The 113,736-nt window shown below is 41.2% G+C and overlaps 3 protein-coding genes, 1 long non-coding RNA gene and 1 other non-coding gene across 7 annotated transcripts; 2 read left to right on the plus strand and 3 right to left on the minus strand.

The window, feature by feature from the left end:
* Nucleotides 1–3,609: 3,609 nt before the first annotated feature.
* Wtip (WT1 interacting protein) lies at nucleotides 3,610–28,889 on the minus strand. Its single transcript, XM_003467311.4, has 8 exons — nucleotides 27,981–28,889; nucleotides 20,524–20,625; nucleotides 8,674–8,741; nucleotides 8,465–8,527; nucleotides 8,222–8,352; nucleotides 7,432–7,483; nucleotides 6,771–6,839; nucleotides 3,610–4,469 (listed from the first exon to the last, which is right to left on the minus strand). Exons 1-8 carry the CDS (start codon nucleotides 28,630–28,632, stop codon nucleotides 4,329–4,331), a joined length of 1,278 nt encoding a protein of 425 aa, XP_003467359.2. The 5' UTR covers nucleotides 28,633–28,889; the 3' UTR covers nucleotides 3,610–4,328.
* A 24-nt stretch (nucleotides 28,890–28,913) lies between these two features.
* LOC134476839 (uncharacterized) lies at nucleotides 28,914–40,223 on the plus strand. Its single transcript, XR_010048603.1, has 2 exons — nucleotides 28,914–30,053; nucleotides 39,533–40,223. It is a non-coding gene; the product is annotated as an uncharacterized LOC134476839 (long non-coding RNA).
* On the minus strand, nucleotides 38,349–79,585 carry Uba2 (ubiquitin like modifier activating enzyme 2). Its single transcript, XM_003467195.5, has 17 exons — nucleotides 79,376–79,585; nucleotides 75,655–75,738; nucleotides 73,971–74,041; nucleotides 72,536–72,600; nucleotides 68,586–68,686; nucleotides 66,167–66,288; nucleotides 61,888–61,955; nucleotides 61,150–61,271; nucleotides 57,862–57,961; nucleotides 56,121–56,287; nucleotides 53,246–53,339; nucleotides 53,040–53,152; nucleotides 51,871–52,026; nucleotides 47,507–47,603; nucleotides 43,559–43,664; nucleotides 41,112–41,248; nucleotides 38,349–39,190 (listed from the first exon to the last, which is right to left on the minus strand). Exons 1-17 carry the CDS (start codon nucleotides 79,511–79,513, stop codon nucleotides 39,009–39,011), a joined length of 1,923 nt encoding a protein of 640 aa, XP_003467243.1. The 5' UTR covers nucleotides 79,514–79,585; the 3' UTR covers nucleotides 38,349–39,008.
* On the plus strand, nucleotides 53,769–53,875 carry LOC111756013 (U6 spliceosomal RNA). The gene has a single exon (XR_002790517.2). It is a non-coding gene; the product is annotated as a U6 spliceosomal RNA (small nuclear RNA).
* Nucleotides 79,586–86,022: 6,437 nt separating the features above from the next.
* Nucleotides 86,023–111,664, minus strand: Pdcd2l (programmed cell death 2 like). Of its 3 annotated transcripts, XM_063252563.1 has the most exons (8): nucleotides 111,505–111,664; nucleotides 111,216–111,382; nucleotides 111,035–111,095; nucleotides 108,564–108,937; nucleotides 106,843–106,953; nucleotides 99,698–99,846; nucleotides 97,188–97,236; nucleotides 86,023–86,199 (listed from the first exon to the last, which is right to left on the minus strand). In XM_063252563.1, exons 1-7 carry the CDS (start codon nucleotides 111,610–111,612, stop codon nucleotides 97,193–97,195), a joined length of 1,014 nt encoding a protein of 337 aa, XP_063108633.1. In that variant the 5' UTR covers nucleotides 111,613–111,664; the 3' UTR covers nucleotides 86,023–86,199; nucleotides 97,188–97,192. The 3 variants fall into 3 exon arrangements, with proteins under 3 accessions (XP_063108633.1, XP_003467244.1, XP_013005241.1); XM_003467196.4 differs by lacking the exon at nucleotides 97,188–97,236; XM_013149787.3 differs by lacking the exons at nucleotides 97,188–97,236; nucleotides 106,843–106,953.
* Nucleotides 111,665–113,736: the final 2,072 nt, after the last annotated feature.

Raw genomic sequence — 113,736 nt, forward strand, 5'->3', positions numbered from 1 at the left:
TGCCCGAGACTGATGAGCTCCAACCCAGGATTTCTCTTAGAAGTCCCTTATGGTCTCCCAGCAGCATGTGCATACACAGGAGTCAAGGCCAGCCAGGCCCCTCCACGCTCTCTGAGGGGCCTATAGACCTCATGCCCTCACACCATGGAGGCAGATCCTCCAAAGCTGCACTGGGTCCAGGCCACCTATGACACTTTGATGTTTCCCCACTTCCAGGTGCATACTCAGCTCCCAATCTATTTCCCAGAGCCCCATAAAGCCCCTCTTCCCCAATGGGCACCATAAGCCCCTGCTTGCCTTCTGAGTAACTGGTAGCTGCTGCTTAAGAGACCTACCTCCATGGTGTGAGGGCATGAGGTCTGTAGGCCCCTCAGAGAGCATGGAGGAGCCTGGCTGGCATTGATTCCTGTGTGTGCACATGCTGTTGGAAGACCATAAGGGACTTCTTTTTTTTTCGTTTTTGTTTTTTTATTGGTACCAGAGATCGAATTCATGACTGCCTGCTTGTAAGGCAGGCACTTATGCCGCTGAGCTAAATCCCCAGCCCCCATAAGGGACTTCTAAGAGAAATCCTGGGTTGGAGCTCACCAGTCTCAGGTACCAGCAACTTCCTGTCATGAGCTCACTGGGAGCCAGAGCTGGAGACCAACCTCTGGGTGTGGGTTGGTGACCACAGCCTAGCACATTCCCTACTCACCCTGCCAGCCACTGGGACAGGTGATCCCTACACCGTCCCTCCAGGTCCCATATTGCTCTCAGCCTCTGCTGTGATGGATTTTGTACCCAGCCACTCCAGCTCCCGTAAACCATTACCCAACTGCCAGTCCCTTCTTGGCCTTCCACAGCAAACCACAAGAGGAACAGTTTACTTACCGTTCAGAGAGGGCCAGGAAGCACTGACCAGGGAAGATCAGGTCAGCACTATGCTCTCCCACACTGGGACTGTGAGGTCACCTATGCCAAGACCCTGGACACTCCAAGAACTCACCCTGGTGGCACAGCTGACACACATACACACTGTGGGCTCTGGTCACTCACAGGAGGAGCTTTCCCATTTGTGGGCCAAGCCACCATACAGGGGAAGAACCCATTCAGGTGCCACCTGGCTCTGGAGCACTGGCTTTCAGAAGAGGAAAAAGCCAAAGGCTCTGCCTGCCTCATTCCAGGTTTTCTCCTGCTTACTCTCTCAAACTTTTTTTTTTTTTTTTTTTTTTGCAGTGCTGAGATCAAACCCTGGGCCCCACTAGGCACATGTTCTGCACCAGCCGCATCCCCAGTGCTCCGCTCCTCGTACAGTCTCCCTGCTCCTCCCCTTTAAACCTCATCGTTTCGCAGTCTCTCCTTGGCTCTTTCTCCCTTTCCTCCTCTCCTAACATCTTCCTCAGCGCCTCATATTCATCCTCATTCTCTCACCAGCACCCTCTGTCCACTGGGGCTGCATGCTGAACTGAGGCCCCATGTGAATGCACGTCTGTGTACTCCATGTGGCACACACGCATGTCTGGCATGTACCATGTGTGCAGTGTCTGTGTAACTCCAGGTCTTTGGCCCTTGTGTCCCACTATGGCACCCTCATCAGACAGCTCAGGCTGAACGTGGATATGCCGGTCGAATAGGGGGGACTTCACAGCCATAGCAGGGTCAAGCTCTTGCTGCAACACCAACCATATGCCAGGTACTAAGTAAGCAAGACACAAAACCCAGCCCAGACAACTCACCATGTAGTGGGAAGGACATCAAGAGCAGTTACTCAGATACATGAGAGGGTAACATTCACCATAGCACAGCTGGCGGTGACACTAGATGTCCTATCAGGAGGGAATATCCTAGGGTCTGGCAGGGCTTAAGAGCCCTGGTCATCTTTCTGGCTTGGAGTTTGGTTCTGTTTCTTCAGTCCCAACTCCTAATGTTGCTTAGGGGAGATGTTGCTTCAGGGACACAAGCTTGAAGAGCAAGGACCAAAAATTCTGAGTATTCAGTGAAGTGTAATAGTTGGGAGCATGACCTTGCCTCTGATATCTGAAGGATTTGCTGAAGTCTGACAGCACAGAATGCAGCCTCAGGCAGCGGGAACAGCCTGTGCAAAGGCCTTGTGGCAGGACAGCCAACAGTCCTGACATAAGGCAATACAGCCCAATAGCTTGGGAAAAAAAGGGCAAAGTACGGCCTGAAATGAACTGACTACCCCAAAGGTTCATGACATTTGTGATCTTTCATGAAATACGAGGGCTCCAAGCTGTGATGACTCAGTCTAGCTGACTGGGAGGAGTCTAACACACAGAACAAGTGTGGAGAGCCATGATGACACTCATAGCTGGATGAACAGGGACCACTTCCACAGCAGACACAGAGGAACAGGAAAAAGCTGGATGAAATTTGCAGTAAGGAACCACTAGCTAGACATGGTGGCACACACCTGTAACCCCAGTACTCAGGAGGCTAAGCAGGAGGATCACTACAAGTTCAAGACCATCCAGAGTTACACAGTAAGTTCAAGGTCAGTTTAAACTACATATTAAGACTCTGTCACAAAAGAGAAAAAGGGGAAGGGAGAGAAGAAAAAAGAATTGAGGAGAATAAACTACAGTCAAAGCAGGTACAACACTGGAATCAAAAAAGGAAGCAATCAGAAGGCTGCAAGCTGTGCAATTAATTGGTGAAGATGGCAAAGCAGCCTGGCTCAAAAGGAACCAAAATTCACTGAGTCTCTCATGCCTAAAATTTATCCACCTGGTCCCACTGGGAACACTTCCTCCAAGAATTCACCCTGATCTTGAAGTCTCTTCTCCAGAGACTCTTCCCCCACCTCGGTGCTTACTATAGTGAAGTACCTAGTACTGCAGGCATCACCAAACTCCGCAGTGCCTCAGCTCACCAGGGGACCTCCCCCCTCCAGGTTCAGCTAAGCAGGACCATCCTCTCTGCGTGGCCCATCTGTTCTGGTTTCCAGAGCCTCACTCCCACAAGAATGATTTTACAAGCAAAGAGATCTCCATTCTACTAGTAGGAAAGGGCAAAAATAGTGGCCGGGAAGAGGTGGTCCACAGGAACGCATTTCAGTCAAAACAGTCCTTGAAAACCAGCTACAGTTTATGGTGACTAGGTCCACCCCAAGTACAATTCTAACATAACCCATCAGTGCAAAGCCTGTCCCCTCAATGCTTATGAGACCTTTTCTCCTGGCACCAAGAGCTGAACCCAGTGCTTTCACACTAAGCTACAACCCTGGTGTTTTGTTTTGAATCTTGAGACAAGAGTCGCTGTCACTACAACGCCTAAGCTGCATCAAACTCCACACCCTCTTGCCTCAACCTCCTAGAGTCCTAGGATTCTAGGCATTCGACATCACACCCATCACACACATTTTCCAAAGAAAAACTTAACCTATATCCCCTATAACTGTAATCTATGAGGCCAGTTGCCATGACCCTGACCCACAAAACCTCACACTATTCTAAACTCTAAAGGCAAACACACAGTGAGATTTTAAGCAAATTTATACAAAAATAAACTACAATGTCCTTACCATCTGAAATCCAACCAAGTGATACACAAATCGGACATTTGCGACTCCGGTGTAATTTTAAGAAATAAAACCTTGGTCCAAGCTCTTATAATAAAACTATATTCTTTTAAAGAAAATGAAAATATCCTCAAAGGAAAAACTTAATTTAAGTCAAATCATTTCTTTTGTCATGGAGTCTGATGCACAGCGCACAGGTCACTTCCCGGCAAGGCGGGCAGGGCGCCCCCTCGCGGTCCCTCTTCAGCGACACCTGCAGCTTGGCATTCTGCGCAAGGCGGTCTCTTCCACCGGCTGAGGATGGCAGGAAAGGCAATCCCCAAACCAAGAGCAGGGAACGGGAAACGTGGCTGGAAACACCCTTCAAAGTCGCCACGGCCACACTCCGCAGTGTCCCCCGAGGGTGTCATCTCTCACCCGCTCTGTGGCCCCACGCAAACAAGGCGCCCTTCATACCCACCAGCGGGCAAGGCACTGGTTCTGCTGAAACACCCACACCCAAGGCACCCTCCACCAAGCCGCCCCGCTTTCCTGCCACACCCTGTCTGGGAAGGGCAAGGGCCTTGGAGGGTCTCGGGACTGAACCAAAAGCCAGTGAAGGGGCTGATGGGGGGCAGTAGGCTGGGGCGGGATGGCTTGAGGCACAGAGGTAAATAAATAGAAATAGCTTCAACGCGGGGATCCGGCCCGGCAGACAGGACGTGACAGCAGCTCGGTGGGAAGTGTGCGAGGGGCGGGGGTAGAGCTGACAAAACCTTACACACCTGGCCCTCTCCCCACTCCCCTGTCCCCCACCCAACGCTGCTCAGAGCTCAGTGACTCGCACAGCAGGCGAGGGAAGCGGGCCTGGCCCAAGGCGCCGCAGGTGGCAGCAGCGGCACAGCAGGTGGCCCTCCAGGGGGTAGCAGCGGCTTCCGTCTTCCCCGCTCAGCTGCAGCCCACAGTCCTAGGGGAAGAACACAGGGGAGCACAGTCAGCAAAGGGACAGGGCCTCTTCAGACACCCAGATGTCAAGGGGCGGCCTCAGATCTGCAGGCTGGGACTCTACTGCAGGACACTGCGAGGACAGGGGCTCTAGGACACCCAAGAGTAAACAGCTGGATACAAATTTGGCATCTGGGTGCACGGCCTGGGCAGTAATGTGGGCATCAATTTGACCTGAGAATTTTTGTGTATGTGATACTAGGAGTTGAGTCCAAGACCTACACAATGAACCACATTCCCAGCCTTGTTAATTTCTTTATTTTGAGGCAGTGTCTAGCTAAATTGCCTCAGCTGGGCTCAAACTCGTGATCCTCCTGTCTCAGCCTCCAACACTGGTATCATTACAGGCATGTGCCACCTTTAGTGTGGGAGGGGTTGTTTGCTTTTGTTTTTTGTCTTTTTGAGACAGGGTCTCACTATGCAGTTCAGGCTCACTTTGTAGCCAAGGCTGGTCTTGAAATTGCAAGGATCCTCCTGCCTCAGTCTCAGGAATGCACCACCATGCCCAGCTTTAGTGTGGTTTTTAAAAACAATATAACAAGGTTACTCTCCCAGGGAGTGTAGAACAATGAAACCAGAACAGTGAAGAGGAAAAAGAGCTCAGCCTTGGAGACTGCAGAGAGGTGGCAGAGAAAGTGATGGAAGGAAAATATACAAGTGAGGAAAAACCAAATACAGAGCAAAGTGAGGTCCCGGGGGTGGGGGAGGGCAGGGTCAGCTTGTGCAAAGCTGTTGCCTGCAGAAAGTCCTCCTGAGTCTACCTACATCATGGGGAACACAATGCCAGGCCCAAGGGGCCTTAAGAGAATGCTTGCCTAGAACACAGGAGGTCCTGGGTGACAGGGCAGGAGGAAGAGACAGAGAATGTAAAAACACTGAATAAGGAGCTGGCTCTGTGCCCTCGCAGTAGCCAGCACTAAAATGCCTGGCAGCTTTTACCCTTGGAATTCAAAGCCCCTACAACTAGCTCCTGACTCACTTCATAGGTAATGGAGCGGGGCTGCTGTTCTGCAGTCACACCTCAGGTCTCCTCCCTGTCCAGCCATACACCTCACTTCTCCTGGCCTAGGCCCTGCTATTACTCCTGGGCACCCAAGTGAGAAGGAAGGGCCAGGACAGCCAAGTACCGTTCTACTCTCAGCCTCTAAGAAATAGCAGCATCCTCATGCCCCTCACAACCTACCAAAGAGCAGCTCGCTCCTGGGCTAAGGCCTGTGCTCAGTGACACCAAGGAGACACCACAGCCCACAAGACAGACAACTGGGACACTGTCTAAGCACTAAGGGCTGTACTCTTTTAAATTCATCACTTCAGGTATTGATATAATGATAGAAGCTAACACACTCACTCTCTGTTGAGGTCCCTTTCAACCCTTCCCACGCCCCAAATTCCTGCATTCAGTCACCTGCCAAACTCAGGCCCTTCTCCTGCTCTATGATCACACTACTCAACCACTTCCTGGACCCAAAACCACACCCTGGCTGCACCAGCCCCTTCAGAACCTCCGATTCCATCTCCATTCCTGCTTCCTCCAGTTCTGTACAGCTGTGGCTTCTAAAATCCAAACATGAGCCAGAGGTTTAGCTCAGTGGTACAAGCGCCTGCCTGGCAAGTATGAGGTCATGAGTCCGATCCCTGGAACCAAAAATAAAATAAAATAAAATCCAAACACAACTTTGCTGTGTCTTTTTGTCTCCAAGGTAAGTCCACATTCATTACTTCACATGGCCTTTTGTCCCTAGCATGTGATAAGCCAGCTTATCCAGCTACACAGTCACACACACACACACACACACACACACACACACTCCTTATGCACCCAAAGGTATTCTGCTTCCACTGCCTGGAAATATGCTTATCACTGCCTTTTTACCTCATATTCACCCTTTCAATTTTAGTTTGGGCATCACCTCCTCCAGAAAGCCTCCCTTGATTTTCTAAGGCTTCCTATGTGCTCTCCTCAGTAATAATCACTTTGTGTAGACACTACAACAACACATGTCTCCCAAGACAGTAGGGATGACTATATTCTGTTCAATTGCAGCACTCCACACTGTAAATGTCGGACTGAATGAGATGTAAATGTCGGAATAAATGAGAAATGGCCTAAAAGAGAACACACCTTGAGAAGGAAAGAGATCGCTGGGAGAAGACAGATGGCTCATAAGTCATAGAAGAGGAGATGGACCACAGAATACCTAGGCAGGACACCTGTGTGGGAGGGGACTAGCCCAGTGCCAACCTGGTGGAGGGCCCAGCTCACCTCACAGTGGTAACACTCCACGTGGTAGTCTCTGTCCATGGACACCACACGGATGGTCATCTCACAGCCCTACAGGAAGAGACAGGGTTCACACACAATAAGCTCCCTGCGACTCCAGGCAAGTTATGCACCAAAGCACACATCTGCACAAACTGCCCTTGTCATAATGGAGATACACTCAGCCCCTGTGAACACAGACATGGTGCTTCACTGAAGCAAATCAGGCAACAGCAGGTGACACTGATGGATGCATGTGTACTTTGGCTACTCTAGCCGTGTTCCCAGGCAGCAGGCTGGGACAGACCCAACTCATATAAGAGACCCAAGGTGGGACCTCTAGAGAATCCTCATCCTCCCCGCAGCCCAGCCAACCTCCACCAGCACAACTTGACAACCCAGGGAGCAGCGTTTCACCCATGGAGAACGGAGCTCAGGGTAGCAGTGGGAAGGCCCAGCAAGAGGCCAAGCAAGCCTCTTTCGTATAACTCATGCCAGGGGCAACCACATGGGCATACCACTCGTCCCTCAGCTTGGAGAGATGTGGAGCAGGGGCATCTGTTCAACCCTCCCACTGAGGCCCAGGATGTGAAGTGGACCAAACAAGAGAGGCAGGAGCCAGCAGGGCCAGGTACCTAATTGTCTGCAGGTGAGTGGTTCCTACCTGTGCAGGGAGGATAGGACGAGCACAAGAGGCACATTTTGGTGCAAACACCCTGAAAGAATAAAGGAAACCAAAAGTGACCAGCTGAGCAACCAGGGGCTAAGGGCACAAGGGGAGGTATACCCTCAGTACCCCCATGACATGGGCCTCTGTTCCTGGACACCTGGAAGGGGAAGCATGGCAGTGGCACATCATCTGGCTCCCCAGTTCACCTCCCCCTACCACCTCCTGCAGGACAGCATCAGGTTCTGTCCTGCCACCTCCACCTCCCCCCTGCTTTCTGTGAGTTCCCTGCCCCTTAAGATCCACATTTAGGCAACCATGTGCCAAGATCCCAGAGGGCTGCCTGACACTAATCCCAAGACTATCAGCAGCATAGGAACCTGGAGCAAGAGAAATGGAACAGCAGCCTACAGGCAAGGGAAAAGGCATCAGACAGGTAAGGGAACCGGAATGTGTGGCACTAAGCCCATGCCCAGGTGGAAGATGCCTGGCTCTAGGGGCAAAGGTCTAGATGGAGAATAGGGTAGCCAGGAAAGACCCCACTACTAGGAAGAGACTCCAATAGCATGAAGAGGGGTACATGAGGCCAGACAGGCAGACACAGGGGATGGCTGAACCACTGAGAGATGACCACCTATGCCCTAGCCCCACTGCTGAGTGCCCAGGAGGAGGGCAGAGGGGAGAAGACTAAACACAGAAAGCAGAGAAAAGCAGGACAGAAAGCTCTCCTAAGAGTGGCTGGGGAAGCAGTGTGGGTCACATCTGCTCTGCCTCACTATCAACTCACGTGTGGTAGTCTCGGACACAGTAGATGTTGTTCTCCACGTCCACCGTGAAGGGCACCCCATCCAGGCACTCATTGCACACGGAGCACCGGAAGCAGCCCGGGTGGTAGGATTTGCCCAGAGCCTGAAGGATCTGAGGGTGGGAGGCACTGAAGGATCAGTGGAGGGGGGGGGGGTGTCTCAGCAGCGCCCCCTACAGGGGCTCAGAATCTCAGAGGGGCTCAGGGATTTGAAAAGACTCTCACCATCTCCATGATGAGGTGTCCACACACACTGCACTTGTCAGCCGTCTGCTGGAACCCGGAGTACTGGGAGAGGACACAGGATCCAGGACGTCGTGTGACAAAGGGGCAAGCCCTGCCCAGCCAGCTCCTGCCTCTTGGCCACAGGTCTCCAAGCGAGTCAGAAAGAGGGTCCCGCCCCAGCTCCCACCCTTGGTTCGGCCTGGACTCACCAGGAAGTCCTCCTGGCAGTACACTTTCTCGCCCACGTTATAGAAGGCCTTCCCACGGAGCCGTCTCCCTGTAAGGACCAGGGCTTACAGTGGGTCCCTATGATGCTGGAACCATGGACGGAGCTGACTAGCATCTCTCAGATGATACAGTGGGTTATGGATACATGTTTGAATTTCCCTTCAATGTTTTGTTATTATTACAATAATAAATACTTCCCCCAATTTAGAATACAGTGCCATGAGAACTCTGCAAGACGCTGTGAATTCGAATATACGACTATTCTGTGCTGGCTCAAATTCCAGCACTCAAGAGACTGAGGCAGGAGGATCAGTTCAAGCCTAGCATGCACAATTCAGCAACTTAGAAAAAAATCTTGTCTCAAAATAAATAATTTATAAAAAGAACTGGACATACGCTGAACTGGTTCATTGCAAAGATCTGAGTTCAATCCCCTATGGTGGAACCAAAAAAAGATTAGAAAGGAATTCAGGGCCAGGGATATAGCTCAGCAGTACAGTGGCTGCCTGGCAAGTGCCAGGTAGTGAGTTCGATTCCCATACAAAAAAAAAAAAAAAAGGAAGTCAGACTATCTTTAATTACACATGACATGGTTGTGTTGTATACAAAATTATAAACAATTTATAAGAAACCACTAGGATAATCAAGTTTTGCAAGACTGTAAAAGAACAATATAAAAGCCAAATGTATTTTATATACTAACAACAAATGATTGGAAAATAAACTTGAAATTTTAAATTACATTTATAATGGCATCAGATATATAGAAGAAATACTAAAGGATTAATTTAAGATTTTAAATATCTCATGTTTTTTCCTTATAGGAGATCCAAAATACAATAATGTAATCAGCAAAATAAAAGATAAGACAGAAGGATATAGAAAGCTAGGTCTTTTGCACTTGGGTAGAAAACCAAGAGACGGAGGAAGGAGGGCAGAGAAGAGGAAGTAAAAAGAATTAAGATGTCTTACATATTTATACCAACTCCACACAAAGAATGTACTGGAAATATGTACTAATAAAAATCAAAATAATTAAGGGAAGATGGGTACATTGTGATACCAAACTCTGCTGAGTTTACTTTAAAAAGAAAAAAGAATAAAAATGAAGATACAGAATTTCAAAGCAAAATAACAGGTGATAAACAATGGCTAAAACATTATATATTGCTACCTTCAAAGTAGTTGCTCATATTACAAAATAAGCATAAAAAATTGATCAAAAATGAAAGCACAAATCATTCTTTTTGATGAACTAATACAGATTAGCAGTATAATTATCTATCTTGTATATACTGAGAGATTTTAAAAGATCTACATATAGTAGCCCAGCGTGGTGGCTCACGCCTGTAATCCCAGTACTCGGGAGGCTGAGCTAGGAGGATCGTTATGAGTTCAAGACCAGCCTGGACTACAAAGCGAGCTCAAAGCCAGCCTGAACTACATAGTGGGACCCGGCCTCAAAAAAGGCAAAAAAAAATCTACATACAAAAAAATAAAATAAAGGGAGGGCTGGGGAATGAGCTCAATGGCATAAGCGCCTGCCCAATGGCAAGTGCAAGGTCATAAGTTTGATCCTCAGTACCAAAAAAAAAAAAATCTACATATATAGAAATATATGCCATTGCAGAGATAGTTCTCCACCTGTTCTCTCAAATTTCTGAACAACTCAAAAAGAAAATACTAAGAGCTCTCATTCTGGATACTCTTTTTGAGAATGTCTGTAGAGCAGATTCCTTAGAAGACAGGTCACTTCTCTTAGGAGCAGAGGGCACATTTGCCTGCTGCCCAGTATAATGCTGGCAGCATATTATAAAAATGGGCACATGGCACATACCTGTGGTCCACTACTCATGAGACTGAGATGGAGCACTTGAGCCCAGGAGTTCGAGATCAGCCTGGACAATACACGGAGACCCCAACTCAAAAAGTAACACTGGAGTTCCCTAAACTCAAAGTTCTTCATCCCTGACATGCACTATCTGCACAGCTTCTTCCTAGCCACACCATGTCACTCCTGCGGGACCCCAAGAGCAAGCACACTGAACTGAACATGAAAATTCATGATGTTAGTCTCAGATCCACGACTTCAAGTCATCTGTGAACATCAAAAAGTGGCAAGTTCATCCTCCAGCCTCAAGGAGAGTAAAACCTAAGCCCTTTACAGTTCACAACCAGGGCCATGGCTTCAAATGTTATAACAATGCTGAGTACAAAGTTGGCACATTCGTATAATCTCAGCACTCTGGGAGCCTGAGGCAGGAGGATCACAAGTTCAAGCCCAACCTGGGCAATTTAGCAAGATCCTGTCTCAAATTTAAAAAAAAAGACCCTGAGTTCAATTCCCAGTACAGGGAAGAAAAGAAAAAAAAATCACACATACACACACATTTTGTTTCATTTTTGTTTTGTTTTTGAGATGAGGTCTTGCTATGTAGTTCAGGCTGGCCTTGAACTCACTGTGTATCCCAGACTGGCCTCGAATTCATAGCAATTTCTTGACTCAGTCTACAGAGTGCTGAGATTCCAAGTATTTAGCACTAGTTTCAGCTAAAAATATTTTTAAAAGCCAGTCATGGTGGCATAAGCTTGTGATCTAGCCCTCTGGAGGCTGACAGGAAGATCACAAGTCTGAGGTTCCATGGGCTACAAAAGAAAATAACCACATTAGGTAGGTTTGGGATTGGCAGGGAGATACAGCACTGGCCTTAGCATGCCCAAAGCCCAGAATTCCCCACCACTGAAAGAGAAAAAGAAATCACACTAGGTGAAAACACACAAAACATCTGACTGACAAATAACTTCAACTCAGAATAAATAAATATATATTCCTGAACTCAATAACTTAAGTCACTATTAAAATAAATAACTCAAATATTTAATTATTTAAATTTTTGTTAATTAAATTAAAATAATTAAAAGACAATTCCCAATGTTTAAAGAATGGGGGAAAAAAACCTTGAACAGATTTTGCAAAAGACCTATTTATGGCCAAGAAGCAAACAGTAAGATATTTGCCCCCATTAGACAATCAGGGAAATGCAAATTAAAACTACAATGAGCTACCACTCATCAGAATGGATAAAATGAAAGACAAAAATACCAACTGTTGGCAAAGACATAAAATAAACCAACTCCCTTACATTTTTAGTGGGAGTATAGAGTGGCACAGCTCCTTTGGAAAACACTCTGGCAGTTTCTTACAAAGTTAAACATACACTTACCCTATCACCCAGAAATTCCAATCCTTGGAATTTACTCAAGAGAAATGAAAGCATATGTCCTCAAAGTGAACTCTACAGGAACATTTACAGAGCCATGTAGTATCTACCAACAGTTAGGTGGATAAACAAACTGCGGGATAGTCATCCAGTGGATTTCTATTCAGCAATAAAGAGGCAGAAGCTGGGTGAAAGAGAACTAATGAGGGGCTGAGGTCCCACATAGTGGTTCACCACTTGTCTAGCACTGGCGGGGGACAGTGTTCCATCCCTAATGTGCGCACATGCACATCCAGACTATACCACAATACATTTCATGAGTAAAAACCCTTGAGTGTGGGCAACCTGCTCAGGACCCCTTCTCTCTCTCTTCAGACAAAAGCTTTCTTTCTCTCAATAAATACATTCTACTCTTACCTCCGTTGCTCCTAAAATTCATTCTTCAATTTTAGAGAACACGAATTCACAGACACAATAGGTTGGGCGTTTCAGTCCCCTATATCATTTGGAGGTCTTCCACCAAGATCACTGGATGGAGAAACAGGCAAAACAATGCCAAAGCCCCTAACTCCTTTGGAATGCATTCCATAGCACTGGAAGATGTTTGATCCTTCCATGTTGAAAAAGAGACAATTGGTATTTCTCTGCAGGAGTGTGCGGCCTACTCCTAGAGCCAAAGTGGAATACAGAGACTTAAAAGCTGTGTGCATACCCAAGATGAAAATGCCTGGTGTCTATCAAGGGCCTCTAGACAGGATCTCTACAGATGTACCTCTGACTGCTGTTCAAAAACTGCGACCCTGTTCAGCCTAAAGCAGCTAGATCTGTCTTCTGTTCTTTCCCCTCAAGGCAATTCAGGTTACTTCTTCAGAGGGGGTATTGTTGCAGGCGCTGTACTAGTTAGAAACATTATAGGCAGTGAGATAGGGCTAGGTCCTCAATACAGCCAGTGCAGACACCTGGCAGCTGCCTGGGAAGCTGACGCATCCTGCTGTGGACCAAGTCTCAAGACAAAAGACCATACAAATGCACCCATATCCTGGGATTGATACCCTAAATAGTTCCCATCCCTCTAGGAAGAGTCACTGCTAAGAATGCCTGCTTCCTACGTGACTCGCTTCCCCATTTGTTCCTAATGTAATCAATTTTACCTGAACTATTGATCTTATTGGCTAACTACAGTTATGTCTCACCTTATGCCCATCTGCCTTGTGAGTTCCCAGTCTTCCCCCTCCCTGAACCCATGATTTTACTCTATAAAAGACCCTGGAAAAGACAAAGTCCTTGCCAACTCGCTCTGGACCCTTTCTGTCTCTCTTCAGACAGAAGCTTCCTTGTTTTAAAAAAAATATATTCTACTCTTTAAAAAAATCCTTGAGTGTGTAAGAGTACTCATAAAAGAAAATATTGACTTCACTCAATTTTTTTTAGTGTTTTCAATTTTTATGAAGAAAACATTCCAGGGGTCTAGGTATTTGGCTCAGTGGCATAAGCACCTGCCTTGCAAGCACGCAGTCGTGAGTTCAATCCCTAGTACCGATAAAAAAAAAAAAAAAAGAAAAGAAAACATTCCTTCAAACAATTTTTATATTCCCTAAGGAAATGCTCCCTCTCAACCCAGACCTCAACAAATTCCCACAGACAGACTTCCATAAACAAAAACTATAAAACACATAGGGAACAAGTTATCATGGCCAAGAATGAGGACAAACCACAAACAGTAGAAGCAAGACTTCAAAAGACATTTGACGTTGGAATTGTTAGAGAATACAGAATAGGTATGTTTAATATGCTTACAAAATAAAAACAGATGTCTAAAACATAAGATTACAAAGATTTCTAGGTCATTTTAAAAAGCAGTAATTGTAAGCAGACAAAAATGAACTGGAATTTATGAAGAATTTCTTTTCACCGCATATGGCAGTACATGCCTATAATCGCACTATTCAGGAGGCAGAGACAGGAAAGCTGCACGTTTGAGAACAGTCTGGGCAATTTAGCAAGATGATGTCTTGAAACAAAGTAAAATTAAAAAAGGACTGGGCATGTAGCTAATGGTGCTTGCCTAGCATGTACAAGGCCTTAGGTTCAATATTCAGTACTGGGAAGGATTAGACAGTCTGGATCTAAGCAAGGGAGGAGGATGGATTTTTTTTTAATCAAAGATATTATTAAGCCAGGCATGATGGTGTACTCTCAAGGCTTCAACTGGAGGATGCTTTTGAGGCCAAGGCCAACCTGGCCTACATACTGAGTTGAAGTCCAAAGTGAATTACATACGTAGTGAGACCCTTCCTCAAAAAACAAACAACAAAAGACATCATTAACAAAGCGACGAGGCAACTACAGATTGAGAAAAGATATCAACAGTATACATATATATATATCTGTATAATGAACTTCTTCTATGATATACAAAGTACTCCCACAAATCAGTAAGAAAAAGTCTGTAAATAAACCAAAAAATAAATAAATAAATAAAAATAATAAATAAAATGTGAGTCAGTTGTACTGATGCATGCCTACAGTCCCATAATTCTAAAAGGCTGAGGCAGGAGGAGTTCAAACCTGAGCCTAGTCTGGGCAACTTAGCAATTTAGTGACACCCTGCCTCAAAAAATAAAAAAGGCAGCTGGGTATATGGCGGTATAGCCTGTAATTCCAATACTCAGAAGGCTGAGGCAGAAGGATTGGCATAAGTTCAAGGCCAGCTTGTGCTACACAGTTCAAGGCCAGCCTGAACTATGTAGTGAAACTGTCTCTAAATAAATAAATAAAGCTAGGGATGAAGCTCAGTGTCCACATCCCGGGTTCAGTGCTTAACACATGGTCAGCAAATATATTTGCTTATAAATAAATATGTAAAATGATCAACAAACTCATGAAAGATTCAAGAGTCATTACTCATCAGAGAAATTCAAATTAAAGTCACATTAAGACACTACTTCTTAACCAGAACGGCTGAAAGATGGACAATGCTCAGTGCTGGTAGGAACCAGGAAAACTGGAACTCCCATATACTGCCATATCCCAATAACCTGCTGTGAAGTTCTGTACCAATTTCACTGTATGATCTTAGTTGGCTTTCCAGGACCTTCCAGAGTATTTATTCTTACTTATTAAATAGAAAATAAGGCAGACTGCGGCCCTTTCAGGAGGAGAACCAGCAGCAGCTCCTGAGATCCGCGCCATGTTGGAACTTAGGACCCTGAGAAGCCAAGCAAGTACCTCCCTGGTAATCGGTGGCAGTGTGGCAGACTACAGCCCTTCCAGGGGGAGAACCAGCAGCAGCTCCTGAGATCCACACCATGTTGGAACTTAAGACTCTGTGAACAACCATCCTGCCTCCCTGCTAAACAATAGTGAACCTACTGATGCACAGCCTAGAGTCAAATATCCCACTTCCCCTCCTCCCTTTCTCCCCCGCCCCCCACCGCCCATTAGCAAATGGGAACCAGAAATCTGAGCGTCTCCTGGGAGGTTGACCATAGCAAATAAGGGGGACTTCCTTCTACCATCTCTTTGAAGGCAAATTATTTTTACTACTGTTTTGCTCTTTTCTGATTAATGGTACTGCTCTATTTAATATTCTGTTTTTTTTTTTTTTTTTTTTTTTTTGTCTTTTTCCTTTTTTATCGGTACCAGGGATCGAACTCACGACTGCCTGCTTGCAAGGCGGGAGCTTATGCCGCTGAGCTAAATCCCCAGCCCCTAATATTCTGTTTTGATAAGTTCTATAGTGTTCTATATTTCATCTCATTTTGATATACGTGATTGAAAGAACTATTATAAAGATAACAAAATATACTATGATACCTATTACTGTTATCCCAATAACCTGCTGTGAAGTTCTGTACCAATTTCACTGTATGATCTTAGTTGGCTTTATTCTGGTCTTGTTCTGTTGTATACTTTCAAAATAAAATTAAAAAAAAAAAGAAAATAAATGCAGAACACTCTGCATTCCTTTATAGTTTGCCTCTGATACATATAGGTGTGAGTTTCCTTAATTGTCTTTATTCCTGCTTGGGACTACTTGCAACTCTACTCCTTGACTCAGCAACTCCAATACTAGAGATGAGAAAAATGTCCATTAACAGTCACTCATGCCAAATTCTGCAAAGCACTTAAAAATCTATTCCCAGAGTACAGTTCAGTGGTCCCCAGCATGATGAAAAAAGGACGAATAAAGAGTTCATTAACACTTGACTGTCAAGAGGAGAAATCCAGAATGACAAAAATGTTCTATCACTTACTGATCTGGGTGGTGACAACTGAGGCCCAGTTACACATGAAAATGCATCTAGCTATAATACACTCTAAGATCAGTTTACATGACACCTTATATAATTTAATTCTTGATAATAAAACAAACAGACTATCAAAAATCTTGAGGCAGATTTCAAAACAAAACAAAAACAAATGGAATATACCAGGCTAATATTTCACATTTGAATTCCAGAAGGAAATAACAAGAATGAGAGACAAACAATTTTGGAAAATAAAATAGCTCTGATTGTCCCTAAATCAATAAAAGACCAAAATTCTCAAATTGAGAAATCTCAAGGAGTCTCAAGGAATAAAAACAATTTATTGGCAGTATATGATTTGTTTTGCCATTTTCTTCAAGGCAAAATTTAATGGAGTTTTAAAATTCTAATGTAGCCAAATTTATTAATCTCTGATTTTATTGTCAGTGATGGACAATAAAATGCCTATCAGTATATCAGTAAATATGTACTTCTATACTTACTCCTGAAAGTGTCTAGTTTTGCTTTACACATTTAAACCTTTAACCCACTCAAATTTAATTTCATATTTTAAGTAAGGGCAGCCAATTTTTCCAGAACCAATTGCAATGCCACCTGTCTCACTAATCAAGTATCCATGTGGCCATGGTCTGCTCCTGAACCCTCTGCTCTATTACACTTGTCTGTCCTTGTTACCAGTAATTAATGTGACAATATGTATTGGTGCCTAGTAGTGGATGGTGCCCAAACCTGGAATGTTTAAAGACCATATTGACAATTCTTAGCCACTCAACCATTTAAATTTTAGAATCAGCTTACAAACTCATAAAAATCAGCTTAACTGGAATTCTAATGGATTTAATGGTAAACTGTGGAAAAACTAACATCTCTATACTATTGAATACAGCTGTTGGCATATTGATCTTTGTTCATCTGCAATGACTATGATCTCTCAACAATGCCAGATAGAAGAAATTATCAAAAGCATCGTGTTTTTCCTATTAAAAGGTACATTTTTATTCCAGGGGACTGAGCTGGAAGATTGACTGGAAGATTGGGGAAGTTCAACCCCAGCCAGGGCAACTTAGCAAGACACTCTCTCAACATGTTGGGGACCTGGGAGTGGTGGCACACATGTGTAATCTCAGCACTTGGGAGGCAGAGGCCGGAGGATTGCCAGGAGTTCAAAGCCAACCTGAGCTAAAGTCCAGCCAAAACTACAAAGAAATACTTTGTCTAAAAAAAAAAAAAGGAAAACACAAAGAAAGCAAAACAGAGATTGGGGATGTGGCTCACTGTAAAGGCCCTGGGTTCCCTAGTACTTAAAAAAAAGTACATATATTTCACTAATAAGTATGATGCTTGCATAGATTCATGGTTATCAATCTTAATTACAGTTAGAAAGTTCCATTTTATTTCTAGCTTGCTATTAGTTCTCTGAAAAGTGAATGTTGAACTGGGCATGGCAGCACATACTTGAAATCCCAGCTGTTGGGAAGCTGAAGCAGGAAGCTGTAAGTTTGAGGCCAACCTAAACTATATGGTGAGCTCAAGACCAGCCTAAACAATATAGCAAGACCCTGTCTCAAAATCCAAACGAAAGAATAAATATTGAATTTTACTGGCTACTTTTTCTATACCTATTGAGACGATTATATTTTCACCCTTTAATCTGTTTAAGAGGCACATTACATTAATGAATTTTCTAATGTAGATTCATGTAGTTTTACTTACTGTGTTTCCACCAAAGTAAGATCTAATACAAACTTAACAGTCAGCTCACTGTTACCATGGTGATAGCCAGTGTCATGTAGAGCATTACACCTCACTATTTTCTTGCTTGGGGTTACTAATAGCAAATAAGGCAAGAAAAGGCTGATAGGGGCTTTGATCTCCAGTTAAGTTCTATTTTCAGAGAAAATAGTTACTATACAGATAATTTGGACAAATATATTATCTTAATTACACATTGTTAAAGTTAGTTCCAAAAACTGGGTGTGACACCTGTGCACACCTGTAATCCCAGCACTCAGGAGGCTGAGGCAGCAGAATCGCTGCGAGTTCAAAACCAGCCTGGGCTATAAAGTGATCCCAAGGCCAGCCTGAACTGCAAGACCCTGTATCAAAAAGACAAAAAAAAAATTAGTTTCAGAGATAAATAGTACAACAAAAAACTCTCAGAACTAAGAGGAATCTCTTTAATATTAAAAAGAAAAAAACTAAAGGGCAACACTGCAGTCTGAAAGGGTTCCTAAGTTTCACCCTAACCAATGGCAAAAGCACACACCAAACACAGAACACCTTGAGCCTGGGTGCTGTGTTGTATGCCTTCAGGGGTACCATGCATGTTGTATTTCATGACATGCCATCCCCACTGGCTATCTCAAGGATTTGTGTCATGAACAGCCTTCTTCCTGAGAGTTCTCAAAAAGAAAAAACACCTCTTTCTCACTCTCTGTCACACACACACACACACACACACACACACACACACACACACACACAAATGTGACTCCGAGCCTGGCGCAATAGCGTGCATCTGCAGTTCCAGCTCCTAGGAGCTCATCTGGAAGATGAGACAGGCAGATTGTCTGCACCCAGGAGTTTGGGTCCATCCTGGCAACTTAGAGAGTAGAGGAGAATAAATCTGAATGGCATCAGAATTTATCAGCATCCTCCCTAATGGCTCACCGGTAGAGCACTTGCCTAGTATTTGCAAGGTTCTAGGCTCCAACCCATAAAAGACAGGACGGAAGGACGGAAGGAAGGACGGAAGGAAGGAAGGAAGGAAGGATGGAAGGAAGGAAGGAAGGAAGGAAGGAAGGAAGGAAGGAAGGAAGCCTCCTCAGTATAATAATCTACAGGAAACAGTGGATCCAACCCAGAAAACAGACACCAGAGGGTTCCACACAGGCCTAGCACTCAAGGGGACAGACTGCTGAGGGCCTCCAGTGGGAATTCAGTATGAAGCCTGGATGGCACATTTGAGGTAAGAAAAATTAAAAGCTAAGCTAGGTGCAGTGGCACATGCCACTGACACAAGTGGATCACAAGTTCAAGACCAGTCTAAGCAGTTGAGCAAGATCCTATCTGAAAACTTAAAAAATAATACTTAAAATGTCTGGGGCTGTAGCTCAGTGGATGAGTGCTCTTGAGTTCAATGCCCAATACCACCAAAAACTAAAACAAAACCAAAAACCCCCAAATTTTTAAAAACCACCTACTAAGCTTAAGGGTATACCTCACTGGCACAGCACTTCCCCTATCATGTTTGAATTGTGCTCAATTTCCCACACCTCAAAAAAAAAAAAAAAAAAGCCCTAAAACTTTGTATTAGAACTATTTGAGGAGCCAGGCATGATGGCACACAACTGTAATCCCAGCACTCAGTAGGCTGAGGCAGGATTACCCTGAGTTTTGAACCTCAGCTACATACCAAGTTCAAAGCAGCCTGGACTACATAACAAGACCCTGCCTCAAAAAAAATTTTAATTAATTAAAAAAGAAACTTATTTGACTTAACAATGTATACAGATTATTCTGTAACAAAATATTAAAAAATGTTTAATGTAAATAAAAGATGTCTGCTTAGGGGCAAAATTAAACAACAGTGGGAAAATCAAGAGTGCAGATTTATTAGGGCAGTTGGAGTATACTTACCTTTTCTTTTTTTAAATTTTTTTTGTTTGTTTTTTTCGTTTTTATCGGTACCAGGGATCGAACTCACAACTGCACACTTACTTGCAAGGCAGGCGCTTATGCCGCTGAGCTAAATCCCCAACCCCACTTTTTTCTTTTTTGTTTGCTTTGTTTTTATTTTTGTTGAGACAGGTTTTCACTATATAGTTAAGGCTGGACTTGGACTATGTAGCCCAGGCTGGCCTCAAACTTGCAGCAATCCTCCTGCCTCAGCCTCCGAAATGCTGGGATTACAGGCATGCACCACCACACCTAGCACTTTTTTCTTTTTATAATACTTGTATTTACACTGTCTGTAAACAGAGACGAAAATAAACCAGGAAAAAAACATTAGCCCTACATCCAGGTAGGCAGAAAGCCTCTCACTACTCTATAACCCATCCTCCAACAGACCCCAGTGCCCAGCAAGTGACAGAAGCTAGAGCTGAAGACAGGAGGGATGGCCTTTCCTATAGCCCTAAAGGACTCCTCAGTTCCCTGCCAAGCCCCAGTACATCTCCCCAGCAGCCTGGGGCCCTCAAACGGGCCAGGTGCAGAGGCCAGGGGCCATGACCCACCTGCAAGGGAAGACTGTGGTCAGCCTGGGCCAGAGCTGGGTGCCTATCTGCCTGGGACTCGGGTGTGAAGGAGCAAAAAGGGGTATTGGAAATAGGTTACCTACCGCAGGAGTCACAGATGAAGCAGTCAGTGTGATACAGGCTCCCCATTGCCTGGCACGCTTGCCTTGCACCATAGATGCCAAGCCCACACTTGATGCAAATACCTAGGGGAGGAGAAACAGAGAGAGCAGTGCTTGGCACCACGGACTATGGAGCCAGACGGGCAGGCATGCAGCTCCTGCCCGATGCTGCCCATACACCTGACCTTGGGCAAGTTCTTCCCTAGCCAATGTTACTGAACGCTAGTGGGGTCTACAAGGGAATCCATGATTTGGGGCTTGTTGCTGTCACCTGAGGACTCAAAAAGCTGAGCAGAGAGAGCAGCGGAAGTCACTGCCTGCAGATGTCATGATAGACCTGGAACACAGTTCCAGACACCTCCCCATGACCTAAGGGAAAAGTCATTTTTTCAGGAACTAAATTCTATTCTTCACAATCAACATGGATTTTCTGACCCAGACACGAAGAAATAAGACCACACAGGCACAGTCGGGCAGTCACTGACCCTCCTCCGTACCATGAGACACCTATCATCTCTCATAAGAAACCTATCAACTCTCCTCAGTCAACACACACACCTTATGCCCCACACTGGAGCAACTGTGATACACAAGGCTCTAAGCCCAGGGAGCCTGTATTCCAGGGGAGGAGACCAACAACCCCAGTTAAATAATGCCAGATGGAAACAAGCACTATGGCGAAAAATAAAGCTGGTTAAGAAAGACTATGTGGGGGCTGGGGATTTAGCTCAGCGGCATAATCGCCTGCCTTGAAAGCAGGCAGTCGTGAGTTCGATCCCCGGTACCGATAAAAAACGCAAAAGACAAAAAAAAAAAGAAAGAAAGAAAGACTATGTTTAGGGGCTGAAGTGTCACCCAGCCAGTGGTAGGACATTTGCCCGGCAGGAATGAGACCCTAGATTCCAACCCCAGTGACACGCATACGCACATGCGCACACACACATACATGCACATACACAAAGTCTGAATGTTTGATTTTCAAACAGATTGCTCAAGGAAGGTCCTAATGGCAAGATCTGAGCAAAAGCCTGAAGGAAATAATGGGAGGGAGCAGCTCCTATACAGTCATCTGGGACTGCTAGACAAAACTGGCTACCACTCTTATCAGGGTGTGTAGGGCAGGCCAGAGGGCAGCAAGGCAGAAGGTGGAAAAGAGAAGGGTGACCAACAAGTCCCGGATGAAGACTGGTTTCAGCCTTGGGGCACTGGCTAGCCTTCCTAGAGACGCAGACAGAGGCAGCCAGCTGCCCTGATGTAGCAAAGCCCCTGTACGTGAGGAAGACGTGAGTGTCCCCTGCCCCACAGCATGGGAAGAAGGCTCAGCACAGCTCCACCTACCCACTTCTTGCTGCTCCAGGACATGCTGCAGCCACCTACCTCCTTTTCCCCATAAGGTCTGAATATCCCTACCTAAAATTTGTTTAAGATCATAAATGTTTCAGATTTTGGAGTTGTTTTATTATGCAGGTTTTTGTTGTTGTTGTTTCAGATTTTAGAATAGCTGCACAGATTTTAAGCATCTCTAATCTGAAATTCAAAATGCTACAAAAGGGGCCAGGGACACAGCTCAGTGGCACAGCACCTGCCTGGCAAGCACAAGGTCCTGAGTTTGATTCCTAGGACCCCTCCTACCAAAAAACGCTCCAAAACCTAAAGGGTTTTTTTTTGTTTGTTTGTTTTTGAGATAAGGTCTTAGCAAGTTGCCCAGGATGGCTTTTAATTTGTGATCCTCCTATTTCAACCTCCTGGGATGCTTGGGATGATAGACATGTGCCACCATATCTGGTTAATTTGAAACTTTTTTTTTTTTGTTTTGGTACCAGGATTGAACTGACGACTGCACGTTTGCAAGGCAGGTGCTTATGCCACTGAGCTAATTTCCTGACCCTATAATTTAAACTTTTTGAGTGCCATGTTGGTACCCAAAAAAGTTTAGGACTTCAATGCATTTCAGATTTTCAGATTAGGGATACTTAACTTCTATGACACTAAACAAGCCTCTCTTGCCTTGGAAAACCTCTCCCTTCTCCATCAGACACCCCCTTCTCCCCTCCCTTAATGAAGAGGACGGCTTGTCACATACCAGTCATCTCCTGACTGCCCGCAGCTGTGCCCTTTCTGATCCATCTGGCCAGAGTGTGGACCACCCTTCTTCTGGTTCCCGAGACACAGCCTGCCATGACTTTCTGCATCCGCTCCCTGCCCAGCACTCCTGTGTACTCCCCGATCTTGCCCAGAAGCAATACCAGAGATCCTAATTTTTCAAGAAAAATTAGAGACCTAAATCTATATAAAAACTCATTCCAGGGGGCTGAGGATTTAGCTCAGCGGCATAAGCACCTGCTTTGCAAGCAGGCAGTCATGAGTTCGATCCCCGGTACCGATAAAAAGGGAAAAGATAAAAAAAAAAAAAAAAATTAAAAAAAAAACCTCATTCCATTCTGAAATTGCTAATTTAATTGCTAATTAATTGCTAATTTTACAAATGCAGCACCTGCCTGGCAAGCACAAAGTCCCCAATTCAATTTCTGATACCAGAAAAAAAAAGTCCAGCGGTCATGAAATCTCTACCTGCAGGCTTCTGCCTGTGGCCGTGGCTTCACCTGGTCTCCCCGGTCTCCCATCTTCCCTATGCCAGGTCTGCCTAGGCCTCAGGCCCAGACTCCTAACTATTAATCGACTTCCCTGGGGGCCCCAGATACTCAGTGTCCAATGTTCCAGATCCCCTCAAACTGCTCCAGGCTTGGTTTGTTCCTCAGAAGATAGTACTTTTGTCAGCCCCAGTGTGCCCCTTATCCTCCTCTCCAACTCAGAATCAATGTTCCTTTTTTTTTTCACATGGGGATCTTGCTGTGTTGCCCAGACTGATGTCTACTTCCTGGACACAATCTTCCTGACTCAGCCTCTTAAGCAGTTGGGATAACAGATGTCTGGCAACACACCTGGTGTGTTGCCTAGTTTTGACTTCACTCCTACCCTTTTCTCTCACCGGTCTGATTCTGAAGATGGTTGACAAGCCTTACCCAGCAAACTGGCCGAACTCCTCTTTTCAAGATAAGAGTTGCAAAAAAAAAGATAAGAGTTGCACATGATGGTGCACACCTGTAAACGCAGCACCCAGCAGGCTAAAGCAGGAAGACTGCTATATGTTTGAGGCCAGCCTGGGCTACATAATGAGTTTCAGTCCCACCTGAAAATACAGTGAGACCATGGCTCAAAAAACCAAAACATAATATAAAATAAAACCAGGTATAGTGGTGCATCCACATAATCGTGGCACTTTGCAAAGGTGAGGAAGGAGGATTGCCTGAATCCAGGTTAGGAAACATAATGATTTAGCAAGAGCCTGTAAACAAATAAATAGGGCTGGGGGTGTAGCTCAGGACAAAGTTCAGTCTCAACACTGGGAGAGGGGCACCTGAGAGAAAGACAGCTACCTTCCCACCTTCCTTCTCATTCATCAGCTTTGAGACTACCCTTGTCGTATCTCTGAATAAATTCCTGGAATGAAAAGTGAAAAGTGAAAAACATAAAATTCAGCTCTCCCAAGAAATAAGAATGAAAGAGTGGACAAGAGTGAAAGCCTCGGGCCTGGGACTTAACTCAGTGGCATAAGCGCCTACCCTGGCAAGTGCAAGGTCATGAGTTTGATCTCTAGTACCCCCTCCCCCCAAAAAGGGGTAGAAGCCTCTACTTTCCACTAGTTTTTGGATGTGGTGTTATTTTCTTCTCAAATTGTGCTTCCATCCCTTTAAAAAATATATATATATTTATTTATTTATAAAAGAGCTGGGTGTGGTGGCACATGCCTGTAATCTCAGCACTCAGGAAGCTGAGGCAAGAGGATTTCCGTGAGTTAGAGGCCAGTGCCGGCTATGTAGTGAGTTCAAGGCCAGCCTGTAGTATGGAGTGAGACCCTATCTCAGACAAATAAAAATACATTAAAGAGAGAACCAGGAACATGAGGTCCCTCAGAGAAGGAGGAGAGGGAAGGGCTGGGAGACTATAGTTATGTAGGATTAAGAGTTTTGTTTTCACCTTTTTTTAAATGCAAGATTCTTGTACAAATGGGCAAGACAGCATACACCTGTAATCCTAGCTTGTAGGGGGACTGAGACAGGAAGATTGGAAAGCCAGACCCTATCTCAAAAATTAAAAGGGCTGGGCTGTAGCTCACAGCAGAGTGCTTGCTTAGCTTCCAAGAGGCCCTGCTTTGCTGACAGCCCAGAGATGGAGGGAGCGAGGGAGGGAGGAGAAAGAAAGGAAGGAAGGGAAGAGCAAGACCTTTGTACAAATTTATAGCCAGAGAAAAATGGCTACTGGGAAGAAAGAAGCTGAAGATGGAAAAGGTAGAGGATGAAGAGGGAAATCCTTAACTTTTCAGACCGCAGGAAGAACAGCTGATGGGGCTGGAGGGAGCTTGAGAATGAGGAGCAAGAAGCCCACTGAAATAGACTGCAACTGGTGCCCTTGATGTTCTGAGCAAGTGGAAAGCAAGGACAAGCATCACAGGAGAGCCAAATGTCACTGAAAACAGAGTGGGCTGGGCATGGTAGCACAGGCCTGTATATCCCAGAACTCGGGAGGTTGAAGCAGGAAGACTGCAAGTTCCAGCACAGTCTGGCCAACTTGGTGAGACCCTGCCTCTAAAAGGGAAAGTAAATTTTAAAAAAAAGATCTTTGGCTATGGCTACACGTGAAGGTCCTGGGTTTGAGCCCCAGTACTGAGAAAAAGAAAAGAAGAAAATGGGAGAGGAAGGGAGAGTGGTGCCAAGAAAACCTCCAAAGTTGAAGACAGCTGTCATAGTCCAAGCAACTTCCTGAGGTGCTCGGGCCTCGCAGAGCAGCACAGTGACTGTTGCAGGGACTCATCTGGGGTCCCGCAGAGCTGAGCAGAATCAGAGATCTGGTAAGAAGCTGCTGGAATTGGAACTGAAGGCTGCAAGGGAGAAGCAAATACCAGTGTGTGGCCCCGGGAGTGAGTAGTCAGGTTCAGAGACAGGGAGGCCACCAAGAGGTTCTAGAGGCCCAAGGATACTGGGCCTCTAGAACTGGCTAAGAGCAGTGAAGCTTGGGGAGGGGAGGAGAAAGTTCCATGAACACCCATGAATGGCAAGGGGGGAACAAGAGTTCAGCTGGCACCAGAGCGTAGAGAGGAAGTCAGGATCACATGGAGAAAGATAGACTCTATAACTGTGGTCTCGAAGGGATTCCTGGAGATCACAATACTCACACACTTCCTTGATCAAATTTTGTTTTATTCAAATTAAACTAGTAAATGAAACTATCACATCTGTAGCTCAAAAAAGTCCAACAGGGCTGAGGATTTAGCTCAACGGCTTAAGCGCCTACCTGGCAAGTGCAAGGTAGTGAGTTCAATCCTAAGAACCAAAAAAAAAGTCAAACAGGGAGCCAGGTGTGGAGGTGCATACCTATAATCCCAGCACTTGGAGGCTGAGGCAGGAGAATCACTTGCAAGATTGAGACCAGATTGGGCTACACAGTGAGTTCAAAGCCAGCCTGAACTACATATCGAGACCCTTCCTCAAAGAAAAAAAAAGTAAAATGTCATGAGAACTGTAAAGCTCAAGCAAACAGCTGAACAGCTGTGTGCGTGTATGTGGTACTAGGAATGGAAGCCAAGGCCTTTGCACTTAGCTACATTCTCAGCTCTTTTTTTGAGACAGGGTCTTGCTAAGTTACTAAATTGCCCAGGCTTGGCTCAAACTTGCAATCCTGCTTCAGTCTCCCACAGTACTGAGAATACAGGTGTACCCACCATGTCTGTCACTGCTCATAATTTTAAGAAACAGAGAACCATTGCCTAAATCTTATTTGCTGGCTGCTATTGGTGTGAAAAAAATTATATCAGTTCTCAAGGAAGTTAAATCAACTCCTCTGTAGCAAGGATGACCATACACACATATATACATACACACACACACACACACACACACACACACAATCTTCTACCATCAACCACTGTTTCCAACCTGCCAGGACCAGGGCCATCCCAGCATTACATAAAATTTCTAGAACAGCCATGGAGCCCAACAAATGCATGCCTGCCCAGGCTCTGTGATGCACAGGAGGCCTGCAACTGGCTAGCTTTCCCTGAAGAGAGCAGTCTCTTTAGCAGACAGCCCCAGCTCTGCTCCTGGTATCTAACACAAAAGCCAGACCAGTCTCCCTCTGACCTCCCACAGGGAGATGCTCTCAGTCCTCAAGGCAGTGCTAGCCCATTAGCCTACACATGCCCTTGACCTCCTAACCCCTCCTGGGTTACCACCCCTGGGAGGCACAATCTGACATCCTCCCTCTCCTTTTGCTCTGTCTGGAAGGCCCCCAATTGGCCTGCAAAATGCAGCCACCTCAGCTCTCAAGATTCAGTTCTGGGCATTCCAGAGTTGTTAGCTCCACTGAATGGAAATAGATAGAAACCCCAGGACAGCCTCAGTCCCAGGCTTGATAACCACTCACTCCTTCCAAAGTCAGGAGCCCAGCCCTTCCGCTTATCAGGAAGGAATTGGGGAAGAAGCACTCTGCCCAGCTCCTACAACACTTTTGCCTGCCCCTGACTTCAGACTAAGTGTAGTCCAAAGGGATGAAAAAGCCAGGCAGTTCTGGGAAATGGAGGCTATCAGAGACTGATGGGCTTTGCAATTGCCTTCTAGGCAGGATTCCTCAAAGCAAGAATCCTTTAGAAAATAGCACCTACACAGGAACAGCCCAAAGCAGCCCAATGAGTCCAACTTGGTTCTCCTATCTCTCATACAGTCTCCACCTCTGCTGCTACTAGCACTGCTAGTACTACCACTGTCACCACAGCTTTGGGCCAGGTAGGATCTGGGGGTACCTAGGGCACTCCATCTCTATTCCTGTGAACAACGCATACAGCTGGGTGAGGGCAGCACCAGGTTAGAAGTCTCTTCTGCTGATATGAAAACTACTGGCAGGATGAGCAGTGGCAAGTGGCAAGGGTTAACTAAGAAGGAAAGGCCAAGTCAGTCCTGCTGGCACACACCTGTCTGTAATTCCAGCACTCTGGGAGTCTGAGACAGGAGGCTCTAAAGTTCGAAACAGGCTCTGTCAAACTTAAGGAGATCTTGTCTCAAAAATTGAAACAAAAAATTATTTAAAGACCTGGGGTCAGTGCAAAGGGTCTACGTTCAGGGTTCAATCCCTAGTACAGCTGAAAATGAAAATAAAAAGAAGAAATCAGAAAATAGCTCTTTCTGCCTATCAACCTGACTTTTAGGTCAGCAACAGCACGTCAGCTCATTTTGCCTTTGTGACGGGAGACCTAGAGAAGAAGCTACTGTTGTGAATAAACCCCACACCTAGTAGTTCACAAAACGCCGCCGGCTCCCCAGCCCGCAGAACACCTCCTTCTCCGTCCAGGCGGCCCTTCCGATTCCCGAGCCCCGGCGCCCGCTCACCGAAATAGTCTCGCGCCGTACGCGCCTCCAGCGCCCGCTCCAGCTCCCAGGTAAGTGTATCCAGGCGCCGCTCGGCCGCGCTCGGTCCGCCTTCCCGGGCTGGGGGAAGCTGCAGCGAAGGCAGCAGGAAAGGGGCTGGCCCTGCGGGCTCCGGAGAGCGGGCCGGCGCGGGGCAGGTGCCCGGTAGGTCGGCGTAGGCGCCCACCGAGCCGCGGGAACCCAGGCTGGACACGCTGGACCGGGCGCTGCCCACTGACGGGGGGCCGGGCCCGGGACGTGGGTCAGAGCGCCCGGAGCGCGGGCTGCCGTGGCGCTGGTCATAGCCCAGGCTGATGCCGCTGGAGCGGGCGCTGCCGCCATCAGAGCCCGCCAGGCTAGCCCGCGGACTGCCAGCCGGCTGCGCGCTGAGCTCGGGGACGGCCGCGCGCCGCGGGCCTCTCTCCGCGCGGCTCGGTCCGTCCACCCCGGCCTCGGGGCCGCCGCCGCCGCCCTTGCCTCTGCGGCCCAGCGCCGGCGCCGCCTCGTCTCCCGGCCCAGAACGGGCCCCTCGTCGACGCCGGCCCGGGGAGTCGCCTTCCGGCCCCGGTTCCCGCAGGGCCAGCCCAGCCAGGAGCAGGGCCGCCTCGTCCGCGGCCGCCCGGGAGCGCTGCATGGCCCGGCCCGCCGGCCCTAGCGTGTCACCTCCGCCTCCGCTTCCCGCCGCCGCTCCGGCCGCGCCGCCTCATCGTCCGCCAGAAGCCCGGAGCCCGCCCCGGGACCCCTGAGCGCGGGGCGGGGCGGGGCCGGCGCCGGGCCCCGGTCGCTCTGCCGGCCACGCGCGGACCGGGGGACGCGGAGCGGCTCTCGAGGGCGCGCGCGGCGGAGGAATGTGCGCTCCGCGGCGCCCGGCCGCGCCCCCTCCTCCCTGCTGTGCGCGGGCGGGGGGAGGGGTCGCGGAGGGACTCCTTTGCGGGGGGTGGGGCGCGGAGGGACTCCTTTGCAGGGTCAGGAATTCGAGGAAGGAGACAGCACTGCGGTCCTTGGAATGTGGCGGGAGTGGCGGCGGCGGCAGCGGAGCCGAGGTGTCCGCACTGCGCCGGGAGCCCGGAGGGGCGCGGAGGCTGCGCCGGGACGCTGGGGCGGGCAGGTTGGCGCTGCCCTTCCGTGGTGAAACGCGCAGCCGGGGTGCGGCTCGAAGCGCCAGGGGCTCATCCTGGGCCCAGGCCTCCGGGAAGATTGTGGATTCCCGCGAGCTGAGCTGGAGGCGCTGCCCCTATTCTGGCTGGAGAAATACGAGCGGTAGAGAGTTGCTTCTCACATCCTCCCCCATCTTACTTAGCACTGCCTCGGTTTCAGGCACTGGGCTGAGCAAGTTCAGTGTTGTGCAGGCAGCGCACCGCTAGCACCGACCCTCTAGAACACTATGTCTTGTAAATGCGCCTTTAGGACCTAGCATGAACTCACCACCTTCAGCCAGTGGGGAAGACGCCTAGAGCTGGGAACTATGGTTGGTTGGAGACTGGTCCTCTGGCTGGGTTGCTGCACACATAGCCTTTGAAGGCCAGACAAGGCTGGAGATAGGCCTCAGGCTCAGGACCAGCAGGCAGTAGGCTCAGCTGTGCACACCCAAGGGCAGCCAACTTTGAAGTATGAGGACACCTTGCTTTTCCAGGCTACCCTCTGAATTTTGGGTGTGGCCTGATGTACATGCTCTCAAAAGCACTGATGGTGCCTCGACCTGTAAAGCCACAGAGAGCACGTGGATGAGCATTCTTCAAAGGTACAAACTGCCAGGATCCAGGAAAACAGTCTCAAGTGGAAAAGTTCCCTGTGTTCCAGGTACCTCAGAGAATGCAAAGAAGGCGCCTCCAGTATCTCAGGGTCAGGAAGCCTGCACAGGGAATTGTGCTGGCCCAGACTGACCTGGCAAACTGGCCTCAACATTGCTGAGGAGTCAGCTGTGGACCAAGTTACCACAGAACCGCCCATGGCAGAACTGATAGGAAACTGCTACGCATAAGTTGCTATTGTAGTTTAGAAGGCCAGTTTGGGACTGAGGATACAGCTCAGCAACACAGCACCAGCCAGTCAAATGTAAGGTTGTAAATTCGATTCCCAGTGTAGGGAGGCATGGGAGGCTTGGGGGGGGGGGGGGTCGGGGATAGGGTGGCTCTGTGGCACAATGGATGGCACAAATAATAATTTGGTATTAATATCCCACAAAACAACAAAGACATTCATAAGCAGTTATTTCTTTTTCAGGTATTGGAGATTGAATTTAGACCCTTCACACTGAACTATATCCTCAACCTTTCTAATTTTTAAAAAAATTTTTTTATTATTTTTTGGAGGAGACTCTTTTCTGAGGCAGGGTTTCACTATATATGGTTCAGGCTGGTTTTGTAGCTCAAGCTGGCCTTGACTTCGCAGCAATCCTCCCAAGTGCTGGGATTACAAGCATGTACCATTAGGACCAGCTAATTTTTTTTATTTTTGCAACCTTTTTTTTTTTTTTTTTGGTACTGGGGATGGAACTCACAGCTGCACCCTTACAAGGCAGGCAGGCGCTTATGCCACTGAGCTAAATCCTCAGCTCTTGACCCCAAATTTTTTAAAAATTCTATTTATTTATTCTTAGACAGTGTCTCCGTGTGTGATCCTCCTGGCTCAGCCTTTAGAGTGATGGGATTACAGGCATGGCCCACCATGCCTGGCTTGAGGCCCCTCTTTGTACCAGGCTGTCAACATTCATGCCCTAGTCTTAGTATCTACTTTATACCTCTCTGAGAAAGACAGGGATCAAAGCAATGATGGCTGAAGCCTTGGAAAGACTGATTTCCTAATCTAAGATTTAGGATTGGGATCTGACACTTACAGTTTGCTTCCTTCATCAAGTACCAAGAGACCCTCTCAGCCTTTCTTTTGAGGCATTCAGAATCAAGGACCTCTAGTCAAACTTTGGTATTGCAGTAAGAACTCCAGTCAGCCTACAGCTCAATGAGAAGGACCTATTTGGAGGTGCTCAGATTAGCAGGGCTTTTGGTATTGCTTTTGACCAGATGGTTGGTATATATGACTTTCAGAAAACCTGAAAGCTACCACTAAGACCAACTGGTTGGTCTATGGGTCCTCAGATCCTCCACTCAGCACTTGTTGCTGCCATAATAAAATGAAAAGCTGAGTTTCTATGCTTCATAGCTCGTAGCATCCTACTGCTCTCAAAGTTTTCTACCTATGCTGATGACAATGAGTTTTCCACTGAGTACATCATAGTGCAGAAGAGAGATGCAATTTGTGTTTATATAAGTGAATGAATGATGTATATAAAACCTAACTCTCCTGAGATTGATTTTTTTTTTTTTTTTTTTTTTTTTTTTTTGGTACCGGGGATCGAACTCACGCCTGCAAGGCAGGCGTTTATGCTGCTGAGGTAAACCCTCGGCCTTCCTGAGAGTGATTTTGTGAGAGTTAAACTGTTGGGGAACCAGTGTGCTAGCATTCATCTATAATCCCAGCACTCTGGAAGGTTGAAGCAGTTAAATCAAACCCAGCCTGGGCAATTTAAGAAAATCTGTCTCAAAATAAAAACATTTTTTAGAAAGGGGTTGGAAGGACCAGGGATTTAGCTAAGCAGCTAAATCCTGCCTGGCAAGTGCAAAGTCATGAGTTCAATCCTATTACCAAAAAAGAGGGCGAGCCACACACCTGTCACCTCAGTACTAAGGAGGCTGAGAAAGGAGAACTGCCTCCAGAGAGGCTATCCTTGCATACATTAGTGAGTTCAAGACCAGCCTGAATAACATAATGAAACACTATCTCAAAAAAAAAGAGAGAAAGAAAAAGAGATGGAGATGTAGCTCAGTATGAAGGCCCTACATTTAATCTCCAGTACCAAAACCAAAAATACTGAAGTAAATTACTGAGTCTGGAGAGGTAGTTTAATGGTAGATCATTTGCCTGGCATGGATGAGGCTTTGAGCTTATCCCCAACACTGCAAGGGTAAAAACAAAACTAGACTGTTGGCAGATTCGTAAAATATAAAGCTTGAGAATCTTTTTTGCATGGTGTACTCTATTACAATTTTTGCTCCAAATCTTTCTAAGTCTTATGAGTCATCACTGTTGCTAGATTTAAACATTTTAAAGTTGGCATTAGTGAGAGATATTTAGCAAAATCTCCTAAAATGTTACAGATAGTTGTCTTCAAAATACAAGCAGCTGGGTGTGGTGGCACATACCTGTAACCCCAGCACTTGGGAGGCTGAGGCAGGAGGACTGCCAAGTCCAAGGCCAGCCTGAACTACAAAACAAGATCCTGTCTTTAAAAAAAAAAATTCAGAGGAAATATAAGCAAACTACACAAAGCACTATAGCCCAAACATAGTTCAACTCAGTTAATTTATTATTTTTAATGAAAGCAGTAAAATTTCTTAAGTAAACTTTTGGCCAGAACGGGAATGTTTCTTCTATGAACAGAATGCAAGTAATGTATTCCCAGTCTAGAAGTATCTATAAAAATACTTCTCTAAATATATCCTCCCTCAAAACAGTCAACTGGAGATTTTGGACTGCGAGAATATTGTTTTAAAATGCAGAAACAGGGCTGTCCTCACATCTACAAGTCACAAAGATTAAACATCTGCAATTTTTTTCTTTCCTGACTTCTTTGGGTTTCTGTGTGTGTGTGTGTGTGTGTGTGTGTGTGTGTGTGTGTGTGTCTGTCTGTCTGTCTGTCTGTCTGTCTGTGTGTATGTGATTAGATTCAACTCAGGGCCTATGTGTGCTAGGCTGGCTCTCTATGACAGAGCTACATTCTCACCCTTTTATTTTCTTCACATTTTTATTTTGAGACACCACCTTTTAAGGTTCCCCACACTGACCTTGAATTTATGATCTCCTGGCCTCAGCTTCCAAGTAGCTGAGATTATGTAGGTGTATACCACTAAACACCCAGCTTTTAACTTTAAATTTTTTTGGTTTTGATACCAGGCATTGAACTCACAACCTTGCATTCACCAGGCAAACGCTTGAGCTGCTAAGCTCAATCTCCGGCCCAACTTTAAATATTTTTATGTATGTTATAAAAGACCACTTAAGTGGCTGAAATTAGGACATGTTCCTGAGTTATGGGGCAAGGCCACTGTAGACATATGCCCTTGAGGGGTAACCTTCAGGACCAGAACATCCATTATGAATCAACCAAATGCCTCTGGGCAACTTCTGAGTAGACTATTAATCTACTGAGAACAATTTGCTATCAGTTTTCCAGAGGATCAATGGCTGGACATGATGCACACACCTGTAACCACAACATTTGGAGCCTTCAGGCATCAGCAGGAGGATTGCTACTAGTTTAAGGCTAGCCTGGACTACATAGTAAGACTTTGGCTCAAAAAGACAAAACAAAGCTGAGCTGGGGGATTTATCTCAGTGGCATAAGCGCCTGCCTGGCAGATGTGAGGTCATGAGTTTGATCCCTGATACCACCAAAAAGTTGGGGGGGGACAAAACAAAACCAAAAAAAAAAAAATATACAGCCATCTATTTTCTAGAAGCTCAAGTCAAAAAGGATCTTTCTAAAGTCTCAGCCTAGCAGAGAGACAGCTAAAATTGATTTCATCACTGTTGCAAGAATCACTCCAACTTACGCTTTTAATAATGATGGCCTTTCTAACATTAATCATAGGATATACTCAAAAGTTAGAAAAGTCATGTGGTTGAGCTGGGCATAGTTGCATATACCTGTATTCCAAACTACTTGGAAAGCTGAGGGGGGAGGATCATTCAAGCCCAGAAGGTTCAGGGCCAGTCTGATCAACACACTGAGACCCCATCTCAAGATCAGTTAGGCATAAAAGAAAAATACAAATTGTACATGTATAGATTTTATTGTCCAATCTAGATAGTATAAATAACAATATATATTTTACCTGGATCTAACAGATAGTCATTTTGCTTTTTTTTTCTTTCCATACTATATATTTTACTTTTTAAAAGTTGTATCAGACAGGTGTATGTAATCCCAGCATTTAGGAGGCTGAGGCAGGAGGATTACTATGTATTTAAGGTAAGCTTGGGCTACATAGTGAGTTCAAGGCCAGCCTGGACTACATAGCGAAATCATGTAAAAAAATGAAGTTACAGGTGTCATGAAGCTGCATCTCTAATATCCTAAGAATAACAACAGCCTAAACGAGGCATGATGGGGCATACTTGTAATTCCACCATCCTGAGATGCTAAGGCAGGAGTATCACAAGTTCAGCCAGCCTGGGCAACTCTCAGTGAGACCCTGTCTCAAAATCAACAAGACTGGGAATACAGTTCTGTGCAAAGGCCTTGGTTTTAATCCCTAATGTAAAGGAAAAAAATTTTAGCCTTTATTACTCAAGAACTTGTCATACAAAGAAAATAACTTTGTGTGTATATATGTTTTAATAGTACTAGAGTTAGAACCCAGGACCTTTGTGCTGAGCTACATGCTTAGGACTCCCCACTTTTTTTTTTTTTTTTTCTGATACCGAGGATCAAATTCACAGCTTCATGCATGCCAGGCAGGCGCCTGTGACACTGAGCTAAATCCCCAGCCCCTCCCCATTTTTTTTGGACACAAGTTCTTGTTCTGTCACCAAGCTGCCTAGGCTAGAGCCAGATTTGGGATCCTCCTTGTCTCAGCCTCCCAAAGTGCTGGACTATATCATGCATTACCATGCTCAGAGTCACTCAATTTCTGTTTGTCACTAGAATTTCTATGTTCATTTATTTTGTAGAACTGGGATATGACTTTTAGAATATTGCCATTATATTCTCTTAAATTTATTTTAATATTTAAAATAATCATCATTGTATAAACTGCCAGTGATTAGCTGGCATGGTGTTTTACACCTGTAATTCTAGCACTCTGGTAGGCTGAAGCAGAAAGATTGAAAATTTAAGTCCTGCCTGGGCAATTTACTGAGGTCTTTGTCTCAAAATTAAAAACAAAAACACAGGGCTGGGACACAGCTGAACTTGAAGGCTGAGGGTTCAATCCCCAGTACATCAAAATACAAAAAACCACCACCGTCAGGCATGGTGGCACACACCAGTAATCCCAGCACTCAGGAGGCAGAAGGATCACTGTTGAGTTCAAGGCCAGCCTGAATTATAAAGCAAGACCCTATCCCAACCCCTCCCTCACAAAAGCAACAACTTACTGAAATGCCCAGCAGTTCAGTTATGGATTAATGGAGTATCACACTCAACTTTTGTTTGGTGGTGGTGGTAACTGAGTATCAAACCCAGGGCTTCCACAGAGCTATATCCCAGCCTTTTTAGGTTTTGAAAGGGACTCAATAAATTGCTAAATTGCCCAGAACAGGCTCAAATGTGCAATCCTTTTTCCTCTGCCTCAAGAATTCTGGGACTACATACATGTGGAACCATATCTGGCTAACTTTTCTGTTTGTTTCTCTACTTCCTGTTAGCTGGAAGTTAAATCTAGCTGCCTTATTAGACTCAGGCTAACAATGTTTTGGTAAGGTACTGAGGTGTTCATGGTATCACCAAGAAGCATTGTGCTGCTAGGTCTAACCAGTAAATCGTGGTGGCACCCAGAGGTGCACACTGATGAAACCATTCTCCTTTTCAAGTCATCTGTGCATCAACAATGGAGTACTGTGCTAACACTGTTCCACAGCAGCCTTGCATGGAAGGGTTGTCATCTATTAGGATCTTGGCCTCATGAGTTGTTTCAAACCCTACGTTAAAATGTTAGACCCTCTTTTGGTAAATACTGAGTATATAGAGCAGACTTTGGAATGATGGACTCTACGTTAACTTGTCACCAGACTTTGCTAAGAGGCTGGAAGGTGACCTGACACTGTTTCAGCCCATGGCAGGACAGAGGCTTTTGGAAGCAATCCTGTTACCCAGTCCCAACTGGGAAAACCCATATCTGAAATATCTCCACCTCCAGGGACCTGCAGGTAGCTTCACCTACTGTTAAGTTGGCCAAGACTCCCTCTACCTAGTGGATATAGACTTGCCTTGCTGACAAACCTGAATCTTATCAAAACATGTACAGATACTACTGGAAAAGGTAGTGAAAGTTGATGCAGATAAAAACTACTGGTCATATTGGGAAATGGGAAGAGAATAGTCAAGTGAATAAGGGAGAGGCAAGGGGGAGAGGAAAAACGGAATGAGGGGGAGGAAAACATGGAAACAGCTTTTGTAAAGGAGGGGAAGAGGGACTGAAGGGAGAAGGTAAGGAAATGGGGGAAAATGCAGCAGCATGATACACACATATAGGTACAAACTCCCTATGCTGAATGTTATTATGTATATCTGAAATGTATCAATAAAGTAAAAACATTTTTCTAAAACTTCTGCTCTACCTAGGCAGATTCACATCTGCAGACTTAACTGTCATTTACCACTATGTACATTCAAATGAGAAAAAACAAAGAATGTATACAAAATACTTGAAATACTGCTCACAACTGTATCTAAAGGCAGGCTGATGGAGTGTAAAGATGAGAATTTCCAAATTCAGTTCCTGGAAAGCCTTTTAGGGGTCTGACTTCTAAAACTTAAGTGTTATCCTAGTCCTAAGTCTAAAATGTTTTTCTCAGTGGAAAAATGTAACTCAGTAGCATTGCACTTGCTTGGCAAACACATGGTCCTAAGTTCTGTTCCCAGTACCAAAAATTGTTTTTCTGGAGGATAAACACCAGAAATATAAGGGCAGAATAAAAAGCACAGGCCAGGGATTTGTCAGCATAAGTGCCTGCCTGGCAAGTGCAAGGTCACACGTTCAAGTCCGAGTACCAAAAAAAATAAAGTAAAAGCAGTCTCACAACACTGTGAATGAGGGACCAGCTTGCTAGCAGCAGCTTTGGTGGGGTTGAAGTTGGTGCACCCTGGAATATTGAGCAACAAGCTGAAGGCAGAACTTACTCAATGTGACTCTTTTTGGTGTGTAGTACTAGAGACCAAATGCCACTGAGCTCAGTTCCCAGTCACTTTTATTTCCTTTTTGAGACAGGGTCTGTCTTTCTGTTGCCCAGGTAGAATTCAAACCTGTGCTCTTCCTTCCTCAGTTTCCTAGACCGCTGGGAGTACAAGCATGTGCCACTGTGCTTGGCTTCAACATGACTTTTCTGAAGACTTTGATTACAAAAAAAAAACAAGCTGGAACACAGTGTAAGAATTACACAAAGTAGACGCAGGTGTCTGTAATGTCATCACTCTAGGAGACTGAGGCAGGAAGATTTTTTTTTTTTTTTTTTTTTTTTGTCTTTTTTGAGACGGGGTCTTGCTATGCATTTCAGGCTGGCCTTGAGCTCACTTTGTAGCCCACGCTGATCTCAAACTCCCACAATGATCCTCCCACCTCAGCCTCCCGAGTGCTGGGATTACAGGTGTGAGCCACCACGCCTGGCGAGGCAGGAAGATTGAGTTCCAGCCCAGTATAGGCAATTTAGCAACATGATCTCAAAAAAAATTAAGAAGGCTGAGTATGTAGCTCACTAAGAAGACACTGTATTCAATCTCCAACACTAAAAAAAAAGATAAGACACCCATAAAAAAGAACGTAACGTTAAGTTTTCAGTTTGAAAAACAGTTGACATCAAAAAGGATCATCACCAAAAAACTTACCAGGGTACAGGTACCCAAGTAGGGAAATGGCAAGGTTTCCACGGCTTGAGTTCCAGCTCAAGGTTCTGCATGCTTTTCCGGCCAGGACAGACCTGGCCACTTCTGCAGGTAGGAGTTGGGCTATGAATGTTACAGTGGTACCCTCAAAAAGAGACTCTGGCCAGGTATGGTGGTATACTGAGGATTGGCAGAAGCCTGAGGCCAGCATGAATGACATAGGATTAAAAAAAAAAAAAAAAAACAAGAAAATCCCCCAAAGACTGAAGACTGGTAAACTGAGGAACAATCCAAGATAGAGGAGAAATGACACTGCTACGCCAATACACACACACACACACACACACACACACACACACACACACAATCTCCAGTCTTAAATCCAAGGCCCAAGTTACAGATGTTAGAAAAAGATTACGTAAATATTCTTTTAATTTTCTGAGACAAGCTCTCACTCTGGAGTCCAGGCTCGTCTTGAATTCAGTATGTGACTCAGGTTGGCCTTTAACTCATGGCTATACCACTCAGCCTGGTGTGATGGCACACACCTGTAATCCCAGCACTCCAGAGGCTGAGGCAGGAGGATTACTGCAAGTTCAGGGGCCAGCCTAACTACAAAGGTGAGACTCTTTGGACTACATCACTGAGCTACACCCCTAGGCCTGAATTAATCTTCACATAGATTTCAGCACACTTGCAGTAGCTATAATGCCCAAACTAGTAAGGCAGCAGAAATGGGAATTGTGCAAACATTGTAACAATTACGCAGATGCCATTTATTTGGTCCATAGTACAGTATATTCATTAATTTGAGTTCTACAAAACATCAAATATAAATAACCTGAAATTGTAACAATACACAAAAATTGGCTTCTTACACAGACATATCAGGCAGTAAAAACTGAAAATCTGAGTAAATTAACATTGTTTTACATTAATATACATAGCGCCATTTAACATTTAAAAACAGGTTTCAATGCATAGCACTTGATATTTCTTTGAATCTGTCTCAGTTAAGAATATGAAAATGGTTAATCTAGGCTAAAAATAATTTTTCTTCTAGCCAAAAATAAAGGCATAATATTTATAACCAGTTATCAACTTTACTAAACCACAATATTTTTAAACTATTAAATGGTACCTAAGGGTATTTACATTAAGAAGGCAACATGCATTGTGTTGTTTTATTTCATAACTGGTTATGCACAGTTTGTTCAAGGGTTTAAAAACTATATTCCTACTTTCAGTACAGCATACTGCAATGTTTCTAATAGTTCTAGCAAAATGAATGCTTTCAAAGGGAGCAGAATCACTTTCAAGTCACTGGTGTCAACATTTTCCCTTTGGAACAAAGGACATAACAAATGATCTGGTCGTGTCCAGATAAGCTGACAGAGTAAGGATTTTTTTGTTCAATCTAATGCTATGACATCATCAAGTTCTTCCCTCTGTTCAATTCGAGACCTCTTTGCACTCTTATTCTCTTTGTCATCTAATTTCCTCTTGCGACTTCTCTCATCCTCATTGTTGTCAGCATTATTTGAAGGACTTTCTTCATCTGAATCAACTATGAGCACATCATCTTGCTCTTGTGCTTATTTCAGAAAAAAGGAAAAATTGGTTAAAAGTGTGGAAGTTATTAGTGGCTTGCCAATAATACATAACTTAAAGCCAACTCTCTGACTATGCACCAATTTTAAGAATGGTTATGCTACTGCTACCCTTAAGGAATCTTCACATAACACATACTTGGTTCTGAACTGTCTTAAATGTTTTTATACAACAAGTACCAATTTTCTTTCTTTTTGGGGGGAAGGGTTACTGAGAACTGAACCAAGTCCAAGGACCTAACCATTTCTTTTCTAAGCAAAACAAAAACAACAACAAGCATTACATAACTCAAAAGATTCATTATGCTTCACTGATTTTCCAACAGGAAAGTGGAAGAAGCATATCCTAACAGCAGTTGAGATAAACAACAACAATAACATTAACAAAGAGTGTTTACAATGTGCCAAGAATTCTTCTGACCACTATACAACAACTTATTTTATCAAGACAACAACTCTATAAAGAAGATTCACATTGTGATCTGTTTTCTACCAAGGTACAGAGAAAGGTATGAAGATATATGTAATAGTAGAGGGTAAGACTGGGATTCAAACCCACTTAGTAGGGCCTCAAATTTTATGCTCTGAATATTACACCAAAGATAGTTCAGTGGACTGAGAACAGCCACACACCAGCCCTTCCAGTGCACAGGCTGGCAAACAAAAAGTACCAACCCCTCCACTGAAGCCACGGGCTTATCCAGAGAAACACAGGCTATGATAGCTATGGAGATAAAGAGCAACTGGATGCCTGTGGTGCTTTGGTGTTTCACTAACACTACAGGTCTAGGGTCAGTGGTCTGATCATAGGTTTAGAGGATAATGGTATGCAGTATAGCATGGGGGGTGGGGGAGAGATCTCCTTCTAAGGGATGTAGCCACTGTTGACTTCCTATGGTCTTGTTTTGAGTTCCTATATCATTTCCGTTGTGTTGTTGGGTTGGATTTTATTCTCATTTGTTTTGTTTGAGTATGTTACATACAATGGCAGGAGAAGCTATTTCAAGGATGGCAAAATATATTATGGTAGCTTGTTTTGAAATCCTTTATTGCATTCATTGTTTTTTTTTGTTTCTATTCTGTTCTGTTTGATTTTTACTATGTCTGAAGTTATCTGCAGCTATTTTAAAGACATCAAAAGGCATTATGGTAACTACTATTGATTTCATAATGTTTTGAACTTCTGTATCTCTTACACTGGTTTGTTTTGATTGGTTTTACTGTTTTATCCTCTTTAAAATAAAAAAATTTTTAAATTAAATAAAGGTAGTTTTATTCCTCACCATGTAATAATCAAAAGCAGAATACCTATTTTACTGCTATACAGCCTCTGAAATCTATGCAAAGCAGAAGACCAATAAATGTTTATTTCACGTTATGATTTCAAACTGTGACTAAAAGCTACCAGAGAAGCCTCAAAGGAGATTGTTTCAGTGGAGGGAAAAGGTCACAAATCAAGAGCCCATGGAACAGCCATATTCCAAGTTTCCAAGTCCATCCCGCAAAACTTTCAAAGAACACTAGAACCAAGAATAGATATATCCTAAAGAATGTCAAAGACAGGTAGGGGAGGGAGGGAAAGGAAACAGAAAGAAAGAAAATTCACTTTATGCACTAGTAAACTTTCCAGTTTTCTTTCCAGTCTATAAAAAGCAACTTTAAAAAAAAGCAACTTAAAAATAACAAAGGGTTTTTATTTTCTCTAAAAATTTTCCTCAGTCTTAAATGTGTCAAGGGGTTATATATTCAAAGATCCATTGCAAAATTCATATCAAATCAACACATAACCCTAGAATTTTATGGATTTATACCTCACATTTAGTATTCACAAATGTAACACAACTTGCTTCTACATACTTGTGCCTTGTGGGTGATGACTCACCAGCTGCGAGGCCAAGGACATACCTGTGGAGGTGGAAGGCTGGGCTCCATCATCACTGCCATTGGTTATGCTTTTGGTGGCATCTTCCACTTGTTTGGGCCCTACTTTATCTGGGGCATCACCAACAACTTCAAATTCAACATCCTTCCCTAGGTCTTCACTGTAAGCGAATCACATACCATAAAACAGGACTACTGCTATGACTACACAGCATAGGAGCAATCAGACACATTACTCTTCATATACTGTGTTCATACCACATATTTAAATTCTGCTTTTTAAAATATTGAAGATTATTTACAACAGATGTTTGTAATAATTCAAAACTTTTAATTCAGATGGGTCAAAACTAATGCACCTTTGAATTGGGGAAATCTTAAAAAGAAAAAAAGCTGAATAATTTATTATCAATGCAGAAAAATGAATCTGAAATGCTGTAGGCTCAATGTAACTTGTAGATGTCATCTCTTCAATAAAGTGCTAACAGATCCTACAAACTTTATTCATAATCTGATCTTGACTACCATGACTTTGGTGTTTTTGAGTACAGTTACATGGTTTCTGGCTTTCCTCCTTTTTGAGATAGGGTCTAGTTCAGGCTGGCTTTGACCTCATTATGATCCTGCAGCCTCACCATCCTGGCCTTCCTCCATTTTTATAGGCAGCATTCCAGTTTTCTATGAGCTCTCAAAAACATGTATGAAACTTTAATGCATGAAAGTCAAACAAAAGACTTACAAGGTTTTCTTTTTTTTTGAGACAGGGTCTCGCTATGTAGTTCAGGCTGGCCTTGAATTCACTTTGCAACCCAGGCTGGTCTCAAACTCACAATGATCCTCCTGTCTCAGCCTCCTGAGTGCTGGGATTACAGGCATGTGACACCATGCCCAGTTTAAGACTTTCATGTTTTAAAGGGGGAAGGTGAGTGAGTTTGTTCCCAGTTTGTTTAGCTATAAAAATAGCTCAACTCTAATTATACCTCTTTTTAAAAGACAATGTGGTATTTCCACTTTATTACACACATCTTTTCATGGTCTTTTCTTTCACAAGTGAACACAAGCACACCACTGACATCCAACTGGTGTCCAACTGAGATTAGCAATCATAGCTTAGCAAGTCTGACTCTGACTCCATGATGTAACTATATGAAAGTTACACTTCTAATATTTAGTCTTTACTGTCATTTCAGTTTTTAACAAGTATAAAATGTTAATACCGCCAACCAACCATACACAGTACATATTGGAAAACAGATGACAACAGCACAAAATGAATGGATGCCAAGCAACACCAATCTAACTCTGCCTGTCAGTTTATGGGTATCAATGAGGATTTTTAAAAAGGTACTTTATTCAGCCTATTAATATACAAGCAGTCAGGCATTTAGGCACATGCCTATAATCCTAGCCCTCTGGGAGCCTGGGCAATTAAACAAGACCGAGTTTCAAACCTAAGAGATAGTCAGGCGCAGTAGTGCACACCTCTAATCCCACTATTCAGGAAGCTGAGAAAGGAGGATCACCTCGAGTTCCCGAGCAGCCTGGGCTACAGAATGAGTTCCATGCTAGCTTGATTTACATAGTGAGACCTTCTCAACAAAACAAAACTGGGCTAAGACTGTAAATCAGTGCAAGGCCCCAGGTTCAATCCAAAGTGCCACCAAAAGAAAGAAAAAGTACAAGACCATTTACATCATAACTTTGTTGGATACATATAAACATTCTGTAACACAAAGCACTTTTGAGTACTTTTTTTAAGGCAGGCAAGAAGTAAAATCAAGTAGAAAAAAATAGGTAACTCAGGAATCTATACAGAATAATTCTTTTTTATGTTTTTTGTTTCCTGAGAAAGGGTCTTGTTAACATAATCCAGGATGGCCTCAAGTTTGAAATCTTCCTGTCTGATTCTCAATGGGATAATTCTGAAGCCTTCTGATACTGTCACAGAAACATTAAAAAAAAGTATTTGCCTTGTGGAAGAAGTATTTCTTCTTTATTCCAGGGAAGTTAAAAAAAAAAAAAAAGTTGAAAGGTGAGGGGCAGGGCAGGGGGAGGAAAAAGGAAAGTTGATTTTTATCACAGTTGAATTACTGAAATTAATTTACCTCTGATTATAACTATTGAAAGTCCTAGACTATGTATCATTCTGTTAGTCACTATTGTTGACAGTTCTTTAAGCATTTTTTGCTTATCTTTTTTATTTTTTCAGTACTAGTAATCAAATTCCCAACCTCGCACTTGCCAGGCTGGTGTTGTGCCACTGAGCTGTATCCCCAGGTCCCTCCTTTTTATTTCTCAATACCAAAGCTTTCTTTCTAGATTAAACTTCAGAGAACCCAATGGCCAACTCAAATGTACTATGCAGTTTCAACTGGACAATAGAGTTTAGGGGTGAAAACACATTTTTCTCCCACTTTATCTTTGGTTTGCATATTCATAATTTTTATACTTCAAATATTGATAATGCTTACCTATGAAGTATGTTAATCAATAAAGTATAGTCCTGAAGAAAGTCATCTGCTTGAAGCCGACTGCCATTTCGAATTCCAAATTCTGACAATTTCTTATGATTATTGGCTAGGAAATATGGAAGGGATATAGATAACTTTATTTATGGTTTCATGATGTTTGGTTAGTTTTTAAAAAGGTAAACTCATGTTACGGGCCAAACTGTCCCTCTAAAATTCTTATCGTGAAATCCTAACTCCTACTACTTCCAAATTTAAATGTATTTGGAGACAGCCTTTTGAAGAGATGGTCAAGTTAAAATGGTCCTTTATGGGTAAGCTTTAATCCAAGCTGACTGGCATCTTTTCCAAGAGAAAACTGAAATATACACGAAGACTTTAGGGATGTGCATTCTCAAAGGAAACTCTGTGTAAAGACACAGAGAGCCAAGGAGGGAATCCTCAAAGAGAAACCAAACCTACCAACACTTTGATCTTAGACTTCTAGCTTTCAGAATTATAAGAAAATAAATTTTCATTGTTTGATCCACCCAGGCTGTGGTATTTGTCACAGCAGCTCTAGCAACCAAATAGAGTAAAGGCAGTGATGGTGAGCTTTTTAATACATGTGCTGCTGCCCAAGCAGGCATAATAGTGAACATTTCAGAACTTTCAATGATCACAGTCAGCTGTGGCACATGTGCCATAGGTTCGCCATCACTCCATTAAGATATTAGGCACTCAGGAATTCACCTGGAACACATTCAACTACCAAAACTACTTCAAGAGGATCAAACAAATTCTGAGAACCCTTTTTTATTTCAACCAAATTAATCTGAATCTCTGAAAGACCAGAAGCAACTTGTTTTTAGCACTGAGGATTGAGCCCAGGTCCTCACAACATGATAAGAAGCACATGATAAGCAATCACTGAAGCACATCCCTAGGTTCTAACATTTTTCAACAAACCACAGGTGAAGCCTCCCAATGATAAGCACTCCAACTTGTTCTTTTCACATGCCATTTCTACTTCATTTTTAACATCCTGAGTAAGAAGTACATCATTCTTGGTATCAATAAACTTTTTTGGCTACATGCTAGATGCAGTGCCACATGTGTGTAGTTCAAGTTACCTTGGAAGCTGAGTCAGAAAGCTCATGTGAGCCCTTGAGTTAGGAGACCAGCCTGGGCAATGCTAAGGGGCCCCATCTCAAAACAAATAAAATCTCCTTGCCATGTTACCTATAAATAATCCATGACAAACAACTCCAACTGACCTTCAATTATCACTAATCCCTACCTAAGGTCTTTCTGCCCTCTAATTATCCTTTCTCTCCTGCTTTTCAAATTCTCTATTTTGTTAGCCTGTAAAAGCATTTAAGTTTCATTTAAACTGTTTCCTCACGATAAGGGACATTGCTCAGTAACAAAACAGTGCTTTCCAAGCATGTGCAAGACCCTAGCTGGGACCCCAAGCACCACAAAGCAAAATCAAAATCCCTGCTTCCCCATCTCACTGTCAATGTTGATCTACTGAATAGACAGATGTCTTGGTACTGGGAATCAAACTCAGGACCTCACACTTGCCAAGCAGACACCATGCTGCTGAGCTAGATCCCCAGCCACTTATTGAATATTTGCTCTGTGAGGGACATGGATTATTTAGAAGTAAACACTGGTTATGTTTAAATGATATATAACTTTCTATATCACTTCAAATTTTCAATCCAGTAATCACTTCCTTTCTTTTCCATAACTAGGGATAGAACCCAAACTTTGTGCATGCTAGGCAGATGATTTACCATTAAGCTATACTCCCAGGCCTATCACATCTGAGAAAAATGCTTAGAAAGGTTTGCCTTTCCTTGACACCCAGAAGATACTAAGTTTCTTCTAGTTCTTTTACAGATTTCATTCTGTTTTAATGTTTTTCATATATTTGGATTGCCCACTGGGAAATGGTATTTGCTAACAAGACTTCCGACTCCTTTTCCTATATCCACATTCTGAGTAGAAACTCCTCAGAAACAACAGGTTCAAAAGGAAACCAATACGAGTCCCTCTCCCCTTTCTGGTTTTTTGAGACAGGATCTCACTATGTAGTCCAGCCTGACCCTGAACTCTATCTCTGAAGCCAGAGTCCAGGCAATAGTCCTGTACAGAACTAACAATGCTATTTACTCTACTCTTCCTTACCTGTACTCTAAATTCTGACCGTGTGATTCTCTCAAATCTGTCATCTATGTCTGTTTTACTGAAATCCCTCATTCCCTTCATTCTTCTCCTTAAATGGTTTCCTTACTCACTATCTATCATACTGAACCACACTGTTCTGCTTAAATCGTGTAGGAGGACACTGGGTAATGGGAACTTAGGGGACAGGAGGAAGACTACAATCACATGTATGACATGGAAAGTGCCTCATTGTCACTGCCAACTCTGCAACACTTTCACTGGACACCGTAAGCAAATACTAACTAGAAATCCCAAATCCCTTTTTTTATACTGTTTTAAGTTTATGCCTTTTATATTGTACTTAAACTCTGCTCAAATATCAAGATTCCCCCCTTTCTGTCCATAGGATCCTTACTTCTTCAAAAAGCTGACTCTTCACAAAACAAAATATTCAAAAACTCTCTTTCAACTCATACTCTGTACCACCTCCTTCTAGATGTTTCTTACACTGTGAATTAAATTCAATTGTCAACAATCTCCCCTATCTGTCCAAGCTGTAAAGTACCACAAGATCTTACCCATTCTTGTTATGAATACCTAAAATTGGAAAAACTGCTACCTCACTCTAATTAGCATGGAAAATGGCAACATTTAAGGAACTGAGATTTTTGACCGATTTTCATTTTTAAGCTAATATCTGAAAGTTTGTGAGAACTAAGGGGACAGCGTATGATTGATTACAGACATTTGGGAGGAAGGGGATGAAGACAGATGGTTAAAATGGGGCTTAAATATTCAACTAGTCATCTAAAATAGATAGCACCCAGCCAATACATGATCTCCAATTATAAGTGACCTAATATCTCAAACTGTCCAATACTAAGTCTTAATTTAAAGACAACTTAACATTTAAATCCCCCATCAGGATCTAACAATGTATAATGAGTAAAGGACCACTAGACAAATAAGTAAAAGTATGGGAAAGCAGACCTCTGAAAATAATGGTACAGGAGCAAAAAATGAGGACCCATTAAAATCAACTTCTAACCCAAGAAATGAGCTGTAGAAGTGGCAAAGGAAGTATGAGAACTTTTAAGTCCAATCAATCTAGCACAGTCTGAAGGACACAGTACAACACAATTCTCACTAAGGAGGTTCAACAAATCAAATGCATTGTACTTTATGTAACCCAAACATTAACAAAAGGGACAACCTGTTATTTTTTTGGAGGGGGAGAGCAGGACTGGGGATCGAATCAGGGTTTACTGCACCCAAGGCAAGTGTTCTACCTCTGAACTAAATTGCCACGTTGTGCTTGGAGCTTTTGAAGGAGAGCTCAGAAAATGAAAACTGGGCACTGATTTTCAGCAATATTTTCTGCTATGGAGAAGCAGACTATCAAGGATTTCTTATTGCTGCACAAACCTCAGAGATTTAGATTTCCCTTTCTATTCTGAATTAACAGTCAAGTCTCCTCGTCACCAACTCACTTGCACCCATAATGTTGGAAGTGAGGTGCCTTGGAAGTGGACAAGAGCACTGCAGTTACTAAAAATAACATCTATATACTTGTTACTGAGAAATGGTCCTTAAGGCACCACTATAGCACAGAACTCCCAAAGCTGGAATTGTGGTGACCCCAACAAGATCAACACCATCATCACAGAAGATCACCTCAACTAAACATCACTTCCATCATGGTGAAACTCAGTCACATACAGTGGGTAGATAAACTATACTCTCACTCCTTTTAGAAGTTCACTCAAATGAGGGCAAAGAAAGATGCAATGATAATACCTTCTGTCTCTCCTTCTTCTGAAGATATAAGGATTGTTCCTTTTCCATCCTCAATTTGAACATCTGGTGCAACCATAGCAAATTTCTCTTTCACTATCTATAAGGAAAAAAGATTTAAAATGCTAACACAAGTAATTACAAACCATTAAAAAGCCTACATATCTTTTCTATGAAGGTTCTTTCACTTGAAAGAGTTAAGTTATTCTTAGATAAGCAGGAAAACTGGGAATTTATTCATGTTCCTTCCATCCCTGTATTTGAAAACAGATACAGATCATACCAAACTTCCTCCAAACAAGGGACCCAAAACTGCTTGATAGGCTCTTGCTATTTTATCTTTTCCTGAAGACTGGGAAGTGGCTACACACTTGAAATATTTCATCTCAGTCTCTGTGCCAACCCTGTAATGGAAGATGTTAGACATAAAAACTTGTTACTATGTATGGCTGGATGTGGTGGTGCATGCCTGCAATCCCAACCTTTGGGAGGCTGAGCCAAAGAACTGCTGTGAGTTCAAGGATTGCTTGCTGTAGTCCAAGCCTGGACAACAAAGTGAGTTCAAGGCTAGCCAGAACTGCAGAGCCATATCCTGTCTAAAAATGACGATGACAACAACAACCTATTATTAAACTGAATCTTAGATAACCATGTCCTTGCCATCTCTAAATTCCAAAATGAATTCAGAAACAGTAATATTTCTGGGCTTGGTGGCACATGCCTGTAATCCCAGCACACAGGAGGCTGAGGCAGCAAGATCACAGCAAGTTTGAGACCAGCCTGGGCTACAAAGTGAGCTCAACTCCAGGCCAGCTTGAACTTCATAATAAAATCCTGTCTCAAAAAGACCAAAAAAAAAAAGTAGTAATATCCTATTAAGTTTTTCCTGCTTCTATAAAATAATGACAGATCTCTTTATAAGTTTAATTAACAACTTCCGGAAGAACATGGCGGATAGATAACAGCAGCTACGGAGGCTCTCTGAGATAGTTCAGATTCCAGCAATGGTGCAGTGTGGGGAGTCCTAAGCAAAGGGAGATATACCTGCCAACCCAGGAACAAACTAAGCTGAGAGAAACCAACTGAAAATGCAATCCCGGTGCTACAACTGGAACAGCTAAAGTCTCAGTGCCAAAGCTGGAACCCGCGCCTCCAGAAACCTTGGCTTGAATTTTCTGCCACGCCTGCTACATCTGAATCGGCACAGCAGGAATAGAGACGGAAAAGCTCTGAGAGTGGGAATCGAGAACCGATTTGAGAGCAGAGCTGGCAAGGAGCCCTGCATCGACCTGTGGTGAATGAGAGGAACGGGGACCCTTCCATAAATTAGGAGGCTCCAACAGAGGACATTCAAGTACCGGGCAGACTAGCCAGAACAAGACGATGCAGTGACTTCAGTCACATATTCCCCTCTCAAGTGGGATTGGTGGAGAGCGCCTGACCTGGGTGACGCCGCAGAATAAGACCCAGTAGGCTAGCCCAAACCAGGTCCCTGCACCTGGCAGTGCACCCTAATGCAGGGAAGCCTTCAGCAGGTTGACTGACATGGAGGGGAAAGTCCAACATAGGCTGCCCAGGTCTGTGTCTCCCTAGTACATTGCAGTGGGCGGGAACACCTAGCTGGTGCAATTCAAACAAACTGTAACCGACAAGGAAAGAAGCTGGGCCTGCTATATACGCTTGTATGGAAGGAACAAAAAGTATGGGAAGAGGGAACAACAAGAAAGAGTCCTCAGGCCCTAATCCTGAGAACACTGATCAGGAAAGGTAAACGTAAAGGAGAATGAGGACAAAAAACATGCAATATCAGGCACGGAACCAAAAAAAAAATAAAGCAATATCTCCGGGACCTCATAGATGAGTTCAAAAGTGAAGTATTTAACCAATTAAAGCAAGATATAAGTAGAATAGTTAAAGAAATGTTAAGCACCTCCCAAGAAAAAACAGATGGTGGTATGGAAGAATAGAAAAAAAAGGGGAGAATTGTTTGATGGAGAAAATAGAGAAAACGCAGAATACATGAAGCAGGTTCAAAGAGAATACCAGGGAACTAAAAACTCTATTGAAAGCTGGCATAACAGCTTGAAAGAAACTAAGGATAGATTATCTGAACTGGAGGACAGATTTGTAGTGTGGGAGCATGAAAGGAAAAACTTCTTAAAAATAACAAGGAAACAAGCAGTAACAATACAAAGGCTAGAAGATCATAAGAAGATCTGTAACTTAAGAATTAAGAATATAAAGGAAGAAGCAGGAATATAAACAAGTGAACTGCAAAGGCTATTCACAGAAATAATCAAGGAAAATTTCCCTAATATGGGAAAAAGTAAAGATACTCAGATCTATGAGGCATACAGTACCCCAGCCACCTACAACCCAAACAGAACATAATAATCAAAATTCCAGAAATCCAATATAAGAAAAGAGTATTAAAAGCCGTCAGAGACAAGAAACAGATCACTTACAAGGGAAGACCCATCAGAATTACAGTAGACTTCTCACCACAAACCATCAAATCACGAAGAGCGTGGGGCAAAATAATTCAAGCTTTGAAAGACAATAACCTCCAGCCAAGATTGATATATCCTGCACAACTGTCCCTAGAAATTAATGGAGAAACAAGGTGCTCCCAGGATAAAGAGGAACTAGGGGAATTTGCAACCACCAATCCAACTCTACAGAGAATACTGCAGGACAGTCTAAAAGAGAAAAATACCAAGATTCCAGAAACAGTAGTAGAGAGGCCACAATGAATGGAGCAGAAAGCAAAATGAAGAAGACAAACTGACAACTAATGACAGAAAAACAGCTCAACAGAAATGAGGCAGAGAAGGTTGGATTGTAGGAACAGCTATTTTGGAGAAAAGACATCATAATAGCTAGTGCTGATTTAATATCGTGTTTTGAAGTCCCATCAAGCTTTTGTTCTTCTGTCTCCATCGGTCTTAACATGTTGTGTCTTATTGGATTTTATTATATGTGATAATATAAACAAAAACTTTTATAGACAAGGAGATTATACAGAGACCATTGTTCATTTTCTGTTAGTTCTAAATACCCTGTAATACTGTCATTCTCTTGAATGGTTTTACATTGTCTTGATAAGTTTGATGCTACAGTATACGAAGTTATACTCAAAGATTTCAAGGAAAGAGACACTGTGGTAACTACTTTTATGTCGGGACATCTTGTGCTGAAACACTATTTTGCTTAAATGGTTATGTTCTGACCTGTGCTGTTTTGTTGTTATGTCCTTTTTTTATGTCCTCTTTTATTATTTTTTTTAAATTTTTATCTTTTTAATTAAGGGAAAAAATAAAAAATAGAAGGATTAAAAAAAAGTTTAATTACCCTACAAATAGAGGAACTACCATTAACTCTAACAGTTAACACATCACAATAATTATTTCCTACGAAAGTGGGATGTCCATGTTCTGGTCAGTTTACCAAGACCTGCTCTTTTCCTAAAACATAAGTGTTGAGTTCAAGTCAGTCTACCCTGTATATAACCAATTCTGAGAAGGTTTATCCTACACCAAGCCTCCTTTCTCAAAGGGGAAAGGCTTATTCCCCCAGCTCACGAGGAATGTAAACATGTAATGGAGACAACAGAGGAAAAATCTGAAATGATAGCCAAGTAATACTCTTCGCAGGCATTAAATTTTTTTTTGACTAATAAAGGAATTAATCTAACCAATTTAGAAGAAATTTCAGGACTACACCATAACTGGAACCCTTATTTCCTGCACTCTAGATCTGCAAGAGTATTTGAGTATACAAATGCTCTACGTCTTCAGGGACTAATGTAGCACAGCAGAATCAGGTTGTAGTAGAAAAGCTGTTTTATTATTCCCTTTCAGAGAGAATGGGCACTACCCAACATCCAGAGCACCCAAAACTCCGCCAAGATATCGATGTACTTTAATATGAAGATACTAAATAGGATTTTGCTCTGCTGGAAACATAAAACTTTTCACAATGCACACAAATACTCTATTCACTGCCACAGGGCTATTCAAGGAATCCATACTGTTTGGATGTTCAAAAATTTGGAATTTACCCCATCTGGTAAGCAACGAGCAAAAATTCTTTTGCTTTCCACAATACTGTGCCATCTTTGTACCACCTGGAGTAGACACCCCAGCCAAATACACCTGTATGATTCTAGGATACGAAGTACATATTCTGGAAATACAAACAAGCAATCTGGATAGTGAAGTAATCTGGGAAATTAGAGCAACTCATTTAGTACTCAGAGCTTTTCAAAGTAATTATTTGGTGTTTAGTTTATTATCATAATAATGTAAAAGGGCAAAAGGAATCTGGATACCCCCCTCCCAGAAAATGAGAACTGGTGCTATACTCACCTTATCTTGTAAGGTGAGAACGGTCACTTTATGGACATTCAGCCGTACAGTCACTTCTGGCTTGCTGGCACATACGTAACAATTAGGGTTGGGAGGATCCAGTGCACAAGGCACAAGAAGCTTCTTTCTTGGGTTTGGTTGCTTATTCAAAAAAATCTTCAGAGAAAAAACATTAGCAGGAATCAGAAAAGTGAGTCACAATTCTACAAACCAACCTAAAAATCTTACTATATATCCAACTTAAAAAATGACTTCAATATTGCCTGTTTATTTTAGGGCAAAAGATCAAGAAAATTATAACCTTGAGAGTCTGATTTTTCAACCTTCTTTCCTAATCAGCTATCATGAACAAGGGTGCTTACTATAAAAGTACTTTCTTTGAGTTATACAAAACTCTACATTCCTCTGCTACATAACAGGACACATTCAAAAGTCTCTGGTATCATTAAATCAGCTTTTGGAGTATCTTTCCTAGTGTTTATTCATATCAACTTTAAGTTCTCAACAAAATCAATATTCAGTTCTAAATTTAATAATGCTTTCACTAATGCCTGGAACCAATCAGACTGCATTTCCTAAGGTTAGTTAAAACATATGTTATGTATGCTGATAGTGATAGTATTTCTTTAATACCCCCCTCAAAGAACCAAAGTAAATAAAGTATACTTAATTTAAGAAAGGGCTCAACTCCTGTAGCACAATCATATAGGGTTTGCCCAACATGTGCAAGGTTCTGGATTCAATCTCTAGCACCACAAACCAATACATGTATGCGTGCACATGCATGCGAGCCTATTATTTCCAGAGTTAGGAAAACAAGAATATCATTCATAATTTCTCCAAGAATACTAGTAAAGGTGAAAAGACTAGAAACAAAGTAGCTTCTGCTTCCATTTATCAGATAAAAATGTAAGAAGCAAATGTGCTTTCTTTCTACTGCACTTTCCAGAAAGGTTAAATATAGTACAAGGTAACTGGAAAAGTTACTTTTCATCACTTTAAAACAATTCTCTTGGATTAATTTTGAAAGTTGCCCATTTAATATGCTTTTCAGATTTTATTTTTTGGTGCTCAGGATCAAACCCAAAGCCCTGCACTGAAATACTCTGCCATCCCCTATAAATTACTTTTAAAAAGAGGCTGAATTAAAAAAAAAAAAAAATACTCACTGTTCTACATTGATCTATTTTTCCTGATAAAATCTTTAATCCTTCCAATACTATCAACCCGGCAATCACTGCATTAGTAGTAGCAATAGCAGGAATAATGTTCCCTGCCATTGCTGGGGGGAAAAAAGATGGACATGTTTGGCTGTTAAAAAACAAAATACAACTCTGAGGTTTCAATGATACAAAGAAAGTATAGAACAGCTTACATTTTATATCGAATCTGCTCTTCATACTCATACTGAAAATATGCATCCTGAGGTTTGCTGCAGAGGTGACAAAATCCATCGCAGATGGGTCATCCTGCCAATAACAAATACCGTAACAAGTCTTCCACAACTTCACCAGTTTGACTAGTAATTCTTTCAGAGCAGACCTTTCACATGCTTATAAAACTGCAGACAACCAGAACAAGATAATACTGAAGGAGATGCTTGTCAGCAAAGTCTTAAAACAGCCTCAAGGTCTAGAGTTTGGTAAGACCTTCTGCTTTGAGAAGATTTTTTTCCCCAGCGTAGAATTCAGAAACAGGGGCTGGGGATTTAGCTCAGCGACATAAGCGCCTGCCTTGCAAGCAGGCAGTCGTGAGTTCGATCACTGGTACCGATAAAAACGAAAAAAAAAAAAAAAAAGAATTCAGAAACAACACTGGACAAAAGAAACAGCACTGCATGTGCTTCTTTCACCATGTGATTTGTGTGTAAAACTCTTCATTGTACAAAGCTGACGCTAGTGCTCACTTCAGCAGCACATATAATAAAACTGGAATTATACAGAGAAAATTAGTGTGGGCCCTGTGTAAGGATGACACTCAAATTCATTAAGCACTCCATACTAAAAAAAAAAAAAAAAAAAAAAAAAGCTGAAGCTGAAGGAATCCATACTGTGTTCTGTTACATCCAGGCTTTTTTTTTTATCTTTTTGAGACAATGTCTCACTATGCAGCTCAGGCTGGCCTTGGGTTTACTTTGTAGCCCAGGTCTCAAACTTGCAAATGATTCTCCTGCCTCAGCCTCCCCAAGTGCTGGGCATTTCATGACATCTGATGCTAACAGACCAAGCACTATTACTATTTTGTTTATGCTTTGGGTCACTTTCCAGCACATAACGATGGCTACCACAAAGATGAATGACTGCTGTGTTGTATATGACACAGTTTAATGATGCAGCAAAGGTTCGGAGCCTGACATGAGCTTATCATACGTGGTGGTGGCACATCCTTGTAATTGTAGCACTCAGGTTGAGGTAGGAGGATAGTTGTGAGTTCAAGGTCACTTTGAACTTTACAGTGAGACCCTATCTCAAAAAGAAAAACAAAGACCATGGAGACTCATTTTTTTAAATAAATTCTTGAGTGAGATACAACTGTTCGCTTCTTATTCTCAAAAAAAAGCAAGATGCTCTTTATTCTCAAAAAATAGAAGTAAGAGGGCTGGTGGTATAGCTCAATGGCAGGGTACCTGCCTGGCAAGTGCAAGGTCTTGAGTCCAATTTCTGGTTCCAAAAACAAAAAAAAGAGAGAGACAAGATTGGGGGCACATGCTTGTAATTCCAGTACTCTGGGTAACTGAGGCAGGAGGATGACAATATCAAGCCCAGTCTGGGCAATTTCATGATTTCATCAGACCTGTCTCAAAAATAAAAAAGAAAAGTTAAAAAAAAAGAAAGAAACTGGGCATGGTAGCACACATCTGTGATTCAAGTACTCAGAAGACTGAGGCAGAAGGATCATCAGTAGTTCAAGGCCATACACTGGACTATACACTGAGAACCTATCTAAGGTCAGTACTAAGACCCACTACCTAAATAAATACATAATTCTCAGTTCCAAGAGTTCTTTATTCAGTTCCAATAAATTGATCAATTTTCTAAGTTATTGTAATAACAAAAATAGGCTAGGGATTTAGCTCAGTGGCGTAAGCACCTACCTGGCAAACGTGAGGTCATGAGTTTAATCCCCAGTACCAAAAAAATAAAATAAAAAAATATAAAAACAAAAATATTAAAGAAGCTACCTTTCATACCATGTAAACAAAAGACTAACGCTAATAATGATCTCAAGAATCTAATGTGTGATCCAGTTAAAGTTTGTATACACAAAGCTAACTCAGGTTTCTAAAACTGGCCAAACTCTTTCCCTTACATTAAAATCCACAGTAAATCTTTACCACTGTAAGAAGATATAAACTTTTATCAGACAACTCATATACTATAATTAACATCAAGTAAAATTTTCAGAGTTGGTGGAACAGGCCTGTAATCCCTGCACTCTAATCCCTGCTCCCATGTTCCAGCCCAGCCCAGAGAACTTAGCAGGAATTTGTCTTGAAATATAAATGGGCTGGGATATAGTTCAAGAGGAAGGCCCTGAGTTCCACACCCTGTTTAAAAAAAAAAAAAAAAATAGAACACCTCAATATAATATATAACTGCAAAACAGAAATGGTGGCTCATGCCTATAATCCCAGGAGCCAGTAGATTAAGGCATGAAGCTAGCTGCCAAGTTTGCAGCAGCTTGGGCTATACAGTGAATTCACAGCCAGGCTGAATTATAGAACATGACCAGGGTCTTTTTCTCAAGAAAAAGAAAACAAATGTAATACTACATAGTACTATTCAATATTATTTGACACTTAAGAGTAAGTCTTTTGCTCAGATCTCCTAAATAGTTGTAATTATTTCAATAGAAAGGCAATTTTAATCCTTCTAGGTCAAATGAAGCCAATGAGCTATTGTCTCCAAAAAGATTTTGTGAATTCTATTAATAAATATATACTGAATTTAAAGTACATTTTCTTAACTCAGTGGAATATTCTGCTTTAATAAATTCACATTATTTTTCTTGTCAATTATAAACCATGAACCCGTTACTAATACCACTTGAATTCGTGTACAGAAAATTCATACTGTAAATACAGTATGTAGAGATTAATATAAATCAAATTAAAAATCTGACCAATGATACCCCCAAAATTCCTTCTTTATTTTACTTTTTAATTTTTTTAATTCCTAACTTCAATTACAGCTCACAAACTAATATATACTGTGAAACATAAGTAATTGACACACATTTTCAAAACAAACCTTATCCCATATGAGCTCAGCTCCATCCCCCTTTTCAGCTAAATGAACTCTCAAAGTCTCTATGCTCTTTGAAAAAAGACGTGCATAGCTCTTCACATCTAGAACCTGTTGGTCCTTCAGACCTAACTGGGGTTCATTTTGTTGGTCTGATGTGTTGGTTTCCTCTCCTAAAAGAAAAATAAAATAAAATTAGAAATTTCAGAAATTTTAGAAATAAATACCATTTCTTCAGTGGGTTCCATTTAACAAATTCAATCCTTTACCAGTAAGGGGGGAAAAAAAAGTGGGCACAGTGGAGAACACCTGTAATCCAAGCTACTGAGGAGGCTGGGGAAGAAGGATCACCAATTTGTAAATAAAGAGGGGAAGTAGGGTTGAAGAGAGGAGGGAAATGGGAGAAAAAAAAAGACTCAAGATATAGCAAGTATGTACAAATCCCATATGATGTTTATCATTATGCATATATTAAATGTAAAAAAAGAAAGGACTGCCAAGTTTGAGGCCAGCCTGGGCAACTTAGACCCTGTCTCAAACAAAAAAAATGAAAAAAGGACCAGGGATGCAGCTCTCTTAACAGCCCTAGGTTTAGGAACTGCAAAAAAAAAAAAGGCGGGGGGGGGAATCCATTAAAATTGTCCATTATCACAATACAAATATCTGTGCAAGAGACCTGTTAAAAAATTGAGATGATAAAGGTGTAAGACCATGTCAGGAACTCACCTGGTGGTTGGGGAGTTCAACAATATAATACAAATAAGATAATAAGCATTAGTTAACACCAAGTGGAAGCCGTTTGCCCAGTGAGTATTTCATGTGGTTGAAATTGCTTCTAAATGACATCTCATGTCTCTAGGAACCTTTTAAGTATCAAGGTGCTCTGTATGGCACTGAGTAAATAATTCAGATAAAGCAGAGACAAAAAAATTATCAACAGATAGTGGGGTAGGGAAGTACTCACTGCACTTAACAAATTCCATATGATGTTTACTTCCATACAAATTCCATATGATGTTTACATCCTAAGGGACTAGGGATTGAACTCAGTGGCAAAACCACCTGCCAGTCAGGTTGTGAGTTCAACCCCCAGTATCAAAAAGAAAAAAAAAAGAAAGAAAGAAAAAAAATTGTTTAAAAGAAAAAACTACACTGCTAATTAAATCTTAAAGAAATTATAAGAATACCCAATGGATACACACATACACTCATCACAATTCTTTTATGTAATTATTAACCAATAAATGACTAAATAATACTGATTGAAAAAATCAGGAGTATAGTATTCCAGCACTACAAATCCAAAACTGACAAAACAAAAAAAGCTTTAGCAGGCATATGGCACACATTCATAATTTCAACCCTGCGGAGGTTGAGGCATATGAATTTTGAGTTCAAGGGCAATCTAGGCTACATAGTGGATCTCTCTGGGACAAGACAGAACGAGACAGAAATGAAGGGGAAGGTAGAGGGAGAAAGGAAGGGATACTCATACTATTCAAACTACTACTCAATTTATATAACATATACAGCAGCCTGTCTCCATGCACATAAAATGAATGAAAGCGCTGCCTAAAGTGTTAATATGGCTCTTCTCGTAAATGATGGTAAGTCTGATTGATTTCTGACAGTGGTTTGAATTATCTGAACCAGTGAACACACACCATTTTCAAGAAACAACAAGACATTTAAAGACTAGGCAAGGGAATTCAATTTAGGTATTCCAGAAACTAAACGTATTCTTTACCTTGACTTTGTACTTCAGCCCAATCCAACGGAACTGGAGGTTTCCTTTTCCGCCACAGTTTGTCCATTGTCAATAGATACCTAATATCATCTTTAAAAAGCTTAAAAAAAAAAAAGCAAATAGGAAAAAAATTCCATGAACTCCATAGGCTGCAAGCTGAAAATCATATTTCACATGTCACTGCTGATTTATTATGACTACTATATTATGAAATAATATTTTAAAATATTTCACATTTTTAAAGGCCAAAATGTGGGGGACCACTTGGACTTGAAAGAGCAATCATCTCCATTTTAGTCAAACCTAGCTCTGCTTCCATGCATTCATATATACAGAGCTGGCTAGGACTTTTCCTTATTCCCCTCAATTGGCTTTAAGCAATGTAAATCTGTCTGGCAGAGGTGCTCTTCGTTGCCACGCCCTGCAGCTTCTAAGCAGCAGGTGTGAATCACATGACTTCCCAAGACATAAAATATTACACATAAACATTACACCCACCCCAAAACATTAGACACTACCTCAGACTGTGTTATGCAGATTACTCCTTCTGTACATCCTTCTCTCTGCTTTTGCAAAGCTGATTTCTGGCACCTACCTGCCCCACTCAGAGCACTCACATCTGTCCCACTGTTCAGTCACTCCTCGGGAGCCACTTCCCTCTTCAAGAATTAATAAAATCTGGGGGTTCAGCCCTGGTCCTGGCCTTTATTTCAGTCAGCCATTATACCAGCTGGACTTAGGGCCCATTCTTTAGCTCCCCACAACTAAAAATACGCCGTGGTGTCTTTATTCTCACCATAGGTTACACCGGAAGTGGTAGGCTGGAATTAACTCACTAGAATTCCAATAACTTTTCCATGGGATTACAAATATAAACTCCCTGGATCTCAATGACAAGGAAGGGCTCTCTATACCAAAAGATAAAAGTTCAAACATTTCATGAAAGAAAATTTTATAAAGAATCCCTACGTAGAAAAAAGCTAAAAGCAGGGGCTGGGGATTTAGCTTAGCAGTGTTAAGTACTTGCCTAGCAAGTGTGAGGTCTTGAGTTCGCTCCCTCCCCCATACCAAAAAAAGAATTAAAAGCAGGAGTGGTCTAAAAAGTACAGAGAATCTCTAAACTGTGCTGACATCCCCTTTACTCTTGAATGCCTCCTCAATAGCTTCTCCAAATATCAAAATATCAGTACGAAACATCACTACAAATTAAGGCACTCAAATAGATACGCATCAACTCTATAAGAAAGAAATACAATCACTGAGCCCAGAGATATCAGTGACAATATCTTCAAGTTTGTGGATACATGCTAGTAGGGCATATTCATTTTACAAGTGCTCAACAGAAATTCTTATCTGTAACATTCAAAATGTGATCCCATCCCAGCACTTGGGAGGCTGAGGCAGGAGAATTGTCTCAAGTTCAAGACGAGCATGGATTATAAAGTGAGCTCAAGGCCAGCCTGAACAGCACAGTGAAACCCTGTCTCAAAAAGACACCCAAGGGGGGGGGGGGGCCACGGACTGTGATTTTAGTACCATCCCTTTTCCACACACACTAAGTCTTTTTTTTCCTTTTTTGGTACCGGAGTATCAAACCCATGACCTCATGCTTGCCAGACAGGCGCTTACATCATTGAGCTAAATCCCCATCTCCTACACACCAAGCTTTAAAAAACAAAAAACAAAAACCTGCTAAGCAAACACCATCACATACAGACCAAGAAATCAGCACATGAAAATATGTGGTGGGATTTCAGGTAATTAATATTTTTACTTTTCCCTTATCTATATTTTCTATTATTAATTTTTCAACACATTTACACCAAGTACTACTTAAGAATTACACAGGCTGGCCTTGAACTCTCTCAGCCATGCCTCACTACCCATTCAGGCTAAATTTAAATAACATAAATACTTCTTTCAAAATACACTCAACTCCTAATTTTTTAAAGACAAGTAAATATACAAATAAGTAGAATACAATTTAGTGTAAAAATTACAAAACTAAAAAAAAATCATAAAACAGCACAATGAAGATTGTTTTATCTAAGGAATAAGGAAAGACAACTGGTGACATCTCCAACTGGTGAAGGGAAAATGAGTCTATTATGATTTGGGTAACAGATGTAGCTAAATACAATCTCTAGACAATACTGAATGCTTGGCCAAGAAAAGCCTGCCAGTCAAGGAAGAATTAGTGATTTACCAAGGATAAATTCCACGTTCTTCTTCTTTCCCCACCAATTACTAAATATTAAGAGTCCCTCAAGAGTTCTGTACAGAACTCTCTTCTACAGGTTGTCCCCAATATATCAAGTACATTCCCATTAATTGTTACATCTATACACCTAAGTCCCAAGCACATCCTTACACTAAATCCTTACTTAGCTACAGAATCACTTATCAAGGTTCTAATGGTCCAGAGCAATCTAAAATTTGAAAGTAATTGTGTTGTATTACCTTTTCCTACTCCTCTACCTGCTTCATTCATTTACTACCCACCTCACCTATCTTAGAAAATGGTACCTGTTTTATCCAACTGCCCAACAAGAATCCAGGTGTCACTTGCAGTTCTTCCCTGCTCCTCATACACACCCTAGTCCTGGTGAGATCACTTCTCTTCCGTGAACTAGTAGGAATGCACAAGGCACTGTGTGCTTCCAAAAGCACTATTCCATACTAGTTACAGTATGCAAATCAGATCCTAGAATGGTACAGTGCCTCCCCCTCTATGCCCTTACAGTTGACCTGAAAGACTCCCTTAGAACAGAGTTGCACTGTTGTAGGACCAAAAACAGGCACTGAAGATAATAATTTGAATATTACTGCTGCTATTCATATCACAGGTGAGTCATTTTAGGTGTAACTGAAACACAAACCATTTTCCCAATTTAAAAAAAAAAAAAAAAACTGTGTGAGGAAATAAACACAAAAGCCTTAAAAGAGCCAACATGCAAAATGTTACTGTTATCAATGAGGAAATAAAAAAGTATAATCTGTGTTAGGATAACATTTACATATACACAGAAAGCTTAATTTAATTTTAAATACTATTTAAGGACATTGGGGATTGAACCCAGAGCCTCAGGTATACTAGGCAAGTACTGTAACATTCACTGACCTACATCCTCAGCCCTTTTATAAATTTCAGGGTCTTGCTAAACTGCCCAGGATAGCACTGATTAGTTGGGATTACAGATGTACCTTACCTAATTTTACATACTACTTTAAGATAAACAGAAGTAGAAATACTTGATCTAACCACACTGTAAAGAAAGTAAACCTAACCTTAGTAAAAAGTTTAACTGGATCATATCCAGTTGATTTAGCCCATTCCTTTGTAGAAATACGTTTGATGTCACCATCTTCATTAGATGCTCGGGCTCTGGCTTCAGCTTCTGTTGGTTCCCCTATAAAACAAATAATTGGTTTTGTTGTTGTTTGCTATGTTTGTATATTACAGGAAACTGAGCCCACAGTGTCTACTCTACAGGCCTTTTGATTTTTAAAATTGTTAAAATTTTGAAACAAGGTCTTGCTAAAATCACTTAAGTTACCCAATTAGCTTAAACCTGCAATCCTACCTCTGTCTCCCAGAGTGCTAGGATTACAGAAATGTACCACCATGCTCTCCATCTTATTTTCAATGTAGAACTGAGCTCTCACTAACTTGTGGGGACAGAGTCACTCATGGAAGTCATCTGCATGCTAAGATACTGAGTTCCAAGAAAAAGGAAAACAATACATTCTTCAGCATTTTTGTCCCTCAATTTCTAAAAGCCAAAGTCTTGAGTGTTCAAAAGCACAGTCCTCTCATCAGCTCTGATTATTAGATTTTGAGATTTCTTTTCACAGGTAAGATAAAACTACTTTTCGAGTAAACACTGCTTTAAAAATGAGATAATGTGTTAAGCGCACAACATGTTATCAAATACGTAACAGTAATTAGCTTAACCCACCAATATTAAATTAGTAAAATAAAGATAATAGGCACTAATTAAGAAAACATCCTCAATGTTTACTCACAGGCAGCTTCAGGGTCAGCTCTGTCAGGGGATACTTCTTGATCAGCATCTTCTTCCCCAAACAACTGGCTATAATTTTAAAGTAGTATTTGTAAATAAGCTATTTAAATAAATATAGTAATTTTTTCTACGTTCTTCACAAACATCAGAGTACTCCACGTTTAATAGGGGTAAGTAGCAAAACATTCATAAATTACATTCCATTTACATAAAAGAAAGCACGATGCTTAAATAGCTTTCACGCTAACATCAGTCACAACATAAGATCTACATGCATTTCTGTCAGCGAGGCTCTGTACATTCTGATGCTAAAATCTGTGATCAAACTAATTGGCCTTTATAATCCTTGAAATGTTTCAACCTCACCATAGTATTTATGAAATACATCTACAGCTAGGTATTATTACACATGCTACATGCAAGGTTCTGTGACGGGGGGGATATTCAGCAGTAAACAAGACGCTTTTATTTTAACAATATTATACACTCTTAACCACTGGAGAGTCTTAGAAAATAGACAGGAACTTGCAATCCTCCAGTCTCAGCATCCCAGAGTGCTGAGCTTACAAGTGTGTGCCATCAAAACTGGCACTTTGTGAAGGATGTTGGCCCTGCAGTTTGAAGCTAGAGCCTTGTAGATGTTACTAAGCCTTCTATGTCACAACATCTTAACCAATTTTTCTTTCAACACAGTACTGGGGATCAAACCCAGAGAATGCTGACCCAAACCCCCAGACATTTTTACTTTAATATTTTATTTTTATTAGTAAACATTTACAGTACATAATGATTATAATCACTATGACAAATTGGCCCAAATATATAACACCTTAATACACTTACCCTTCCCCATTTCCTCCACCCCTTTTAAAAAATTTATTTTTAGCCAGGCATGGTGTTACACACCATAATCCCAGCACTCAGGAGGCTAAGGCAGAGGGATCACTGTGAATTCAAGGCCAGCCTAAACTATAGGGAGACCCTCTCCAAAAAATGTTTTTTCAAGGAAGTTTCTCACATGCCCAGGATGGCCTCATACTTTCAAGCGTCCTACCTCAGCCTCCCAAGTAAAAGTGTGCACTGCCAAAGCTAACACTCATGTTTCTTACTGATTAAAAGAACACATTCTGGACCACAATTTTTTTTTCCCACTTTTTTTTTTAAACAGAGATCGAACTCATGATCTCGTGCTTGCTACTCAAGCGCTTACACCGCTGAGCTGAATACCCCGTCCTCTCCCAGATATTATTTATATATCCTTTAATGTCTTCTGATAGAAGCACCTAATAGATTTTAACATAATCTTTTTTTATCACTATGTTTTGTAGCTTAAGAAATTGTTTCCTAACCCTGAGGATAAGAACTTTCCCCAGTAAGGTTTAAATTTTTGTCTGTTACATCTCAACCTTAATCCATTTAGACTTACTTTTTGTTTTACAATTATCCATGCTGGGCACGAACCTAGGGCCTTTAGAGTAAACTATATTCCTAGTCTTTTATTTTTCAATCATTTCAACTGCCAGAGGTGAGAATGAATTTATGATTCTCCTGCCTTAGTCCCCAGAGTGCTGGAATCACAGTAACACAGCACCATAAGATTAGACTTAATTCTAATATACAGTTTAAATTAGAGAGGCTGAGCATGGTGATGGCCCATGCCTATAATCCCAGCACTCAAGAGACTGAAGTAAAAGGATCGCTGTAAGTTTGAGGCCAGCCTGGCCTACACAGAGTTCAAGGCCAGCTGAATCAGTAGCAAGACTCTGTCTCAAAACAAAACAAAACATTCCAATGATTAATTTCATCTACTTAGAAAAGGACACTAGCCAAGTATGATGGTGCACGCCAGTAATCTAAGAACTTGGAAGGCAGAAGGGTCACTGTGAGTTTGAGACCAACCTGGGCTACAAAAGGGATTCCAAGGCCAGCCTGAACTGTGTAACAAGACCCTCTCCCAAAAAGAAAAAAAAAAAAAAAGAAAGAAAGCAAAGCAAAATATACTAACACTGAACAACTTTTCTAGTCCCCCTTTTTGAAATTATTTTGAGGTAACCTCCTGAGAAGTTGCTGAGGATGATCTCAACCTTTCAAATAGCTAGGGTTATCAATGTGTACCAACATGTCCCAATTTCTAGCCCTATATTTTTCTTTTTATTTTTTTTAGCAACATTGTGCTACCAAGGCAGTAGAACACTAGAACACCAAACAGAAACAACAATAGTGAACATTCTCATCTTATCTCTCATTTCAAAAAAAGTTTTAAAAACATGAGCACTCAAAGTAATGTGGCACTTGATGAAAATAAGGATTCTGGGAATTAGAATGGGAGTTTACACATAAGAAAATGCTAAAATAGTTTTTTCTTTTTTGGTTCTTTTGATTTTAAATTTTTGGTGCTAAGGACCAAACCCAAGGCTTCCAGCTTCCTAAATAAGGCTTCTACCACTGAGCTAAATCTCCAACTCCAGAAAATACTAAAATGGTCTTTGCATTAACAGACAGTTTAGGGTTTGAGGATTTAGGTACACAAATAGCGGCAGATATGTGCAGAGGTTAGCATAAAATTTTGTGTTGCATCAACTACAAAATGTCTAAAATGATACTTCAGTAGCATTCCTGTATACCATTCTAGATCTTGATTTTGAGTATCATTCCTCAACAAAAGCAACCAGACTTCCTTGAAGAAAACAAAGCAGTACTGAAAGACCTCCTGGACTAATGCTTGATTTACACCATTGAGTTTAAAGTCTTTTTTTTTTTTTTTGGACTTTTATACAGTTCAGGCTGCGCTGGAACTCCCTTTCTAGCATAGGCTGGTCTCAAACTCACAATAATCCTCCTGCCTCAAATACTGGGATTACAGGTGTGCACCATCATACCCAGCTTCAAAGTCATTTTGAATCACACAGCAAGATCCTGTCTCAAAACAGATTTATGCATTTATATTTATGAGGAAAACCGTCTTGTAATTTTCTTACACCAAAAACAGCTTTAACTGGTTTTGGTATTAAAGACAAGTTGGCTCCATAACATAAAGTAGTATTTCTTTTTAAAAACTTCTCTGGGGGCTGGAGATTTAGCTCAGCGGCATAAGCGCCTGCCTTGCAAGCAGGCAGTCATGAGTTCGATCCCCGGTACCGATAAAAAGGAAAAAGACAAAAAGAAAAAAAAAAAAACTTCTCTGGGCAGCTGGGCATGGTGGTGCACACCTACAATCCCAGCACTTGGGAGGCTGAGGGAGTAGGGTGAGTTCAAGGCCAGCCTGGACTACATAGTAAGTTCACGGCCAGCCTGAACTGCATAATGAAACCCTGCCTCAAAAAAGACCAAAAAAAATTTTTTTAAATGTACTGCATGGCTTTCTATTATCTTATTTTTCTTATTATCAATCTATTCAGCAATGAAATTATATTTAGTGCTTATGTATCACATCGCTCGGACTTTTCTCACATTTCAAACAACTCTTTTCTATTCTGTTCTCTTATTTTGTGGTGCGTTTTCTCACATAAATTGGACTCTTATAGGTCACTCATGTTCAGCTTTGCTTCATGTGTGTACATTTTCCTTCCAACTACCACATAGGATGTGTTCTATGGGTTTCAAGGAAATATTCTTCACTATTACTACGAAGCTGTTCCTTACCATACACACAGCAGCCTGGGTGTTGAACCCAGAGCTGCCACTGAGCTACATTAACAGCTCTTCTTTATTCTTTTTTGAGAGATGAGGTCTCATGAAGTCTCCTAATTGTCCAGGCTGGGCTCAAATTTCACAATCTTCCTGCCTGAGCTTCATGGAGTGCTGTGATCACAGGTATGTATGTACCGCTATATCCAGCTGGGCTTTGTTATTTTTTATTTTTTGTTTTTGGAGTCAGAATGTTGCAGTATCGTTCAGGCTAGCTTTGAACTATGTAGTCCAGGCTAGACTCAAACTCAAATCCACCCCCCAAAGTGCTGGGATTACAGGAATGTGCTACCACGTCCAGCCTCTGATTTCTTCCTGTACTAATGAGTTGTTGCCAAGTACATTTTTACATTTCCAAATATATGCATTTGTATTTAGTGAAGAGCCTGTCTCTAACATCAGACTAAACTTTCTATGTCATCTGTAGTATGCAGTGAATGCTGTCTGATTTAAATTAACACAAGTACCACAAGAAAGTTACCAAAGTGTCCCTCCACCATATTTAAACATTGTTAAGTACAATCTCTAATTTAAATAAAAATGACATAATTTCCCATCAGCAGTATTGAAATGTCCAGAATGTACTCTCTTACTTGAACAAATACTTTGCCCACACGATGCAATGAATTGGTTCTGAAGGTGTGTTACGAATTGTACAGCCTGGAAAGGTTCTCTGGGTTGGCTTAGGGTGACATTCATAACACTCAGTCACACCCTACAAAGTCAAGACACAAAAGAAGAAATTTACTCCAAGATAGTAATTTTCCAGCACTGTTTCCTTCATCTATAGTGCAAACAAGTTTTATACTGTCAAGGATGTTTTAAAATTTTATTGACTCCAAAATCCTTAATTTGCATGCAAATAATCTCTTCATATAAGATCAGGCATAAAAATCAACCATAGTCATAACTAAAACTGAGTTCTGACTCCTAAGCAAACAACAACTCAAATAAAAATTACGGTACTTAGGGCAAAGGATGTAGCCCAGCATCATAAATGCCTGTCTGGCAAGTATAAGATCCTGAGTTCAATTCCTGGTACAAAAAAAAAAAAAAAAACCACTGTCCTTGAATGTAAAGTACCAGAAATATAATTTTCCAACAAATTATTTCTCAAAAGTGAAAATCTGTTAAAACTATAGCAATGACCTTTTAAAAACTCACAAAAATTAAATACATTCAAAAGTAATAATTTCAAGTGCTACCTAGATACATGGAAAATCCTAGATCTCACCAAACTACCTGATTGTTTTTATGGATACTCAAGTTTTAAGTTAAATGTATGGAATCCAAACCCTGAAAGAAGTTCTTAGATAACTTCAAAACTCTCAAATGAACCATCTTTTTCTGGTCAGCAGTCTCAACATCAATTGTTTTGTTTTAAAATTGTTATCTGGTGCCAGGGATTTAGCTCAGCGGCCTAAGTGCCTGCCTGGCAAGTGCAAGGTTGTGAGTTTGATCCCCAGTAGTACAGTACAATACAATACAATTATTATTTCAGCACACCCTTTCCTTTGGGGCAGGGAGGGACTCAAATCGGCCTTAAAAACTAGGTAGCCCAAGCTGGCCTCCAACTAGCAATCCTCCACCTTCAGCCTCTTGTGTCCTGGAGTTGTAAGTGTGTACTACCGGGCTCAGCTTCTCAATATAAATTTTAATATAGTATCTTAAAATCACAGGTAAAAAGCAATGTCTTTCTAATAATGGTTAAAGAATCAACATTTGCAAATACTACTGCAAGTTTCAGATTGCCCCCCACCATCTTGTGCCCTTGACCTGACTTTCTTGGCAGTAGCTACATGGCAAGCAGTTATGTCTTACCTCAGTGGAAAAAAGAGAACTACTCATTTGATCTGTCAACACATATAGAGGCTCAATTAAATTTAATATACACTGACATACACAACAGGCTTTGGTCTAGAAAACTCTCCAAGGGTAATATTTAACAATTCAAACAAATAAAACAGCTGTAATTTTTAGCAAGGATAAACTGCCAAAAACTATCAAAACAAAACCAGTAAATTTTTTGTATATTTTTTCATAAGGTCATAAGGTTTAAAGACCTGTGCAATAATTCTTCAAACGTATTTGCAATGTTTAATTTCTTAAAAGACTTAACAGAGAAAATATGTGAACTTCAAATAAGTCACAATGTTGAGATTTTATAAAACAGGGTTATGGGTATACAGACATTTTTCCTATATTCCTTAGTTTTAAATGTCTGACAACAGTCGGGTATGGTGCCACACACTCAGGAAAACCAGCCTAAACTACCTAGTGAGACTGTGCCTCAAAAAAAAAAAAAAGAAAGAAGTATTTGACAAATATATCCAAGACAGTTTTCAAACTTCCTTTCAAATATATATATCCCTTTAGACAAAAAAGTGATTTATTTATTTAGTGCTGGAGACTGACAATAAGCATGTACTCTACCACCCTATCTCACAAATCAAAAAGTTTAAAAACCTGGTTTACCACTAATCAATCACAGCATGGCATGTAGTCTCATGTTATAAAGCATTTTTTATGGTAAGTTCATTATGTTTACCAATCTAAGGCATTATTGGGGAATAAGCTTATAGTCTTATAGTCTTACTGAGTAACGTCCTGAGTCCTGTTTTATTCTGAGGCACAGTCTTACTATATTGTCCAGGATAGGCTCTCATTTGCAATCATTCCACCTCGACAGAGTGCCAGGAATATAGGCATACACCATCATGCTCAGTTTTGGATTTTAATGTTTAACTAAATGAAACAAAATACCACACAGCTAAGAGATCTCTACCCATAGCGTTTTAAGGTACCTCTGTAGCATCCTGACTCCACTGCCCGTCAAGGACAGGTGACAGAGGGAACTGAACCCAGAGTCTCAAAAATAGTATCCTAAATTTTATATGGCATAAAAATCCCCTACATCTTTTACTGACCTGTTTATACAACATGTAAATTCAACATTTATCTCTTCCCTACATCTCAAATATCTGGAAAGTACATAGAAAACCTCTTTTTTACCTTTTTGATAGTAGTTACTTGTCCAAGATAACCGGCAGTCCCACTCTCAATAAGAGGGACATCAGCTGCCAGGCACATCCGATTAACATGGTTTCGTGCAGCTGAAAGAAAAATATTAGTTAACAAGATTTTTAGGGGCCAGAGATTTAGCTCAGCGGTGCAAGTGCCTGCGTGGCAAGCATGAAGTAGTGAGTTCAATCCCTGGTACCAAAAAACAAAAAGATTTTTAAAGCACAAATTAGCTATCTTTAATTACAATGAAATTTTTCGCTTTGTTTCTGAAGCAAGGTCTCACTACGAAGTTCAGGCTGACCTCTTAACGCAGTGATCCTTCCGTCTTATCCTCCCAAATACTGGGATTTACAAGCATATGCTGCTTTATCCAATTATTTATGAACTATTCTAAGAGACAACCTAATTTCAAGCATGAGAAATTTGTCACAAATTTATTCTAGGAAAACCACATCTAAAATCAAAATCTTACTGTCTATGGTGCTGGGGTTCAACCCAGGGCTTCACAAGCACGCTAGCCAAGTGCTCTACCTACTCAATCCTAGAAAATAATTTTAAATCCCAAAATCTCTTGGAGGATGAGGATTTAGCTCAGTGGCATAAGTGCTTGCCTGCAAGCACAAGGTCTTGAGTTCAATTTCCAGTACCAAAAGATATATAAAAATATATATAAATCCTAAAATCTCAAGGTGCTGGCACTACAAGTGTATACAACACTCAGATTTCAATCCCCAGCAATAAAAAACAAAACAAAAAAACCCAACCTGCTATTTTTCTACTGCCATGCCTTGGCCAAAACAATGTGCTCCTTAACTTGCTACTGTTCTACGATAATTACCAGGTAATACATGGAAGTGAATAAAAAGTGTGGAATACCAACTTGATACTATTAAGGCAGTTTAAAGCTACAGAAAAAAAGATGAGTTAGGTTAAAAGTCATTTAGAGCCCAGTGTTGTGGCATATATTTGTACTTCTAGCACTACAGGAAGCTGAGGCAGGAGGATCACTGAAATGTGGCAGCAAGATTCAGTCTCAAAATAAAACTAAAGAATGGCTGGAATGTAGCTCCTCAGGGCAAAACCCCTGGGTTTAATCCCTAGTACTACCCTTCCCATCCACTCCCCCCCAAAAATTATTCAGGTCTTCAATTTCTGTTATTTGCTTTTTCTTTTTCTTTTTTTTTTTTTCTCATTTTCCTTTTTATTGGTACCAGGGATCGAACTCACGACTGCCTGCTTGCAAGGCAGGCGCTTATGCCGCTGAGCTAAATCCCCAGCCCCTATTCGCTTTTTCTTTTTTGTTGTTTTGGAGACAGGGTCTGGCTATGCAGTTCAGCCTTGAACTCACACTGATCCATCTGCCTCAGCTTCCTTAGTGCTGGGATTATAGATGGCGTGTCATCACGCCTGGATGGCTCTTTTCGTTGCATCTAAACCAAACTTATTACAAACTTACTTAACAGAAGTAATGAGAAGCAATGACAAGCAAGGAGTACTACTGAAGTTTTTTCACCCTCACATTCTAGATGATTTACAAGTCACTGCCTATACCAGTGGTGGTGAAACTATGGCACTCTCCACAACAGGTACACAGAGCCCTCTCTGCTGGCACACGAGCCAAGTTGCACCAGCCCCTGAGTATTAAACAACTGTACACAAGAGCACACTAAATATAAACTTCTGCTTTTTAATCAAAAGCTGTTTAAAGCACTGAAAGTTGTGCTATTGTGTTTTCTTTTAGGACAAAAGATGTTCATGTTTAAATTGTGGTTTCTAAGCTAACTCCTCAGTCTACAGGTGTGTGTGTAACCCACTGTGCCCAGCATTCAGTGTATCTTTATTAGTCTCAGTTGAGACTTGGGTACTCCTATGAAGTCCATGTATTTATATGCCCCAGTGATCTGAAACAAATACCCACAAACACACTCAACTTTCTGTCGCTTTAGGACATGGTTGTCCAACTTTCTGGCTGTCCTCGACTGCACTGAGTAGAGGAATTCTCTTGGGTTGCAAATAACATATCTAATGTAGCTGATGGATATAAATAAATAAATGATCTTTTTATCTTAAGTTTAATAATTTTTTTGGAAGCACGGTCTCTCTGTATGGTTCAGGCTGGCCTTGAACTCGCAGTAAGTACTGGAATTGCAGGCTACAGGAGTGTGCCACCACCCTGGCTTGAGAATTATTTTTAAGTGAGTAATTTGGTAATTTAATTCTTAAGATTTTTATTAGGTTGCAGTACATAATGACTATCGTACATTCATTGTGGGAGTTGGCACATGCACATAACACATCTCAATTCTTTTTTTTCATATCCCTCTTACCCCTTTTGTTTGACCAGCATCAAATCCACTTAATTATAAATCCTTACAAACCTAAATAGCATATATACAGATTAACACTCAGACTAACAGCCCTCAAATTTAATAATTAAGAAAGGAAGCCAGAAAAAAAAAAGAAAGGAAGCCAGGCGTGGTGGCTCACGCCTGAAATTCCAACACTCAGGAGGCTGAGGCAGGAGGATCGTTGTGAGTTCAAGACCAGCCTAGGCTACAAAGTGAGCCCAAGATCAACCTGAAGTGCACAGCAAGACCCTATCTCAAAAAGACAAAAAAAAAAAAAAAAAAATTAAGAAAGGAAATAAGCAGATAGGCACAATGGCACAAATCTGAAAGCTCAGCACTTGGGAAGGGTAAGGCACGAGGATCTCAAATTCAAATCCAGCATGGACAATTTAGCAAGGCCTTATCTTAAAATAAGAGCTAAGGATGTAATGTAGCTCAGCATAAAGGCCCTAAATTCAATCCCCAGTATTAGAAATAAGATAAGACAAACATACAAAATATAAAAAGGACTACAGATATACAGCTCAGTACAAATGTGTTGAGTTCAATCCTCAGTACAAAAAAAAGTCTGCTTAATAACAGTAAATGCCCAAGCTAAATGCATGGTGGCACATGTCTGCAAACCTAGCATGTGGAAGGCTGAGGCAGTGGCATTGCCGAAAGTTCAAGGCCAGCCTAGACTGTCTGGTGAGTTCAAAGACAGCCTGAGCTATGAGACCCTGTCTCGCAAAACTGAAAAAAGGAAAAAGCAAACAAACCTGTCTTCATAAGCACACACACAAGCATAAATTACACTACAATTGTCAACTGTCATTACGTTTCCCATGCCAAGTCACATAAGCACATGTAGTATCTGATACATGAGAGTTCTGATGCACAGTGTGTGGTAGGCACATTAGAGTCAGCATTACTCTGCCCTCCCCTACAGAGCATCTCACTGTTGTCTACACAGTCCATGCTTGAGCAATAATCAACCTGGTCAAGAAAAACACTGTCAGCCAGGCACAAATCTATAATTCAAGCATTCAGGGAGACTGAAGGACAAGGATCCAGATCCTGGGTTTGAACCCCGCCTTCCCCTCCCCTGCCCCCTGGGCAAAGGAGCATGACCCTGTCTCAAAAAAAAAAAAAAAAAAAAAAAAAGCTGGGGTTGTAGCTCAGTGTGAAGAACCTGGGACCAATTGGGGGGGGGGGGGAACACACCTCCCCCAAAGCTAACAATTACATAGGAGTGTCAAAAGTATACAATCTTCTTTTTTTTTTTTTTTGGTACAGGGGATCACACTCATGACCTCGAGCTTGCCAGGCAGCCGCTTAAGCCACTGAACTATATCCCCAGCCCAATCTTATGGAACCACATTATTAGTCATTTAGGACTACATGTAGCCACCTGTTTTTGGTTTTTTTTGATACTAGAGATCGAACTCATGACCATGCACCTGCAAAGTACACACTTACGACGCTGAGCTAAATGCCCAGACCCCTGTTTTAGAATTTTTAACTTCACCTTTATTCATACCTTCTGGCAGAAGGATAGTTTTGATATAGGGAAGAGGAAATGATAAATTTAAAGTACTGAAATAACCTTACCTCTATTATCTAGTGCATTCATAACCAATATAAACTGTCGAAAAAATTCCACATTATAGTCAGGGCTACAAAGCAAAGCAGAAAGGTTACCAAAATTAGCCTTACGTATGATACCCACAGTATAATGCAGGGTCCTTAAAAGCACAAAAAAAAATCTATTGTTAGGGATGGGTACAATGTATACAGCGAAGTTTGACTTTTTTCAAACAAAAGCAGATATCAAAGCAATTATTTCCCTCAAATTTCTCTCCTTTTTGGCCAACTACCTAGGGCACAAGAACAAGATCTTAACCCAGCAGAAAGATGGCATGACCTCACTAGTCCCTCCAGACCTTCTCAGGGCAGCAAGAGCCTGGGAACACAAAAAGAACACATTCTCAGGATTGACACGGCCCACAGTTTTACCTCTCATGGTCAGGATCTGGCAGGGTTCAGGCCCCTAGGGCCTCTGCTTTTAGCAGTACTGGGAAAGTAACACAGGGTAAGAGAGTTACAGGGCCATAGGCAGGTCTGGAGAATAAACAATCAGAATAAAAAATAAGTTGGAGATAAAAATGCCCTGAGAAAGTGTAAGATTTCTTCTAATTCTAGTACCTCAACTAAGAACTATTTTTTATGATACTACTTTATTAAAAGTAGTATCTATTAAGTAATGTTCTTGTGAGCTAGGGAACTAGACATAATGGGTAATTTAGGTACTAGTACAATATAGCTCTGGAGCTGAACACTTGCCCAAAGGCCTAGATTTAATCTCTGGCACTAGAGGGGGAAATGCACAATTCCTTTGTTCCAACACCTCCAAAATCTAGAATTTACTCTATTTTTACTGAGACAAGTGCACCCCAACCAACTTGGTGGAACACATCCCAGCAATCAGTTCGAGGTCAGCCTGGGTAACTAGTAACAACATGTCTAAAAGCAAAAAACTGCAAGGCCCTGGGTTCAATTTCGGGACAGGGGTAGGGATGGGTTGTGGGTTGGTTTGTTACTGTCCCAGTTCAATTCCCAGTGTCCGATTACAGAAGTCAGAGTTCTAATAAATGTATCATTTTGGAAAGGAACTTTTAAAGCTGAAATCAATCAGAATGAAATATATTTAGAAGTCTGAATCATCATACACAGGGACAGTTTAAAATATCTTAAGTGCAACAAGAATATAATGTTCATTTAGTTTCTAAGCAATTCGCTAATGAAAAACAAAATTCCACTCATTTAAATCATTCATAAACTGGTTAAATACACATCAACTGGTTAAAAAAACTGCAACCTGACTTATGTGGGCACAAATGATCACATTTTAATTATTCTATAAAACTTTTTTAAAAACTAGAATGATTTGAGGGTTTATATTTTGGCTAATAAAAATACCTTCTAGTTAAAAGGCTTAATTAAAAATTCATAGCAAACACAACTATTCAAAATAATTATAACATACTTCATGATGCTGTCATGATAAGCCACAATATTAGCTTTTGGGTAAAACTGTAGTACACTTTCTTTGGCAACCTGGAAAAACAAACAACAGCAAATTACATCTGTTTGTATTTAAAATCTGCTTCTAATAGGACATAAACACAATTATCTCACTTACTTAGTAACCTTATATAAAATACTAAAAAAATTAAAAATGTGATAAAATTTCATTAAAAATAAGCTACACATACATTAAGAAAATAACAGGAAAGCCTTTAACCCCACCTTATATACCAGATGCATTTCCACATAAAAATTAAAAATAGCCAAAAAGGCCTGAGGATTTAGCTCATTGGCATAAGTGTCTGCCTGGCAAGCACGAGGTCATGAGTTTGATCCCTGGTACCAAAAAAAAAAAAAAAAAAGCCAAACATACCACCATAGATGTATACTTATGCTCCCAGCTACTTACAAGACTGGAGCAGAAAAACCAAAAGCTCAAGGCCAGGCCTGAAAATTTAGTGGAGACCTTGTTTCAAAAATAAGAAAAGGGCCAGGGATTTAGCTCAGTGGCACAAGCACCAGTCTGGCAAGTGCAAGGTCGTAAGTTCGACTCCTGGTATCAAAGGAAAAACAAAACAAACAAACAAAATAAAAAGAGCTGGACCAGGGGTTTAGCTCAGCAGTATAAGCACCTGCCTGGCATGTGCAAGGTTGTGAGTTCAATCCCTGGTACCTAAATAAATAAGAAGAGGTGAAGCTGGTGGCCTGTGCTTGTAATCCAAGCACTTCAAAGGCTGAAGCAGGAACATCAAGGACAACCTGCACTACAAAGTGAGATTAAATCAGCCTAGACTACACAGAAAGACCATGTCTCAAAAAAAAAAGTGTGGAAGAGCTAAGGGTGCTGCTGAAATTGTAGCTGGATGGTTCAATGGTAGGGTGCCTTGCACAAATGAGGTCCTCAAACACCACCAATAAATAAGTATCAAAATAAAAATAATATAAAACACAATAGCCCAAGGACCATTCATTCACGTGTAACAAGAGCCTGAGCAAAAGACAGTAATTATAAAACCATCCAGGTAAGTATAATTGCAAACTATAAGGATCCACATCGTGATAGGAGATCTGACTATATCTAAAACAAGGAGCAAAGTCCTCCTGGATAAGGAAGCCAAAATATAAAAAAAGAAAAGGGAGAAACAAGTGGGCGTCAGACAAAATGGCTGATAACAAAGCGAGGGGAAAGATGCTGTGAGACCCAAATGAGCCAGATGTGGTGCATGCATTTAATTCCAGCACTCAGGAGGCTGAAGCAAGAGGATCACTGTGAGTTCCAAGCCAGTCTGTAATATGCCAAAAACAAAGCCCAAATCATGAAGAAGGTTGAAGCTTCTCACAGAGAAGTTACCCTCTATGGAATGTAGGAAAAACAGGCTCATCCTAAGTAAAACATCAAAAATTTAAATAAGAGAGCTACACAACAATCACCACAATTACAGACTTAGGTAGAATACTTCTATTTCCTTTGTAAACCAAAAATGCAGTCCTTTAATTAATTAATGTATCTTTTTACTCTTACCAATCCTTCATCTGAAAAAGACAGTTGTACCCCTTTTCTCTTTCTTACAGTAGGGCAGATTTTAGTTTCATAAATAAAAGATCCATCAAGCAGTTATAGAAACAATATGAGAAATACTTACTTGTGCCTTTGATCTTCCAACATGTTTCTTCTGAAATAAAAACTGCCTGTTGAGGTTGCTGACATCAATAGTATCCAGATCAATCTACAAACATATAAACCCAGATAAATCACAAAAGTTCTGGTTTGTGTAAGCAGCACTCTCCTGGGCATCCATAACCCAGAACTTTTTTTTTTGAGTCTGGGTCCCACTGTATAGTTAATGTTGGCCTTGAACTTACAGCGATCCTCCTGCCTCACCACTTCCCACCAGTGCTGGGATTATAGGAATATATATCACCATCCCCAGCTGGAACTTCTGATATTTGCTGTATTAGCAAAGAAAATACTTGGATTAGTCAGATAAAATTTATTAAACTGATAATAAAAACATATGAAAAGAACTAAAAGGGCTAGGGATACAGACAGCTCAGGAGCACAATGCTGGTCCTGCTTGCTAAGTGGGAGGTCAATCCTCAATACAAAAAAAAAAAGCTAAGATGGTATCAAAGAAACCTCAAAAATACATTTCATAAGCAGCATCATTAGAGCCAGGCTCAGTGGTACACACCTATAATTCTGCCACTGTGGAGGCTGACGTAGGAGGACTACCACAAGTCTGAGGGCAGTCTAGGCTACCAAGTGAGTTCAGGGCCAGCCTGAACCATAAAGTAAAACCCTGCCTCAAAAAGAAAAAAAAGGAGCTCCAGGTGGTGCACATCTGTGATCCCAGCACCTGGGTGGCTGATGCAGGAAGATCATCATGAGTGCCAGATAAGCCTGCACTACACAGTTTAAGCCCAGTGTGAACTACATAGTGTGACCCTGTCTCAAAAAAGCCATGAAAGCTTGTTGTTTAATCACCCATGCAAATATCTGAAGAAATCCTTTTGATGGAATAAAGCATGTAAATTTACTGAAAATATAAAATTTTTCTATCAATCAAATTCTTTCAAATTCAATATAAACTTTAACATGACCTGTTCTTTTTATTAAATAATATGTGGCAATAATATAAATAATACATAGCAAACAGATTCACTAAACTTTCTCAGTATTCTAAATTCATCCTTTATATACACAATTTACAGGCATAGCTCAATGGCATAAGTGCCTGCCTGGCAAGCTCAAGGTCATGAGTTTGATCCCTAGTACCACCAATAAATATATATATATACACACATATATATACTCACACACACACAATTTATTTGCAATTATTATCTACGGGGGGGGGGGGGGGGCGCTGGAGATTTAGCTCAGCAGCATAAGTCCTGCCTTGCAAGCAGGCAGTCGTGGGTTCGATCCCCAGTACCAATAAAAAGGAAAAAGACCAAAAAAAAAAAAAAAAAAAAATTACCTATGTACTGAAAGGAAATTTTCTACAGGCAGTTAAAACAAGGTTTACACCTCTCTTTAAAATTTAAAAATAAATTTTGTTTTATGGTGGTACTGGACATTGAATTGAGAAAGTACTGTTACATGATAGTCCTCTTTAAAAATTCTAACACTGCCACAGGATCTCCCTAAATTAACCCAGGGTAACCTAGAATTTGAAATGGTCCTGTCTCAGCCTCCCTAATAGCTGGGATTATGTGCCAGCCTACCCAACCATTCATCAAGTGTCATCATTTAAACTATCTACTGCTGCTCAAAAGTAAATATAAGGAAGTTGGGCATGGTGGAGCTCGCCTGTAATCCCAGCACTCAGGAGACTGGGATCCAGTTCAAGGTCATTTGGGGGGACATAGTGAGTTCAATGCCAGCCTGAGCTGACCATATTTCTTTTTTTTTTTTATCCGTACCAGGGATCGAACTCACGACTGCCTGCTTGCAAGGCAGGCACTTATGCCGCTGAGCTAAATCCCCAGCTCCTGGGCTGAAGATGTTTCAAAAGAAAGAAAACATTTCTTCAAAGGTCTGATCAGATTTTTGTTTTGTTTCTTTTTACTTAAAAAAGAAAACACATGGCGCGGGGGTTTAGCTCAGTGGCCAGCCGTTAAGTGCCGTTAAGTGCCTGCTTGGCAAACAAAGTCTTGAGTTCGATCCGGTACAAAAAAAAAGTAAATACAAGGAAAGAAAATTGGCTATATAAACATTTTCATTCCATTTCAATAAGCTTATATAACAGCAATCAAATGTTAATTAACTGTGAAACATGCTAATGCTAATAGTTTTGGCTATAACTTATGAAAATCATCAAACATACACAATCACCTAAACGTTTTATTTGTAATTCCTAAATTTACCACAAAAATTAAATTAATCCAGGCATGGCGCCTCACATCTGTAATCCCAGCTACTCCTAAACCTGAAGCAGAACCATTCCAAATTCTAGACTAGCCTGGGAAATTTAGTGACAGTGTCTCAAAATAAAACATGAAAGGGGCTGGCGGCCCCAGATGAATGCTCATACCTGTAAACCCAGCACTCAGGAGGCTGACCATCGCTGCCAGGGCCTATACTGTGAATCCCAAACCAACCTGAACTAGAGTGGTAAGGGCAGGGAGTGTAGCTCAGTGCTCCCGGGTTTCAATTCCCATTACCACAAAAGTTAAATAAAACCAAACAAAAATACACAAAAAAGTATAACCACTTACTTTTCAAATGCTTAAGTTCACTACCTCATTTACTACAAAATAGTTTTAAATATGTACCAGCAATTAGCAGCACATATGAGTGTCTAATAGAATCGTATAGGATATGGAAATAGCCAAAGGGAGAATGTGTAAACGCTTTCCGTCCATTCATTCATTAGTTTAGTTCAGTTTGCCACCTCTATTTTTTCATTTTATCTTTACACATTAAGGCACTTTAAACTTTCCCGACTGTGTTTGAAAAAAAAACTTTCAAACTCACACTCAAGTTCCAATCAACGTCCCTAGTATCTTTTAAAAAAAAAGTGTAATGTAAAAGTACAGTGGCTTTCTTCAAGTCATTATTTTTTAAAAACAGGAGCTCGCTATGCAGTTGAGGCTGGCCTTGAACTTTCCGCGATCCTCTTGCTTCAGCTTCCAAAATTTACAGTCATACGCCGCTATCCCTGGCTCTGGCATTGTCAATAATGTCAAAAATTAAAATCCTAACGGTTTTTTTAGTAAGCTACCCGGTGAGGTGCGAAAATCCAAAAGTTTCTGCCACTTGGTTCGTGACCCAGGGTAAGTTTCTAAACCTCATTACTTCTCACTTCCCTCATCTGTTAAAAATAAAATGGAATGAAAATGTTTGCACCCATAGGGTGGAAGTTAAGATTAAATGAGTTAATGCGCGTATACCGCTTGGGACAAGCGGTGCGATGTCTCGGTTGCCATCACCACTGTTCGCGGATCTGGGTTATTATTGCTGAATTGGGGAAACCTATTTAAGGCGCAACATCCACGAGGGATTGAAACAATCACCTCCTACATCCCACTGCAGCTGCGAAACACTTTTGAAGTGAAAACAAATAAACAAACAAACAAGAAGCCGCTTGCACGCCGGGGGAAGCCATAAACTGGCGGGGTCCGGGACGCGGAAGGCGTCCCCGCGGCAGAACGTTTGAAGGACCCTGGGGTTCCACGGTCCGCAGGCCGGCGGGACCGGACCACCCTGGCCCTGTAACGAGTCCCTTCTCCGCCCGCCGCCGCGACCCGAGGCCTCGCAGGCTGCGTCCGCCCTGCAACTCCTGGTCCGAACTCCGGGCCCCAAGCCCCCCGAGTCCTGCACCCCAGCCCGCCATTCAGCAGCGCGCGCCTGGCCCTCACCAGGTCAATGTGGGAGAAGCCGGTGAGCACGAGGTTCTTCAGGAGTTCGCAGCCGATGCCACCCGCGCCCACTACCAGCACCCGGCCCCCGGCCACGACCTCAGCTAGCTCCCTGGGTAGCCCCCGTGACAGTGCCATGGCGGGACTTCCACGAGCAGCGGCTGAGGCGGAGGCGGGAGAACTGAGCCGCGGGCGGAAGTGGGTGGGGGAAGGGCGGCCCAACTTCCGCTACTGCGCACTGCTGCCGCTGCGCGGCATCTGGCGGGCGTTGGCTGATGTGTGGAACTTTGGGCCCAGGATTATTGCTTGGTAAAAGGTATCCAGATCTCCACGGCCGTGATGTTCTTCATAGTAATACAGGGACCTCGTATCCGGCCTGAGAAGCCTACGGTAGCCACCAAGGATTTCCTTATTAATGGTCATGTATCTAAGGAGCTCTTACAAATTAAGCAAACGGGCTCCTCAAGAAAATACTGGCAAACCGGGAATCATGGCGTGATTCCAGCACTCTGGGAGGCTAAAACAGGAAGATGAGTTTGAGCCCACACTGAGTGAAGTGCTACATGTTGGGCTCCGGCCGAAGGAGCATTATCAATTCTATTCTAGGCCACCCTGGTTTACAAACATAGAGCCTTGACTGTAACTCAGTGGGAAGACCCTGGGTTCAATGTCTTAATATCACAAAAACAAATTTTTTTCTTTTTTTCAATGAATAACATAGATAAATGAACACGTTTAAAACTGGCAAAGGATAAACGCTGTGAAGGGGCACACACAAAGAAAATGTACAACATGAATTTGAGCACGTGGTTATCATGTACAAACCCATAAGTTTGATTTCTAGCATTGCAAAAACAAACCACCCTTTCAAAATATAATACTCCTAGCTTCCTGTGTGTGTATGTGTGTGTGTTGTTATATATTTGGGATTGGACCCTGGGTCTCTGCAATGAGCTACATCTGCAACTATGTTTTGTTTTTACCACAGTGTCTCACTAAATCAGTATGTTGCTGTGCTCACACTTGCCATCCTCCTGCCTCAGCCTTAAAGAATGCTGGCATTATAGGTATGTGCCACCATGCCCACCTATTTCTACCTATTAAACTGGCAAAAGAAAAAATACTGTAACATTTAGTCATCAAAGAGTAAGAAAACAAAGGTTATGTTTTTGGGTTTTGACTACTGTCCCAAAACTCTCTTCCAAAGATAGGCAAAAAAAACCCCTATAATTTATCTTCCCAAGTGAATGACAGAAACTGATGTCCTCATCTTTCTGTGGGGGAACATAAAGAATTGTTTGACCAGCTTTAATAGTAGGTCATAAGATTCTGCTCATTCCAGGGAAGTCTCGCCTATACCTCAAGGGCAAATGCTGCAGAGCAGCCAAACTGCCTCTGTGAGGTTTCTTCCACCAGATCTATTACTAGAGCATTAGATTATATACTTTTTGTCCAGGAGTGTTTGTTTGCTTGCTTGCTCATTTTCTAGTGCTGGGATTTGAGTCTAGTGCCTTCCCACTTACTGAAATACATCCCTAGCCCTTTTTAAATTTTTTGAGACAGGGTCTTGCTAAATAGCTAAATTTTCTGACCGGGCTTGAACACAATCTTCAGTCATGCTCAGCATTCAGTCACATTCCTACAAAGTAACCCATGTTTCAGTCACACCTACACAATGATGTCTCCACTGAAACCTGAGCTTATGATCCACACCTGTAAGTCCCACACTTGGAAGACTGAGGTAGGACTGCAAGTTTGAGGCCAGTGTGGGCAACATAGTATGTTCAAGGCTAGCCTGCACTAGCAACTCCTTATCTTAAAACAAACCACAAAAGAACAGTGTCAAGAGAACTTCCAGACACATGGCCATTCACTCAAACAAGGTGAAGAAGCATCATACACTTCCTCCATACCTTGGCCTATGTACCTCTTTACCTGTAACCTTAGTAAGACCCTTTATAATAAACCAGGAAGCATGGTTCCCTTAATCCTGTGAGCCTTTCAAATGAATTGACCTGACTCAAAAGAAGGGATTGTAAGAACCCCAATTTATAGCTGCTTGTTCAGAAGCAATTTTTCCCCCCAACACATTCCCATACACCCCAGGTAAGAACTCTGAAGCACAGTTAAGAGGGGAATTCAGCAATAAGTAAAAATGTTTACAATTATGTATAGCTTTCTTTACACACACACGCACCATTTTTTTGTTTGTTTTTAATGTTTGGTATCAGGAATTGAACTTACAACCTCATGCTTGCTGGGCAGGTGCTGTCCCCCTGAGCCATATGCCCAGTTGTTGTTATGTTTGTTTTTTTAAAACAGGATCTGGTTTTGTAGCCAGACTGGCCTCAAATTTATGGTGATCCTTCTGCCTCAGCTTCCTGAGTACTGGGATTACAGGTATGTACCACAATATCTGCCATCACCCTCTTTTTGAGACAGGGTTTTGCAATGTTTCCCAGGGTAGCTTCAAACTGTTATACTTCCTAGAAGCTGATCCACAGCCCCATGACCTCATACACCAGGATAAATTTCTTTCTTTCTTCCTTCTTTTTTGATACAGGGTCTTGTGATGCAGTTCAGGCTGATCTCAAACTTGCAACAATCCTCCTCTGTTAGCCTCCAGAGTGGAATTACAGGCATGTGCCACTACAGTGAGCTCTAAATTTATTTTTTCTAATGCTGGGAAACCAATCTAGAGCTTACTTCATGCTAGGCAAGCACTCTACAACTAAGCTACATCACTGGCCTTTGTGCACAGTGTTTGACTTGTTCATTCAAATTCTAGAACTTGGGCTAGGTATATAGCTCAGCAGCATAACTGCCTGCCTGGCAAATGCAAGGTCCTGAGTTCAATTCCTGATACAAAAAATAAATAAATAAATAAAAAGCTAAACAAATTCTAGAACTTCACTGAGCTGAGAATGTTGCTCAGTGGAAGAACACTGCTGGCATACACCTAGACATACATACAGAACTAAAAAAAAATGAGTAAATTTTTAAAAAGACAGAAAAAGATTTATGACCTCACGTTTGCCAGGCAGGGAATTATGCCGCTGAGCTAAATCCCCAGCCCAAGAACAAATATTTTTAAAAATTGGCTAAAAATTGCCCAAAGTTTTGATGCATATTTTTAAAAGACATTTTGAAGCAATTACAGGGAAATATTTATCAATAAGGAAATGTTCACAATATAATGTTAAATGAAAAAAGAGACAAAACCATTCATACATGTAGGGATCCAGCTTGATCTGACTGTAGTCACCTCATGTTGTAACCGCTGTGAATACTTTTAACTAATACTGGTCCACCGTGTACTAGAGATGAAACAGTCAGAGTAGTTCGTAGAGCTTTGGGACCCACTGGATTCTGGTGCTGTCAGTACCAGGAATGTGTCTGACATCCTTGATGGCAGCTTGAGATAAGCCAAGTTCATTCCAGGTTCAATGAAGTCACTTTCATCCTGGCCACTCTGTAAGTCTTCTCCCAAATATCAGGGATCCTCTGATCATGCTCCTGGTCTGGATCACATTTCTGGCAGTGAGTCTTCAGTAAATTGTACTCAGTACAAGCCTGCCTTTTGTGTCATCTTGCATCTGCTCCTTCTACATTGGGTTTTCCCTACAATACAATTGGGTTGTTTTTTTTGTTTTTTTTTTTTTGTTTTTTTTTTTTTGTCTTTTTCCTTTATATCAGTACCAGGAATCAAACTCACGACTGCCTGCTTTCAAGGCAGGCACTTATGCCGCTGAGCTAAATCCCCAGCCCCTATATACAATTGTATTTTGTAAAATATTGAATCAAAAGGCACAAAGAAAAAATAGTTGATACTTTTCATATTAGCATGTGGTAGAATTGTGGATAATTTTTATTCTTTAAATTTTGCTATGGGCCAAGGATATAGCTCAGCACCTGCCTGGCAAGTACATGATCCTGAGTTTGATTCCTGGTACCAAATGAAAAAAAACTTTTCAGTTCCTCAAATGCTCATGCTCTTTGAATTTGCTTTGTTTTGTTTGGGTTTTGTTTTGTTTTGTTTTTTGAGAGAGGGTCTTGCTTTGAGCTATGTAGCCCAGCCTGGCCTCAAACTTACAGTAATGTGCCACCATGCCCTGTTCATACTTTGAATTAAATGTTAACTTTAAAAAAAAATGGAGGTAGTGGAATACCTATAATCCCAGCATTCTGAGAGGCTAACGCAGTAAGATCACAACTTTAAGCAACTTTGTGACCTAGTTACTCTCAAAATAAAAGGGCTGGGAATGTAGCCCAGACCAAAGGCTCTAGTTTTAACCTCTAGTCCCACCAAAACAAATAAAATAGAAATACTTGGACTTTAGGATAGAGCTCAGTGACAGAGTATATGTTTAGCATTTATGAACCCCTAGGATGAATCCCCAGCACTATAAAACAAAAAGTTACTAGAATAGCAGAGAGGTCTAAAGAATCTGACTGGGCTGGGACATCCCTCAAATGGGCTTCTGAGTCCCTCCCCACCAAAATCCCAGCTCTCCGAAAGACCCCAGTGTGCAGAAAACCTAACCGATGGCCTCCTTGGGAGGCTGACCTTTCCTCTCAGGACACTCTGTACATAGGCACCATCTTCTTGTCTTCTCTCCTGCCTACCCTATCTTCCCTTTGGCATAAGGTGGGCTTGGAGCCTAATTCTGATAGCTTTTGCTTTTCTTTTTAAGTCTGTTGGGTGTCTGTTTGCATATGTGTGTATGGAGAATAAAATGTTTGCCCAGTTTAGTAAGTTTTGTTTTGTTTCTTTTTGGTACCAGGGGTCAAATTCACAACCTTGCACTTTACAGGCAGGCGCTTACACCACTGAGCTAAATCGCTGACCCCCAGTTTAGTAAGTTTTAATGTGATTCAAATGCAGGAAATAAAAAGCTGAAAGTCTCCCTTGCATCCCAAGCTATCCTGTTCATCCGGACCTTTGCTATGTAGGTATCTTCCTAGACTTACGTCTTTTACAGAGCAATATACACAATTTTACTGTGTGTGTATGTGTGTGTGTGTGGGAGGGTGTCATATTAGGGATTTAACCCAGGACCTTTGCTCACTCCCAGACCTTTTAAAATTTTTTATTCTGAAACAGGGTTTTGTTAAGGTACCCTGATTGGGCTATAACTTGCAAACACAGAAAAGGGTTTATCCTGGACTTACTTGCTTATACCTTGCTTTCCTCACAGCATGCCACACATTTAGTTTTATAGAATCATGGTACCCCTGATAATCTGTATTTATCTAGGTAAGACCCAACACAAATGCATATAACTAGATTCAAGGATGTGTTTGATCAGCAAGGAGTCTTCACAAAAAAATCAAAAACAAGTCTGGTATGGTGGTGGTGGATGCCTATAATTCCAGTACTGTAGGAGGTTGAGGCAGTAGGACCACAAACTCAAACCCAGCTTGGGCAATTTAGTGACTTAGTGACACTTAGTGAGGTTTCTGTCTCAAAATAAAAAGGGCTAGAGTTGCAGCTAGTGTGAGGTCTTGGGTTTAATCCTCAGACTTCCATAAAAAAAATACAAAAACAAACAAAACAAAAAACTGTCAGAAACGTAACACCTGCCTAGGATATCTGAAAATATCTGTATCAACTTCTGATTTTTGAAAGGATAAACTTATGCAACAATTCATTTTCTCATCAGATGGGTGGACTCCTCGGTCCATTTAAGTAAATCCAAAGTGCTATACTTGTAAATCCAGCAGTCACTTCTGTTCCAGTTGGAGTAACTGGTCTGACAGGATGAAGCAGTCTTTGCCTACCCTAGAAGTGCCACAGGGAAAGGCAGTCACTTTACCAGCATGACAGAGAAACAAGTAATCAAAAGCCATCTGCAGGTCTCTGCTCAGCTTCAGTCCTACAAACCAGGCCTCTGGGAGCCTCAGTCCCAGAATCTTCAGATGCAGACTTCTCTCCAAAGAGTGGGCGATGGGGAGGGGTGGCCCGGTGGCGCGAATCTGTTACTTCTCTCATAAGTCATACTGCATAGAAGCACTCTGCCTCATGCTAATCTGGGCTTCATGAATATACACAAATGGCATGTCTGCACATGGCAGGCAGGAGTGGATTTTTTTTTTACTGTTTTTTTTTTTTTTTTTTTTTTTTGGTTTTTTTGGCAGGAGTATTTTGATGGTGCTCTCGAGCAGCAGAAATAAAGGGTTGGTAACACTGAAACTGAACAAAGGTGGACAGCTAGATGGAGGGATGATAGCTGAGAGTGAGGGACCCTTCCTGTGATGCTGTGATGCTACAGGAGCAAGAGGAGAAGACACAGGAGAGAGGAGCATGAAAAGGGAAATGGGGTGAACCTAAGCAGCCACTGTCCCAGGTAGGGGCCTTGCGCAGCTAGATAGAGCAGGTTGACTGGTTTGGTCTGGCAGTATCCAGAGGTGACAGCAGGATAATGAGGAGTTTTCCAAGCTACCACTGTGACTTTTACTAGCTCCAGGCCCAGCACAAGAGCCAAAAAGTAAGAACGAAGCTTCAAAATAAGAATGCAAGCTAGGGTGCAGCTCAGTGGTATAGCACTTAGCTAACATACAGAGCCTGGGGTTCCATCCTCAGCATCATAAACCAAACCAAACCAAACCAAACCCTTGGGGTTAAAGTAAGATAAACACATGCAGGCTTATATATTGAAATTTGTTTTAATTTGTATAATAAAAGGAAAAGTTCTACTTAAATAGTAACTCATCTGGATCTTCTTGTATAATGCAATATTCTTCCATGGGAGTCTGATGATTCTGAGGCCAGCAACTCTTCTCACATGTGTAAACTAGAATTGTTCCAAATTCCACCAAAAGATCTGAAAGATACAACATATTCTGGATTTAGGAAAGAAAGTGTTAAAAAAATATAATAAAAATATGAATATTTACAGCCAGGAATGGTAGCTCATGCCTGTAATTCTAGCACTTAGGAGGCTGAGGCAGGAGGACTGCTGAGAGTTCAAAGCCAGTATGGGCTACAAAGTGAGGTCAAGGCCAGCCTGAACTACATAGCAAAACACTGACCCAAAATGACCCCCCCCCTCCGCAAAAGAGCTGGGGCTGTGCATGGTGGCACATGCCTGTAATCACAAGGCTCTGGAAGGGTATGACAAAAGAACTACAAATTGGGGCCCAGCCCGAGCAATTTAGCAAGACTAGTCTCAAAATCAAAAATACTGCTGGGCATGGTAGTGCATTCCTGTAATCCCAGCACTAGGGAGGCTGAGGCAGGAGGATCATTGCAAGTTCAAGACCAGCCTAGCATACAAAGTGAGCCCAAGGCCAACCCTAACTGTATAGTGAGACCCTGTCTCAAAAAGACCAAAAACAAAAAAAGGGCCAGAGATACAGCTCAACAGCGTAAGTGCCTGCCTGGCTAAGTTCAAGGTCCTGAGTTCCATTCCTGGTAACAAAAAAAAAAAAAAAATCAAAAATATAAAAGGGTTGGGGATGTTGCTCAGTGTGAAGACCTTGGGTTCAATACTTAGCACACAGACACAACAGCTGGAGATGTAGCTCAGATTTAACCCCCCTGGGTTAAATCTCTAGTACCTCTAAAAACAAACAGCAAGCAAAACTATCATAATGTACCATGTCAAAATTCCTTAGGGCCCAGGGATGTAGCTCAGCGCCACAGCACCTGCCTGCCTGGCAAGCATTGAGGCCCTAAGTTTGATTCCCCACCCCCCAAAAAAAACTCATTAGGGAAGTTACCATTAAAAAAATAGTTATGCAGGGCCAGGGATTTAACACAGTGGTAATAGCTCCTGCCTGGCAAATGCAAGGTCCTGAATTCAATCCCTGGTGCCAAAAAACAGTCATGCAGTCATGCACAGTGCTACACAACTATAATGTATCACTCTGGAGACTAGGTAGAAGAAACAGCCTTGGATTCTATTTCCAGTACAACAAAGGGAAAAAAAAAAAAAAAAAAAGGAGTGAAGGAAGATGGCAGCAGAAAAAAATAGCCTCTCCAAAAGTCACCGTCCAGATGCTGGAATATAGCATTGTGAGGAAGATAAAGAGGAAAGTGGTCCACTGGGCCCAGCAAGAATCTGAAGTGTGAACTGAAACCTACAAAGAAAGTGAAAAGAAAAACTTCAAAAAAGAACATGGTAGCCGGCGGCACCTTTTCCCTGAGATGAGACTTACTGCATGAAAGGAGTTGTTCAAACCTGCAAGCACACAATCGTAGTGACAGTTATGGCTGGTGACCCTGGAGGCCTCTGTAGAGAGACATGGCAGTAGAGAGGAGCAGCAGACAATAGTGCAGAGCCCTTAGTTTTCCAGCAGCAGAGAGCAATTGGCTGAAAGCCATCTTGGAGACAGGCCAGCTGAGCTCAGAACCCAGAACTGCTGCTGGCTCCATCCAGCAGTTCCCAGCTGGAAAGACTCATGGAAATTGCTTGGGCAGCAGAGCCCAGTTGTCTGCTCTCAGGACTGGTCTGCTGAGATTATCCACCACCCCAACAAAAAGCTACTGCTGGCTTGCTGGTATAGATCGGCATGAAATTGGACTCCGTTTCCAGGCTGTCTACTAGTGAAATCAGAGAGAATCCTAGAAGCAGATTGTTTTTCTTTTTCTCTTTCTCCGTCATTGTTTTTATTTGGGTGTGAATGTGGTTCCTAACATCTTTGTGGTTCTAGTTCTATTCTTTCTCTTATCTCTTTCATCTCTCTTTTCCTTCAGTATTCTGTACTAGTTTCTCAAAGTTGGCATGATTCCCCTTTTGTCCTCCAACCTTTCTTTTTTTTTTTTTTATTGGTACCGGGGATTGAACTCACGACCGCCTGCTTGCAAGGCAGGTGCTTATGCCACTGAGCTAAATCCCCAGCCCAACCTTTCTTTTAATCTCTTGCTCTTCTTCCACTTCTCTATTTTCTCCTTATTCCATTTTAAATTTTAACCCTGAAGGGCAAAATTGACACATTAAGGACTTATATACTGCATATAATTTTCTAGCTTGCTTTATATTTTGTTATATAAACATAAATCTTGTTCATAAAGTTAAAGGTGGCAAATTAAGAGTTAGCTTAGTTTGACATTTTCTAGCCTGTCTTGGATGTTATGGTACTACTTACTATAGTCAAAACTGACATAATTGTTCTAAACAGCTGTAGAAACAACACGCAATTGAATGAGGCTCCAGAAAAAATAAAATCAGAAATAACCTCTCAGATAACTACAGAGATACCAAAATATACACCATGCTTAGTGATGTTAGAGACAAAAAAAATAGATGAGCTTAAGAAAATAATGGAAGCTGAGTATATGAAAGAAATAGAATCCATAAGGCAGATTCAAGTAGACATCCAGGAGAATAAAAACTCCAGTGAAACTATTCCAAGCAGATTAGGCCAATGTGAGGACAGGATCTCAGATATTAAAGTCAGGCTCGTAGTGAGTGATCAGGAAAAGAAAGATTTCTCAAAATTAGTGGGGAATCTTGAGAAATTAATCCAGCAGCTGCTAGATGAGACAAAGAAGAATAACTGAACATTGTCTGGGGTTAATGAAAACGCAGGAAATACCACAAATGACATTAAAAATTGTTCACAAACATCATGGCAGAAAACTTTCCCAGGAGAGAAAAAGAATTTGACATACAGATAAACAAGGCATAAAGAATTCTATTCAGCAATGATCAGAAAAAATCTACAGCCAGGCATATTACAAGTAAAGATTCCAGACAGTCAACACAAGAATAGAATCTTTTTTTTTTTTTTTTTTTGGTACTGGGATGGAACTCACGACCTTGCGCTTGCCAGGCAGGCACTTATACCACTGAGCTAAATCCTCAGTCCCAAGAATAGAATCTTTTCTTTTTTTCCTTTTTTTTTTTTTTTTTTTTTTTTGTATTTTTACCAGTACCAGGGATGGAACTCATGACTGCCTGCTTGCAAGGCAGGCGCTTATGCTGCTGAGCTAAATCCCCAGCCCCCCAAGAATAGAATCTTAAAAGCTGTTAGAGAAAGAAAATAAATCACCTACAAAGGAAAGCCCATTAGGATCTCAGGTGACTTCTCAGCACAAACTCTGAAGTCAAGAGCTGAGGTACTCCAGGTTCTAAAGGAAAACAACTTTTAACCCAGATTGATGTAACCCACAAAATTATCTTGCAAAATTGATGGAGAAATAAGATACTTTCATGACAAAGAACATCTGAGGAAATTTATGACCACTAAACCAGCACTCCAAAATGTTCTGAAGGACATTCTAGAAAGAGATAATAAGGACTACAGCTCCATGAACCCCAACAGAAAGATTCCACCAGGAAAGGCAAATAATTAGAGGAAGAGAAAAAAAAAGTAGTGGAGGAGCCAATAACAGGAAAATTACATGACAAGGATAAATCAATATACATCAGTAGCACACACCTGTAATCCCAGCACTTGGGAGGCTGAGGGAAGAGGAATGCTGAGTTCAAGGCCAGCCTGGGCTACAAAGTGAGTTGAAAGCCAGCCTGAACTGTATATCAAGACCCTGCCTCAAAAGATTCAAAACAGAAAAAACATATCAGTTGTAAACATCCACATTAATGGTCTCAACTCATCAATCAAAAGACAGGCTGAATGGATCAAGAAGCAAGATCTAACAATATGCTGCATACCAGAAACACATTTAATTCAAAAAGAAATTCACATACTTCAAGTCAAAGGATGGAAAACAATATTTCATGTGACAAGAATCCAGAAAAAAGGACAAGTAGATATTCTATTTGCAGACAAAAATGAATTGCAAGCCAAGACTGTTTAAGAGAGATAAAGAAGGTCACTACATCCTCATAAAGGGAACATCCAAGAGAAACAGGTAACAGTCATAAATACATATGCAACAAATACCAGTGTGCTCAACTATATAAAACAATTACTAAACCGGCTCGCCTCCCAGGTAAGTGGCTGTGGTGTGGCAGGCTGTAGCCGACTCAGGGAGAGAATCACCAGCCACTCCCGAGATCCACACCATGTTGGAATTTAGGGTGCTGGGAAACCAAGCAACCAGCTCTTCTCCCCTGGTAAGCGGCTGTGGCTCAGCAAGCTGCAGCCGCCCTAGGGGGAGAACCACCAGCATCTCCTGAGATCCACACCATGTTGGAACTTAGGGCACTGGGAAACCAAGCAATCAGCTCACTTCCCTGCTAAGCAGTAGTGAGCCTACCTGCGCATGGGCTGAGAATCAAACATCCCCCCCTCCCCCCCATCAGCAAATGGGAGCCAGAGATCTGAGCATCTCTTGGGAGGTTGACCACATGCAATATAGCAAATAAGGGGGATTTCCTTGCTGATTTGCTTTATTCTGATTAATGGTATTGCTCTATTCAATATTCTGTTTTGATAAATTCTATAATGTTCTGCATTTCATTTTATTTTGCTATACCTGATTGAAAGAACAACTATTGTGAAGATAACGAGATATACTGTGGTACCTATTACTGATATGCTGGTAACCTGCTGTGAAGTTTTGTACCAATTTCACTACACTGTCTAAATTGGCTTTGTTCCATCTTGTTCTGTTGTATTTTACTACCTTCAAAATAAAACAAAATAAAAAACAAACAATTACTAATAGACATGAAAAACCCAATGAGCCTTAATTCAATTGTATTGGGAAACCCAATACTCCATTGTCACAAAAAGACACATCAACTGGGCAAAACTCAACAGTGAAAGGAGAACTAAGAGTTTTGAACAAATGGACTTAGTAGATGTCTACAGTGTTCCATCCCACAACATCAGAATGCACATTCTTCTCAGCTGTACATTGGACATTCTCCAAGATACATCATATACTGGCTCATAAAACATGCTTAAGTAAATGCAATGAAACTGAAATTATCCTATGAATACTATCAGCCCACAGTACAATGAAACTGGAAATCCATGGCAAAAGAAACCACAAGAATTTCATAAACACATGCAAATTAAATAACACCCTAATGACCAACCAATAGGTCACAGATGAAACTCATGAAGAAAGTTTTTACAGTTGGTAATTACAATACAACATACTGGAACTTGTGGGATACAATGAAAGCAGTCTTAAGAGGGAAATTTATAACAGTAAATACTCAGATCAGGAAACAGAGAAAGTACATATAAACAATTTAATAATGAACCTCAAACTTCTATAAAAGAGCAGACTACACCAAAAGCACGTATGAGGGAGGAAATTATAAAGATCATAATAAAAATTAACATACTGGAGACTAAAAAACCAATATAAAGAATCAATGAATCAGAGATGGTTCTTTGAAAGATTAAACAAAGTTAACAAATCTTAGCCAACCTTATCAAAAAAAGGAAAGACTCAAATCCATGCAATTAGGAATGAAAAAGGTGAAATCACAACAGAACTTGCAGAAATCCAGAATATCATCTATACCTACTTTGAAAAATTGTATTCTAATAAGATGAAAAATACAGAAAAAATAGACAGATTCGTAGATACATATGAATTAACAAAGCTGAATCAAGAAGATATAAAAATCCTAAATAAACCAATATCAATCAATGAAATTGAAGATGTAATTAAAAGCTGACCAATAAAAGAAAGCCCACACCCTGATGGATTCATTGCTTAATTCTACAAGATATTTAGAGGAGATCTAACATCACTAGTTCTCAAACTTTTTAATGAAATTGAAAAGGAAGCAACACTTCAAAATTCATTCCTGGAATCAAGCATTACCTGATACCAAAACCAAGAAGGACCCAACCAAAAAAAAGAATTACAGGTCAATTTCCCTAATGAACACTGATGCAAAAATCCTCAATAATATACTGGCAAACAGACTACAGCAAGTTGTCAAGAAGATTGTACACCATGACCAAGTGGGATTCATCCCACAGATGCAGGGATGTTTCAACGTATGTAAAGCAATAAATGTAATACATCACATTAATGGAGCCAAGGAGAAAAATCATATGATCATCTCAATAGATTCAGAAAAAGCTTTTTGACAAAATCTAGCACCCATTCATGTCTTTATCTCAATCTGATAAAAGCCCTTTATGACAGACCAACAGCCAACATCATACTAATGGACAAAAGCTGAAAACTATCTCTAAAATCAGGAACAAGAGAGGCTGGGGATTTAGCTCAGCGGCATAAGCGCCTGCCTTGCAAGCAGGCAGTCGTGAGTTCGATCCCTGGTACCGATAAAAGACCAAAAAAAAAAAAAAAAAAAAAAAAATCAGGAACAAGACAAGGATGCCCACTGTCTCCACTCTTAGTCAACACAGTCCTGGAAACTTCAGCTGGAGCAATTAGACAAGAGAAAGAGATAAAAGGAATAAAGATAGGAAAGGAAGAAGTTAAACTATCATTATTTGCAGATGACATGATATTCTACGTATAAGACTCCACATAAACTTTGTCAAAAGACTATTATATTTAATAAGCAAATATAGTAATGTAGCTGGATACAAAATCAACACTCAAAAATCAATAGCCTTCTGGTACACGAATAACAAACTCACTGAGGCAGAAATCAGAGAAACATCTTTCACAATAGCATCCACAAAAAAGAAATACTTAGCAATCAATGTAACAAAGGATGTATAAGACCTCTATATTGAAAACTACAGTACTCTGAAAAAGGATATTGAAGAAGATATTAGAAAATGGAGAGATATCCCATGCTCTTGGGTAAGAATAACCAATATAGTGATAATGGCCATACTTCCAAAACTGTCACACAGTTTTGCAATCCCAATCAAAATTCCAATAGCATATCTCACAGAATTAGAGAAAACAATTCTAAAACTTATCTGGAACCAGAAAAGACTTAAAGTAAAGGCAATCCTAGGCAACAAAGTCAAGATGGGGCATCACAGTCCCTGACTTCAAATTGTACTATAAAGCTACTGTGATAAAACCAGCATAGTACTGGCAAAAAAAAACAGACCTGTAGATCAATGGAACAGATTACAAGATGCAAAAACAACTCAGACACACTAAGCCACCTTATCTTTGACAAAATTGCCAAACACATTCACTGAAGAAAGCTACAAAAGTGCTAGAAAAACTGTTTCTACACATGCCAAAGATTAAAAGTGGACCCATATCTTTCACCATGTACTAAGCTAAAATCAGAATGGATCAAAGTTCTTAATATTAAAACAGAAACAAATCTGCTGGAAGATAAGAGTAGGTAAAACTCTTGAAGACATTGGTGTAGGCAAATATTTTATAAACAAAATCCAAATTGCACAGAACTATCACAAAAAATCACCAACTCGATCTCACCCTATTAAAAAGTTTTTGTACAGGGGCTGGGGGTTTAGCTCAGCGGCATAAGCACCTGCCTTGCAAGCAGGCGGTCGTGAGTTCGATCCCCGGTACCGATAAAAATGAAAAAGACAAAAAAAAAAAAAAAAAAAAAAGTTTTTGTACAGCAAGAGAAACCACCAACAGAGTAAAGAGACAATCCACAACATGGGAGAAAATGTTTACCAGCTGTACCTCAAACAAAAGATTATTATCAAGAACATATGCAAAACTCAAAAAAAAAAAAAAATCAGTCCTCCTAGATTCAAAGACCCAATCCAAAAATAGACATCAGATGAAGAAATATGAACAGCAAATAAATATGTGAAAAAAAGTTCAACATGTTGGCCAGGGATTTGGCTCAGTGGCATAAGTGCCTGCATGGCAGGCATGAGGTCATGAGTTTGATCCCCAGTACCAAAAAATAAAATAAAAAATAGAAAATGTTCTATATCACTGGTCTTTGGAGAGATGTGAATTTTAAAAACCACTGAGATTTCACCTCACCCTGGAAAGAATGGCTATAATCAAGAAACCAGGGCTGGGGATTTAGCTTAGTAGCATAAGCTCCTGCCTTGCAAGCGCCGGGTCATGAGTTCAATCCCTGGTACCGATAAAAAAAAAAGTTCAAGAAATCAACCAATAACAAATGCTAGAGGGCCTGTGCAGAAATAGGAACCCTTCTCCACGGTTGATAACAATATAGACTGATGCAACCACTGTGCAAATCAAGGTGGAGATTCCTCAAAAAACTAGTATTGGAGGTCCCATTTGACCCAGCTATTTGCCGTCTCAGTATCTTCTCAAAAGAATTAAAAACATCATACCACAGCAATATATGTGCACCCATATTCACGGTAGCACAATTTGTAATAGCTAAACCTTGAAAACAACCTAAATGCCCATCAACTGAGGAATGGATAAAAAAGATGTGGTACTTTCATACAATGGAAATAGTAAGTCATAAAGGATAGACTGGAGACTTTTATAGGTAAACAGATGCAATTTGAGACCATACTCAAAAGTGAAATAAATCAGACACATATGTTAAACATTGTGTTGTCTTACTAGTGTGAGAAGCTAAAAGAAATAACATTATGTGTATGAGTGTATATATACAGATATATAAAAAGGACAGTCTGATTTCTCTGAGTTCAATGAAGAGAAAGATCTGTGCAGGTATTGTCTGAACAACTGAATGCAGATATCTTGCGCTCTGAGTGAATAATTGGAGGATGACAATATGCAATGTAATTACTAGTGTTGCTCCCTAATTGACATCTTTTGAAATTTTGTTTTCCTTTTTTTTTTTTTTTTTTGTTTTACCTTTTTAAAATAAAATGGATTTAAAAAAAAAGAAAAAATGAAAATAGCCTGTGGTTCAAGGGTGAAACAGCAGGATCACTTGAATCCCAGAGTTTGAAACCAACCTGAGAAACATGGCAAGACCCGGTCTTATAATGAAGTAACATAACATAACGATCATAGGAATAAAAAAATAATTGCTTTGCAACAAGACAGAATTACTATGGATTACTACAGAAAAAATTCCACGAGTATACATCCAAGCAAACTGAAAGTACTTCACAGTACCACTATTTACCATAGATAATACCAATGAGGTTGACCAATAAGTAAAAGGGTAAAATAAGTGAAAGGGTAAATAAAATAAGGCATGTATATACATACAATCAAATATTGCGCAGTGCTACACTAATAAAAAGTCAAGGGTTGGGGCTGGGGATTTAGCTCAGCGGCATAAGCGCCTGCCTTGCAAGCAGGCAGTCGGGAGTTCGATCCCCGGTACCGATAAAAAGGAAAAAGACCAAAAAAAAAAAAAAAAAAAAAAGTCAAGGGCCACTGATATAGCTCAGTATCACAGCACCTGCCTGGCAAGTGCAAGGTCCTGAGTTTGAGTCCTGATACCAAAAGCAAATAAATAAAAAATACACAATATAGTTGAACCTTGACTCACAATATTTAATGAGGTAAACCAGTTTAAAAAGACAAACACTGGCTGGGGATGTAGCTCAGCATCATAGCACCTGCCTGGCAAGCGTAAGGTCATGAGTTTGATTCCCATAAGAAAAAAAATAAAGACAAACACTATGATTCTACTTATTTGAAGTACCTACAGTAGTAACCATTCATAGGAACACAAAATAGAACGGTGGTAGCCAGAGGTTGGGGAAAGCTGAAAGTACTAAAGACAACCCAGTGCCTGTGCAGTGAGACACATCCCCATCCGTTTTCAAGTTCTTAATGGCTAAAGAATACTTTTTTTTTTAAATCGGTACCACGGATCGAACTCACGACTGCCTGCTTGCAAGGCAGGTACTTATGCTGCTGAGCTAAATCCCCAACCCCAAGAATACATATTTTAAGCCAGGTCTGTTGGCACCTACCTGTAATCTCAGCGCTCAGCAGGCTGAGGCAGGAAGATCGCCATGAATTCAAGGCTAGGCTACACTGTATAGTGAGACTCTATCTCCAAACAAAAAAACTATATAGTGACACCCTATCTCCAACAAACAAACTCCAAAACTAAAACAAAACAAAATAGAACAAAAAAACTATAAAAAAAGAATCTGTGCTTTAAGAAAATATTCTAGAGATTGATTATAAATAATACGATAATACTTTAACACTACTAAACTTCACATTTAGAGTCGGGGATACAGCATAGAGGCACAGCACCGCCTGGCAAGTGCAAGGTCATGAGTTCAATTCCCAGTACAAAAAAAAAAAAAAAAAAAATCCCAAAAAACTACACACTTTAAAATAATGAAAATGTGGGGGCTGGGGATTTAGCTCAGCGGCAAAAGCGCCTGCCTTGAAAGCAGGCAGTCGTGAGTTCGATCCCCGGTACCGATAAAAAAGGAAAAAGACAAAAAAAAAAAAAAAAAAAAAACCAAATAATGAAAATGTTAGATTTTATATCGTGCATTTTTTGGGTTTTGATAGAAGAGGTTGAACCCAGGCCCCATGCACAATAGAATGCATTCCACACTGAGCTACACCTAGCCCTTATGCTTTTCTACCCTATGCATTTTTAAACATAATTAAAACAAAACAAAACAAAACATGACACCAAAATTGAAGAAAATTCCCAGGAAGCAAAACAAATATTAAAGAGAAACAACAACAACAAAATAACAAAATGTTATATACATGTACCAACTCATGATTAATATAATCATTATACACTGCAAACATACATTAATAAAGCTTTAAAACTTCAGGAAAAAATACAGGATTCAAATAGAAAATCTCTTGTCTGAGTATCAGAAGTTTGAGTAAAGATGAAACAGGAAAAATGGAAGAGTACTAAAGGTTTGGCACAGTGGGAGAGTACCTGTTTAGCATGTGGGAAGGTTTGAGTTTGATCTCTAGCACTAAAAAAAGAAAAATAACAAAGCAAGAAGGAAAAACAATTTTTAAAAACTGAGTTTCTGTCAGTCATGGTGGTTCATTCCTATAATTCTGTTACTCAGGAGGTTGAGGCAAGAGGACTGTCAATAGTTTCAGGTCAACCTGGGCTACATAGTGAGGTCAGAGCCAATCTGGAATACACAGCAGGAATCTGTTTCAAAAAACCAAAAAATAAATAAAATTTTTAAAAATTACATTATAGCCAGGTATAAGCGTACACACCTTTCTTTGGTTGGTTTGGTTTTTGTTTTTCAATTTTTTGAGGTAGGGTCTCACCCTATAGCCCAGGCTATCCTCCATCTTGTGGGGATTCTCCTGCCTCAGTCTCCTGAGTGTTGGGCTCAAACTTATATCCTCCAACCTCAGCCTCCCTAAAGTGCTAGGTTTATAGGTGAGTGCCACCATGCTCAGCTCAGAATAAATATATTTTCAAACTCATATGATATTTAAAAATGGATTTCCTAGCCAGGCTCAGTGACCAATCTCTGCACTCTGGGAGACTAAGGCAAGAGGATCACAAATTCAAGGCCAGACTGGATAACTAAGTGACACCGTATCTCAAAACTAAGTACTGAAAAATGACTATGGACTGGGCATAGTGGCACAAACATGTAATCCCAGCGTTTAGGAGCCAGGAGCCAGGCATGTCTGCAATCTCAGCATGTAGGAAGTTGAGGCAGGAGGACAGCTGTGAGTTCAAGACCAGCCTAGCTATATGCAATGAATCAAGGCCAGCCTAAACTACAAACCAAGACTGTTTCAAAACAACAACAACAACAAAAAAAACACAAGACCAAAACAAAACAAAACAAAAAAAATTAGAAAGATCTAGGAATATAGCATGCTGTGAAAGGCCTTAGGGCTCAATCCCTAGCACTACTTAAAAAAAACAAAACAACAACAACAACAAAAAATTCTTAAGCATCAGGGTGGTATTATCAGTAGATGCTGGGAACATTTAGGAGGTGGAAGATATAGGGAGGCCCTTAAGTCTGGTGACATGATCATCATAGAAGAGAAACAGTTCATGCCAGGCAGAAGGTAGCAAAACAAACAAGGGATCTTAACTGCTGCTTTCTGCATCTTTTAAAGTCTAACTATGCTACTGGGATTAGGGTGATATCAAACCAACCAGTGAACTGATTTAATCCTTAATCCTAGCACTGCACCATGAGTCAATCACACACTCCTGATTCAGCTCTGAAAATGCCCCACGTATGACTGCTCGAGGGGACATATAAACAAAAGCAACGGTAGGACCGAAAAGAGATCATGAGACTTTTATCTTTACACACTAACTGGCTCAGATATTCTGTTATGGTATGTGATGCTGGACAAAGACAATATACCTTTTTTATAAAAATGTTAAAGAAACCTCTGGTAGAGGATAAGGCAGAAGGACTGCTGTAAGCTTCAGGCGAGCCTGGGCTACGCAGTAAATTCAACCTCAACCGAAACTGCATAGTGAGATGCTATCTCAGAAAACCAAACCAAACCAACACAAAACAAAAAAACCATAATTTTTAGAAAGCAACATAATTATTTTTTACTTATGAGATGAGGTCTCAATCATGATATCCAGGCTGGCCTCAAACTATCTTCTAACCTCAATCATCCAAACTGGAGGGAAAACAGGCACATATCACTATGCTCAGCTAAGTAATTTTTTGAGTTTCTTTTTTTTTTTTTTTGGTCTTTTGACAGAGTCTTTGTAATTCAGCCTGTAATTCAGGCTGGCCTTGAACTCCCCACCTAGCCCAGGCTGGCCTCCACTTGTGGCAATCCTCCTGCTTCACCTTCTCACATGCTAGGATTACAGATGCGCATCACCACATCCATCTGAAACAATTTTTTAAAAATGATAGTACTTTTATTACACAGTAAATGTGATTTAAAAAATATAGATAGAAAATAACGTCTTTAAATCAACCTATTATCATTAGTGCATGTATTGGACTGTTGTTGTATTGTATTGCTGGGTTTAAAAAAAAAAAAACATTTAAGCCAGGTGTGGTGGCTCACACCTGTAATCCCAGTACTCGGGAGGCTGAGGCAGGAGGATTGTAGTGAGTTCGAGACCAGCCTGGGCTACAAGGTGAGCTCAAGGCCATCCTGAACTAAATAAATAGCGAGACCCTGATTCAAAAAGACAAAAAAAAAAATTTAGGGGCCAGGGATTTAGCTCAGTGACATAGACACCTGCCTGGCAAGCGCCAGGTCATGAGTTCAATCCCTGGTACCAAAACAAAACAAAAATTTTAATTCCCAAATTTCCTACAATATGCTATATTTTATAATTAAATAAAACAGGGGCTGCATATATGGCTCAGCAGAATAGCACCTCCTTGGTAAGCTCATGGTCATGAGTTCAATTTCAAATACAAAAATAAATAAAAGTTTTTTGTTTTAATGTTAATTCCAAAATAATGTCAGATATCCACAAACTAAAATTTAAAAAGGTCCTAGCACTCAGGAGGCTGAGGCAAGAGGATTGTTTCAAGTTTAAGACCCACCTGGGCTACAAAGTGAGCTCAAGGCCAACCTAAACTACATAGTAAGTCCCTGTCTCAAAAAGACACCTCCCCCCCAAAAATTAATAAAGGGCTTCTTACCTGAATTAGCACTTCTGAGCATGCTGACTAGTGCTGGCATAAGCTGAAACTCAAATGTCCTTTGGCCACCACAGTGACTGCAGGCTGGAACCTCAGAGACTTCTGGAGTAGGGCAGGTCAGATAAAGTGGCTCTCCACCCCAGGAATATCTAGGAAGGGGTAATGAAGAACTCAAGCAGTCACATACATTTAAGACACATCAAGACAATGAGGTTGTCTCTTGCAAACTTACACTTTTGTACAACTATCATGGACAAAACAAGAGTCAGTCAAAGTCCCCAGATGCCAAAAACCTAGTAGCAATTATTTAAACTATAGCAAAATACCCACAGTCTCATCAATGCTTGACTCAGTCTCAATAAAGGACTGAAGTCAATACAGAACTGAATCAAATGAAAGGCACAGCCAAATGCAGCCCCACCTCAAGTGCAGATTAAATGGACTAAGAAATCCACCCTACTGACTTTCAGAAAAGCATGTCTTTTTAGGGAATAAATGTTTATTTCAGGGTCTACTGTTCTGCAACAGTTTCTGGCAAATAACAACAACAAAAAAAGATATGTAAAGGAGGAGGAAAATTTAACTCATGAAAAAAAGTAATAAACCTGGTGTGGTGGCACATTCCTGTAATCCCAGCACTTGGGAGACTGAGGCAAATTTGAGGTCAGCCCAAGCTATATACTAAGTTTAAGGTCAGCCTGATTTATATAGCATGTGTAAGGCACCGTGTTCCACCTTCAACAAAACCACAAACACCAAATAAAAAAGAGTCTGGATAAACATCAATCATATAAAAATTAAACCAAAGAAACCTTATATGGCCATATTAAAATCAGGCAAAATACTCTCCAATGAACAAATACCAGCAGAAATAAAATTGTGTCATAACAGGATAAACTTATCAGCTAAATAGAACAATTCCAAATATGCATCAAAATATCTTAAAACATCATCAAAACTCACAAGGCAGCAGGTGATTTAGCTCAGTGGCACAACCACCTGCCTGACAAGCCCAAGGTTGTGAGTTCAATTCCCAGTATTAAAAAAAAAAAAAATTCACAAGGCATAAATTGACAGAATTAAAAATTTAAAAAAATTATGTTCAGTTACAGGAGTTTCTTGTTTTGGTGGTGTTGAGGATTACATCTAGGGCCTTGTACATGAGGATTTGTGGGTTTTAATATTGCTCTCTTAGTAATTGGTAAACAAAAGGAATCAGTAATAAAACCTGGTGTTCCAACAACTGGATATACAAATGGGAAAAAATTTTACCCACTTATATCACATATAAAAATTCACTCAAAATGGATCACAGACTTAAATATCAATGCTAAAACTAAAAACAACACTTCAAGCCAACACAGGAAAAATTCTGTGGCTAAGTAGGTAGATTTCACAGGAAGAAATGGTATGAACCATTGGGCTGGGGCACAGCTCAGTGGCAGAGTACTTGCCTAGCATGCTTGAGACCAGCTATAAAAATCCCAACACTTGGCTAGGGATGGAGCTCAGTGGTGGAGTGCTTGCCTAATGTACATGATGTCCTGGTTCCACCACCAGTTCTATAAAACACAACCACCAACACCAAAAAAGTAATCCTCCTGTATCAGCCTCCTGAGTAGCAACACTTCTAGCTATTTTCATATTTTTGAGCATTATAAATATATTATCTACTGAAATTTTCAGGGTTTGTTTGTTTTTTGGTATTGGGGATCGAGCTCACGACCTCAAGCTTGTTGCCAGGCAAGTACTTATAGGACTGAGCTAAATTCCCAGTCTGAAATTTTAAGTTTTAAACAAAGTTGAAAAAATAGTTTACAGGGGCCTGGGGATTTAGCTCAGTGGCATAAGCGCCTGCCTTGCAAGCAGGCAGTCATAAGTTCGATCCCTGGTACCAGTAAAAATACAAAAAAAAAAAAAAAAATAGTTTACAGATTTTTTTTTTCTTTTGTCTTTTTGAGATAGGGTCTCTCTATGCAGTTCGGGCTGGCCTTGAGTTCACTCTGTAGCCCAGGCTGGTCTGGAACTCACTACGATCCTCTTGTCTCAGTCTCCCAGGTGCTGGGATTACAGGTGTGAGCCACCACGCCCAGTTCAGAATTTTTAATATTACGCCTTAATAAGAATAAATGTTTGGGGCTGGAGGTTTAGCTCAGCGGCATAAGCTCCTGCCTTGCAAGCAGGCAGTCGTGAGTTCGATCCCCAATACCGATAAAAAGGAAAAAGACAAAAAAAAAAAAAAAAAAAACAAGAATAAATGTTTTACTGAGACAAAATATACATGCTTTATAATCCTTGTGATGGTATTTCTTATTTGTTTTGTTTTAGGCCTGGGTATTGGGCCCAGAGCCTTTGCCCTTAGCTTTACCTCTAGCTATTTATTAAGACAGGGTTTTGATAAAACCCTAAATTGCAACACCTGCGCTCAACCTTGTGATCCTTCTGCCTCAGCTACCCAAGGTGCTGGGATTACAGGGTCTTTTATTATGGCTTTTAAAAATACACTTATGCAAATTGAAAGAGTAGATAAGATCCAAAAGTAAGTATATATTGTAAAATAGGAATAAACTGTTCAAAGGAAAGAGAAACTGGGGTGGGGGAAAGGAGGAAAAAAAGAAATGAGAAGCACAAAAAAATACATATATAAAGTAGTGAAGACAGTTAAGCCCCAGGCATAGTGACTCGCACCTGTAATCCCAATGCTTGGGAGGCTGAGGCAAGAGGATCATCGCAAGTTCCAGACCAGTCTGGGCTACAAAGTGAGCTCAAAGCCAGCCTGAACTGCATAGTGAGACCCTGCCTCAAAGACAAAAAAAAGGGGCTGGAGGTTTAGCTCAGCGGCATAAGCACCTGCCTTGCAAGCAGGCAGTCGTGAGTTCGATCCCTGGTTCCGATAAAAACGAAAAAAAGACCAAAAAAAAAAAGAAAAGAAAGAAAAACTCAGATGCTAGAATTTAACACCATGGAGAAGACCACGACCCAGGAAGAAACTGAGGAAAAAGAAAAAGAAAAAAAGAAAGGAAGGAAGGAAAAATGTGGACGAAAGGCTGGAACCAGACACACTGTCACTGGAGCCCATCCTGCACTGTGCTGGGAGTGCCTTGGAGTCAGGTGACTCAGTGTCGTGCTGAAGTCAGGGTAGCACCGAAATCAGGAATTGGTGAGCCCAAGGCCCTTGGCGGAAGGATGCGGTGCCACGGAGAGTGGAAACAATGTGGAAAGCTGCATTAACTCGTGGTGAGTGCTAGGTATTTGGTCCAGCAGAAGGGGTGACCAGCTGGATGACATATTGGAGTTGGGCAGGATGGACCTGAACCCGGAACCACAGTGGCATCAGGCTGCCTCTGGCCCAAAGAGGACTGATGGGATCTGCTTGGGCTGGGTCACGCCCCTGGTCAGGACCCAATAGCCAGGAGTGAAACTGTCCCGAACCTGTGACGTCAACATGGCACAGACTAATGTGCTGAAGGCACTCGCCAGTTGACTGGCTCAGAGAGAAGGCAGCCCACATCATCCCTGCGTGTACCTCAGATAACAGTAAACTGGAGAAGGCAGCAATCCCCTAGCCAGCACGAGACCTCCACCATATACCTGTCTGAAAGAATCCAGAAACATGACAAGAGAAAGAAACAAGAAAAAGATTCCAGCTGCTGACCCAGGGAAAATAAGTCCAGGAGAGGTCAATACAGAAGAGATCAAGGGCAGCAATCATGCAATATATATCGGCCACAGCATAAAGAAATACCTTTATGACCTCATAGACAAACTTAAAACTGAAATTCTAATTCAAGAGAGGCAAAATATACAAACATTAATAAAAGAAATGCTAAGCCCCTCTCAAGAAGACACAGATGGAAAAATGGAGGAACCCAGAAAAAGAAACCTTTGATGAAGAACATAAACAAAATCTAGAATACATGAAACAGATCCAAAGAGATTACCAGGAAATTAAAAACTCCATTGAAAGCAGGCAAAATGCCTCGACAGAAACTAAAGTTAGACTTTCAAAACTTGAAGATAGATTTACAATGTGTGATCATGAAAGAAAAGATCTCTTAAAAATAATAAGGAATCAGGAAGTGACAATACAAAGGCTAGAAGATGACAAGAGGATCTATAACTTAAGAATATAAAACATGAGCGAAAGCCTGGAGTGGTGGCTCATGCCTGTAATCCCAGCACTCGGGAGGCTGAGGCAGGATCACTGTGAGTTCCAGACCAGCCTGGGCTACAAAGTGAGCTCAAGGTCAGCCTGAACTGCATAGAGAGACCCTGTCTCAAAAAGACAAAGAAAAAAAAAAAAAAAAAAAAAAGAGCAAAGAAGCAGGAGTAAATACAAATGAATTACAAAGGCTATTCACAGAAATAATTAAGGAAAACTTCCCAAGCATAGGAAAAGGAAATAAATGAGGCATACAGAACTACAGCCAGCTACAACCAAAACAGAGCTATACCCAGACATATAATAATCAAGATCCCAGAAAGTCATCACAAGAACAGAATATTAAAAGTGGTCAGAGAAAAGAAACCAATCACCTATAAAGGAAAACCCCTTAAAATCACAACCGACTTCTCGACACAAATTATCAAATCAAGAAGAGCTTGGAGCAAAGTATTCCATGCTCTGAAAGAAAATAACCTCTAACCCAGATTGATGTACCCTGAAAAACTGTCTCTCAAAATTAATGGAGAAACAAGATGCTTCCATGACAAAGAGGAACTGTGGGAGTTCGTGACCATCAATCCAACCCTACAAAAAATATTGAAGGACATTCTAAAGAGAGAGAAAAAAATCACCAGGATTCCAGCAACAGTAGCAGAGAGGCCTCAATGTACAGGCACACAGTGGAATGAAGGAGAAAAGTAAACAACCAACAGCAGATGGCTCTGTTTAGTTTGATTTTATTGTTTCAGTCTGTCTACTCATACTAGATTTGAGAGCACAGACAGCTATCCCCAAAATAGCAGGATATAGCCAGGGGCGAAACTGTCCCGAACCTGTAACTATCCTTAATTTCCTATTAACTTAAACTGAAGCCCTATATTACTCACACTGTCTTACTATGACTGATCTTATTTGAATCTGGTTTGTTAGATCACTGTTTTGTCTTGACTGATTTTATTTGAATTTGGTATGCTAGATAGTATCAAGTCTAAGAGTAGAGGCAACTACTCTGAAGACAAGATGCGATAGGATACCCATTCCGGGTTGATTATTAACTGCTTTTGAAGTCCTATAATATCTCCAATGTTTTATTTTTATTAATAATGCTATGTTGAGGGGCTGGGGATTTAGCTCAGCAGCATAAGCGCCTGCCTTGCAAGCAGGCGGTCGTGAGTTCGATCCCCGGTACCGATAAAAATGAAAAAGACAAAAAAAAAAAAAAAATGCTATGTTGAGTCGGGCATGGTGGCTCACGCCTGTAATCCCAACACTCGGGAGGCTGAGGTGGGAGGATCATTTCAAGTTTGAGACCAGCCTAGGCTACAAAGTGAGCTCAAGGCCAGCCTGAACTGCATAGCGAGACCTGTCTCAAAAAAGACAAAAAAAAAAAGCTATGTAGTACTATGTTCAATTATATTATATCTGATGATATAGACAATTCTATTGAAAATAAGAAGAGACATCATAGTAACTTGTAGATCACCTAGTATTGTGGTTTTATGTCTTTTTTGTTTCATGTTTTTCCAGGAATTTGTTTTGTTGTCTTGTTTTGATTTGTTTTTCCCTCTAATACAGAAAGGATATGGGGCCGGGGGTTTAGCTCAGTGGCATAAGTGCCTGCTTGGCAAACGCGAGGTTCAATCCCTGGCACCAAAAAAAAAGAAAAGATAGGTATACATGTAGAGATTCACACATGTGTAGAACTTCTAAACAGTTTATGAGAATCGATTATATAATGCACCATGTAAAAAATAGATACTCTGAAGAAAAAGAGACAGTAAGATACCCAGTGCTAATTCCATAGCATCATGATATAAAATCTAGCAATACTATTAGTCTCTGTCCAGAGTGATATTAGTCTGTTTTCTTTTTTTTAATTTCAATATACGTAAAGATATGGACAACCATTTCAAAGAGAATGAAAGACACTATGGCAGTCATTGTTGACTTCTCTATTGTCTGGTCTTGAAGACCTAAAATGCCTTCATCATCCTGTTCTGATCAGTTTAGTACTATTTTGTTCGGTATGAATTCACTGTGTGTGAAGATACCGACAACTATTTGGAGGAAAACGAGACAATATGATAGGCAGTGAAGATCCCCAATGGTATTGCTTTGAAATCTGTGTTTCTTAAATTGTTCTCTTATCTGTTTTATTGTTTAATTCTATCCTCTTTAAAATAAAAAAATTAAAAAAGATAACAATATACAATATATTAACCATTGTTACCCCATTGTTTTGTAATTTTTTTCCTCTTTAAAATTTTAAAAAAACTATACACATATATACATACCTAAATACATTTTTTTTTAAAAAGTGAAAGTAATATCTTAAAATCTAAGCAATAATTTTGTCTGGGTTTGGGGAATATTGGACTCTTGGTTTTGTCATTATACTTTTTTCCTATTTTTTTTTTTTTTTCTGAGGCAAGGTCTCTTTATGTAGTTCAGGCTGCCTTGAACTCACTATATAAGGCTGGCTTCAAACTCATGGTGATTCTCCTGCCTCAGCCTTCCAAGCACTGGGATTACAAGTGTGTGGCATCATATCTGGCTCCAGCACCAGTTACTTTTGTAACAATAAATAATGAAGGGACTGGGGATTTAGCTCAGTGGCATCATAAGTACCTGCCCTGCAAGTGCGCAGTCATGAGTTTGATTCTCAATACCAAAAATAATAATAATAATAATAATAATAATGAAAGAAAATGTTGGGCTACCCACTGCGGATCTTCTGTCTCTCTCAGACAGAAGCTTTCTTTCCCTCAGTAAACAACTGCTACTCTTAACCTCCACTGTTCCTAGTATGTGTTCTTCAGTTTTAGAGAGCATGAACTCAGCATATCAGACATCTAGCAGATTTTATTTATTATTTGGAGGTCCTATCTTATGCGTCCCTATACCACTGAGTTTATTCTCTTTCACCTAATTATATTTGTTATTAAATTTGAGAATAGAAAAAAAAATGTTCCTCTTTTACCTTAAAATCTGTGCCTGACAAACAGCAATTCTCTTCATGAATTTGTAAAACATCTGATCTCCACTTTTAATCTTGGTCTTCTCATACTTTTCATCACCATCACTTGAAAAACTTAAAAAAAAAAAAAAAAAAAAAAGCAGAAATCACCAGTAAGTGTGAATATCCAGAGAACTACATAACAGCTGGGGACTTAGCTCAGTGGTGTAAGCACCTGCCAGGCAAACATGAAGTCGTGAGTTTAATCCCCCGTACCCAAAAAAAGGGAAAAGAAATAGAGAATTACAGTATTTAGAAGAGGAAATAAAATGACTTTCTTTTAAAAAGTAAGTTTAAAAATTTAAAGCCAGGTGTGGTGGTGCACCCCTGTAATCACAGAGGCAGCAAAATCACCTTGAGTTCAAGGCCAGCAATAAACTAGGCATTTGGCACACGTCTGTGACCCCAGAACTTGGAAGGCTGAGACAGAAGATCGCCACAGTCTGGGTTATATGGCGAGTTTGAGGTCTGCCTAAACTACATAGGGAGATTCTTTCGCAAAAAAATGAACACACAAAAACAACAACAACATTAGCATGTGTTCAGGTAGTCCCCACTTGGTTGTTTTGTTTTGTTTTAGGACAAGTCTCACTATGTAGCCTAGAATCCATGATCTTCCTACCTTGGTCTCCAAAGTGCTGAGATCACAGGCATGCACCACGATGCCTGGCCAGTCAGGCAATCCCTTTTAACATTATTCTGAAAAAGCCTACAAGTGAGAGAGCCCTGGATAAAGATACTAAGTCATCTCTCCCAATATCCTGTTTTAATTCTATCATTATAACAATAAAAGTGATCATTCTTGCTTTGGTTTATGAAGCCATTTAAGATCTATTCTCTCACCTGACTCCCAAAATTGATAAAATGGAGAAGAGAGATATCATTATCCCTACCATTTTATAGGTGAGAACCAAAGATGTAGAAGGGCCTCAAAGGTCTTGAGCCACCTATAAAGCCTCAGCCAAAAGTCAATAAATAAACAGCATTTTTCTGACTCACCTGTCTCCATCATGAAATTTAAAAACAGAGCCAGGAGGGATAGACAGGCATGGAATTCCAGCTACTCAGGAGGCTAAGGTAGGAGAATTATAGTTCCAGGAAAACCTGGGCAACTTTGTAAGACTCAATCTCAAAATAAAAAATAAAAAAAGGCTGTGGATGTAGCTCCATGTAAGATCCTAGGTTCAAGTTTCAGTACCTCAATCAATCAATCAAGGCAGGCTGGGAATGTAGTTAAGCACTCCCTGGATTCAATCTCTGGTAAAACAAGCAAAAATCATTTAAAGTAGAATATGTGGGACAAAACAGAAAAGGGAACAGAGATGTAGCTCAGTGGCAATGTTTGTCTAATATGTATAAAGCCCTCTTGGATCAATCCCCAGCACTGAATAAAAGAATATTAGAGATACAGCAAATGCATCTTCTGTAAATACTTGGCATCTTTAACTTTCTGCTTATCTTGATTCCTTTTCTTGAGGGCATTTATGTACACAGTCAAGTGTTTTGAAGTTCCCTGAGACTGGCTGACAAGGAGGATGTCTCCTTTTCTTAGCCAACAAGAGTGAATCAAAGGGTCTTACCACAGGAATTCTCCCCGGAAGATTTCCCAGGCAAAACCAAAGGGTACCTACTGTGGGGGGCTTCCTGACCAAGTCATCTTTCAGCCTCAGCACACATGCTCTCACCTATGAGAAATCAACTGGCCCATATCAACTCCTTCTCTTTGTTGGTAGTCCTTTAGAAGGCAATAGGCATGATCTAGACTAGCGAAGTCTCTGTAGTCATCCTCATCTACGACACAAATGTAGTAGGGCGGGAACTGCAGCATCACAGTAGAAGCAGCCATCCCTTCCCCTGGAGGTGCAGAATGAGCAGTAGACAGAGAAGTGTCCTGTAGATGGAGGTCTTGAAGCTGAGCAGTCCAGTCTACATCTTTGGCACTGTTAGAATCATTTCCAAAACCCAAGGTAAGGTGTGGTGGAGGTACCTCCTCACTGTCACTTCCCCAGTCGTCTGCACCTTCACACCAATTCTCAGCGGCATGATCATTTTCCCAATTCTGGAAAAATATCCAATACATAAGGTCTAAGCATATTTTAGTGATATCATCTATTCCTTTGGCTTTATGCCAGCCCCTTCCCCGCTGGCACACTCAGTTCAACTTTCCGGACTCCTATCTACTCAAAAGCATGTCACAGGTAATTTGAATCTTTTGTCTTTTCAGGGACAGCATAGCAGATTCAACACATGGTTTCTTCAACCATGCAATTTAAAATCTTTCTTTTGTGTTTCATGTATTGCACAGATTGAGGGGTTTTTTGTTTTGCTTTGTTTTTGAGACAAGGGTCTTGCTATGCAGTTCAAGCTGGCCTTGAACTCACTTTGTAACCCAAGCTGGTCTGGAACTCGCAACAATCCTCCTGCCTCAGCCTCCTAAGTGCTGGGATTACAGGTGTGCTCACACCCACACACAGCTATCACACAGATGGAGAGAAGAATATCCCAGACTTTTTGACAACTAGGGTTTCAGATATGATCAGAGGATTGCTAACCAAGTCCTCCAATGAGTAACAATCTTGAGACAGCAAAGTAGAAAGAAATACCAAGATGCCAAATTAAGGCCTTAGATCAAGGCTTAAGAATCAACAGTTCTGCCAACAAGGGCAACTTCCAGTTTATAAGACTACACTTAAGAAGGGGCTGGGGGTTTAGCTCAGCGGCATAACCACCTGCCTTGCAAGCAGGCGGTCATGAGTTCAATCTCCAGTACCGATAAAAAGAAAAAAGAAAAAAAAAGTGTAAAAAAAAAAAAAAAAAAAGACTACACTTAAGCTTCCTGCCTGCACAAAATATTGCCTGATAGATAGGTTGGTTCTGATGTGTTGCTCTGGAGGTCATTTCTGGAATAGCCTCCTTCAGCCTATTTAAGCAGTTAATGAATATTTAAGTGCTTGTGTTATATTTCTCAGATGAAGAGTTACAAGTGTTCCCCTACTAGTAATTGAACCCTGAATCCTTGTTATTCCTTGTATTGCTAACATTATGCCTAGCACATATACTCAGTGCTTAGGTAAAGACCTTAACAGCCCTAATTAGGGGGGCTGAATTTTGTTTTGTAGTTACCAACCTCCCTGACTTTTCAATTCAATAAACTTGAATTTTGTCTTATTAAATACCTTTGTCATAAAGGTACATATGAGCCAAGGATGGTGGCATGTTCCTGTAATACCTATACTTGGGAGGCTGAGGCAGGATTGCCCCGAGTTCAAGGTCAGCTTGGGGCACATAGTGAGTTCAAAGCTAGCCTAAGCTACACAGTAAGTCCTTGTCTCAAAAAGTGCATATGTTCATATCACATTAACTGTACAAACTATAATAAACACATATATGAACTACACACAACCATACACATGTACACACCTGTGCATTTTCCCAGGAGGAAAAAAAAAACACAGTAAATTATGTGACCCAAGACCTTCAGTATTCCAAAAAATACATATAAAGGACCAAGGATATAGCTCAGCCGCATAGCACCTGCCTGACAAGCTCGAGGTTGTGAGTTCGATTTCAGGTACAAAAAAAAAAATCTTCCAATATAGGGGCTGGGGATACAGCTCAGCAGCACAGCACCTGCCTGGCAAACACAAGGTACTGAGTCTCCCCCGCAACAAAAAGACCTTCGGTGTAAATTGTAAGCTCCTAAAACTTTTCATGGTTTCAAAGAGAAACACCCATTTCTACTATACTGCAAAAACCATGGTTTACAGCCAGGTGGCCCATGCCTGTGATCTCAGCACTCTGAAGGTTAAGGTACAAGGATGTTGGGGAGTTCGAGGGCAGTCCTAGATACATAGTGAATTCAAGGGCAGCCTGAACTGCATACAGCGAGACTCTGTCTCAAAAAGTCAAACAAACAAAAACCCACAGCTTAAAAGTTTGTCTTAACAACCAACTTAAGGCAGATGTCTTGTGCTCTGGGTGAATGATGTGGGGATGACAATGCGCAACGTATGTACCCCCTGACTGATGTACTTTACAACTTTGTTGTAGTTTTTTTTACCTATGAACAAAATGGATTTTTTAAAAGTTTGTCTTAAATGACATTCTGGAAAATACCCTCTACTCTTTTGCAAAACGTAACATCAAACCACTTTACCTGGGCGTCCTGTGTCTGTTTCTCTCGCACCTCCAGACACTGGGAGCGAAACACCTTCCAGCTTCAGAGCAAAAACACGCCCGTGAGTGCTTCACGCTGCAAGTCCCAGCCCCACGCGCCTCCCCAGCACCGCTCGCAGTGACATCCGGGCGGCTCCTACCTGCGAGCCTTCGCTGCCTACCTGCGAGCCCCGTGGTCGCCGCACGTAGGGCGGGCGCAAGCGAACACGTGCAGCTGCCGATGAAATGGGGAGCCTTCTAGGGGACAGTACACCTGCACGACGAGGGCGAGCGGCTGCCTGCAACGCGCACACTCCGGCCTTGGAGCTGCCAAGTCCGGCAGGACGTCCTGAGGAGGGGTGTGAGACGACTGCTTTCGGACCCGGACTCTACCCCAGGAGCCTGCCCACTTGCTCACTGTGTACCCTTCCCCAGCACCCGCCGAACCCTGGCTCCAGCGCCTATTCTCACCGGAATGCCGCCCAACTTGCTAACCGTCCAGGAACCCGGCCCTGTGGGGCTGCCGTGTACTGCCGAATCTCGAAGCCCTAACAACACTGGTTTTCGAAAGGCCGCCATGACAACAGGGTGCGCAAATGAAAAGAAACACTACGGCAACCAAGAGGGTGCACTTCTCTGCGCACGCGCGCTGTCACGTCACGAGAGAGGCTCCGCCCCTGATTAGGGTCCGCTAGGGTTTACTGTAAAGCGCTTGCGCTTGTTTCGACTATGAAAACAGCTGATGTCACGGCGTTGAGACCCTAGATTCGTCAGGAATTATGTGCCTTTTAATGTCTTGCAAAAGAAAACACACGCCATCTCCTATGAAATTAGCCTTGCCAAAAGATAAAAGTTTTAGGCAAGATAATGGTATAACAAAAGGAAAACAAAATTTGAGAGGTAAACCAGGCATGGAGGTGCACGCCGGTAATCCCAGCACTCAGGAAGCTGAGTAGAGTTACTATGAGTGAGGCTGGCCTGGGCTACCTAGTGAGTTCAAGGCCATCCTGGACCACATAGGGAGACGCTGTCTCAAAACAAAACAAAGTCGAGAGATACACACCGAAATTCATATAGGCAAAGTATATATATCTGGCTCTACTATAACAAAAAGAGGTGTTGTCAATGTAATAAAATTTGCCCTGAGTTGGTAATTGTTAACATTTAGTACCAGACATAAAAGGAAGTTTATTATACTATTGAACTTTTATATGTTGGGAATTTTCCATAATAAAGCCTTTCAAATGCCTGTGGGTCAGCATGAATCAATTTGAAAAGCATTATGTCTAAGAAGCCAGATACAAAAGGCTTTGTTGTGGGAAATGCAAAATTTAAGTATGAGAAAACATTAATAGTTCCCAAGATTTTAAGTGTCAGGATTGATCACACAGGAGTGCCATGAACTTTTGAGGTGACAAAAATGCTAAATATCTCAGTTGTGGTCACTGACTGTAAACTACATTTGTCAAAACTCAGAATTGTTTACCAAAGAAAGGTTAAGTTTTCCTACATGTAAATTATACATTAATAAACCTGACATTTAAAGAATTTAAGTTGTGACTGGGTGCACCAGCATATGCCTGTAATCTCAGTACCCTAGGAGACTGAGGCAGGGGAACTGCATGCTCAAACTCTGTCTGGGCAACTTGAGACCCTGCCTCAAAAGAAAAAAATAAAAAAGGGTGGGGATGTAGCTCAAGGCAAAGGCCCTTGGTTCAATCAATCTTCAATATCACAAATAAATAAATTTAAAAACATAAATTGCAAAAGCAGTATTTCAAGATTCATATCATGGCATATACATGAAATGTATTGTCAAAGATTTACATCTCAAAGGGAGAAACACCAGCCTTGTGATGGTTGGTTCCAGCCCTGCCAGAACCTGAAGATGAAACCAGCCATTTGACAGCCTCAAAAGGCTCTACAAAGTCAGACATTGATGTTCATTTCTAGCCAAAGAGGTTGGACAAATTAGCAAATACATGTTATTTTAGCTAAGATTTCCCAAGATATGTATACATATATATGTATATACACATATATGTATGCACAGATCTCCTGTGATTATATATATATGTATGTATAATAAAACAACAACAACAAAAAAGAAGGTGGATTGGGTGGGGATGTAGTTCTGTGGTATCTCTTGCTTAACTTGCAAGAAAGAAGCCATGGGGTCCACCACGAACATCTAAAAAATAAAGGAAATGGGCCAATGGGGCACTCAACAAAGCTTGATGGTCAAAGAATGTCTGTTACCTCTACAAAGATCTAGCAGAAAGGGCATTCACTCTTGGAACCAAAATATATTAAAAATAAATAATGAAAAATCCAAAGGAAATCTTCAAAACAAAAATCATGTCACTCTATCTCACTTCTGGGCATTTTTCCAGAAGAATTGAAAACATCATATATCACAGTGATATATGTGCACCCATGTCTATAGCAGTAAAATTTGTAGTAGCCAAATCTTGGAAGCAACCTAAGTTCCCATCAATCGAGGAATGGATAAAAACGATGTGGTATTTTTATACAATGGAATATTACTCAGCTATTAAGAAAGATTGCATTAAGGCTTTTATAAGTAAATGGACACAACTTGAGACCATACTCATAAGTGAAATAAACCAAACTCATGTGTAAATACCATATTGTCTCCTTAGTGTAAGAAACTGAAAGAGCAAATATGATCCAAAATCTTCA

Source organism: Cavia porcellus, unplaced genomic scaffold, assembly GCF_034190915.1.
Source record: "Cavia porcellus strain 051 isolate PalLab524CR breed Dunkin Hartley unplaced genomic scaffold, mCavPor4.1 scaffold_7, whole genome shotgun sequence".
Classification (NCBI taxonomy): Eukaryota; Metazoa; Chordata; class Mammalia; order Rodentia; family Caviidae; genus Cavia; species Cavia porcellus.

What these genes read in the sequence shown, in the direction of transcription:
- Wtip (XM_003467311.4), bottom strand. Translation starts at nt 28,632, where the DNA reads ATGCAGCGCTCCCGGGCGGCCGCGGACGAGGCGGCCCTGCTCCTGGCT. An exon ending in TACGGCGCGAGACTATTTCG is followed by an intron (nt 20,626 to 27,980) that starts GTGAGCGGGCGC and finishes CTCCTCCCCTAG; the next exon opens with GTATTTGCATCAAGTGTGGG. An exon ending in CTTCATCTGTGACTCCTGCG is followed by an intron (nt 8,742 to 20,523) that starts GTAGGTAACCTA and finishes TGGTCCTTACAG; the next exon opens with GGAGACGGCTCCGTGGGAAG.
- Uba2 (XM_003467195.5), bottom strand. Translation starts at nt 79,513, where the DNA reads ATGGCACTGTCACGGGGGCTACCCAGGGAGCTAGCTGAGGTCGTGGCC. An exon ending in TGGGCAAAGTATTTGTTCAA is followed by an intron (nt 61,956 to 66,166) that starts GTAAGAGAGTAC and finishes TTAAAATTATAG; the next exon opens with CCAGTTGTTTGGGGAAGAAG. An exon ending in GGCTGAAGTACAAAGTCAAG is followed by an intron (nt 56,288 to 57,861) that starts GTAAAGAATACG and finishes TTTTTCTTTTAG; the next exon opens with GAGAGGAAACCAACACATCA.
- Pdcd2l (XM_003467196.4), bottom strand. Translation starts at nt 111,612, where the DNA reads ATGGCGGCCTTTCGAAAACCAGTGTTGTTAGGGCTTCGAGATTCGGCA. An exon ending in GGCGACCACGGGGCTCGCAG is followed by an intron (nt 111,096 to 111,215) that starts GTAGGCAGCGAA and finishes TTTGCTCTGAAG; the next exon opens with CTGGAAGGTGTTTCGCTCCC. An exon ending in AACAGACACAGGACGCCCAG is followed by an intron (nt 108,938 to 111,034) that starts GTAAAGTGGTTT and finishes ATATTTTTCCAG; the next exon opens with AATTGGGAAAATGATCATGC.